Below are 144,179 nucleotides of genomic sequence, written 5' to 3' on the forward strand. Positions count from 1 at the left end.
GGAAATGGGTTTGGATTTAGGACCCAGAGAAGGCATTTCCCAAATCATATAAGGTTTACAGGCCACAGAGGCAAAAGATTTGGGATCTATGTTTCTGTATCACGGAAACCTACTGATGGGTCTAACACCACAAATTTCAAATTGTGGAAAGTAGATTGGGTAGAGCATGAGTGAAATCAAATAAACCAGGTGGGAAATGTAGTAATCAAAGATAGGAATGACAGTTCTGTACACTAGAAACAACAGGGATACAGGATAAAGGAAAATGAACAGGTTTGAGATACATTTTGGGGTAAAAAAGGACTTGCTAATGTAGGGAATGAGAAAAAATGATGACCCAATAGAGTTTTGGCCTGAGCTACTGAGTACTTGGTTTTCTCATTTAGGAGCATTTGGGAAGAGGTGTAAAATCAAGAAGTGTTTTGGACATGTTAACTTTGTGATTCTCTGATAGGGAAGTAGAAATGTGAAGGACACAGTTCTGTATGATTCTAGAAATAAATCTAAGAGATGAGACTTTGGCAAACAATCATTTTTGCCATTTTAGACCACATTTTGGGTTAAAGTTTAGTTGGTTTTGATCCCCACAGTTCAGCTACTGTGTCCACCTAAAACTAAAGAATAAACTTAAGGATAAAAACACTGAAGAAAAAATATGAAAGGTATTAGAAGATGGACAGAACTCCCATGATCATGGACCAGCAGAATCAGGTATAAACCTAAGGAAAGAAAGTCAGCATACAAAAGAGACACCTGCATATCTATCTTTATTGTGGCCATATTCACTGTAGCCAAGTTACAGAATCAGCCTACATGTCTGTCAACAGATGAATGAGTGAAGAAATTATGTACATATACACAATGTTATTTGCAGGAAAATTAACGGAACTAAAGGTAATCATGTTAGCAAAGTAAGTCAGTGTAGAAACCAAGTGTAGCATGTCTTCTTTCATATATGGTGACTAAAAGGAAAAAAAAAAAGCACCTGAGAGTTCAAGAGGGACTATTAAAACACAATATATATGTGCATAGAAATGTCACAGGGAAATCCACTAATTTGAACATTATCATGAGTTAATGTTCATGATGATGATGATGATAATGATAATAATAAATAATCTCTGTGTATTTAAGGAATATAAAGTGGGAGAAAAAAGACCATACATGGTGGGTGTATAAAACAGGGACCAGGGACCATGAAAAGTCACAAGAAAAGAGCTATGGAGCTTGGAGATATAACAAAATTGGTGTAAGAGGAAAGATATTATACCCAATTTCAAGGGTTAGTGAAATTTTCATGTAAAGCAAGTGGCATGAATTGGGCCAACAACATGGATTTCGGTATCACAAGAGGACTTCTTCTACTTTGCAAGAAAGCGAGGCACTGGGCACAAGCTGTGGACTGAAATACACCTCTATCTGGGAAGCAGAAATGACTTGAGAAAAAACCTGTATGGATGTCATGGTGATGTTACAAAGAAAACAAGAAATGTTCATTGCCCTGAAGAGCTGCCATTCCTGTGAAAAGGAAGGATATGAAAAGAGATAGTAGTAAAAGGAGGCATGGAGACATGTGGGCCATTCAAGGTGATAAAAAAAATAGAAAGTGAACAATTCGATGGTTATTGGTGTGTTTATAAATATATGCAATCGTTCAAGTCAATTGAATAATGTGTACCTTTTAGTTGTTCCCCACCCTCCACACGTTGCATGTCTCCAGATTTAAAAGAAGAGTAATCTAGTGCTGCATGCTGGTGCACACCTGTGATCCCAGCAGTTTGGGAGGCTGAGGCAGTAGGATGTCGAGTTCAAAGCCAGCTGCACAAAATTATCAAGACCCTAAGCAACACAGTGAGACCCTGTCTCTAAATTAAATTCAAAAAAGGACTGGGGATGTCGTTCTCTGGTCTCTATAAATTACCCTATTGTGACTTTCATATGTATGGAATCATTCATATGCAGATTCACGACTGGCTTCTTTCATTTCTCAGAATGTTTTTAAGGTTCATCCATGTGTTCATTCCTTCCTAAGGATGAATAATATTCTGCATATAGACAGGCCACCTTCTTTACCCATTCTCCAGTGATGGCAGGTTCCAAGATTTAGCTATTATAAAAGATGTTGCTATGAATTTCATGTACAAGTTTTTGATTAAGTATTTTGTAATTTTCAGACTATGATTTATTTTTTTAATTTTATTCCTAAGTACTTTCTTCTTTTTGATGAATGGAACTGCCCTCTTCATTTCAATTTGAAATTGTTTAATGCAAGTGTACAAATGTACAACTGATGTGTACATTGATCTTCTAGGCAGGAGTGTTGCTGCGTTGGCTCCTTTTTTTTTTTTTTTTTTGGTGATGGGGATTGAACCCATGGCCTTGTGCATGAGAGGCAAGCACTCTTCCAACTGACTTATATATACCCAGCCCTGATCCTAAGTTTTGGGAGGGTTTTTTTGTTTTCTTTTGTTTTGTTGGTGTTGATTCTTTAAAATTTTCTGCATAGAAAATTATAAAATCTGCAAATAGAAATGGTTTTACTGCTATTCAAACCTGGAAAACTTTGTTAACATACCTTGCCCAAATGCCCTTGGGGAAGAAACTCCAGAGCATTGAGTGGAAGTGGCAAAATTAGACCTCCTTGTCTTCTTCCTGATCTTAGGGAGAAAAGAGCCAGTCTTTGATCATTAAGTAAGATGTTAGCTGTGACTTTTTCCTACATGCTCTATGTCATGTTCAAGAAATTCCATTTTGTTCCTGGCTTTTTGAGTGTTTTCATTGTGAAAGATTATTGACTTTTGTTCAAAAGTCCATTTTCTCCATTGAGATGATCATGTGATTTCTTTTATATTTAATTTACATGATGCATTACATTAATTGACTTTGGGATGTTGAGCCAACCTGTGTTTCTGGGATATGTTCAAACTGTATCATGTAGAACTCATTTCATATGTTATGGGGTTTGGGTTGCTAGTACTTTGTGGAGGATTTTTGCACCCTTATTCTTATAAGATATACTTGGACTGGTCCTGGTATCTAGGTAGCACTGACCTATAAAATAAGCAGAGAGCTTGACTGTATTCGTCAATTGCAGCAGAGAGACACTGGGTGACTCACAGCTGAGAGCAGTTCTCCTGAACCTGCTTAGGTTCTAAATGCAGAGAAGGCCTGGCAATTCAAAGGGACCAAGTTACAAAGAAATGATGTTCTCAATTTGAGAAGAAAAACCAAAAAAAGTACCTTTGCCCAGACAAAGCCAATTTCACAGGAAACTACCAATGACATTATTCCAAGAAACTCTTCTATATGCCGAATAAATAAATAAATACTAAATATAATAAATAAGAAACACTGTGTCTGAAGATACTTCAAGTTTTGAAAATTGTGCCAAAATTCCCATATGTACAACGAAGACTCACTGAAAAGCACCAGAGAATAGGAACATTGTCACAAAATTCCAACAGGAATAAAAAATAATTGCAATTTGTTCAGTGCTCTAAAGTCAGACCCCATGCACAAGTACACGACTTCAGGAAAAGGGACAAAGTGACAAATAGACTAGAGATGGAAGTTAGTAGAGTTCAAACATGAAAGAAAAATGAACAAAACCACTTTAGAAAGAAGAATCAACTACAAGAAGCACAAAATACAACAAATACCACAGAAAGTATAGTGTAGAAAAAGAGAATATGGAACTTTGTGAATGGAACAAACTGGAAAAAAGTTATGGAAATTATTGGAAGAATAAAGGAAAGTGAGAGGTGATCCAATACACAAAAAGCAGAGCCCTTAAAGCTGAAATCCAACTTCAGATAAAATATCTAAAACTGTTTGTAACATCTAAGAATGAGTCCTAGCAATAAAGCATAAATAATGATAATGAAAAGACAACATATTGTAGGAAGAAATCATCCCAATCATCAGGACCAAAAGACTGCCTAATAAACTTGAGACTAAAATCCATGAAGAATCAAGGTAAAAACACCCAATCACCATCAAGAAAAAGGAAATGCAGTTGCCAGTAAGTTTCTGCACTGCTAAATTCAGTATCCCAAATAGTGAGGTAACTCTTCTAACATAAAGACACATATACGTAAAGAGTAAAACCATAGGGGAAAAAGTATAAATAATAATTGAGATTTTTAAAGGCGATTTGTTTGCAAGAAAAGAGTGCAAGTATAAGCCATGGACTAGGAGTATCTGCATACACATAGTTGACAAAGGACTCACATTCAGATTACAGAAAGAACTCCTAAAAACCAACAATAAAAAGACAGACAAGCTCAAACAAACAAACAAAAACAGGCTAAAAACATCAAAGATGTCCAAATGGTCATTAGACATTAAAACAAAGACACTCAACTTCACTGGTCATCAGTCAGTAAAACCACATGGCCTTACCATTACATACCCACCACTTCTTACAGTCTGACAAAACCATGTATTAAGAAGAAGGTGGAGCAACTGGAACTTGCAGAAACTCTTGCTCAGTCGCAAAACTGCCTCAGCCATTGCGGAAAACCCACGGTAACTGCTTCTGTGGATTCACATACTGGGTGACCCACCAGCTGCTCTCCTGGGAATAAACCCGAAGCATCACTACTCATGAGAGCACACAGAAGGAGTGGACACAAACAAGTGGTGTATTCATGCACTGGAACACTATTTAATACAAATCAACTTTCTTTGTTTTTCTTTTTCCTTTGCTTTCTTTTTTTCTTTTTTCTTTTTCTGTCTCTCTTCTCTTTTTTCTGATACAGGGGATTGAACTCAGGAGCACTCAACCACTGAGCCATATTTCCAGGCCTCTTTTGTATTTTTTTTTAGAGACAGAGTCTCACTGAGTTGCTTAGGGCGTTGCCATTTTGCAGGCTGACTTTGAACTTGAGGTCCTCCTATCTCAGCCTTCTAAGCCACTGGGAATACAGGCATATGTCCCTACATCTGGCCAAATGAACTTTCTACATACACAATGTGGATGGCTCTCACAAACATGATGTTGCACAAAAGAACCAGCACAACGTGGTACACACCCTGCCTGATTCCATCTACACAGCAGTTCAAAGAGACAAAACTGATGTTGGGTGGTTACTGTGGGGAAGCTACTGGTTGAACAAAAGCTCCACAGGCGCTTCTAGGTTGCAGGTATGGCTGGACCTGGGTCCTTACAGTTGTGTTCCCCTGTGGTCCTTCATTTAAGTCATACAACTCTGATTGCACTGCTTGCTTGATTGCATTATCGTGGACAGACTTCCCTGTACACGTGATAAACTCTAATAAAATTTACCTGGGGAGGAATACATACGAGGCAGATAAACAAAAGAAAGCAGGGGTCATGACCTTGAACATGGTCAACACCATAACCTACAGTTAACAATGAACATGTAGCAATAATGAGCAGATGCCTATTAACAAAGCTGCAGCTTTCCCACCAGAGCTGTGGTAGAGACTGCCTGGCCTGTACGAGGCCCTAGGTTAGACACAGATACCCAACAGCACAGAATCGAACAACAAAACCAAATTGAAAAGCAGTTGCTCTTCCTCCTCCTCCTCTCCCTCCTCCTCCTCTTCATCCTCCTCTGCCTCCTCTTCTTTATCCTCCTCCTCCTGCTCTTCCTCCTCCTAATGCTCCTTCTCCTTGGGCTGCTCCTCCTGCTCCTCCTGCTGCTTCTCTTCCTCCTTCTCCTCTCCCTCCTCCTCCTCTTCATGCTCCTCTGCCTCCTCTTCTTTATCCTCCTCCTCCTGCTCTTCCTCCCCCTAAATGCCCCTTCTCCTTGGGCTGCTCCTCCTGCTCCTCCTGCTGCTCCTCTTCCTCCTCCTCCCCATTCCTTCCCAAGCCCTACTCTCCTCCCTTGCACCTGCATCCTCCATTGCCAGGGTCACAATGGACCTGCTACCAGCATCTCTGTCACCAGCATAGCCAAGTCATCGCTCCCCTTGCTGGCCATGCCACTGTGCAGCCTGAGGACATTGACATGGACACTACCCCCGCTTCGTTAGCAGTGATTTTTCCATCTGCTGCTTCCTGGGGCAGCTCCTGCCCTCACCCCAAGGGCCATGGCCGGAGGAAGAACAGGCAGCAAGCTCAGGCAGCTGTCTCCACTGGAACCCTGGTGCCTCAGGTCACCCACCCCAACTCCAATCTCTACCCTGGTGTTGTGCTACAACCTACCCCTCAGCCTGTATCCAGGAACCCTCAGCAGAACAGAGCCTCTGCCAATGCCCCCAGGCTTCTCATGCTGCCCCTTGGGAACCATTCACTGGCCTCCACCCCGGCACACAGGGCCTCTGCCCCTTCAGCCTCCAAGGCCTCCAGCGAAGAACCCATGGACACCACCCCTCCTTCGTGGGCGGTCCTCTTCTAGTCACCTCCTGCCTGCCAAGCTCTCATACTCACTCCACTTGGTAAGCAAGGCACACATGTTGACAGCTAGTTCTAGATCAGAGGCCTGGTGGCACATGTTTGATGTTCCAATTACTCGCAGCGTGACTTTGGAGCTAAAATGAGCTTTGCCAATCTGGGCTTTTGACATAATAGCTGGACCAAGGTAGCATCGTGCATGCACACACACCCACACACACAAACACCCTCCCCCCCCATACGCACACCACACACACTCTCTCTCTCTCTCTCTCTCTCTCACACACACACACACACACACACACATACACACGAATGCCACAGTCTTTGACTCTAAATTTCAGAAATATGCAAACTTGAAAACTTTCTAAGACTATCAAGCACACTAAAGAGATATGATAATTTTATGAATGAACTAGGTGACCCTGGACTTCAACCAAGTATGGAGGATGCAAAATATTTTCCACGATTTTCTTAGGACAACTAACAAGCCTGGGCTAGACATTGGAGATAGGTATCTATGCTAGTTCCTTGAATTTAGAAATGTTCCAGAGTTAGGAGAGACAAAGAGTTTTCTTGGACAATTCACAGCATAGTAAAGGCATTAAAGGGTTCAGGGGTATGAGACCCAAATATTCTTCTCAAACTGTTCGGAAAAATGGAATTAGGGAAAGAGGCAATGATAAAGGATATGTGACTCATCCTAGCAACTCAAACTAATTCTCATGAAGAGGCACTCAATCAATTTTGTCTAGGCAGCCATGAGGAAAAAAAATTAACTTCTTATTCTTAATGTTAGTCGGATCCTAGCTTCATTTGGGGTCAGAAATTTCAAAAAAGCAGTAACACTGTCCCTTCATTTAAAGGATGTTCCCTTTCCCTAAATTATTGAAAAATATCAAATTTCCTTCATGGAGTTTGGAAAGGCCTAAAAGAACATTAGATTAATCACATGCTGACCTGGTTTCTGTTTCACTCATCCTGTCCGTGAAGGTTCTTCACACAGCTAACTGTGTGGCCTTAGGCTCCGACTGGTTGAACCTCTGGTGATGCTTTGCCCTCAACGAGCTGAGACTTAAGCATGAGATACACATGAGCAGCTAGCTCTCACTGAGGGCAAGATGAAAACTCCCAACAGACATGACAATGAACCAAATGTGCTTTTCCTCGAAGTGCCTTTCTGACTCTAAATGAGTTTTTTTTTTCTTCTCATTAGGTGGCCCCACTTCCTGTACCTTAGGAAGGAACTTCCCTCCTAGACCGGCCATGCAAATAACTCAAATTTCCCCAAGGTAACACCGGACTCAAGATGGAGACATGCTCCCTGTGGATATTACCCAAGTCCTGAGGTGACCGCTGCAAAAGACAATTTGTCTCTCTCTGAACACACTGTGAAAATCTCTGGTCCCTGAGATCTGCTTTTCTGAGTGCTTGTGGGAAGGTCTCCTTGAGACTGAAATCTACGGGGAGGAAAGCAGAGCCTCTTAAGACATCAAACAACAGAGATATTCTTCAGGACATCTGACCCACCCCCACAGTGCGTGCCAGCAGTTTAAGTACTGAATTTTCAGTTATAGGAGCTAATATTTTTACTTTAAAAATCCTCCTTTTAATAATAACATAACCCCAGATTACTATACCATGTTTTCTTTGAAAGTTTTTTGACCTTTTGATTCTATTAAAATAACCCTTAGCTTAAAACATAAATACATGTATTGTTGTAAAAAAAAATTCAGTATGCCCTTATTTGATAGTTTTATTAAATACTTTGCTTTATTTTACTTTGATTTTTACTTTTGAAAAATCTGTTAAAAACTAAGAAAAACACACATGAGTTAATAAATATGTATTTTCTTTACCCTAATTTGTTTGCTTTATTGAGTCCTCAATGACCTCTAACATCAACACGATCCCTGAATGGATTTGATTTGGAGGTTAAACTTTTTCCATGTCTCATCTATGCATTTTCTCCATTTGAAGGGTAGAGAAATGGAGAATTACCTTTAGCAGGGAACACACCCAAGGTGTCATGATGGAAGCTGAGTTTGTTCTGTGCTAGGGTTTCCAAACCTGTGAAGGAATAAGGACTCTCCAGAGGAGCAAAGAGCAAGAACAGAGACAAATATGACAGCATTTGGTGTGTCCCTACAACACATTGAGACAGAAATACAACACACAGGGAGCATGGAGAAGAAGCTGAGGCTGGAAGGTGTTTGGGAGGGACTGTTGGAAGAGCTTGAAGGTTTGCCAGCTGGCCTAGAGAAGTGTTATGCAGGGAAATTTCAATCATCAAAGAGTTTGAAGGAAAAGCCAAGATTTCTCACTTAGTTTTTAGATAATCCTGTTAACAGGCTAAAGAAATAATTAATTAGGAAAGATGGGGACAGAAAGTAATGTAGGATCTTCTTGTAGGCCTGGTGAGCAGTGTTCACAATGTAAATACAGTAAGAGCTTCAGAGAAGGGATAAAACTCTGACACCACCTTGGAAATCAGGATAGGTTCCTCGTTCCCCTTGTTTGAAGATTAACACCTGAGTGATGTTGAGGCAAGCTGTTGTAGTCACCCTTTTCACTGCTGTGATTAAAAGTTCCTACAAGAACAATTTTAGAGGAGGAAAAGTTTATTTAGGGCTTCCCAGGTTCAGAGGTCTCAGTCTGTAGACAGCTGCTTCCATGTCCCAGGGCTGCAGGTGAGGCAGATCATCATGGCACAAGAGTATGGCAGAGGGAAGCAGCTCACATGATGACCAGGAAGCAGAGAGAGACTCCCTTTGCCAGATACCAAATATATACCCAAGGCACATCCCCAATGACCCCCCTCCTCCATCAGACCCTGCCCACTCTCAGTTAGCTCTCAGGCAGGAATTCACTGCTTGGGTTAAGGCTCGTATCACCGCATCACTTCTCCTGTGAACCTTCTTTTATTGTCTCACACATGCTTTTGGGGGATATCTCACGTCCAAACCATAACACAAGCATGGAAAACAACTTTTGTGTTTTTTTTAATGAAAGAGAACAGAGGTGGCAGACATATCCAGAGGGAAATGGGAGACCACAGCTGGGTGCCTATGCAGGTGGTGTGTCTTACTTTTGATGGATCCCAGGTTTCCTCTCCCTCCCCTCCTTCTCTTTCTTCCCTGTGTACAGACTAACATCAGGAAGGAGCAGTCCAGGGGGTGATCATTTGTGTTGGAAAGTGCAGATCTGGGAGCTGTGAGCACCTGGATTTGAGTGAAGTACAGAGTGACCCATTTCTTGTTCATTTATAACCCACTCTTGTCTTTCCCACCTGATCATTTGCTCTCCTTTTTTTCATCCCTGCCTCATTCCCCCTCTGAGTAAGGGCGCCCTTACTGCTGAAAGGTGAAATGGGCAAGGACTGCTCTGCCTGCTTCAGACTGAGATGGGGTGACATGGGACAAGCACTTTGGTTTCCCTTTTAGAAATGTTGTGGATGTGTTGATGGGTCTGAGGGATGAGTCTAGTTTGGACAAAACAGGTTATAAAGTCACCTGGGAGGAGGGTGCTGTATGAGAGAAAGAAGAAAGAATGAGTTCTGGAATGAGGTCAATTCAACAATAAATGTCCCAGCATCTGAACATGTCAGTAAACATAACAATGATGACGATGATGATGACAATGATGATGGTAGAAACCAGCATATTTTTCACCAGGAGATGCCAGATGACCAAGAGCTAAGAAGTTGTTACCATGACAAGGCCTGTGAGGACATTGCCTCTAATGGGAATGTGAATCTTTAAGGATATTAGTTACATTGCCAGAGTTGTCAGGAATGTAACCACAGCATTTAGTTTGTATAATGTCACAGATGCTCCCATAAGTTGTAGTTAAGATATCTAATGCCACCTGAATTTTGTAAAATACCTTTTTATTGGCATAACCTCTGTGTTTAATAGAGATCCCTTATTTCTGGCACTTAGGGCTGGGTAATCATATCAGCAAAGACAGATCAAGCCTGCCTCTGTAGGAGGTTAGGAAGATTTAGGGGTCTTAAGTTCCCTACTCTCATGTATATCTAAGAGGAACAAACAGATTTGAAAATTAAGTTTAAAAAAGGCTTATGTGAGAAGTAGAGGAATGCAAATGGCAGCCTCTACCAGAGGCAGTTTCCAATTTAATTCACCAAGGGATCTGAGTTTACTCTTAGGTCAACCTCAGGTTCTCTTTCTCTCTAGAAACTTAGTAGGCGTATTGCACAACTGGTCCGAGTACCTGCTTTAGAAAAACAACTAGAAGAACACAGGTGAAACGTACCAGTAGCAAGATTGCAAATGCAGAATCAACCTGAATTCACAATCCTCTCTTTGGGAGACACACCTTGATAAACAATGATCTTTGCATAACTCCCTTTGACCTTCAGGCCACCATCTCAGATTTTAAACCGATGTGCAATTTGGAAACTGCTTGTTGAAGGGAAAATAAATTGGAAGTTGTACAGTGGTTCCAAGGGTAATTACAAACATGAATTTCGATGTGACCCTAAGGAATTCCGCTTTCTTGCAGCAACAGTTTCCTATCTGTCCTAAGTGGACCAGAAGCGGCAGCTAAACCGGGTTTTGAAGTTCATTGAGCTGTTCACAAGGTGAAAGGAACTGGATCTTTACAAGTCCCCTATCCTCATAAAGACAGCGTTCCTTCAGAACTTTCATACAGAAACTAGCCAAGAGTCGGAGACGGCTTAAGGATTCATTTACCTAATGAAGACACTGTCATTACATTTTAATTTACAAGTAAATAAAAATGGCAAAGTTTTCTCTAGGTGTTTATTTATTTATTTATTTACTTATTTTTTGCGGTGCTGGGGATTGAACCCAGGGTCTTGTACTTGCAAGGCTCGCACTTCTCTAGGTGTTTTCAATCACATTGGCTATATTAAGCATTATTATGACGACGACCTATTATAGTTTTACTTTAGATAGGTTGGAGGCTGACAGAAACAAAGGCGGATTCCTTCCGTCCATCATCCCTCCCGACCCGAAGACCCGCCTCCTCCCCCCTCCTCAGGTGGTATCTCCCAGACTGGCTCCTGCTCTACCTCCTCTCTCAACTTCTACCCTACTTCCCGAGGTGGTTTCTCCCATGGAAGGTTGTACCACTCTGACTTCAAGTGTAATGCCAATGTTTTGTCTCATTGTCGCTTGGGGTTTCGCCCAGGGGACAGACTCCCGTCTTCGCCTCTCCATTTTCTCCCTGAGTAGTTTCTTCACAGAGCGGATTGTGCCGTCCTGTTTTCTCCCCTCATTTCCCTGTGGTTTCTCCCACGACCCCTTCCTCTAAGTGGTCTTTCCTCGCTGGATTTGCTGCCTGCTGTATCCCTCGGGCAACTAGCTTTTTAACGTGTAACGTAAAGTTCCAGACCCCATGTCCAGGTCCTCCCTCCTCCCGGAAGCCTATCCAGATAAGGCGACAGTTCTGCGTTTTAGGTCACAATCCAGTCTCATGTCATGGAACTTGGCAGGGGACCGACTCCTATGCTACGGAATAGAGAAGCTTCTAAGATGGCAGCCCACATAGAGAAGTACCACTGGGCGCGGCCATGTTTGTAGCCCTACCGCACCTCTTCTGGAAACCGCAGTCTACAAAGAAGTGTGTGCGCCATGTTGACTGTTGGCTTAATGTGGCAGCGAAGGTAATTCGGAGCATGCGCAGTACCAACAGTCCCCCGGGGAGATTTTACAAGTCAAACCGGAAGTGGAAGTGGTGCATGAAGGCTTTTTCACTGCTGCTATTAGGAATATTTCCATATTTTAATGGCAAGAAGTCTCTGAGCTGATTTTGGTTGGTTGCGATTAGGGATTCTGTGTAGTTAGTAATGTGAGCGGTGCAGTGGTAGTGACGGTTCTGGGTTCAGTGATGGGGCGGGGGTCCGTTGATGTTTGTCAGTGTCGGGGGACCTCCTGTAAATGACCGGGCCCTTTGAGATGAGTGATTGGGATGTGGGAGTCAGTGATGAGAGTCTGTGGTCAGTGATGGAGTCTGCAGTGTTAGCTGTGGGGGTCACTGAGTTCTTTGGTCAGCCTGCTTTCTAACCTGAGTTGAAAGTTCAGCTCACCAATTTTCAGTGTTCTTTAATACAGACTGACAACCTTTGGTGTGTAACATTTCTATATTGTTTAAATCTGGTTTTCTGTAATTACTTATTTTTTCCTTTGACACATGAGTTATTCAGAAGAGCGTTTTCTGTTTCAAATTGTCTCCAGGCAGTGCTTGGGTTGAAAAAACGTAGTATGATCTATGTCATGGTCAGTTTTCATAGATGTCACATGTTACATAAAACAATGTATGTTCTCTAATTGAATTGTTTTATACAAATTAAGCATATATTTTACATATGTATCTCATGTCTCCTTACAAATTTTGTATGCTTAATTTCAGAAGGTAACTACTTACACCAGAAAGGTGGTTTGTCTTCTTGTCCTTCCTTTTGTTAGTTTCTGCTTTTTTATATATTTGAAACTATATTATTATGAAAACTTGTGTATTTTAATAATTAGACTATGAGTAAATAAATGCATTATAGCAATTTAAGCTTCCACCAACAATTTATAAAATAATTATTTTCCCAAATGCTTTCCAGCACTGGATATTATTCCTTTTAAAAAGCTTTTACAATTCTGAAGGGAAATTATATTTAATTGTTTTAATGCATATTTCCTGTTTGTTTCCTTTTCTGTGAATTTGTATATTCTTTGTCCAGGCTTTATTTAGTGATAGCTAGATTTTTTAACGTTAGAAGTAACCTATTATCACATAGTGAAATAATTGGTATCTTCCTTGCAATTTTTATGGTGTATTTAACATAATTAGTAAATATGTAATCAGAAATATCTGGGTTTATAGTTTCTGGGTTTCCTCTCATGTGTAAGTTACATTGAACTCATGACAGTGTTATACAATACATACTGCTAAAATATATTTTAATATTCTTTGGGGTTTAAAAATACATATATTTAGAAGTTTAGTCTTGTCAGAATTTGTCTACTGAATAGTGTGTGATGGAGTTCTAGTTTGTTTTGTTCTAGGTGAATGGACTCTTATATTAGGACCATTGATACAATGTTTTGTGCACATTCAGTTGAATACCACTTTTGTCACATATACAGATCAATATTGTGTGGTATATTTGTTGTTTTACTTGTTCTGATTAACATTTGTATATTGTTTTAATATTTGATAGTACATGATAGTTTGCTAACATTTATTGCGTGATCTTTGTGTGCCAGAGAAATGTTGAGTACTTTACAAGCATCAGGATAGGCATTTTCGTCCTAATTTTTGAAATTAATACTGGAGTAACTGCATATTCTCTTAGCTGAAAGGTGGCAGAGCTGCAGTTCAAATCTGCAGAAATGTTACTCCAAATCTCATGTTTTTCCCTATATTTTACCATCAGTGATGCCTGTCACATTTTGTTAGACTTTATATCCTTCACAGCACTGCTTCCTTAATATGGTCCCTGAAAAAACAGTTTCAGTGTAATCTGGGCACTAGTTAGAAATGCAAATTATTGGGCCTTACCTTAAACCTACTAAATCAGAAACTGCAAGGGTGAGACTGAAAATTTTTAACTGTTTTAACAAGCCCTCCAGATGATTTGAATGTGTACTCAAGTTTGAGAACCACTGCTGTGTGGTTTCTAGCTCAGGAAGTGTTTAGGTGATGAATGTTGAATAACTGACTATGTGGACTTGATCTTTCTAGGTTTTGTGGTACCTCTGGGGAGGCCCTGGACCAGATCTTCCTTCAGACTCCAGGTCACCTTTTCCCAACAGCTCTGCTTGAATTCACAAAGGAGCAGTAAGTCTCAGGCTCCTGAGAGAACAAGAGTTGTGACCCAGTGTGACCATGCCAACTAATTGGATCTCACCTCGGAAACTCACAACTCTGGCTCCAGAGAATCATGACAGCTCATGTGAGGTAAGAAGGAGGCATCCTGAGGGTGGGATCATCCCAGGAGTGGATATTTCTGTCTGTAACCAGAGCATCAGAGCAGAGGCAGATAGGCTGCAAGAATTGGCCAGACTCTTCAGTTTGCTGTTCTTGAAACAATTCTTCATCTGTCAGTCATGAGCAAACATAGGTGATATCTCCATCTCTAGAGGCCAACTGTGTGCCAGTGGAAAGGTGGGCCATCAAGGGAGGTTGCTGTTTATTTTGTCATCACACTGTATTGATTGATCCTTCATCTGTGGATAAATTTCCTGGTTAGAAATCACTTCTGTATGGGATTTTGAAGGCATTTCTCCATCTATTCCCAAACTGCCTCTCCCAGCACATATATTTTCTCTATTCTGTTTTTGAAATTTCTGTTTTTCAGATATTGGTTCTCTGTTTTTTCCCTCCACTGTTTTCTATTTGTTTGTTGCTTGTCTTTCTGGAAAACTTTATCAACTGTGTCCCCCAGCCCTTCTGTTGAGCTTCTTCTTAGTGCTATCAACATTTAATTCAAAGCTTTAATTTTCAAAAACTTTAGTTTGTATTCTAAATATTCATTTTTATTAGTACACGGTTCTTATTTCAGGAATGTAATATTTCTTATTCTGATGATATTCTGATAGTTTATTAGGAACAATTTAATTTTTTGACTAGGCAGTATATACACTTAGTTAAAATATTAGCAGAATATTAAAAGCAACACTGAAAAGCATTGTGGTGAGCTGAGCATGGTGACACATGCCTGTGATCCCAGTGGCTTGGAGGCTGAAGCAGGAGGATCACAAGTTCAAAGACAGCATCAGGAACGTAGTAAGGCCCTAAACAACTTAGTGAGATCCTTTCTCAAAATAAAAATAGAAAGGGCTGGGGATGTTGCTCAATGATAAAGTGCCCCTAGTTCAAAAATAACAACAACAAAAGTATTGTGGGGCTGGAACCACAGTATATATATATGAAAAAGAATTTTTTAAAAAAGTATTGTGGTGAAAGAAATTCAGGGGAAGGGCTAGGACTATAGCTCAGTGGCAGATCGCTTGCCTGGCACCTGTGAGGCACTGGGTTCAATCCTTAGCAATACAGAAACAAGTAAAATAAAGACAGGCTGTCCATCTACAACTGCAACCAAAAAAAAAAAAAAAAGAAAAAGAAATAAAAAGTAAAAGAAAAATTCAGGGGAATGATGGGGCTATGGTTCACCCCTCACTCTCTGTTCTATGCTCACATCTTCCAATATCGGTGACCAATTTTATTAGTTTTCTTTGATTGCCTAGTTCTGTATATAAGTAAAAATACAACTACAATTTTTTTCTTGTGATTTCACAAGAGGTGGTATGCTAGACACTCTTTTATGCATTTTTTTAAATGTTTGCTATAATCCAAAGCATATTATGAGCAGCATTGCAGTGGACATTCTTGTCATGTCTTCTTTTTCTATGTAAGAAATACTAGAATTTCATTTTAGGGTTTAGTCAAATGAATCAGGATTTAGTCAGCTGAATCTCAGGTAACCTTCAGTTTTCTTGCTGTTGGGCAATTTTATGACTAGGTATAAAATTATAAAATTAATAATTTTTATCTAGAAATAAGATGAATGGAGTGAAGCTAAAGCTATGATAAAGAAGTAGCAGTCACTTCATTAAACAGAATAAGGGTTTGTTTGTTGACCTTTGTGGTTTGAACAATGTTCTGATTTTTGTCTGTTTTCAGACATGAATACAGAGTGGTCTTGGTTTTGTCTTGAACCATTTATCAGAGGGTCTTGTTTGATGTTGATGTTCTGTGAGAGTGTTTTTGTGAAACACGGTGCTAGGCCACCTCCTAGCATCGGTGAAGCCTACCTGATAGTACTAGGCTAAATGCCAGCTGTCAGGAGCTGTTTGCTCCTCATTTAAAAATAAAGGAATAGGAAAAGTTTGACTCAGAAATAAGAACCAAAAGAAAATAGGTCTCTAATTTTAGATACAGATCAAAAGGGATTTAAAACCAAAACTACCTAAAGGGCTGAAGAGGGATGGTTCATACTTACAAAAGAAACACTGTACAAAGAATTATAAAAGTTATGAACATTTATTTAACAATTTATTTTTGAGCTATAATAATTAAAAATGAACACAAATCTTTATTTCATTGGCCATTTTACCAACTACTCTCAAAATCTTATTGATCAAAGCAAAAAAACATAATATTTTGTTGTAATATTGTTTGTTTTTCACCAAGAGCATTAAATTATATAAATTATCTATAATTATTATTATAATTATATAAATTATGAAGAAATAGTGAAAGGCTTTTGCATGACAGTGTGAAGGTACTTAATGCTACTGAATTGTATACTTAAAACTGATTAAAATGATGTATTTTGTAATGTGTATTTTAGTATAACCTTAAATAAATATTTCAATAAATACATTATTTTTTTTTTTTTTACTTCAGTACTTGGGATTGAACCCAGAGGCACTTTCCCACTGAGCTACATTCCCTGCCCTTTTTATTTTGAGACGGGGGCTAAGTTGCTAAGGCTAGCCTTCAACTTGGGGTCCTCCTGCTTCTTCCTCCAGAGCAATTAGGTTTATAGGCATGTATCAGCGCACCTGGCAACAGTATTATATTTTAAAGTTAGTATGGTAAAGCTAAGCTGTCCGTGGCGGCAGGGGGCAGAATATAGATTCAAATGCCCTTTTAAGGAATACTGAAAGCTTGAAGAACAAAACAAGAGACCTAAGATAAAGAGTTTTGGTTTTAACTAAAGAAGGTAGAAGAACAACTCAATCAACATATAATAACAATAGGGACTAAATAATGATAAGAATAGAAATCAGTTATATAGAGAACAAGGATGATGAGTTGATGAAGATATTTCAGAGAAATTCAAACTACTTCTGTGTAGTGATGATCAAGAAAAAAGAGTAAAGAGGACTGGGGATGTAACTCAGTAGAAGAGCTCTTGTCAAGCATGTGTAAGGCCATGGGTTCAGTTCTCAGCATTGCAAAAAAGAAAGGAAAAGAGAAAAGGAAACAGGTGTAAAGAAACAGGTATAATAAAACAAGAAAAATAGTTTCTCTTATACCTAAGATTAAAACAATCAGGAATGCATATTAGTAAGATTATGCAAAACTGTGAAAACTGAACAAAAGGAATAACATTTTATTAAAAGTAAATATCAAAACTGGTAAGAACAAATTATTGAGGCATCCTTGGAGAAATGAGAATAAAATGTTAATTCAACATTTCTAGCAGTCAAAAATGATAGAAAAGTTCATATGGTTTATAGTTGATAATTTATACCAAAGTTTTGGGTACAAAATAGTAAATACAATTATTCCTAACTTTGTGTTTAGTTGTTATTTTGTTTACAGTGTTAACTTTGATGCCCAAACCAAAAAGATCTGGAAGTTACAAACATAGATTTAAAAGTCAAATATATTAACTACCTGTGTTCAAAAGTAGATTAAAATAGTAGCCAGAATTTATCACAGGGAGGCAAACGTTATTGAAGCAAATACTGTTTCTCATTTGGCAGCCCACTCCATAGTTAAAGAAATCAAAACAAAAATAGCAAAATATCTCAAAAAATTACATATTAGAAATTGTGATAAAAAGCATTTTTTAAGATCTTTTATCTTGTGCGATTTTTTTTTTTTTTTGAGACAAGGGTCTTGCTTTGTTGTTCAGGTTGTCCTCAAACTCCTTGCAAGGATTTGAGGGATCCACCTGCCTCTAGCTCCCGAGTAGTTGAAACTACAGACTGGCACTATCACTCCTAACTCATACAAACATATTTAAGAATCTAGACTAAAAGAATGCATTTTTAGAAACATTACATTTCCCACCAACTCTTTAATTACGGTTTACTACAATTTCATGTTTAGGTGTTAAAATTTTCATTTAAGAAAGTCTACTTTTGGGCTGGGGTTGTGCCTCAGTGGTGGAGCATGTGTGAGGCACTGGGTTCGATACTCAGTACCACATGTAAATAAGTAAAATAAAGGTACATTGACAACTAAAAAAACATTTAAAAAAAGAAAAAGAAAGAAAGTCTAGTTTTGGTGAGCACAGTGGCGCATGCCTGTAATCCCAGCTTCTTAGGAGGCTGAGGCAGGCGGAGAGAAATTTGAGGCAGCCTGGGCAATTTAGGAAGACCAAGCTCAGTGTTTGCCTACTGTGTGTAGGTTTAATTCCCAGAGCCAAAATAATAATAATAATAGCAATAATAATAATAACTTTAGTAAAATTAGGCTTGCAGCAGTGGAGAGATTTATTTGCATTTTTAAATATCATTAATGGTTTTTGTTTGCAAACTTTATGTGTAGTATTTCCAAATGTTACATAGGCACTTGAAAGGAAATCTGTTTTCAGGATAGAGAATTTGATATCTATAAGATGTATAATTGAGAAGATTTGATAGTATTACTAATTTTTTCTTTATCTCATCAGCGCTGAGAGATGTTCTAAGTTCCTCATTATAAATGTCTATATGTTCTGACCCAGGTGCAGTGGCACATACCTGTAATCCCAGTGGCTCGGGAGGTTGAAACAAGAGGATCGAAAGTTCAAAGCCAGTTTCAGCAAATTAGTGAGACCCTAAGCAACTCAGTGAGACGTTGTCTCTAAATAAAATACAAAATAGGGCTGGGGATGTGGCTAGGTGATCGAGTGCTCCTGAATTCAATCCCTGGTAAAGCTCCCCCCCACCACCACCAAAAAAGAAAAAGAAAAAGAAATATCTAGTTTTCTATTGTTTACCTTTTTTTTTTTTTTTTTTTTTTTTTTCTGGACAGGATTTCACTATGTTGCCCAGGTTGATCTGGAACTCCTAGGCTTCAGTGAATCTTGTCTCAACCTCCCTAGTAGCTGGAAGTACAGGCGAGCCCAGCTATCTATCTTTAATTTTTGGAGCTCTGTAATTTGGTGCAGTGATAATAATAGCATTTGCAATTGACTGAATTGTGTCCTTGTCTTGTTTAATATTTTCCCCTTAGAATTTATCTCTTTCTAATATTAACATGGCACCTTGTGCTTCCTTTCTGTTATCATTTCCAGGTTGGCCTTTGCTCATTCTTTTACTGTCACCCTTTAAGAATCCCTGTGCATTTCTTCTGTATAGCAGTGGAAAGATGCATTTTACATTAAGTTTCTGGATGGTTGTTTCTTTTACATGTCTTTGGCTGTATCTCCGTATTTTTGCTTTGTTTCCATGTCCTTTCTAGTAATTTAGAAAACTTGGATTTTCTTTTGTTTGCTTTGTTCTTTGAACATCACCTTTATAATAATTTCTTGAATTAAATCTTCTATTGTTTTTAAAATTTTTAGGTGTTGATAGACCTTTTTTTAAATTCATTTATTTATATGTGGTTCTGAGAATTGAGGCACATGCTAGGCAAGCGCTGTACCACTGAGCTACAAGCCCAGCCCCCTAATCTATTGTTAAAGACAATATCTAATAAATTTGTACTATGAATAATGATAAAAAGTTGTATACTGCCACTTCAACAATTCTTTTATTTGCTAGAGTTTATTTTCCTCTGTTTTATGGGATTTTTTTTTCCTTCCTATTTTCCTTTAAAAGTCCTGGTTTCTATTTCATGTTGCTTACTTGGCTTTATCTGTTCTTTGCCACCCTTTGTGTTTTCATAGGATCTTCTTAGTCTTTTCAGAGAGACCTTCATTTCTGTGTTGCTTTCTCTTTTCTTTTCCTCACTTTTATTTTTCCCTTTCAGTGCTGGGGGTAAGCCCCAGGGCCTGGAGCACACTGGGCGAGTGCTCTACCACTCCCTGAACTGCACTCAAGCCAGGGATCCCCACAACCCCAGTGCTGGAAATGGAACCCAGGGCCTCGGTGCTTGCCCCACCCCCCTTTTTTCATTTCTTCTCAGTTCTGCCAATTTTCATTTTGATAAACTTACAAAAAATTTTTCTTGACCTTTCTCATTATTTCTTCCTTGAACTCATATATCTCTAATCAAGTAGTTAACTGGTCTAGTGAATTCCTTGAAGTGGATTTTTTTCCTCCTGTCTGACTGTTTCTTCCAAGTGTCCTCCTTGTAATCTCCTCTCTTTTCTTTCTTTTTTTTTTTCTTTTTTCTTTTTTTTTTTTTTTTTGCTTTGTACATTAGGATATGTGTGAGGAGATTTCTTCCTGGACAAACTGTAAGAAGCTCATTTGGTGAGGTGTCAAAGCTATATTCCAGGCTAACATGACATCTTGATTCCCCATGAAATTCTTGATGACAGAGTTTGGGAGGTGGGGATTTAGTGTGTGTACTCAGTATGGGTAGAATGTAAATATGCAAGTATACGACAAAAAGAAAAGGTAATAGCATGTTTATTCTTTTCAGATATGTAGGGAACATTTTCAAAGAAATTACAGTGTTCTAGAGAGTCCCAAACCAGAATCAGCACATCACAAAGGAGCAAACTATAATCTCTGAACACAATTAAATGAAGACATCAAAAAGGACAGCTTTTAAGAAATTAAGAATCACAGCTCAGGAGACTAAGGCAGGAGGACTGTAATTTTGAGGCCAGCCAGGATAACTTATCAAGACCCTATTTTTTAATTTAATAAAAATTAAAAAGTGTAGTAGCTCAGTGGTAAAATGCCCCTGGGTTCAATCCTCACTACTTGGAAAAACAGCAACAAAAAGAACATCTTTAATACTTTTCTCATTTCACATCCTTCTACATGGTCATTCTCTCCCTTGAATGCAGTGGCCTGTGTATGACTTCCAAATCTTTATTTCCACACTTGCTCTCAATCTCAATGTCTAGTATACTTCTTGGTATTTGCCCTTTTGCATAAATGTCACTGTGTACAAAATTTTAATCATTTTTTTCTCTTCTTTCTCCATCCCTCCATTAGTTCTTAAATTCATCTATGGCACCGGAGTCTATTAGGTTATCGAAAATTGATAACTAAGAATTATTCCAAATCCTTTTTCTTACATTTACATACTCAATATCAATTCTACTTCCTTAATAATTAATGTCAATTTTCTGCTATATTCTTGTTAATTCAACAGCCTTACCTTAGGTAATTTATATTTGCTCATATGAGTTGTGCAGTGGGTCTTGTGATTGACCTTCCAGTCTTGTCAGTTCCAGGATACTCCTCTGTAAAATATTTTTAAAACTCTTTATTTGAAATTACTATAGATGCCAATGTGGTGGTGCATACTCAAAATCCTAGTTACTAGGAAGGCTGAGACAGGAGGATCACAAGTTTGAGGCCAGCCTTGAACTGGGTTGAATCCCCAGTACAAAAAACAAAACAAAAAAAATACACACACACATACACACACACACACACACACACACACACACACACACACACTTATTACAGATTCATGAGTAGTTATGAAATATAACACAGAATTCCCCCACAAATTCGTTTATTGTGGTGCATGATTCTTTTTATTCATTGCTGGTTTCAGTTTGCTAATATTTCATCAAGGATATTTGCAGATAGGTTCATGAGAGATACTAGTCTGTAGTTTTATCTTTCTATTGTCTTTGTATTTGTGTGTGTGTGTGTGTGAGTGGTACTAAGTATTGAACCCAGGGGGGTACTTAACCACTGAACCATATTCCCAGCCCTTTTTATTTTTTAATTTTTAAAAAATTTTTTTTAGTTGTAGACAGACACAATACCTTTACTTTATTTATTCATTTTATGTGGTGCTGAGGATCAAACCCAGTGACTCACACATACGAGGCAAGCGCTCTACCACTGACCCAGAATACCAGCCCCCTTTTTATTTTATTTTACTTTTGAGACAGGGTCTCTCCAAGTTGCCCAGTCTGGCCTTGGACTTGCACTCCTGCCTCAGCCCCCTCCCCGAGTCTCTGGGATGACAGGTGTGTGCCACCATGCTTAGCCTTTGTATGGTTTTAATATCATAGTAACATTGGCCTTGCAAAATTATTTGTGAATTAAGTGTTCCTCCTCTTTTATTTTCTGGAAAAGATCATATAGAAATGAGACTGGTTCTTCTTTAAATATTAGGTAGAATTCTCTGGTAAAACTATCTGCATCTGTAGATTTCTTTTTTTTTTTTTTTTTTTTTTCCAGTACTGGGGATTGAACCCAGGGCCCTGGCAAGGCAACACTCTACCAACTGAGCTATCTCCCCAGCCCATAGATTCCTTTTTTTAAAATTTAATTTTATTTGTAATTTGTTCTAATTAGTTATACATGGCAATAGTTTGCATTTTGACACATTGTACACAAGTGGAGCACAACTTCTTCCTCTGACTGTACATGGTGCAGAGTCACACTGGTGGTGTCATACGTGTATATAGGTAATAATGTCCATCTCAGTCCACCATCCTTCCTATCCCTATACCCTCTCCCCGCCCCTCACTTCCCTCTGCCCAATCCAAAGTTCCTTCATTTTTCCCTATGACACCCCATTATGACTCACCATCTGCTTACCAGGTTTCTTAGGTTTGGCTTATTTCCATATTCTTTGGCTTGGATCTAGAGATTTCCTTTTATTTTCTTTTTCTTTTTTAAAAATATTTTTTAGTTGTCAATGGTTCTTTTTTATTTTATTTATTTATTTGTATTAGTGCTGAGAATCAAACCCAGGACCTCACACATGCCAGGCAAGTGCTCTACCACTGAGCTACAATTCCAGCTCCCTGGAGATTTCTTTTTTAGAAGTTTTAAAATTATTAATTTAAATGAATAGTTATGGGATTATTTATCCTATCAATTTTGTAATGTTTGATTTTTTTTTGTAATTTGTGATTTTTGAGCAGTTGGTCCATTTCTTCTAAGTTACTGAATTTTTTTATATTCCCTTATTTGCTGGATCTATAGTGATATTTCCTGATATTGAGGATTTGTATTTTCTTTTTATTTTTGTCAGTCTGACTGACCAAGTAAGTCAGTCAGCAAAGTAAATCAATGTTACTGATTTTATTTCCAGACAACTGGATTATGTTTTATTAATTTTTCCCTCTTTTTTTCAGTTTCATTAATTTGCTTTTTAATTATTTTCCTCTTTTATCTTGCCTTGGATTTTTTTGCTCTTCTTTTTCTAGTTTCTGGTGGTTAGAACTTACATAATTAATTCATGACCTTTTTTAATTTAAGCATTTAGTGCTATAAACTTTCCTCTCTGCATTGCTTTATCTACCTCCCACAATTTTGATAGATTGTAGTTTCATGCTCCCTCAGTTCTGTGTATTTTTTAAATTACTTTTTAATTTTCCTCTTTGATTTATAGGTCATTTAGAGTATATTGACCTATACTCAATATAGGTCCAGATAGCTGTTATTTTGTAATTCCTTTGAAGATTTTTCAGTTTCATTATTGATTTTTTGTGTGATTCCACTGTGGAACATACTTTGTATTATTTTAATTCTTTTAAATTTGTCAGGGTTTGTTTGACGGCTAAGGATATGGTCTAACTTGGTCACTTTTCTATTGGTGCCTGAAAAGAATATATATTCTATCGTTAGTTGCAATATTTGTAAATATCGATTGGACATTGTTATTTATTCTTCTGTATCCTTAATGATTTCTTATATAGTATTTCTGTAAATTGCTATCCATATCAGAGTCCTTATAAAACGTTTTTTTTCCTATAATACTTTTTTTTTTAAAGAAAATGTGTACAACTACAGGTGGAGTTCCAAGTATGCATCTCTGAATTAGTTTTTTTATATGGAGGATAATTTTTTAGGCATTTTATTATGAAAAAATTAAATACAAAGATAAAGAGAACAATATAAGGAGCTCTTTTTAAAAATATTCTTTTAGTTGTCAGTGGACTTTCATTTTATTTTTTTATTTATATGTGGTGCTGAGAATCGAACCCAGTACATCATGCATGCTAGGCAAATGCTCTACCACTGAGCTACAACTCCAGCCGATAAGAGGCTCTTGTACCTATTGTACTTATCACACAATTTCAGTAGTCATCAACATTTTGTTATTATTTTATCAAAACCACCCTTCCTCTAGCTGTTGGATTATTTTAAAGCAAGTCCAAACACTGTTTTTATCTGTAAGTACTTTGATATGTACCACTAAGAGCTGAGAACTTTTCCTTTTTATTTAACATAACCAGTAAGTCATTATCACATCTAAAACAAAATAATAGAAATCCCTTGATGTAATCTAATGCCCATTGTTTGAATTTCTCTAACTTGAATCATGCTGTCAAGAACTTCTTTTTCAGCAGTTATTTAGTTCTCTTCAATACAGATCTTACAGAAAAATAATTTTATATATAAATCTGATTACCTGAATTACCTTTACTTAGAGTAAAAAAAAATTTTTGCTTGTTTCTGACCAAATCATTTTTTCCATAAACACTTTCTCAATACATCATGCAGACTTATTTCCTTTTATATAATTATTTGCTATTCCACAAACTTACCAGACATTTTCCTGTCTCTGTACTTTTGCTTGTCTTTTCTGGGGAAAGTCTGACTTCTTATCTTCCAACTTAAAATTTTCATTCTGTGTAATATAAATGTTCTCCTTAATGTAGAATATTCTTTTTCTTCTTTTGAGTACTCAGTGTGTACCACATAGAGATCTATTTCTCAACATGTTAGTGAACTTATTTCTTCTTTTTTTTTCAAATTTAAATCTTGTTTATATTCAAATCTTCTAAGTTACTAGAAGATTAGAAACATAAATTATTCATTTCCATGTTCCCAGGACTAGTTCTAAATAGCTCAAAAATTGCGTTTGAGGTTGTTCACTCAATTACTAGGAGACTAAAAGTGAGCATATTTCAGTCACTGATCTTGAAAAATGAGTTATTGACTAACAAAATAGCAGAAATTCTTTATTGAATTTATTTCTTCCATAAAATATGTAAAACTAGATATTTAATGTAATGTGTAGCCTGTATGAAATATTCTTTTAAAGTTCCTAGATTACACAGGTGTACACATTGGTCAAAACTTTAAACGGGCTAGTGTTGTGGCTCAGTGGTAGAGCACTTGCCTAGCATGGGTGAGGCACTGGGTTTGATTCTCAGCACCACATATAAATAAATGAATAAAATAAAGGTCTATCAATGTCTAAAAAAATTTTTTTTAAAAAAATTTAAATGCCACGCTAAAGATTGATACATTTGATTACATATAAATTTTACTGGAAAATGTATTAAAATAATTTTACCTGAAAATATTAATGATTTTTCATTAAAAAATATTTAGGTGGAAGTGTACTGATGTCTGCAATTTACTTTGAAATACACCAAAATGTAAGGTAGATCAATGGATAGATTAAAAACATGGGTAGATGTGTGATAAAGTAGAGTAAGTGAACTACAGAATTCTTTTAAATTTTAAAAATTTTCATAGTAAAATATTGGGGAAATGAAGGTGAGTTTTAAGTTTTGGTTTTTGCTTGTTTTAATTTTACCTTTATTTTTTATTTATTTGCTTTTTATGTGGTGCCAAGGATTGAACCTAGTGCCTCATCCATGGTAGGCAAGCACTATACCACTGAGCTACAATCCCAGCCCTTAAGTTTTGTTTTAAATTAAAGTTCATTTTATGTATTTAAGATATAATTAACATGAGATCATTGTATTATATTTTACATATATACACACACACACACACACACACACACAAAATAAACAGTTGCTGTAGTAGAACAAATTTAACATTCATCATCTCACTTAGTTATCTGTTTCCTTCTGCCCCCAACCCTTGTGTAATCTATTCGTTTAACAAAATTCCTGAATACAATACACTATTAATTATGGTTATGTTATACATTAGGTCTTTAGATTTGTTTATCATATGTATTTACCACTTTTTTTTAATCCTTTGACCTATATCTCCCATTTCCTCCTCTCCACTCTAACCCTGACATCTACTGGTATATTCTGTGTCTTATATTTGACTTTTTTGGGGGGTTGGGCTACTAGGGCTGGTGATTGAACCCAAGGCACTACCAATGAGCTACATCTCCAGGCCTCTTTATTTTTTATTTTGAGACACAGTCTTTCTAAGTTGCTGAGGCTGGCCTCAAACTTGCAGACCTCCTGAGTTGCTGGGAAATACAGGTATGCACCACCACACCTGGTGACCTTTTGTTTTTAAAGTGAGATCGTTCTGTATTTTCCACTGTATGTATGACTTATTTCACTTTGCATAATGTCCTCTAGGTGCATCCATGTTGTGACATATGTTAGGATTTACTGCTTTTTTAATGCTGAGTAATATTCCATTTACAGGTTAAGCACCTACAGTCCAAAATTCTAGAATCCAAAATGCTCCAAAATTTGGATTTTAGGTTTTTGGGTTAGAGATGCTAAAGTCTATGCAAATATTTCAAAATCTACAAAAACTCTGAAATCTGACTAGTGGGATACCCAACATACACACATACCACTTTCTTGATCCATTTGTTGATGAACACCTGGGTTATTTATCTTGGCTATTATCAACAATGTAATGCAAATGGGAGTGTGGGACTGCAGATATCTTTATATAATGATGATTTTTTTTCACTTTGGTTATGTACCCAGAGGAGGCATTGCTGGATAGTATAGTAATTCTACTTTGAATTTCTTTCAGAACCTCTGTACTATTTTCCATAGTGACTGTACCAATCTAAGTTCCCACCAAGGGTGTGCAAGGATTCCTTTCTTTTCATACCCTCACCAGTTGGGATCAATCAGGGCCTCACACATGGTAGGCAAGTGCCTTACCATTGAGATGCATTCCCAGTCCTTTCTAAAAAATATTCATTTTGAGACAGGATCTCACTAAGTTCCCCTGGCTAGCCTCAAACTTATAATCCGCCTGCTTCAGCCTCCTTAATAACTAGGATTACAGGAATGTGTTACTACACAGCATACCTTGTCTTTTTTATTATAATAGCTGTCTGAACAGGTGTGAGGTATATTTCAAAGTGGTTTTGATTTACATTTTTCCTGATGAGATATGTTTAGCACCTTTCCATATATACCTTTGCCCATTTTTATGTCATCTTTGGAGAAATATCTATTCAAGTCCTTTGCCCATTTTTTATTGTTACATGTTTTCTTGTTTTTTAGTTGAACGAATTCCTCATAAATCTTGAATATTAACTCATCTGTGATTTGTATATACTTTTTCCTAATCTGTAGTTGCCTTTACATTTTGTTGATTGTTTCTTGTGCTATGAAGAAGCTGTTTTGTTTCTTGTAGTCCTGTGTATTTATTTTTGCTTTTGTAACCTAAGTTTTTGATGTGATGTCCAAGAAATCATTGCCAAGGCCATTGCCAAGGAGCTTTCCCCTGTTTTCTTCTAGTTTTATGGTTTCAGGTCTTGCTTTATCTTATGTGTAAGTCTGTTTCTATGCCATAACACAGTATCTGAGGCTAGGTATGTATAAAGAAAAGAGGTTTATTTAGCTTGTAGTTTTGGAGGTTGAAAGTTCAAATTACATGGCACTGATTCTGATGAGGGCCACATTATACATGTCACATCTTGGTGAATGACACCATGGTAGGAGCGCATGAGTGATATTCCGTGGCAAGGCAGGAAGGTAGAGATTGAGGAGGGGACTAATTGTTTTCTCTTTAATAACAATCCTTTTTTTGAGAGTACTGAGGAATGTACCTAGGGGCACTCAACCGCTGAGCCTCATCCCCAGCCCCCCAGCTTTTTTTTTTTTTTTGTATTGTATTTAGAGACAGGTTCTCACTGAGTTGCTTACGACCTCACTAAATTGCTGAGTCTGGCTTTGAACTTGGGATCCTCTGGGATTATAGGCATGTGTCCCACCCCACCTGGCTGTAACAACTCTTCTTAGAGGGAACTAATGGGTTCCCAGGGAACTATGTTAATCCCTTCTAAAGGAATGTCCCAATGCCTCTTAAAGTTTCCACCACCTCTCATATCATCCTATTGGGGACCAATCTTTTGTCACATTAATACTTGGGGGACAATCCACATCCATATCATAGCAAGTTCACAAATTCTTTTTTCTGCTTGATCTTGGGTGTTGTTGAAGCTCTCTACTATGTTCTTAATTTCTCTCATTGAATTCTTCAGTTCCAAGATTTTTGTTTGAGTTCTTTATGATATCTATCGGTGTTAAATTTCTCATTCAGATCATGAATTGTTTTCCTGATTTTGTTGAATTATCTATCTGTATTCTATCTCACAGAGTGTCCTTAAGGTAATTATTTTAATTCCTTTTAAGGCAGTTGGTAAATCTCCATTTCTTTGGAGTCATTATTGGAGAATTATTGTTTCTTTGGAAATGTCATTTTTTTTACTTTTCACGTTTCTTTTTTTGGGGGGCATGAATGCCAGGGTTTAAACTCAGGGGCATTTGGCTACTGAGCCACATCTCCAGCCTTATTTTGTATGTTATTTAGAGACAGGGTCTTGGTGAGTTGCTTAGAAACTTGCTTTTGCTGAGGCTGGCTTTGAACTCGTGATCCTTCTGCCTCGGCCTCCCAAGTCACTGGGATTACAGTGTGCGCCACTGTGCCCAGTTTTTTCATGTTTCTTGATGTCTGCAAATCTGGTCAAAAAATTATCTTTTCCATACTGCATAGAGTGACTTTTGTAGGGAAAGACTTTCACCTGGAGATGGGTCTTAGTGTACTGGTTGGAAAGAGTATGGTTGCTTTGGTTCCCAGAAGGTGCAGTGGTATAGTCTCTGTGTGGTTTCTTAAGTTTTGATCAACATCAGTGATACTCTGGGCGTCTCGGTGACTTAGGCTGTAGAAGTTGGTAGCAGGAGTGACAGCAGCATAGGTTGTTAGAGTCCTCAGCAGCAAGGACTTTTGTGGTCTTCCTTTTCTCACTTTCCCCAAAGTGGTGACTCTTCGCTTAGGGGTCCTTCTTTGTGTTGAGTCTGACCTAGCCCTAGACTCAGGGACTCACAAACCTGTTGTATTACTTAGATTTTGGGGTGCAGTTTTGCTCTGAGGCAGTGGTGGAGACAGATTGCTGATAAAGCCAATCTGTCACTCTGAGGCACTTCCAGCAACTGGGCCCATGATCTGGGTTATAAATGCAACTTGGATGCTGGGGCAGGCCACAGCACTGGCCCAGCTGCAGAGTAGAAGGGATGCTCCAGAGAGTTGGGCTTGGGAAGCAGGATGCAGCTGCAATTTAGGACTCAGGGTTCAGAGCTAATAGGGCACAATGGTGACTCAGGCCCCAGGGGATAATGTGTTGAATAGTGATGATGGTGGGACATGGCAGTGTCCCATGTTCTGTGAGACTAAGTGCATCTGTAGCGATGACTCTGGGATAGCAGAGCTGTCGCTTGGGCCCTGGAATGCAGGGCTCCTCAGTCAGGGGTGTCTCTCACCAGCTTAGGCTCCAGGTGGCTAGTGCAGGTCCAGGGAAGCAGGCCATCACTGTTGTTCAACCCATAGGGTGGGGGTACAGCTCAGTCAAAGCCATTTCCCTAGGAGATGGGGTGCCACTAGGGGTGGTTCAGTAGCAACAAGGCCTGAGAAGTGGAAGGGTACTGTGACTCCTCACCCTGGAGCAGGCTACACCCAGCAAGATGGTACATACAGTATATACGGAACCATAAAGGGAGAGCACAGTGTCCACTTCTTCTCTGGGGAGAGCACAGCTGTGTGAATACTGGGCAACTCCATCAGCTGGGCTTTAGCACCTGTGTGGACAGCAGGAGTCCCCAGTAGTGTAGGTGTCCAACGTGGTGATAGTTGCTGGAGTCCTCTTGCTTACCCTTTCCCTATAAAGAAGTCCCTCCTAGTTCTGAGCTAACTGCTACTGGGGGGCGGGGGTCATGGCAGAAGTGAGGTGTTGCCATATTTTTATGTTTTAAAAATTCTCAGGCTAATTTCTAAAATATTAAATGCAAATAGGTATGATAAATAACAGTTGATTGGAGTCTCCAATGATTTTTAGGAGTAACTTAAGGGGTCTTGAGATACATGTATTTGACAGCTAATCATCTACTATTCAAATGGCTCTTGTGCTGAGGATAATGACCTCTCCGTTAGTCTTTTTTTTTTTTTTTTTTTTTTAATTATTGTAAACAAATAGGATACATGTTGTTTCTCTGTTTGTACATGGCGTAAAGGCATACCATTTGTGTAATCATAAATTTACATAGGGTAATGTTGTTTGATTCATTCTGTTCTTTTTTTCCCCTTCCCCCCCACCCCTCCCATCCGTTAGTCTTTATGTTGACAGAGGCCAGGACTTGAATTTAAATCTAGCTGAAAGAGAACCTTCCTCAGTGGTAATGATTGTTAAATTATAGAACAGATGAGATATTGCCTTTTGTTCTTTATGTGACTAGCCTGAGCTTCTGTGCTTTATAGGGTTTCTATGGCTCCTTAAATGTAGTCTGACACTTTTCTTTAGTTGTTTTAATCAAAATGTAGAGGATTTGTTGTTTTGACTGTCTCTGTTGGTGGATGAGTGCTAGGGTTTGTAGTCAGCCATGTTGCTGGCATCATTCCCCAGGTGTGAGCTTTTAAAAGGAGAAGTTAAATTAAAAACAACTGAAAAACTCAGGTCCCATATTCCTAAAGACAGTTTTTCCATCTCCAAAAGCTAACTGTTCACATTGAACAGGAATTTGCCCTTGCAGGGATCAGTGTCCTTCAGAGATGTGACTATAGATTTCAGCAGAGAGGAATGGCAGCACCTGGACCCTGCTCAGAGAAACCTCTACCGAGATGTGATGCAGGAGACCTACAGCCACCTGCTCTCAGTAGGTAAGCATTGTCACCATGGTATCTGAAAGGAGGTTTCTGAGAGTGTTTCCACTCTCACTTGGGTGAATTCTGTGGAGCAAGATACAGAATTCTTTATCTCCTTTGAGAACTCTTCATATTACTCTACTATTAGAGATACATGACTACTTTTCTTAAAAACAAACATATTGGGTAGTGACTCAGTGGTAGATCGCTTGCCTAGCATGTGTGAGGCACTGGGTTCAATTCTCAGCACCACCTATAAATACATAAAGATCCATTGACAACTAAAAAATACTTTTAAAAAACCCAAACCTATTGGCCCATATGATTGATTGGGCTCTGAAACCTAATTAGCTGGACCCATTCCTCTGTCATTTCCTATGAACAGGGTATCAAGTTCCTGAGCCAGAGGTTTTCATGCTAGAACAAGGACAGGAGCCATGGGCACTGCAAGGTGGAAGTCTACACCAGAGCTGTCCAGGTGAGTGTCACCCTTGTAAATGGGAGATAAGGGAGTTTCAAAAAAAAGCAGGAGAGCAAATCTCAGCTGTCTTGAGACTCTCAGCTGCATGGAAATGCTTTTCTGGAAGGTACTCAATTTTTTGTGTTGCTTGAGGGTCCTCAATATTGACTTCTCAGATAACCAGATGCCTTCCACCTGATTGACCTCTGCCATTTCTGTCTTCCTTGGCTTTTTGAATTCTGTCAGTAATAATCAGTTTCATTAAAGATTATTCTTTTTGTTATGCTCTTTTTCTCTAACATTCTTTTTTAACTCCTACCTTTCATGTAACCCTAGAGTCTTTGTTTACATATCAAAGCATTTGTGGATCTGCTTTCTTTCAAAATTACTATGTGGCACATATTCACATTCCTGCATCTCAGGAATTTCTTTCTCTCGGAGATGCCTCAGAACTTTTGTCTCCAGTCTGGGTCTCCCGTGTTCTCCATAGGCATCTCTATGAGATTTATTACTTCTTCCCAATTTCCCAATTCATGATTCTGGGGTAACTGTCAATTAACCTTTGGGTGTATCTACAGTGTTTGACATTATCAATCATCCTTCCCAAACTTACTTCTCATGCTGCTTGAGTGACTTCACATTGACTAGGGTTTCTCTGCCTGACTGGTTATTGTTACTACTTTATCTGTGTATCTTACTTGCTTGAATTTAATCATAGTCTTCAGCTTAAGACTCCCACATATGTCACTGTTTTGTATGATAAAAACTTTTCTTTTGGTACTGGGGATTGAAGCCAGGGGTGCTTATCCACTGAGCCACTCTGCAGTCCTTTTTATTATTTTTATCTTGAGTCAGGGTCTTGCTAAGTTTTTGAGGGCCTTCTGAATTTGCTGAGGCTGGTCTTGAACTTGTAATCCTCTTGCCTCTGCCTCCCAAGCCACTGAGATTAGAGGCACTGCACCTGGCTGATAGAAACATTTTTAATTGTTATAAAATTTAAAGTAAATTAGAGATATGTATCATTAGTTTACATAAATATAACTGCAACATATCTTGTCCTTTGCCTTATTTTTTCCCACATCTGTCCATAGTGCAATCTGTTTAGTTTATTTCCTCTGTTGAATTGTATGCCAGAATGTTTCCTATCAATACCATCATCAACCTCCTCATCAAATTACACTCACCCTTTTCTCTTCCTTCAGCCTGGATGAGCTATTTGTACTCTTCCCTCTAGCCTTTTTTAGCTGTTCTTTGAACTAAAATAACCTTTTTCTCCTTTGAGAAGACATATTTGGGTTTCAAACCTTATAGCAGAATTCTGAAAAAACTTCTTTCCACATTGAGCAGTGGAGTTGTGTTACAAGTTATGTTTTCTTGTATTTAATTCTAGAAGAATTTCGGCAGATTGGTGACCAGATAGAGAACTATCATCAAACAGGAAGTAAATCATTAAGTGATATTGCTTTCATCAAGAAAATATTGACTACAAAGAGTCATCATGAGTATGAGGGCATTACAAAAATAATTCATGTGAGCCCAAACATTATTCCTCCCCCCAAAAGACTCGATGAGTATGGCTCATTTGGGAATGAGTTGAAGCATAATTTAGATTTATACAGTCCTTATAGAAGTAATACATCCAATAGCATTAGAAAGATTACTGAATATAGTAAAATTTCTTCCTATTCTGATGACCATGAGTATACTCTAACAGAAGAGAAATTATGGAACCATAATCAATGTAGAAAAAATCTCAGTTATAAACAAGTACCCTCTCAATATCAGAAAATTCACACTGGGGAGAAATCCTATGACTGTGCAGAATTTGGAAAGATCCTCACCCAGAAATCACAGCTCAAGGTACATCTGAAAGTTCATACAGGAGAAAAACTCTATGTATGTATTGAATGTGGGAAGGCTTTTGTGCAGAAACCAGAATTCATTACACATCAAAAAACCCATACTAGAGAAAAGCCATATAAATGCACTGAATGTGGAAAGTCCTTTTTCCAAGTTTCTTCTCTCTTCAGGCATCAGAGAATTCACACTGGAGAGAAACTGTATGAATGCAGTGAATGTGGAAAAGGCTTCTCTTATAACTCAGATCTCAGTATACATCAGAAAATTCATACTGGAGAGAGACACCATGAGTGCAGTAACTGTGGCAAAGCATTTACACAAAAGTCCACACTCAAGATGCATCAGAAAATTCATACAGGTGAGAGATCCTACATATGTATTGAATGTGGACAGGCCTTCATCCAGAAGACACACTTGGTTGCACACCGAAGAATTCATACTGGAGAAAAGCCGTATGACTGCAGTAACTGTGGGAAAGCCTTCATTTCCAAGTCTCAACTCCAGGTACATCAACGAATTCACACAAGAGTGAAGCCCTATTCATATACCGAATATGGGAAGGTCTTCAACAATAGTTCCAACTTCAGTACACATAAGAAAGTTCAAATTAGAGAGAAATCATCCATATGTACTGAATGTGGGAAGGCCTTTACTTACAGGTCAGAGTTAATTATTCATCAGAGAATTCACACTGGAGAGAAACCTTATGAATGTGGTGACTGTGGAAAAGCCTTTACTCAGAAGTCAGCACTCACAGTGCATCAGAGAATTCATACAGGAGAAAAATCATATGTGTGTACAAAGTGTGGGCTGGCCTTCATCCAGAAGGCGCACTTGATTGCACATCAGATCATTCATACTGGAGAGAAACCTTATAAATGTGGTCACTGTGGGAAATTCTTTACTTCCAAGTCACAACTGCATGTGCATAAACGAATTCACACAGGAGAAAAACCTTACATGTGCAATAAATGTGGGAAGGCATTCACCAACAGGTCAAATCTCATCACACATCAGAAAACTCACACAGGAGAAAAGTCCTATGTATGTTCTAAATGTGGAAAGGCCTTTACTCAGAGGTCAGACTTGATTACACATCAGAGAATCCATACTGGAGAGAAACCTTATGAATGCAGTACCTGTGGAAAAGCCTTCACCCAGAAGTCACACCTCAATATACACCAGAAAATTCACACTGGAGAGAGGCAGTATGAATGCCATGAATGTGGGAAAGCCTTCAACCAGAAATCAATACTAATAGTACATCAGAAAATTCATACAGGGGAGAAACCCTATGTATGCACTGAATGTGGAAGAGCCTTCATCCGAAAATCGAACTTCATTACTCATCAAAGAATTCATACAGGAGAGAAACCTTATGAATGCAGTGATTGTGGGAAGTCCTTCACCTCCAAGTCTCAGCTCCTTGTGCATCAGCCAATTCACACAGGTGAGAAACCCTATGTGTGTGCTGAATGTGGCAAAGCCTTTAGTGGCAGGTCAAATCTCAGTAAGCACCAAAAAACCCACACAGGAGAAAAGCCTTACATCTGTTCCGAATGTGGGAAGACCTTCAGACAGAAGTCAGAGTTAATTACGCATCACAGAATTCATACTGGAGAGAAACCTTATGAATGCAGTGACTGTGGGAAATCTTTCACTAAGAAATCTCAGCTCCAAGTGCATCAGCGAATCCACACAGGCGAGAAGCCTTATGTGTGTGCCGAATGTGGCAAAGCCTTCACTGACAGGTCAAATTTGAATAAACACCAAACAACACACACTGGAGACAAACCCTATAAGTGTGTAGTCTGTGGGAAAGGCTTTGTTCAGCGATCAGTGCTCACTGTGCACCAGAGTATTCACACTTAAACAGTAAGAAAAACTTCCCTGAGGACATGACTCGATTGTTCACTATTGAATCCATGCAATGGAATAATATGTATATTACTGTAAGTAGAAATACCCACATCAGAATGTGACACTTTACTGTTTAGAAGAGGACCTTTGAGAAGGAACTGAATGGGTTGGGGAGGGATTCTGCATTGGCATCAGCATTGTTAAATCCTGGGGCATACATACTGAGAAGGAACTGATGCTTTAGAAGAAGCCTTCTCAAGAAAAATACAGTAGAACACTGGTTCCACATTCTTCATAGGAAGAATAAAGCTATAATCATGATAATCCTGTTGGTGGACTGGGGACAATGCCAGCAAATTCAATGGGAAAACAACCCAATATAGAGGATGGTGATATGTCCTCGGTTCTGTAAGTTGTTTCCTGCAGAACACATCTAACAGTCGTGGGGGTTTTTCATTCTCTGGTTGAAACTAACATATTTGTGCATATTCAGTCCACCATTGCTACTTCTGTCAAGGAAGTGATACCATAATAAAAAAATATTCCTTATCTATACTGACACAAAACTCAAGAGTGCATGTGGACTTACCATTGTCATCTAGCACAGGACCTGTAACCCCCTTGTTCACTACCTGTAGTGTCTTTGAGCCTTAGCTCTGTCATCCCAGCATAGTGTCTTCTGAACTCCCACTACCTTCAGGAGTTCTGTTAGAGGTGAGAATTCTCAGGCCATCTGGGTCAAATTAAGTTCCCCTTATGTCACAGTTTTTCACACTTATTTGTCTTCCTTAATGACTCAATTTATATGACAACAAATCACTAACTTATAACAAAGCCCAACAGATGTTCACTGTTCTGTGTCCATATTCACGGCATGCACTACACAAAGACCTTTGCCTGGCGTGCCTTAAACATTCGTTTAGTTCCCATCTCGGGCCTTTGCATTTGCAGTGCCTCATTATATCTGTGTAGCTTGCCCCTTCCTGCCTTTCCTCCAGTGACGCCTCCCGCAGCCCTTCCCTGCCTGGTTAAAACCCAAGCCCCCTCTACCTTCCTCTTTTATCTTTATCCATAGCACATATGCCATGTTGCTTGTCTATCGTGCTTTTTTGTCTGTGGCTCCCACGCTAGAATTTTTTTGTTTCCTTCACCACTATGAGCTTAGACCCATGTCTGCCATATAGCAGGCATTCCACAAATGCATGTTGTGGAGTACGGATCCCTGCTTACCCCAGATTCCCTCAGTTCCTTTCTGTATTGCAGCATATGAGGCTCCACTAGGGAGAACCAGCTTGCTTACAACATGGCAGGCATTTCCACCTTTAGTGTCTACTTGAGCTGTCTCCCTTCCTAGCCCTAAAGCTAAAAAGTCATTATAAACTTTCTTGATACTAACTCATTTAAAGAAGGGAAAACTGAGGTATAGGAAATTCCAGGATTCCCTGCCACAATTTTAAAATTCCAAAATGTCAGCTCCAGAGTGATTTTTGAAATACCACTGATTTTGAAGACTCTGCATTCACAGTTCTACTTCCCAAAGTGCAGGATTCTAGCACCAAAGAATCCCATCTGTAGACCTGCTTATCCTGCCTTGACGAGTGTGCCTAAAGCCAACAGTATGGAGGGGCCAAGGGTAGGCAGGGGTGCATCTTGCAAATTAGTTGGCCAACCCAAGATGGGTAGCAGAAGCTCACAGATGCTTGAACATGTTCTGATGTTCAGCCTCTGGATGGCCTACCTGGAGCCAGCAGAACAATTTGTTTAGGGCCAGTCCACTGGTGATGCGAAGATTGGAAAATTGGCTGTGCAGAGATGATCTTGTCCTTGTGAAGGGCAATATGAAGAGGTAAGGATGAAGACCAAGGGACAACCTGATCACGGGAACAAGGCTGGGGATTTATTTTGTTTTTATTTACTCATTCATTGATTCATTCATTGGGCTGGGGATTTAATGCCCTGGCTCCTAATTGGGCAGTGCTTCATGATACATCCAATTATCTTCACTTAGACCAGTATCTGCTCATCCACATTTTAACTCTCCACGCTTTGCCTTCACTGTATCTGACGTTGCACCAAATGACCTTCCCTATCTTAGAACATGGTTGACCATTACCTCCTTTTACCCTATCCAGCACTGCAGCTAAGACTTCACTACCATTTCCCCAATTTAGGATGTCTTGTGATCCTCCATTATCCCCCAACTTAGAACAGAGGCTGCTGACCTTTCAGAAGTGTGCTGGTCACCTTTTCCCACCTCAGAATAATGTCTGTCCACTCTATTATACCCTTTTTATGTGTCACCCCTACTTAATCTCTGGAAATAGTACCTGTGGATCTTACTACTTTTCCCCCAATTATGTCTGTTACTTCATCCCTTTTGTGACAATGTCTGGTAGCTTCCATACTCCAGTGTCTGATGACCACTTAATACAATCTCAGAATAGGAAACACTGGCATATCCTACCTAATCCAAATATTAGCTGATTTTATTACACCTCTAGCAGGTGTCTTGTGATCCCCCTCCACTTATTTGCCGGTCCCAATGATAACCAGTTACTCACCTAGCAGTGTCTGTAACTATCCCCAACACAGCATATGGTGATTCTTCCAATATGGTGCATACCTTCCAATATGGTGTTAACCTGTCTTTCTCCTCTCAAGTAAAGGCAGTGACTGAGAATGAACCATAACCACATTTCCCATCTATATTTTAGAACCTCCATTGTCCTCTGCATAGCACCCTACTAGTGGTAGGACAATATAATGGGGGCCCTATGTTCCTATGTCTGTTGCATAATGTCTTCACCAGTGACACAGTGTCCCACTAACCACTATCCACTAACACAGTATCTGTGATCCGTCCATCCAATCCTGGCACTATATGATGGTTCCTCATTAACCCCCTCTAGCCTAATGTCGATTCTTCACTACCACCATTACTTTATGAAGCCCTTGGTTAACCTTGACTATTCCCAAGTTCCTCAGCACTGCTTCCCCATGTTTGCAAACAGAAGCCCTGAGGGATAAGCCTCATAGATGCCCCCACCTTCCAAGTGCTTCATAGGGCACAGGGGAATTATCAATCCAGGATGGCCGAGGAGGAGCTGGGGATACCAGGAGACCACAAAGCTGAGCTTCAGATTTACAAGGAGTGATGCAAGAAGAATGGTAAGTGAAAGCTGTGAACATGGGCTCAAATTCTGGCACAACAATGATCCATTTAGGAATCACTGACCAGCAGTTGCCTCAATTGCCTCACCTTTAAAATGGGGTTGTGGCATTTTCTGGTAAATAGATGGAACTGGAGACAATCATGCTAAGTGAAATAAGCCAGACCCCCAAACTCAAAGGTTGAATGTTTTCTCTGATATGCCAAAGCTAATCCAAAATAAGAGGTAATAGAGAAAAAGAAAGGGGAAAAAGGGGGAGGGAGGAATGTCATCAAAACAGAAGAAAGATCGATGAACTAATGAAGGGAACTGAGGGGAAGGGAGGAGAGGTGGGATAGGGAAGAACAGTAGAATCGAATCTGACCTAACTTTCCTATGTGTATACCATTCCTATATGACTGTACCATTTCCTCTGTGAATACACCATGGTGAATCTCACCATGTATATCCACAAGACATTAATTTAAAAAACCCCTACAAATAGCAGAAAGATCAGTAGAGTAGAGGGAATGGGGTGGGGAGGGAAATAATGGACTGAATTAAAGCACACGATGGTCCATGTTTTTATAATTCTGTCAAAATGAACCCTAATGTTATTTATAAGTAAAAAGCCAATAAAAAATGGGGTTATTCAAGAAGTGACAATATGGTTCATGTGATGGGCACAGGAGTGGCAGAGCCCATGAGGTGCTTTATTGTTTATATTATATTACAGGTCCAACCTCATGGAAGGAAAAACATTTTGTTGTAAATTAATTTCCATTATTTCCCTTTTATATTTGTCATATAATATAGTACTGATGTATGTGGGGGTATGACTTTTTATATTTTAGCGCAGTCTTAGGTTCACACGAAATTGAGTAGAAGGCACAGAGATTTCCCATACATCTCTATCCTTGCATACACAGTCTCTTCCATTACCACTTCCTCCACCAGAGTGGTACATCTGTTAACCTAAAAACCTACTCTGACACTCAGCATCACCCAAGTCCATGGTTTACATGAGGATTCACTTTTTTTTATTAGAGCTTTATGGTTATACATAGTAGCTGGGTTCTTCCCAAGAAACTCATACAAGTATGGAAATCGATATCAGTTCATGATCCCCCCTTTTCTCCTTCCTCTAGTAGACTTCCTGTTGCTCATCTATTAATTTGCACTTGATTGATTCCTTATGTAATCTTATGGCATTCTAAAGGTTGAGATAAACTGATAATGACACGTATCCATCATTATGATAGGATACAGAGTAATTTCACTGCCCTAAAAATCCTCTGTGCATTTCTCCCCCTAGCTCCTGGCAACTTTTCCACTCTCCATAGTTTTGCATTTTCCAGAACATTATGTAGTTGAAATCATACATTATTAGATCTTTCAATTAGTAATATGTATCTAGGTTTCCTCTGCATCTTTTCTTTTCAATGCTGAATAATATTCCCTTGTCTGGATGTGCCACAATTTATTTACCCACTGAAGGGCATTTTTGTTGCTTACAGTTTGGGGCAATTATAATAAAGCTGCTATAAATACCCTGTGCAGGGTTTTTTTTTTTTTTGGTAAACATAATTGAAATATTGATATTAGGGAAGTACACAGTGCCAAAATCAATTTTTCCACTTAGACATAAACTACTGACAGAATCTATCTAATGTAATTATTTTGGAACTCTGGGGCCTATTAAAGGGCTTGCAGTTGCTGGAAAGTAAATTGCTGTTAGTTTTGGTATGTTTCAGCCCTCAGCACAGTAGCAGCTGCCCTACAACACCTCTCATCAGTCCCATGGATTGCAGCCATTCCCACTTTCCTGAGCGGCAGGAGTCATGTTGGGCAATAAGGCTTTTTTAAAATACTAGAAATCTATATTGTAATCACCGATTGCAGCTTCTGATCATGGAGGTAGAGACACAGAGGTAAACACCATTGTAGCAGCCCCTACCAAGTGATGTGGCTTTCAAGGGATTTAAAAAGCCAGACCCTGTTTATTTTTCATTCACTTCCTCATTTTTCACCTTTTGGGAGACAGACATTTAAGGACTAGGACAACTGAAAACCATTAATATAAAGGAAATTTAAAAGTCACTATGAGTACCCAGGGAAAGATATGGACATAGGAAAGAACTGAGATCTTAAGTAAACAACTCAGGTTGATCCCCAGCAAGGAGATACCCTTGTACAATAAACAAAAAACAGCATCAATAAAACCCAGTAAATGCTGGGGAAAGGAGAAAAATAATTTCCAATTACTGTATTATAAGATTCAAATGTCCAGCTGAGAACAAAAAAGATTTCAAGGTATACTAAGAAACAGAAAATCATGACTCATTTAAAGGGAAATATAGTCACAGAAATTCCCTGAGAAAGACCAGATGGTGGATTATTAGACAAAGATTTAAAATAGTTCTTAAAGACACACAAAGAGTCAAAAGAAAATGTCACAGACAAGTTCAAGAACACATTGTAGAAAAAAAATAGAAACAATAAAGAAATGGAAAACATAGAAAGGTACCAAAAAGAAATTTGGGAGCTGAAAAGTACAATTCATTAAGGAGATTCAAAGATTTGTAAAAGTGGAATGAATTGGCAAACTTCAAAATATGGCAATTGAAATTATCAAGTTTATTAAAGAATATAAAGGAAAACAGACTGAAAAAAGTGAACAAAGCCTAAGAAACTTGTGGGATACTACTGAATGGCCCAATATGCATCGTGGGAGTCAGTAGTACCCCAGAGTCTGTGGATTTAAAACAATCTCCACAATGCCCTGAAAAAATTAATAGAAAAATTCATCCTAGAAGTCATGAAATTTCAAGAAAGTTGGAATAGCCAAAACAACCTTGAGAAAGAATAAAGTTGGAGAACTAACACTTCCTGATTTTAAAACTTACTATAAAGCTACAATATTCCAAACAATGTGGTACTGGTGTGCACATAGACATATAGACCAATGGACTTGAGCACCTAGAAATAAACCCACATGTAATGGACAAATGATTTTCAATAAGAATGTCAAAATTATTCAATGGAAGAAAATAGCATTTTGAAAAAAAAATTATGTTGGAAAAAGTGGGTACTGGGATATTAAAGACAAAGGTGGATTGCTCCAAGGTTAGATCCCCTCTGAACAGAGGACTCTGAAGCCGGAACCAGATGAAGGATACTGAAGAGTTTCACAGGGTGGGAATATTTGGGACAGACCTAACATCAAGCCAATTCAAAGTCATAGAAGCCCCTGAGGATTGACACCAGGGAATGGGCTTTCCTAAGCCCGCTCTTGGAGTTACTGAATTCATGGTCAATGAATGTTCACTTGGAGACTCCACTTGGAAGATGTGGGAATCTTCATTACCTTCGTGGCCCCATCCGCATGTTATCTGGTTTCATTTACCTCCTTTTTTTTCTCCATAGCAGGGATGATTGAACCTAGGAGCGCTTAACCACTGGGCCACAACCCCAGCCCTTTTCAAATATATTTTTAATTTAGAGACGGGTCTCACTGAGTTGCTTAGGGCCTCACTAAGTTGCTGAGGCTGGCCTTGAATTCGTGATCCTCCTGCCTCGGCCTCCTGAGCTTCTGGGATCACAGACGTGCACCACCGCGCCAGGCTTCGGATCCCATTTTTGTTCTCTCCAGAATCAGATCCACAGAGGAGTCAGCTTGCCCAACACACCATCGTAGCTGTGCCACCACTGGGGAAGATGGTTGGGAACCCAGTCTGCACCCTTGGCCGGCCAATACCTGGCACTGCTGGGAGTCAGAGTGGTATGCACGTGCGCTTGCTGTGAGAGGTTAGCTCAAGTCACAATAATCACCGCAGTTGCCTAGGGATGTGTCCCTGAGGCAATGGGGAGTTGGAGCCTACTGTGACATTGAGTTGGGCTTCAGCTCCACTCGGACCCATCTACTCCAGAGGGTTAACCATTGGTCTGGGGATCCAAGGAGTGAAGAAGGCCTGGACAGGCTGAAGGAGTGATACTGGGGGACAGGATGGACCCTGGAATCCCAGCCTCAGGACTGGTTTTAGTGTGTGGGAACGACACTCCGCACCAGGATTTCGCCCTGTGAACCTGAAGGTGGAACTGCCGTGTGTGTTTGCAGGTTGCTTTGTTCCCAGAGGGGCTCATGTGCTAGTATAGAACCCCACAGCCTGAGGAGCTGTGTGTAGGGATGCATGGGGCTTGCGCACTGGATGCAGGCAGGGAACTCAAATTTGCGCTCCTGCAGTTGACCCTGTCCCTGTGCTTCTGTTTTGGCTGTGTGGCTGAGTGTGACGTGTTCTCATGGGGATTTCTGTTTACATTTCTTAAGTGGGGCCAGGGTTGGAGACTCTCGAGCAGCAGGGGTAGGAAGCTCCTCCCCCTTTAGAGAAAGCACCTTAGCAAAAACAAGAGGACATCGGACCTCAACAACAACAACTTCATGGGGAAACAATTGTGGACCCACTGAGGAGAGGAGATGTGAAAGAGGTAAAAGAAGGTGTTTTTGACTTCTTTCACTCAAAACTAAAACTACCTGTAGTACAGGGATGGAGAGTAGGAAAGTAACTTGGGAACAATATTATTAACTAAACTTGCAGACTTTCTGTTAATTTCACAGTTTTGCTCCAATATCCAGGATCCACAATGCATTGGGGCTCATTTTTACTGCGTGGCATCTAGCCTTTTCTATTATCTTCATTTTTCCATGTCTTCCACATCCTCGCTGGACTTTAAGTTGTGTTTGTGTGACTTTCATGAGTAAAATGGTTTCCCAAGTAAAGATGGATCTATTACGTGAGTATTTTCTCTTTCTCACACATTTTTTTTGTTGTTGCTGTAGATCAAACCTAGAGTCTGACATATGATAGGCAGGAGCTCTACCTCTGAGCTATATCCCCAGCTCCCACACATTAATTCTTTAATAAATTTTTGAAAGAATTATATTTTATTATTTTTTAGTCATAGGTGGACACAATGCCCTTATTTATTTTTTTATGTTATACTGAGTGCCTCACACATGCTAGGCAAGCACTCTACCCCTGAGCTACAACCCAGCTGCACTCCCCCCCACCATTTCTTAATGACTGAAAAAGAATGATTAACATAGTTTTTTGGGGTTCCATCCCAAATGCTTACAACATATATGTTGGCCTCAATTCTCAAAGGACTGTATGATTCACATAGATGTATCCACCCCGGTCAACATTTCCTTATAGTAAATATTGTCATTACATTTGCACTTTCCTTTTAATTCTTCAGTGCCATCCAGTTCTGTTTTGGCCATACTTGAGTGGCTACCAGCATTGACTCTTCTGGTTTCCACTGAGTCCTGGGTGGGTTAGTAAAGGTGGGGTAGTGGTCCCAGGTGTAGGGCATGTTCCTTTGAGAGGCCTCTTTGTCTTTTCTGCAACATTCAAAGAACCTGGCTTGGCCTCCAGCACACTCCTCTTGTGGACTCAGGTGTGGTCTTTGGTTCCCTTAGCCTTGTTGTGGGGGGTCACTGATGTTCCTTGGTAGCATGCCCTGTTATCATTGTCACTCTTGGAATAGCCAAACACTGCTTCTGAATCACATTCTCACTCCATCTGCCCAACTGGTGGTGGGGTCCCAATTCCACACATGCTCCACATCACATTTACTATGCCTGTACTGTGATTGTACTCAGGTAGACATTTCTTGAAGACATTTCTCAGACAGGAGGCCATGATGTTTGACTCCAGGCTGGGGTCATTATAGGCCCAGTTCAAAGGGAGGCAGTCGACTCAGGTTCAATTTTTCCATTGAAAACTTCACCTGGGGACTCAGGTATCTTCTTCCTCACTGGCCCTTCCTTGACATCTGTGTGGCACCAGGTCGTTTTGCTCTAAGGGAGCTTCTGAACTGGGAGCAGAGTCTGGTAGCCTAAGGAACTGCTCATGTGTGTGTCTATGGACCCTAGGGGCTGTGCACTGGAATGGCCTTAAGTTTTTATTCCTTCTGGTGACCCCCACACTGTGTATCTGTTTTCTTGCCCGGGCAGGTGTGATTACTTTTTCTATTGATTCCTATTTAGGTTTGTGGAGGGTCATGTGAGTTAGGTGGCTTCTTTGAAACAGCAGGGGTGGGGAAGCCCCTCCTAATTGAAGGGGTAATCATTCTCAAAAGAAGTTGACATGGTTCAGATGGCCAATCAAAGGAAGGCTGCATTTCCAGTTGCTCTGTGGCTCAGGATTCAAACAGCAGGAGCACTGCTTCTCAGCAAGGTGGGTGAAAGAAGGAATCCACTGAAATTCAATATTGAACAGTCCGAGTCTCTCAGACTCAGAAATGTGGGTATGTTGAACAAAGGACCAGAAAGTGTACATTGGAACCAAGTTGTCTGCAGCAGTGGCAGCAGTGCCAGTTCACAGCAGGGAGGAGGGCCAACACAGAGGGAAAAACACGATGGACAAATGTGGAACAGAGACGCCCACAGAACAGAAAAGCAGCCTGAACTTAGCTGATCCCAAGGCTGCACAGTGACCTGTTGTTTGAAAAGTGCTCTGTGTTTCTCAACTGGCGTGTGGGGAGCTGAGGCTGGGAGTCACCTGGGGAGGCCACGCTGCAGCTTGCTACCACAGGAACCTGAGAGATCATAGCAAATATCGCCATACTGTCCCAGGCACAGAGAAAATTGTACAGAAGGATTTAAGTCAGAGATAAGGAGTGGAATGCAACTCATTTTCCCTTGAGTCTGGTGGCCCACATGACAGGCTGAAGAGGGTTGTGAAACTGAATGAATGGTCATGAATACACTCGGGGACGAGGCCTGGTAAGGCAATAGGTAGGGGGAGTGGAGTGTGAGAAACCTCTTGAAATCCTCGGATTGGCTACTCTGCCCTATGAAATAAAATTCTCAAGAGGCTCCTGAGATTCAGACTCCCAGCTGAGAAGGGCATCTGCCCAGTCCCAAGGATGTGTTTACCTAATCTTTCCAGACACCACCCAACAAAGTCACAAGGGCTTGATTAGGACTAAGCCCCAGTTGAGGGAACACCCCATTTAGAACCCTGCAGCAGCTCCACCCTGGGAGTACATCAATCTGGTCTGTCCAGACAAAACTCCAGTCAACAGTACTTCCCATTCCATCTTACCTTATATTGTGAGAGGGAAGCTGAAAGTTATTTCAACCAGCGTCAGTTGCAGACCACTCCAGCTGGCAGCTCAGTGGTGAAAATCTACTGGAACACTACAAGTACACAGGGTAGAGACTGCTGCAAGAGTTAAACCCAGCCAAGAGACAAAGCATCTTGTTCAACACACAAATTGGTCGGTTTCAAGATGATGAAATAGAGGTGGATGCTTTCCTGGCTGCTCTGTGTCCTGAAGCAAAGGAAGCTGATAGGCAGCTTCTCAGGTGGGTTAAAAAAAGGGTGGGTGGGACTTTACCGGGATTTAATTCTGGACATTAGCATTCTGGGGACTCAGGAGGTTGGGTATAATAAAATAAAGAAGAAATCTCCAGTGCACACCAGCCAGAGTGGTCCGTCCATGAGCAAAGTGGAGGGATAAGGGAATTAAAGGAACCCACATTTTTAGGAGGCCTGAGGCATGGCTGGGTATGGAGAGTTTAGAGATCAAAGACACTGCCCATGTAAACTGAATAATAAAACAATATCCTTGTGCAGGAAAGAAAACCATCTCTCCCAGCTGCATGTGGGAGACAGAGGAAGGAACCATTTGCAGCCGCAGTGCAGGGGCCAGCAGCTGGGGAAGCTGACTCCTGGTAAACCCAAGTTTTGCCCAAAATACAAGGCCTGGCAAACTCCCACTGCATGACATAGAGTATGATGTCTAAGTGACCAGGAGAAAAATGTGGAGAGGGGTTAACACATGGGAATACTGGTTGTGGAAACCCACCCAGCACTTCCCTTCCCCTTCCAACCTGACAGCTTGCAGGACCAGCTGGGAGAGATGCACCTGGCCAGGAATGCAAAAGGGTGGGGGTGAGACAGACTGAGTTTGGAGACTGAACCCAAGACCAGGAAATGCAGGATCCACACATGATAGAGTGGACTAAGAACTGGCTTCTCCACCACATGAGTGAAACCCAGGGGAGACCCCTGGGGTGTGCAGTCTTCAACATGGACCAGTAATTGCTGGATACTTAAGGTGTGCTGATTTAAAATCTCCAGACCAACTGGCACTCAGGGAAGAACCTGGAGACTACCTGAGCTTAAACCCCACCTCCCAGACTTTTGCCTACAGGATTACCTCTTTCACTCCCACAGCCCCACCCTGAGGGTAGAGCAAGCATCACACTCCAGATCACCCCACCTAACACTGCTGAGAAGGGAAGCTGAGAATCTTTTGAACTCCAACAGAAAAAATTCTTTAACTCTTCATTAAAATCATTTTTTTTCCTCTTCTCTGTTTAATTGTGACTTTGCCAGGTGTGGTAGCACATGCCTGTAATCCCAGGGTCTTGAGAGGCTGAGGCAGGAGGATCAAGAGTTCAAAGCCAGTCTCGGCAAGTGAGTGAAGCCCTGAGAAACTGAGCAGGACTCTATCTCTAAGTAAAATATAAGATAGGGCTGGAGATGTGGCTCAGTAGTTAGGTTCCCCTGGTTCAAACCCAGTACCAAATAATAATAATAATAATAATAATAATAATAATAGTGACTTTAGTGGTTCATGGATGTTTGTACATATTCATATATTCATACTTGTTTTTCTAATTTCTAGCATTTTTGAAGCCTGTTATTTTTCATGGATTAGGTTTTTGAGGACTAGGATGTTTGATAAGTATATTTCAGTCTTGTTTTGTATTCACTTATTTTTATTTGTTTTTACAATGTAACTTTTAAAAAATTTTTAAAATATTTTTTAGTTGTAGATGGATACAGTACCTTTATTTATTTTCATGTGGTGCTGAGGATTGAACCCAGTGCCTCATATGTGCAAGGCAAGTGCTCTATCACTGAGTCACAACCCTAAATACTTTTTTAGATGTTGACAGACCTTTATTTTATTCATTTGTTTACATGTGGTGTTGAGAATCAAATCCAGTGCCTTACACATGCGAGGCAAACCTCTACCACTGAGCCTCAACCCCAGTCCCTATTTTATTTTTAATTTAAAAGAGCTTTATATATTTTTTCCTCTCACTTATCTCTTTCTCTTAATCCTTTTTTTTTTTGCTAACAGTCATTCTCTATTGTTCTCTGTCACTCTTTAATTTTTTTACTTCTATCCCCTCTCCTCTTCCCTCATCATCACATTCTACATCAATTCTCTTCTCTCCCTGTCCACCATTCAAAATTGTAAACCAATTTGCAAGCTTACTTTTTAAATTATAGGCAACACTGTAGATGCCATAGCACAAACTATTTGATTTCACGCTATATATTGTTTTCATTGGTTGTTGTTACTATCTGTCTCCTCATAAACAGTGCATTATTGGAACACTTCAGGGACACTACAAGTTCACAATATAAACTCTACTGCCTGAGATCCATACCGTTAGATGGGTAGAGACACAAAAAACATGAAAAAGCAAGGGAACAAATTGTCCTAAACAAACCAAGACACTTTAAATAACAGAATCCATTGCCACTACAGTGGAAGAAATGTCAGAGAAAGAGTCTAGAATGTACGTGGTTAAACTAAACTTCAAGGTAAAGAATGACATATGGATCAAAGTCAGAAAATGCAGGATGTGAAATATCACTTCAATAAAAAGTCAAGCAGATGTTAAGAGACCATGAACAGAACTTGCAAGAAATATTGGATAACATGAAAAGACCAAATTTAGCATTGGGATAGATAAAGGCTCAGAGATATAACACAAAATAATATTAAAAATTCCCCCAATCCTAAAGAATGAAATGGAAAATCACATACAGCAGACTTACAAGACCCCCCCCAAATATACAAAATTACAACAGACCCACACTGCAGCACATTATTGTAAAAATGCCTAACATACAGAATAAGGATAGAATTGTAAAGGTTGTCAGGGAAAGTGACAAGTCACATTTAAAGGGAAACCAAGTTGGATCTCAGCTGACTTATCAACCCAGACCCTCAAACCTAGGATGCCAGCCAAGAATACTATACCCAGTGAAATTAAGTGTCAGAATTGACAAAATAAAAACTTTCCCAAATAAACAAAAGTTAAAAGAATTCACAACTAGAAAGCTTGTTCACAAAACATAATAAAATATTTCATGAAGAAGAAATGAAAAATAAATTGAAAACCAGCACAGGGAGGAACTACATAAGAAGAGTATTCAGCAAAGGAGAAACTAATTCAAATTTTAAAAAAATTAAAATGAGAGGAAATAAAAATCATTTCTTGATAATAACATTGAATGTAAATGGTCTGAGCTCATCAATCAAAATAGACTGACAGATTGGATTAAAAAACAAGACCCAACAATATGCTGTCTCCAAGAGAATCACCTCATAGGTAAAGACATCCACAGTCTGAAGGAAAAAGGATGGGAAAAAAATTTATCACATGGACAGCATAAATAAGGGTTTCCATCCTCAAATAAAGTGGACTTCAAGCCAAAGTTAGTCAAAAGGGCAAAGAAGGACATTTCATACTACTTTTAAGGAAATTATGCATCAACAATATATAACAATGATAAATATTTATGCCCCAGACAATGGAGCATCTTTGATCACCACACAAACCCTCCTCAATTTCAAGAATCAAATAGACCACAACACAATAATACTGGGTGATTTTTAACACACCTCTCTTACCACAGGATAGATCCTCCAAACAAAAACTAAAGAAACTATAGAACAAATTAATATAATCAATAATTTAGACTTAATGGACATATATAGATAAAATATTTAATCCATCAATAAGTGAATACACTTTCTTCTCAGTAGCATGTAGACCCTTCTCTAAAACAGGCTATATCTTATGCCACAAAGCAACTCTTAGCAAATACAAAAAATAGAGATACTACCCTGCATTCTATCAGATCATAATGGAATGAAATTAGAAATCAATGAAAAAATAAAAAAGAGAAGCTAGTCCAACACCTGGAAACTAAATAATATGCTATTGAATGACCAATGAGTAGCAGCAGAAATCAGGGATGAAATAAAAAAAATACTTAGAGGTAAATGAGAATACTGATACAACATATCAAAATCTCTGGGACACTATGAAGGCAAAAAAAGAGGAAAGTTTGCTGCACTGAACTCATTCATTAAAAGAATACAAAGTCAGGCTGAGATTGTGGCTCAGTGGTGGAGCACTTTCCTAGCATGCATGAGGCACTGGGTTCCATCCTGAGCACCACATACAAAACTAAATAAAATTAAGCTATTATTTTAAAAATCCACTTAAAAAAAAAAAAACACAAAGTCAATGAATAAATGTTCCAACATTACCTCTCAAAGCCCTAGAAAATGAAGACCAAATCAACACCAAAAGCAGTAGAAGACTGGAAATAATTAAAATCTGAGCTGAAAGTAATGAAATTGAAACAAAAAAAAATTTGACAAAACAATAATTTGGTTCTTTGAGAAAATAAATAAACTTGATAAATGCTTAGCCAAGTTAACAAAGAGAAAGAAAAAATTCAAATTACTAAAATTTGTGATGAAAAAGGATATATAACAATGGATATGACTGAAATACAGAAGATAATTAGAAACTATTTTGAAAATTTATACTCAAATAAAATAGAAAATCTTGAATACATGGACAAATTTCTAGAGCCATATGACCTACCCAAACTGAAGCAAGGGGACATACGCAATTTAAACAGATCAATTTCAAGCAATAAATACAAGATGCCATCAAAAACCTACCAAACAAGAGAAGTCCAGGACCAGATGGATTCTCAGCTGAGTTCCATGAGACCTTCAAAGAAAAATTAATACCAATACTCCTCAAATTGTTCCATGAAATAGAAAAGGAGGGAAATTCATTCTATGAGGCTAGTATCACCCTGATACCAAATCCAGACAAAGACACATCAAGGAAAGAGAACTTCAGACCAATATCCCTGATGAACACAGGTGCAAAAATTCTCAATAAAATTCTGGCAAATCACACACAAAAGCATATTTAAAAGATAGTTCACCGTGATAAAGTTGGGTTCATTCCAGGGATGCAAAGCTGGTTCAACATACATAAATCAATAAATGTAATTCATTACATCAACAGACTTAAAAATAAGAATCATAAAATTATCTCAATAGATGCAGAAAAAGCATTTGACAAAATACAGCACCTTTTCATGTTCAAAACACTAGAAAAACTAGGGATAGTAGGAACATACCTCAACATTATAAAAGCTATATATGCTAAGCCCAAGGCCAACATCATTCTAAATTGAGAAAAACTGAAAGCATTCCCTCTAAAAACTGGAGCAGGATACCCTCTTTCACCACTTCTATTCAACATAGTCCTAGAAATTGTAGCCAGAGCAATTTGACAGACAAAAGAAATTAAAGGGATACTAGGAAGGGAAGAACTCAAACTATCACTGTTTGCCAATGACATGATTCTATACTTAGAAGATCAAAAAAATTCCACCAGAAAACTTCTAGAACTCATCAATGAATTCAGCGAAGCAGCAGGATATAAAATCAACATGCATAATTCTAACACATTCCTATACATCAGTGCTGAATCCACAGAAAAAGAAACATAATAGCCTCAAAAAAATAAAATACTTGGGAATCAATCTCACAAGAGGTGAAAGACCTCTACAACGAAAACTACAGAACACTAAAGAAAGAAACTGAAGACCTTAGAAGATGGAAAGATCTCCCATGCTCTTGAATAGGCAGAATTAATATTGTCAAAAGGCCACACTACCAAAAGTGTTATACAGATTGAATGCAATCCTATTAAACTCACAATGATATTCTTCATAGAAACAGAAAAAGCAATCATGAAATTCATTTTGAAAATAAGAGGCCTAGAATAGCCAAAGCAATCCTTACCAAGAAAAGTGAAGCAGGAGGCATCACAATACCAGACCCTTAAACTATACTACAGAACTATAGTAACAAAAACAGCATGGTTTTGGCACCAAAACAGACATGAAGACCAATGGTACAGAATAGAAGACACAAGAAAAACCCACATAAATACATTTATCTAATAATACACAAAGGTGCCATAAGCATACCTTAGAGAAAAGATAGTCTCTTCAATAGATGGTGCTGGGAAAACTGGAAATTCATATGTAGCAAAATGAAATTAAATGCCTATGTCTCACCCTGCACAAAACTCAAAGTGGATCAAGGACCTAGGCAGTAGACCATAGACCCTGTGCCTACTAGAAGAAAATGTAGGGCCAATTCTCCATTATGTAGGCTTAGGAACTGTCTTCCTCAACAAGACTCCTAGAGTGCAAGAAGAAAAATCAAGAATCAATAAATGGAATGGTATCAAACTAAAAAGCTTCACAGCAATGGAAACAATCAATAATGTGAACAGAGAGCCTACAGAGTGGGAGAAAATCTTTACCACACGCACTCAGAGCATTAATCTCCAGGATATATAAAGAACTCAAAAAACTCAACAACAAAAAAAACCCCAATCAATAAATCAACAGACACTTCATAGAAGAAATATAATTGATCAACAAATATATGAAAAAATGTTCAACATCTCCAGCAATTAGAGAAATGCAAATCAAAACTACTCTAAGACTTCACCTCACTCCAATAACAGATGAATGGATATAGAAAATGTGGTATATATACACAATGGAATATCATTCAGCCTTAAAGATAAATGAAATTATGGCATTTGCTGGTAAATGGATGGAGCTAGAGAATATCATGCTATGTGAAATAAGCCAATTCCAAAAATCCAAGTGTTGAATGTTTTCTCTGATATACGGATGAAAATTTATGACGGGGGGGGCATGCTAGGGAAGAACAGAGGTACTTTGGATTATGCAGAGGAAAGTGAAGGGATGGGAGGGGGCATGGGAGTAGGAAGGATAGTTAAATGAATTGGACATTACCCTATGCACATATACTATTACAAAACCTGTGTGATTCTACATCATGTACAACCAGAACAATGAGAACTTATACGTTCACTGGGTTCCAATGCATTCTGTTGGGTTGGGTTTGTGGCTCAGTGGTAGAGAGCTTGTCTAGCATGGATGAGGCCCTGGGTTCGATCCTTAGCACCACATAAAAATAAAATAAAGGTATTGTGTCCACCTACAACTAAAAAAAAATTAAGAATAATAAAAAATGCATTCTACTGTCATGTGTAATTAATTAGAACAAATTTTAAAAAAAGAGCTAATGTCAATGCTTCTGAAATTATTTGACGAAATATAAAGGGATGGAACATTTCCAAATTCATTTTGTGAAGCCACTGTCCACTCATACCAAAACTTGATAAGGATACATCAAGGAAAGAAAACTACAGATCAATATCTCTGATGAACATAGATGCAAAAATTCTTAATATTTATTAGTATAATATTCAACAACATATTAAGATTACACATCATAACCAAGTTGATTTTATGCCAGGGTTGCAAGGATGATTTATCATATAAAAAATCAATAAATGCAATTTATTACATTTATAAAATTAAGGACAAAAATCATACAGTCAGGGCCTGGGGTTTTGGCTCAGTGGTAGAGTGCTTGCCTAGCACATGTGAGGCACTGGATTCAATTCTCAGTACCACATTAAAAATAAATAAATAAAAGACATCATGTGTATCTACAACTAAAAATATTTTAGAAGATCATACAGTCAACTCAATACATGCAGAGAAAGTCTTCAACAAAATCTAGCACCCATTCACAATAAAAACACTGAGAAGCTAGGTATAGAAGGAACTTATCTCAACATCATAAAAGTTTATATGACAAATTCAAAGCAACATGAGAATGGAGAAAGAATGAAAGCATTTCCTCTAAAATCAGGAACAAGTCAAGGATTTCTACTCACCACTCCTGTTTCATATAGTTCTAGAAAAACTGGCTAGAAATATTAGGCAAGAAAAGGAAATAAAAATGATAAAATAGAAAAAGAAGAAGTCATATTAACACTCTACAGATGATATGATCCCATAATTAGGATATCCAAAACACTTCACCAGAAGACTGCTAGACCTAATAAACAAACCTTGCAAAACAGCGGGTTATGAAATCAACATACAAAAATCAATAGCTTTCCTAACACCAATAATGAATCTTCTGAAAAAGAAATCAGGAAAACCATCAGATTCACAGTAGCCACAAAACCAAACTTGGGAATCAATCCAACCAAGAAGGTAAAGATTTTACAATGAAAACTACAGAACACTGAAGAAAGAAGTTGAAGAACTTAGTAGATGTAAAGATCGCCCAAGTGCTTGGATAGGCAGAATTAATATTGTCAAAATGGTCATATTACCAAAAGCAAGACAGATTCAATGCAATCCCCATCAAAATACCAATGACATTCTTCACAGGACTAAAACAAACAGTCCTAAAATTCATTTCAAAGAATAAAAGACCCAGAATAGCCAAAGAAATCCTAAGTAGAGTGATTCAGGAGGCATTACAATACCAGATCTCAAGGCTATAGTAATGAAAATGGCATGCTTTTGGCATCAAAACAGACCTGAAGACCAGTGGAATAGAAGACACAGAGACAAATCCATATAGTCATCTGATACTCAACAAAGGTGCCAAAAACATAAATTAGAAAGAAAGAAAAACCTTTTAACAGATGGTACTGAGAAAACTATATATCCTATGTTGAAGAATGAGACTAGGTCCCAATCTTTCACCCTGTACAAAAGTCAACTCAAAGTGTATCAAAGCCCTAGGAATTAGACCAGAAACTTTGCCACTGCTAGAAAACACAGGCTTAAAACTCCAACATATTGACACAGACACCAATTTCCTTAAGATTTCTAAAGCACAAGAAATAAAAATAAGAATCAGTAAGTGAGTCAAAATCAAATTAAAAACTTGTGCACAACAGAGGAAACAAGTGTGAAGAAAGAGCCACAGAATGGGAGATCTTTGGTAGCTATTCCTCTGATGGGATTAATATCTGTAATATATAAAGAGCTCAAAAAACAACACTGAAAAAACTAATAACCCACTCAATAAATGGGCAGAAGAACTCAACAGACATTTCTCAAAAGATGAAATACAAATGATCAACAAATTCAGGAAAAAATGTTCAACATCCCTAGCAATCAGGGAAATGCAAATCAAAAAACTACATTGAGATTCCATCTTGCTCCAGTTAGAATGGTAATCATTAAGAATACAAATAATAATAAATGCTGGTGAGGATATGGTGGAAAAGGTACACTCACACATTGTTGGTGGGACTGCAAATTAGTACAATCACATTGGAAAGCAGTATGGAGACTCCTCAAAGGTCTAGAAATAGAACCAACATGTGATTCAGTTATCTCACTTCTCAGTATTTATCCCCAAGAACAAAAATCAGCATACTATAGTGATACATACCAATGTTCATAACAGCACAATCCACAATAGCTAAGTTACGGAACCAACGTAGGTGCCCACCAATAGGTAAACAGATAAAGAAAATGTCATATATAAATATATACACACAATAAAGTTTCATTCAGCCACAATGAAGAATGAAATTGTCATTTGCAGGAAAACTGGTGGAACTTGAAAATAGTATCATAAGCAAAATTAGGTAAACACAAAAAGTTAAGGGTCAAATGTTTTCTCTCATTTGTGGAAGCTAGAGAAGAAAAAGAAGAAAGCCAGGAGGTGGGGGAACTCATGAAAATCATTTAAGTGATCAGTAGAGAAGAGGAAGAGGACCAGTGCAAGGGAGCAGAAAAGGGGAAATACTGGGGAATGATGCTGGCCAAGTTGTATCATGTGCATATATGAATATGTAACAACCCCACCATTATGTTTAATTATAATGCACCAACAGAAATATGGGGAAAAAACAGGTGACCCCCCCCCACACACACACAACAGAAACCTCATGGGGAACTCAGTTTAAAGAAGAGGTGCAAATAGAACCCATATAAAGTCCATATAACATCATTTTTCAGTTCCCTGGGTAACATCTAAGAGGAGCACAGTGAGAAGAGGAGCACACCTTGGGCACAGCATCATGAACTAAATCAATGACTGTTAAAGTCAATTCACCCATTTTGTACTCATACCCAGGATCTACCTGGCAGTTGGGAGTAATTTCTCCTGGGGAGCCTACAGTCTTTACTATGTCCTCCATCTTGTCATTCATATCCTTGACTTGATTTTTTTCTATGTCACTCTTATGAACAAAAAGCATTTCTTAGATAAAGAACATATTTGTGGGAATCCCTACCACGAGTGTTTCTTTTCCACACATCTCTTTATTTGTATCAGGAATTGAATCCAGGGGTGCTTTACGAGTGAGCCACATCCCCAGCCTTTTCACACACACACACACACACACACACACACACATATACACATGTACATGTTGGGGGGGGTACCAGGGATTGGACTCAAGGGCACTCAACAACCTAGCCACATCCCCAGCCCTATTTTGTATTTTGAGACAGGGTGTCAATAAATTGCTTAGGGCCTCTCTACATTGCTCAGGCTGGCTATGAACTCATGATCCTTTTGCCTCAGCCTCCTGGGTTGCTGGCATTACAGGCGTGCCTGGCACCACACATATTTCTTAATGACTGAACAGGTATGATTACAACAGAGCCTTAGGCCACCGTAGCTTCTCAACACTGGGTAGCTCTTGTTCTCAATGACCAATCAGAAGGTTGTATGGTTCACAAAGGATGAGATTTATATACCCCTGAATGGCCTTCACATTGAAGTAAACATTATATTTCATCTGCACTTTCCTTTCCGTTCTTAAGTGACATCAGTACCTGTTTTGCTGTTTGTGACTGCTTTCCAGCATTGAATCTTCTGGCTTCCACGGTTTTCACCAAGAGAATGGACTGCGGGTAAGTGGAGGTGGGGTAGTGGTCCATGTTGTGGGGTGCCTTTGAGGGATCCCTTTTGTCTTCTCGCAACAGGTAATTCAGCCTCCAGTAGAGCTCCTCTTGCCACCACAGGTAGAATTTTGGGTGTCCTTATCTTTTTTTTTTTTTTTTTTTGAACCCAGGGCCTTATTGTTTGCGAGGCAAGCACTCTACCAAATGAGCTACATCCCCAACCCTGTCCTTATCCTTGCTGAAGTCCCCAGTGCTCCTAGAAGCATGCCTTGTTGTGAATTATCACTCTTGGAATAGACCTATATCTATCTATCTATCTATCTTTTTCTTTCTCTCTTTCTTTCTTGAATTTTTAAGTTGTAGATGGGCACGATACCTTTGTTTATTTATTTTTATGTGATGCTGAGGCTGGAACCCAGTTCCTTATGCATGCTAGGTGAGCACTCCACCACTGAGCTACAACTCCAGTCCAGCCCTATGTATTTCTGAAACATGTTGGCTCCATCTTTCTGTCTGGGAACCCAATTTCATGGGGGAATTGCCATACTTTGTATTTTTTTTTTTTTAATTTACACACAATTTTAGTTGTTGATGGACCTTTATTTTATTCATTTATTTATATGCAGTGCTGAGAATCAAACCCAGTGCCTCACACATGCTAGGCAAGCACCACTCTACCACTGAGCCTCAGCCCCAGCCCATTTTCCTCTTATTTAATGGAATTCTCCACCCTTCCAATTGCTCAGAACCAAAAACTTTGAGCTGAATGCACCTAGACTTTTTTTTTTTCTCATACTTAACACCTAACCACTAAATAAAACTTGCTTTATCACATTTACCATGTATGTAGAATATACCTTTTTACTATATCCGTGTTACCGTCCTGGCCTAAGCCATCCTCATCTTCCATTTGTATTATTGCAATTGCCTTCTAGTTTTTGTCTGTTTTTTGTTTGTTTGTTTTGTTTTGTTTTTGTACCAGGGATTGAACCCAGGGGTGCTTAACTACTGAGCCACATCTCTGGCCCTTTTTTAGAGACAGGGTCTTGCTAAGTTGCTTAGAGCCTCACTGTGTTGCTGAGGCTGGCTTTGAATTGGTGAGCCTCCTGCCTCAGTCACTCAAGTTTCTGGGATTACAGGCATGCACCACCACACCTGGTCCCTAGTATTCTACTCTTATCTACTTATTTTTGAGTTTTCAACAGTTACACGTCAGAACATGTCTTTTGCTGAAACCCTCCAATGGCTGACATTTCCCTCAGAATGTAATTCTAAATGCTTATAAAAGCCCTGCAAAATATGTGCATTTTCTTTGACCCTGTCTTATCAACTGCCCCCTTACACAAAATTCTTTTTTAACTTCACTGATATTCTTCAAATACACTATCAAAGTACCATTCTAGGGTCTTTGTTTTAACTTATTCCCCTGACTGGAATGCTCCTTCCTTAGGCACTCATGGATTTCCTTCTTCACATCTTCACATCTTGGCTCTGATGCTTCTGTATTTACTCATGGTCTACCTTGAATCACTGTATTTCATACAGTAACCTAAACTGTCATATACTTCCCATCTCTTTGTGAGTGCCTTTCCAACATGTAACAATCATCTTTAACATACTGTACACATATTTTATCTCCTTCTGCTAAAACTGTTCACTGATATACCCCAAATACCAAAGGTAGTGGCTGGAATACAGTAAGTACTCCAATAAATGTAACTAATTTTAGAACAATAGGTTTGGGTGGGGAAAGCATATTTAAATTCACGTTGCTAGCACGTCTTTGTAGGAATGGGCTATAGTCTCCATTCTTATTCAAGCTGTCCCTTCTGTTAAGAACAGAGGATTGAGTGTAGACAGAGAAAGCATGTCTTAACAAACATTATCATTTTCAGCTACTGTCAGGGGCATGGCTAGCTCCCTTCTGAATTCATCTCTTTCACATTACTAAAAACACGAAACACTGAATACACACATTCTGAATAACTCCATTTCCTCTAACATTACAGCCTACACTGGCACCAGACCTGCTTTATAAGATAGGAGGAGGCAGTATGAACAAATGTTTTGTCCAAAAAATAAGAACATTGTTTTCTAGCCTCGACTGGGTAGATCCTCATTCTCCATGGTCATTAAGTTAATGCTACATTTAAGATTTCTTTTACTCATAGCACCTCACTTCCTAGTACATTTTTTATACCCTCAATAGAAGTTTTACTGTTAATAAGAGAACAAAAGCATCAACAAATAACAGGTTTACTTTAATTTTATATAAAGAATCATAGGAGGCAGGAAGACCACAGAGGGTGTGACTGTTCCACACAATCATCAGGGTTTCAGGCTCCTTCAGTATTTTTGATCCATCATACATAACACCCAGATATCCTCAAAGTCCCCATGAGACTGTCAGAGCTTCAGCTTAGATGTCTATATTGTAGGGAGGAAAAAGAAGAAACAGAGAGGAAAAAAGAATTTCATAAATGTCCTAGACACAGAATGACCACTTCCATCTTGCTGACTTGCAAGGGTGACTAACATAGATTTTCAGCCCAGGATTTATTACTAAGGAAGAGAAAGTTGATATTGGGAAAGCAAATAAGTCTTTGATACAAATTCATCTTTTTTTTTTCATCTTAATATATATCTGTTCATGTCAATTTTTATTTTCAGTTTAACTGAAAAGTATATTTAAGTTTTTAAAAGTTTTATAGATTTATTCTGGCTATTTTTTTTGATTTCTAAATAATATTGTTGAATTATCAGAGATGGTGAAAAATACAAATATGTAGACTTTAAGACAAATCACTTCACCCTTGTCCTAAATTCTGTAATAGGTTTTCTTAATAATCCACTGATACCAATATTTTCTTAAAATATTGAAAGTGTCTCATGACAGCATATAGTGCCACCCCCCAAATAACCTGGGATAAATGTTAATGAAAGAGTTCTTGATACTAATAACACTCATAAATGCCCTCCTCGCATGCAAATCCTCTAAAATAAGAAAAATGCAAATAGTACCTAAAATTCATGATATGCTATGTTCAAGGCACTGTTCTAAGAGCTTTTACATGTAATAACATAATACTTTCAAGAATCTTACAAAAAGGGTATTATTCTAAAGTCTACCTTACAAATGATTAAATCAAATTAAAGGTCTTTTATGACAAATGTCACAAAGGAAATAAATGAGAAGAGCCAAGAGTATATTGAAAAAGATTTGCTATGGCTAAAAGCTTTCCTACATTTACTACAGTAACAGAATTATTTCTTATTTTAAGTTGCTAAAGTTTACTAGGGTTCCAGTAATAAAAGTTTATTTTATACATGGACCACATTAACATTTTCATTGCCCCATCTAAATTCTTCAATGCTGAACTTTATGAGACTCTGTCCCCAGTTCACATTTGTAAGACTTTTGTACTGATAATGGATAAACAAGTAATGCCATGTATGTGATCACAAAGAATAAGATAATTCACATAAAAACTTGTGAATCATGACTAAAGTCTATTCCACACTCCTTATAATCAAAAGATTTTTCATTGACATGAATTTTCTGATGTTGAGTTAGTTGTGAACCACGAGTAAAGGACTTTCCACATTCTTTACACTGATAGGGTTTCTCACCAGTATGAATTCTCTGATGTCGAGAAAGATGTGAGCTCTGAGTAAAGGCCTTCCTACATTCTTTGCATTCGTAGGGTTTCTCACCAGTATGGATTCTTTGATGTAGAGTGAGTTGAGAGCCATGACTAAAGGCTTTCCCACATTCCTTGCACTCATAGGGTTTTTCTCCAGTGTGAATCCGCTGATGTTGAGTAAGCTGCGAACCACGAATAAAGGCCTTCCCACATTCCTTACACTGATAGGGTTTCTCACCAGTATGAATTCTCTGATGTTGTATAAGTAGTAAGCCACGAGCAAAGGCCTTCCCACATTCACTACATACATAGGGTTTCTCACCAGTATGAAGTCTCTGATGTTGTGAAAGATGTGAACTCTGAGTAAAGGCCATTCTGCATTCTTTACATTCGTAAGGTTTCTCACCAGTATGGATTCTTTGATGCTGAGTAAGTTGTGAGCCACGAATAAAAGATTTTCCACATTCCTTACATTCATAGGGTTTCTCACCAGTGTGAATTCTCTCATGTTGAGTAAGTTCTGAGCCACGACTGAAGTTTTTTCCACACTCTTTACATTCATAGGGTTTTTCACCAGTATGAATCCTCTGATGTCGAGTAAGGAGTGAGCCACGATTAAAGGCCTTTCCACATTCTTTACACTGATAGGGTTTCTCACCAGTATGAATTCTCTGATGTTGAGTAAGTTGTGAGCCATGACTAAAGGTCTTTCCACATTCCTTACATTCATAGGGCTTTTCATTAGTATGAATTCTCTGGTGTTGAGTAAGCTGTGAACCACGGATAAAGGCCTTCCCACATTCTTCACACTTATAAGGTTTTTCCCCAGTATGTATCCTTTGATGTTGCATAAGCAGAGAGCCCCGAATAAAGGCCTTTCCACATTCCTTACACTCATATGGCTTTTCCCCATTATGAATTTTCTGATGCTGGGAAAGCTGTGAACCGCAAATAAAAGCTTTCCCACATTCCTTACATTCATAGGGTTTCTCACCTGTATGAATTCTTCTATGTAGAATAAGTTGTGAAAGCTGAGTAAAAACCTTTCTACACTCTTTACATTCATACAGCTTTTCACCCGTATGAAGTCTCTGGTGCAGAGTAAGTTGTGAATTCTGAGTAAAGGCCTTCCCACATTCTTTACATTCATAAGGTTTCTCACCAGTATGGACTTTCTGATGTCGGGTGAGCTGTGAGCTACGAATAAAGGCCTTCCCACATTCTTCACATTTATATGGTTTTTCACCAGTATGAATTCTATGATGTAAAATAAGTTGTGAGCTTTGAGTAAAGGCCTTCCCACATTCCTTGCATGCATAGGGTTTCTCACCAGTATGAAGTCTCTGATGAAGACTGAGCTGAGAATCACGACTAAAGGCCTTTCCACATTGCTTACATTCGTAGGGTTTTTCACCAGTATGAATACTCTGATGTTGAGTTAGGTGTGAGGCTCGTCTGAAGGCTTTCCCACACTCCTTACATTTATAGGGTTTTTCTGTAGAATGACATCTTGGATGTTGAGATAGGTAGGTATGATGGTTGAAAATGGACATTTTGTCATATGTAATCATCCCCTGCCTGAAATAGTCCTTCTGATTTTCCTGTTGCTTCTCCAACTTGCCTTTGACTTTAAAACAATCTCTGGAATTGGTCTCCTCAAGCTCACAATTTTCAAGCCTATCATTCATTTCCCATTGAGAAAATTCTGTTTTACCAGTTTCCTTTTCTGGAGATAAGTCCTTATTTGAACACCTTGAAGGCAGGTCTGAAAGATAAGACAAAATGAAGTAATTCAAGAGAAACAGAAATTCCAAAGAATTTCCATGATAGAAAAGACAAATAATGGGAAAATGACACTTAAAAAAAAAAAAAAAACAGGCCTAGAGCAGTATTTTTCAAATATTTTTCACTATAATAATAATACCTACCTTTATATCAAAACCTACTGTAAATATATATAATTTCATAAAACATAAAACTTTATACTGGAGATTGAATCCATGGCCTTGCACTGTGAGCTACATCTCAAGCTCTTTTTATTTTTTTATTTTGAGCAGGGTCTCACTAATTTGCCCAAGCTGGCATCAAACTTATAATCCTGCCACAGACTTCTGAATAGCTGGGATTACTGGCAAGTGCCACCAAATTGTATACTACAATATTCTACTATTAGGTATTTCTGTCTCTGTTTACCCAGACAGTCAAAATCCACTAAAGTGATTTGTTGGTGCAGTAATGTTACTACCTAGAAGTTTTTGAAAACAATAATAGCTTAGAATGAACACATATAGTAACCTGCAAAAAGGGCACCTCAGAGAATAATGAAAATTCACCTGAGAGGATAAGGGAAGGGATTAAGAAAGTTTTAAAAGTCAATGGTTCTCAAACTTTGGTGGGAATCAACCATGTGAAGAATTGTTTAAAATTATGGGACGGAGGGCTGGGGAGATAGCTCAGTCAGTAGAGTGCTTGCCTTGCAAGCACAAGGCCCTGGGTTCGATCCCCAGCACCGAAAAAAAAAAAAAAAAAACCTGGGGAAAATTATGGGATGGGGGTTGTGGTTCAGTGCCCCTTTGCAGTCAACTTTTCCTCTACTGATAGATGCCTGGCTGTGACTTCCCTATCACTAAGGAAGTGGAAACAAAAGCACATCTATACCAAATCTATGATCATATATTGCTCTCCAATTGCCTTGAATACTAGGTATGCTTATCTTTAGCTCTCCCTGTTCTTTTCAAACAAGATACTGAGTTGCTTTTGCTTATTTATCTTTATTTCACCCTTCATATATGTGATACATGTGTCATGTCTTCTCTTGTTTACTCATCTACCCAAGCCCAATTCTATGTGTTCATCCAAGAATAATACCTTTTATCATTTCCCAGGTCCAGCTATAGGGTTAAAACATAATGAAAGGTCTCATTATGAAATGTTGAAGATGCTGGAGAGGGAGAAGGCAATTGTCTAAAATGATGGAAGATGTCTAGAGTAAAACAGATTCCAGGAATTTTATTTTAAAAAACAGCATTATAGATGGAAATACAGATCAAGAACTAGAACATGAAAAGTCCCATACATTGCCCTTGGGAATGGAAACTGGTACAACCATAGTGAAAAACACTTTGGTAGTTTCATATAAAGTGAAACATATACTTAGCATATGATACTGCAGTCATACTTAAAGATATTTATAATTATATTCAACAAACACCAAATATTACAGCTTCTTTATTCATAATTGCCTCAAATAACCCAGAAGTTCTTTAAAAGGTGAATGATTGACAGCGTGATACTTCTGTCCAATAGAACACTATCAGCAATACACAGAAACAAACCACTGATTTATGAAACAATATTAACAAGTCAGTATTTTGGTAAGAAAGTCAGAGGCCAAAGGCTACATATTTTGACTCTATTTATGTTACATTCCTAAAAAGGCAAAACCATAGGGATGGAAAATAGGTGAGTAGTTTTCATAGGCTAGGGAGGGTGGGGTCAATAATAAAAACTATTGTATATGAAAATGTGATAGTGAACTTACTTGATATGTGAATGGTGCACCAGAAAATGAAACTAAAAAATGTACTAAATTTTGGGTGAAATATTACAAATATCCTTTGAAAACTGTGGTCAAGCTTAAAAGCAAATAAAGAATATCCAGAGGCATTGCTTGTCTGTATATTAATGCCCTGAAAAAATGTGAAAGATAAGGCCACAAGACAGAAGGGATTAGAAATAAACTTCTTTACAAATTATAAATATCCAAAGGCCTACACTTCAGAAGAAGAGGGAAATTTTCTCTGACCTCAAAAGAAAATTATAAGAAACATTTCACTCTTAGCTGTTTTTAAAAACAAGACTTTTATTCTGAGATGGGGAGCCACTGGAGAGCTGTGAGAAACAACATGAAAAAAAAATCTATCTTTTGTTTTAAAATGAATCATTCTGATTGTTTCATCTAAGTAAAAGGAAGCCTGAAAGTACAGAAGCTAGGTGAATGGAAGTTCGGAAGTTATAGCAATCCAAATGGCTTGGACTTGAGGATTGTGGAGGTAGGGGAAGAAGAAGTGACATATCATTGGATTCTGGATATATTTTAAAGGAATACTGAAGAGGATTTAATGATGCAGTGTACTTTACTTGAGGTAAAGAAAACACGATTCCAGGTGTTTTTCCTGAACATCTAAAATAATAGAAGTATTCCTGAGTACCACTCACTGAAGTAGGAACAGGTTTAGAAGATAATATCAAGAGTTTAGTACTGGGGCTGGGTGTAGTGGTGCATGCCTGTAGTATTAGCAACTTGGGAGGCTGAGGCAAGAGGATTAAAAGATTGAGGCAAGCTTCAGCAACTTATCAAGACCCTATCTCAAAAAGATGCTGGGGATGTGGCTTAGTGGTAGAGTGACCTTGGATTCAATCTCTGGTTCAAAAAAAAAAAAGAGTTTGGTTTTGAGCCTTTAAGTATCACAAGATGTTGAAAAAAATACATGCGTAAACATATACACACACATACACACAAATGTGTGGTTCTGGGGTCATATTTGTTTTAAAGGTATAAACTTTAGAAATCATCACCAAATAGCTGATATTTAAGAGTTACAAGGTGTGATGAGATCACCCAGCAATGTCTTTGGATATACAGAAGGGAAGGGAAAAAAAGGAAAATTGTGAGGATTGAGCCCTGGGGCATATGAATATTTATAGAGGTGAGGGAGATAAGAAGGAACCAGCAATAGAGACTAAGAAGGAGCAGTCAATGAGGAGGGAGAAAAACTAAGTGTGTGGAATCCCAAAGCCAAGTGAACAAAGTGTTTTAAGGAGTATGAATGATTTTGTCAAATGTTGAGAGAGAAGGAAAAATGCTGACCATACACACACATGCATTTTTTTTTTTTTTTTTTTTTTTTTTTTTTTTTTTTTGTGGTACTGAGGACTGAACCCAGGGGTAATCTGTCACTGGGTTATATCCCAAGGCTTTTTTATTTTATTTTTTATTTTGAGACAGGTTTTACTAAATTGCCTGGGCTGACCTTGAATTTGCACTCTTCCTGCTATAATCTCCCAAATCACTGGATTACAGGCTTGAGCCACTGTGCCCAGCTTGACATCTAACTTAACAAGGGCTTTAATAATATGAAGGTGGTATGGTATGGATATGAAGTATCCCCTGAAAACTCTTATGAGAAAATGCAGGAATGTTAAGATTTGAAACGATTAGATTAAGAAAGCTTTACCCTAATCAGTGGATTAATTTATTTGACAGATTAATAATTTGAAAGGACTAATGTGTTGGGTGGTAACTATAGGCAGGCATGCCTTCTTGAAGGAGGTGAGTCACTGGGGAGGTGCCATTTAAACATACTCCCCAGGCTTCTCCTTCTCTCTGGCCTCCAGGAGTGAGGCAACATTCTTCCACCATGTCCTTTAGCCATGATTTCTCTTCATCTTGAACCTAGAGAATAGAGTAAGTTGAGCATAGACTGAACCTCTGAAACCAGGAGCAAAAATAACCTTTTCCTTCTATAAATCGTTCCTGTCAGGTCTTTTGGTCATGGTGATGCAAAGCTGACTACCACAGGAGGTTCCCTGCAATCTTCCCAGGAAGAGTTTTGGTGGAACAATGCAACAAGTTCTGATGGAAGTATACTCCAGAGAAGGGGAGAAAAACTGGAAATAAGGAGTCTGAAAAACTCCTTTTTGTTCTGTCATAAAAAGAAGCTGAAAATGGGGCTGGGTCAAGAGAAAATTATGTGTGTTAAGAGTTTTTTCTTCTTATTTTAAGATAGAAGAAATTACAGCATGTAATGATTCTTATAATAGATACAGAAAAATGGATGTTACAGGAGACAAAGTAATTGCTCCAAGAATGTCCTTAAAAAGATGAGAAAGAATGTCATTTAGTACACAAGAGAACAAGGAGGGGGTGATGAGGTGATGGTAGCAGTGGAGGTAGAAGAAGTGTTTTACCAGTCATTCTTTCTCCTCACTCCCAAATTGGCACAATGCCCATTGTTTCTACAAGGGGAACAGAGAGCCAGAAGCAGCCTTCCAGCTTCCTTAGCATTCTGAGACATTTCCTAGGAAGCTCACTTCAGTCTCAGTTCACGGAGAACATTGGGGACAGGGGCATGGTCTGGAGTCAGGCAGAAACAAAGAAAGGAGTCAGACATCAAACTGACCTGAATGTGGATCTTGGTGGTTCATGCCAGCTGTGGCTTCATCAAAGATGCTAGCCAACTTCACACCCACCTACAAAGCTAAGCTGGTTACCTTCAAAAACACAGTGGATCATTTAACCTAGCTTGAGTTCCTACATAGCTAGCCTCCACATCTAGCCTCAAAGCCCACCCCCATGACCCTTCACAGTCAGGAGATGCTTTCCCCCATCCATTTCAGAAAAGCATATGGGATGAACCTACTTGACCAAGGAAGTCAAAAGCCTGCCCAATAACCCTGCATAGGCAGGAAGACCACCTCTACGAATTTCAGAGGCATAGAAGTTAGACCTGCTTGACTCAGGAGATCAAATAACCACTCAACTCAGTCAAAAGTCCACCAGATGGTTCTACCCTAACAGGGTGGCAATTCTCAATTATGCATTTTCAAGGAGTTTAGTGCAACCTTTGGTCTTGCCCTTGATGACCAATATCTCTGTCTAACCTTGGAGCCCCACCTGAAGTCCTGCCCAAATGCAACAGCAGAATTGCCCAGACAAAATACATCCTGTGACCATCCAGATTATAAGCCATCAGTTATATGTCCCACCTAATAGCAGAGCCTAGTCAATGGTCACACCAGTGAAGCCCAGCCAGTAACCCCATCTGACATCCCAGCAAACTAGAAAACTTATAAGAAGCTCTGCCCACTCAGGGTTGTCACCAGGGGGGCCTTCCAGAATCACAGGCCAGTCTAAATAGTGAAAGTCTCTCCTCGCCAAAGAAGACCTTTATGGTCAGAACAGAGAGCTATCTCCTCAAATGCACATTGGGGAATCACGTCACCTTCAAATGAAACTAATAATGAACTCTGAAGAAATAGGACTCTATGAATAACTAACAGAATTCAGAATAATCCTATTAAACAAGTTCAGTAAATTACAAGAATATATGCATAGAATATTATATAAAATTAGGGAAACAACACAAAGTGAAAAGTTCAACAAAAAATAGAAGGAAATAAAAAAGAACAAAACAAATCTTAGAGATGAGGAACAGAACGATGGTAATGAAAGATTCAAAAGAAAGCTTCAATAGCAGACTCAATCAAACAGAAGAATCAGTGAGCTCAAAAATAGAAGGTTTGAAATTACTCAGTCAAAGGAGGAAAAAGACAAAAGGATAATAAAAAAGAATTTTAAAAGCCTATGGGAATTATAGGTCAACATCAAGAGATCAAACTTTTATATAACAAGAGTGTACAAAAGGAGAACAAAGGGAAAAAGACACTGGAAGCTCATTTAAAAATATGACTGAGTGCTCGCTTTGGCAGCACATATACTAAAATTGGAACGATACAGAGAAGATTAGCATGGCCCCTGCGCAAGGATGACACGCAAATTCGTGAAGTGTTCCATATTTTTAATGGTGAAAAACTGAAAGCATTCCCCCTAAAAACTGGAACAAGGCAGAGATGCCCTCTTTCACCACTTCTTTTCAATATCGTCCTTGAAACTCTAGCCAGAGCAATTAGACAGACCAAAGAAATTAAAGGGATACGAATAGGAAAAGAAGAACTCAAACTATCCCTATTTGCTGATGATATGATTGTATACTTAGAGGAACCAAGAAATTCCACCAGAAAACTTTTAGATCTCATTAGTGAATTCAGTAAAGTAGCGGGATATAAGATCAATGCACATAAATCTAAGGCATTTTTATACATAAGCGATGAATCTTCAGAAAGAGAAATTAGGAAAACCACCCCATTCACAATAGCTTCGAAAAAAATAAAATACTTGGGAATCAATCTCACAAAAGAGGTGAAAGACCTTTACAATGAGAACTACAGAACACTAAAGAAAGAAATTAAAGAAAACCTTAGAAGATGGAAAGATCTCCCATGTTCTTGGATAGGCAGAATTAATATTGTCAAAATGGCCATACTACCAAAAGTTCTATACAGATTCAATGCGATTCCAATTAAAATTCCAATGTATTTCTGTATTTCCTTACAGAAATAGAGCAAGAAATTATGAAATTCATCTGGAAGAATAAAAAACCCAGAATATCTAAAGCAATCCTTGGCAGAAAGAGTGAAGCAGGGAGTATCGCAATACCAGATCTTCAACTCTACTACAAAGCAATAGTAACAAAAACGGCATGGTATTGGTACCAAAATAGAAAGGTGGATCAATGGTACAGAATAGAGGACACGGATACAAACCCAAATAAATACAATTTTCTCATACTAGACAAAGGGGCCAAAAATATGCAATGGAGAAAAGATAGCCTCTTCAACAAATGGTGCTGGGAGAATTGGAAATCCATATGCAACAGAATGAAACTAAACCCATATCTCTCACCATGCACAAAACTAAACTCAAAATGGATTAAGGATCTCGGAATCAGACCAGAGACCTTGCATCTTATAGAAGAAAAAGTAGGTCCAGAGCTTCAACATGTCGGCTGAGGACCAGACTTCCTCAACAGGACTCCCATAGCACAAGAAATAAAAGCAAGAATTAATAACTGGGATAGATTCAAACTAAAAAGCTTTCTCTCAGCAAAGGAAACTATCAGCAATGCAAAGAAAGAGCCTACAGAGTGGGAGAAAATCTTTGCCAATCATACTTCAGATAGAGCACTAATCTCCAGAATCTATAAAGAACTCAAAAAACTCTACACCAAGAATGCAAATAATCTAGTTGACAAATGGGCTAAGGAAATGAATAGACACTTCACAGAAGAAGATCTACAAGCAATCAACAAACATATGGAAAAATGTTCAACATCTCTAGTAATAAGAGAAATGCAAATCAAAACTACCCTAAGATTCCATCTCAACCCAATTAGAATGGCGATTATCAAGAATACAAGCAACAACAGGTGTTGGCGAGGATGTGGGGAGAAAGGTACACTCATACATTGCTGGTGGGGCTGCAAATTAGTGCAGCCACTCTGGAAAGCAGTGTGGAGACTCCTTAGAAAACTTTGAATGGAACCACCATTTGACCCAGCTATCCCACTCCTCGGCCTATACCCAAAGGACTTAAAATCAGCATATTACAGAGATACAGCCACATCAATGTTCATAGCTGCTCAGTTCACAATAGCCAGATTGTGGAACCAACCTAGATGTCCTTCAATTGATGAATGGATAAAGAAAATGTGGTATATATATATACAATGGAATATTACTCAGCCATAAAGTGATAAAATTATGGCATTTGCAGGCAAATGGATGAAACTGGAGAATATCAAGCTAAGTGAGATAAGCCAATCTCAAAAAACCAATGGACGAATGATATCGCTAATAAGTGGATGATGACACATAATGGGGGGTAGGAGGGGTTAGTGTTAGGGTTAGAGTTAGGGTTAGGGAGGGGGTCAAGAATGGAGGAAGGAAGGACTGTATAGAGGGAAAAGAGGGATGGGAGGGTTGGGGGGGAAGGGGAAAAAATAACAGAATGAATCAAACAACATTACCCTATGTAAATTTATGATTACACAAATGGTATGCCTTTACGCCACGTACAAACAGAGAAACAACATGTATCCCATTTGTTTACAATAATACAAAAAAAGAAATAACCATTGATAAATAAATTTAATAAAAAGAAAAAAAAAATATATGACTGAAAACTCCCCAATTGGGGGGCAATGGTAACATCCAAGTACAGGAAATACAGAGATCAGAATCAAATTCAACACAAACAACTGGGTGCAGTGGTGCATGCCTGTAATCCCAGTGGCTCAGGAGGATTGCGAGTTCAAAGTCATCAGCAACAGCGAGGTGCTAAGCAACTCAGTGAGATCCTCTCTCCAAATAAAATGCAAAACAGGACTGGGAATGTGGTTGAGAGGTTGAGTGCCCTGAGTTCAATTCCTGGTTCCCCCCTACCCAGCAACCCGAAAATTCAAGGCAGAGAGTTCACCATGGCATAATAACTGAAGTATCAAAAATCAAAGACAGGAAAAGTTCTAAGAGCAGCAAGACAAGAAACTTATATCACATATACAGGATTGAAAATACACCTCTCAGTGGATTACTGACAAGAAATCCAGAACACTAGAAGAGAATGGGATGATATATTCAAAGTACTGAAGAAGGGGGAAAAAAAAAAACCCTAACTGCTCAACCAAAAACAGAGCGCTCAGCAAGCTTTTCTTTCAGAAATGATGGGGAAATAAATATCTTCCAAAACAAAAGCTAAGGGAGTAATCATCATTAGACTCAAATTACAGGAATAATTAAAGGGAGTTCTTAAACAAACGGTCATTAACAGCACAGAACACATGAAAGCACAAAACTCAATGGTGTAAATAACACAGAGCCATATTCAAAACACACTATGCTTATAATGTGATGTGTAAAGCAATTTTGTCCCAAGTACAAAGGAAAAAACCAATTACTAATCACTATAACTAAGAGAAATCACCAAGGGATGCAGATTATAAAATTATGTACATTTTATCATTAAAACATATAATGCAGGAAAAGTCAGTAAGAATGCAGGGTTGTTATAGGCAATCAGGGTTCAGGTGTTATCAGCAGAAATAGACTGTTAAAGATGCTCCATAGAAGCCTCATCGTAAAATCTTTAGCAGACACACAAAACAGGAGTTAAAAAGATTCAAAACATAGCACTACAGAAAGTCAACAATTCATAAAGGAAGACTGTACAAAAATAAAAAAGAACAAAGTATCTATAAAACAGATATAAACAACAAAATGGTAGCAGTAAATCCTTATCTATTAATAAGTGTACGCTATTAATGAGTGTATATATGGATTAAAATCTCCAATTAAAATAACAACAGTAACTAAATGAACAAAAAAACAAGAGCCAACTATATGCTGCCAACAAGAAATTGAAAGTGAAGCAACGGTAAAACATATTTCACACAAATAAAATTGAGAGAGAGCCAGATTAGCAATACTTAGATAAAATACTTTTAAGTAAAGAAACTGTACATAAGAAAAATGACATTAATGATAAAAGATCAGTTTTGCAAAAGGATATACACATCCAACATCAGAATACATACATTCAGAAAATAAATATTAAAGGATTTGAAGGAGGAGATAAATTGCAATGATAGGGAACTTCAATACCCAGTGTTCAAAGTGGTCAGATAATCCAGACAGAAAATTAATAAGGAAACACTGTACTTGAATAACACTTTAGATCAAATGATTCTAACAAATATATAAAAAAATTTCATCCAACAGCAATAGAATATATGTTTTCCTCAATACACATGGAACATTCTCCAGGAAAGATTATATAAGACACACACACAAAAGCCCTAGTAAATTTAAGATTAAAATCAGATCAATTATTTTTTCAATCAATAGTATGAAACAAAAATTCAGTAACATGTAGAATTTTGAAAAATCCATAAATACATGGAAAACTAAATAATATGCTCCTGACCAACCAATTAGCCAGTGAAGAAATTAAAAAGGAAATTTAAAAAAGAATTCAGACAAAGGAAATGGAAATGTTACAAACCAAAATTTAAGGGATAGTAATTTTCTAAACCAATCTTGGGAAGAAAGTTTATAGAAATAAATGTCTACATTAAAAAAAACTTTTAAAAATTAATATTGCTCCTCAAGGAATTGGGAAAAGAATAAACCCCAAAATTAATAGAATGAAGGAAGTATCAGAAGATAAAATTAAAAAGGAAAAATAGATGACAAAAATTATAGAAAAGATCAGCAAAACTGAGTTGATTTTTTAAAAACATAAAATTAACAAAGCTTTAGTTATACTAAGAAAAAAGAGATGACATAAAAGAATTAAAGAGGAGACATTAGAAATGATACCACAAATATAGAAAATCATTAGAAGACTACTGTAAATAGCTATATGCTAACAAATTGGATCACTTTGAACAACTGGATAAATTCCTGGACATACAATATACCAAGACTGAGTAATATTTTTTTTCAAAAAAATAAAATTTGAAAAACCAAAAATGAGTAAGGAGACAGAATCAGTAAAATGCTCTTTTATCAAAGAAAAGTCCAGGTCCTGACGGCCTCATTGCTGAGTTCTACCAAATATTTCAAGAACTAATACCAATCTCTCTTAAAATCTTCCAATAATTGAAGAGGAGGGAATATTTCCACACTAATTTTACAAAACAAGTATTATGCTGATAACAAAGCTGGACAAAGACATTGCAAGAATATAAAATGTGGGTCAATATTTTGAACCCAGATACAAAAATCATCTAATACCAGCATCCAAATTCAACAACACATTAAAAAAATCACCTGCTATGATCCAACATACAAAAATCAATAAATGTAAAAAATGACATTTACAGAATGAAGGACAACAGTATATAATAATTTCATCGGATGTAGAAAAAGCATTTGACAAAATTTAAAATCATTTCATGGGACTGGGATTATAGTTCAGTGGATGAAGAACTGGGTTCAATCCTCAGCACCACATATAATCAAATAAATAAAGGTTAAATCCTAAAAAAAATCATTTCAATGAAAAACTCATCAAATTAGGGATAGAAAGAAAGTATCTCAATACAACAAAAGCTATGTATGAGAAGCCCACAGCCAACATTCAACTCAACAGTGAAAAGTTGAAAACATTTCCTCTAAGATTGGGAACAAGACAAAGACACCCACTCTTGACAACAATCCCACTTAGAATAAATACAAAAATTAACAATATTGTTAGAAAGAATAAATAAGGAAGTGGAAGACTTATACAGTGAAAACTATCAAACATCGATGAAAGGAATAGAAGACACAAGTAAATAGAAAGATACTCCATATTCATGGATTGAAAGAATATTATTAAAATATCCATACCATCCAAAGTGATCCACAGATTCAATGTAATCCCTTTCAAAATTTCAATGCCATTTTCTCATAGAAATAGAAAAAAAGAAAAAAGTCCTAGAATTAGTTTGGAAGCACGAAGACTCCAAATATACAAAGTAATCATGAACAAGAACAACTCTGGAGGCATATTACCTGATTTCAAACAGCACAAAAAAAACACAGTAAAGAAAACAATATGGTGGTTAAAAAAAAATAGATACATCAACCAGTGAAATGGAAGAGACAGCACAGAAATGAACCCACATATGGATGGTCAATAGCTATTCAACAAAGGTGCCAAGAATATACAATGGGAAAATGATAGTTTCTTCAAAAAACAGTGCTGGAAAACTGCATACACATGTGAAGAAATATGATAGTATACTTTTAACTCATATATAAAACAACTCAAAATGGATTAAAGAATTAACTTTTTAGATACAAACTATAAAATCAGTAGAAGAAAACAGGAGGAAAAACTATATGACATTCATCTTGGTGATGATTTTTTGGATTTGATCCTAAAGGCATAAGAAAAAAAAAATAAAGGAATTACGACAAACTAAAAATCTTCTGCATAGAAATGGATACAATTCATAGTGTAAAGAGAAAATCTATGAATTGGGAGAAAATATTTGCACACCTTATACCTCATAAGATACCAATATCCACAATATATAAGGAACCAAACAATTCAATAGTAAGAACATACATACACACACACACACACACACACACACACACACACACAATAAAAAAATGGGCAAAGGACCTGAATAGACAATTCTAAAAAGATGACACAAAGAAATTAACATTGCTAATTATTAGGAAAACTAAAACCATAATGAAATATCACTTTATATCTGTCAGAATGGCTATAATAAAAGTAGAAAAGATAACAAGTATGGGTGAAGATGAAGAAAAAAAGGGAATTCTTATATAGTGTTGGGGGTAATATAAATTAGTACAGTCATTATGAAAAACTGTATGGTGATTCCTTAAACAAAAACTGGAATTACCATACGATTAGTGGCTTTTTCCCCTTTCTTTTTCTTTTTTTTTTTTTTTTTTTTTTTTGGTACTTGGGATTGAACTCAAGGGTGCTTAACCACTAAGCCACATCCCCAGCTCTTTTTATTTTGAGACAGGGACTTGCTAAGTTGCTTAGGGCATCACTAATTCCTGAGGCTGGTCTCAAACTTTTGATCCTCCTGCCTGGGCCTCTCCAGTTGTGTGTGCCATCATGCTTGGCCTGGAATTACCATATGATTCAAGAATCTTCCTACTACACATATATTCAAAGGAAATGAAATCAGTGTATCAAGGAGACATCTGTACTCTCATGTTTCTTGCAGCAAAAGTCACAAAAGCACAATAGCCAAGAAATAAAAACAATCTAAATGCCCATCAGCAGATAAATGGACAAAGAACTTGGTGTATACATTCAGCCTTAAACAAGGAAATTTTGTCATTTCTGACCATATGGATGGAACTGGGAAACATGCTAAGTGAAATAAGTCAGGCACAGAAAGATAAACACTTATCACTTACATGTGGAATTTAAAATAACTGAATTCACAGAACAAAGAATAGTTGGTTATAGAGGCAGGGAAGGTAGCGGGAGTGGGGAGATGATGATCAAAGAGTACAAATCTCAGACAGGAGGAACCAGTATTTTCTTCCTTCTGAGATATATTGCAAAGTGTGAATATAGTTAACAATAGTGTATTGTATATTTCAAAATTGCTAGAGAATAAATTCCAAAAATTCTCATCACAAAAAAATAATAAGTGTTTTAGGTGATACGTTACGTAGCTTAATTTAATTACTCCACATTATATTCGTAAATCAACTGTACTCCATAAATATATACAATTGCACATGCCTGTCATCCCAGTGGCTCCAGAGGATAAGGCAGGGGGGTCACGAGTTCAGCAATGGCGAAGCCAGTCACAGCAATGGCGAGGCACTAAGCAACTCAGTGAGACCCTGTCTCTAAATAAAATACAAAATAGGGCTGGGGATGTGGCTCAGTGGTCAAGTACCCCAGAGTTCAATACCTGGTACACTCCACCAAAATATATGTATATATGCAATTGTAAATAGTCAATTTACAATTTAAAAACCCCAGAATTTTAAATTAAAAGCAATAAATTAGATCACTGATGGTCTTTTGTAATTTTTAGTTACTGAATTTAATGGTCAATGTTTAGATACTAATGACTGATAATCATATTGGCAAGATCATTCAAACCACTAAAGAATATATAATACCAATTCACTCATAACAGTTGTTGAACACATACAGCTAGGAAATCTATCTAAGTCATTTTACAAAGTTAAAGTAACTTATATAGCAAAACTAGACAAAGAGAGCTCAGGAACACTAAGTCTCATGAACAAACACAGGTAAAATATTAAAAATAAAATATTGGCAAATAGGATCTACCTGTGTATTTAAGGACTAACACATCATGATTAAATAAGATATCTTACAAATGCAGTAACAGTCCAATGTGAGAAAAACACATGAAGAATTTAAAAAGTAAAACATACAGAAATATTCCATGAAATATAAAAATATAAATATATTTTAAGACCCTTTATTAAAAACTGGCTAAGATCAGATGGGTCTTCCTTAACCTAATTAAGCATATTTTGTAGACACCCGTAGAAACATATTTAATAGTAAACATTAAAAGAACTGCCAATAAAATTTTAAAAAAGAAAATAATTATTTGTTTTCATATTCTGCTACAGGTCCTACTGAGTGTAGCTTTTTAACAAAAGGGAAAGTTAACATTATATTTACAGAGCAAAACATTATATATACAGAGCAATTACCAATTTCTAGAAATTAACTCTTTGAGATATATATCAGATATATACTAATCACTTAGAAATATCATAGAAGAAAATATTCCTATTTATACTACCAACAAAATTTATGAAGATAAGGAAACTGCTTAGTAAGAAATGTGCAAAATCTTTTTGAAAAAATGAAACTACAGAAGAACACAAAAAGAGCAGCAGGTTTAGCATGTTCACAAATAGCAAGATTCAATAGCTAATATGTGAATTGTCCGTCAAATTTCTTGTAAAACAATTAACACTAAATAAAATATGACAACCATCCTTTTAAAAGTATGCCAAGTTTGAAAGAAAGAAGATCCTGAGGTACCACAGTAAATTCAGAATCAAACTAGAGAGGTAAACATGCTTTGGTAGTTATAGCTATACTCAGGACATTTGCTGACTTTAATTGCCTAAAAGCTTACATCTTAATTCTCGAAATTAATTGCTTAAATCTTTTTTTTCGGGGCGGGGTGGGGGGGCATGCCACCAGGGATTTAACTCAGGGGCACTCAACCACTGAGCCACACCCCCAGCTCTATCTTGTATTTTATTTAGAGACAGGTCTCACTGAGTTGCTTAGCGCCTTGCCGTGCTGAGACTGGCTTTGAACTCTGGATCCTCCTGCCTCATCCTCCAGAGCTGCTGGGATTACAGGCATGCACCACCCTGCCCAACGCTTAAATCTTACTTACCTGAAAAAACTACTGAAGAAATAGGCTGTGGGTTCACAAAAAAAGTAGGTATTATAAATAAACCTCTTTATAAAAGTGGAACTGTCCAACACCTACAATGCAGAGAAAGGGTGAAAAAAAAAATCCATCTAGCCTTAAAGAAAAATGACAAGAAACATCTTAGACTTGGCCTAGACTACCAACGAAGTAGAAGGAAAAAAATGCTATGGTCTACAAGAGTCACATATCCAAGAAATGGAAAAATTAGACCTGTTTCCCAGAGATTGGAATAAATGACATATAATGTAAATGCTTGAAATACATGAAAATATAAAATAAAAACCACAAGAAAGAGACCAAACCAGGAAAGGGAGAGACTTTCAATTTCTTGAAATCAAACAACATAATTATATTAAAATCTTAAAGAAAAAGAGATCTTAAAAACAGCCAGAGAAAACACAGGTTACTTACAAAGGGAACAGTAATGAAATAGATGACAGACTTGTCAAGAGCCACAACAGAAGCCAAAAGACTGTAGGACACCTTCAGAATGCTGAGAAAAAAATAATTATCACTGTAGAATTTTACACTCCATTAAACCATTAGGTAAGAATGACAGTATAGCAGGTTATTTTTCAAATAATAAGAGTATTTACTAAGAAGAAGCCTTCACTAATGCATTTCATGATATATAAAATGACCCCAGGGGTTGGGGAGATAGCTCAGTCAGTGGAGTGCTTGCCTTGCATGCACAAGGTCCTGGGTTCGATCCCCAGCACCACAAAAAAAATAAATAAATAAAAAATAAATAAAATGACCCCAGAAGGAATGCAGGATGAAAGAGGAATAATGTGCAAATAAAAGGATAATTGTGAATAATTCCACAAGCAAACATTATAAAACAAAGTAACACCCACTACAGATGTTTAAAAGAGAATGGAACTCAAATGCCAGATGACAATAACCTATTGGATGAGAGAAATCAATCAAAGTCAAAGTACTCTATCGTACTTTATAATGTCCTGGGGGAAGACAACCATCAATTTACAAAGCCTAAAATTAACAAAGACTTAAGTCAAACAAACAACATTTATATATTCATTAAATATTTAAGTCCATAAACAATATTTATTAAGTCAAACCAACAATAATGACAATGACTTAAGTACCCAAACAGGTAGAAATATCCATAAAATACTTAAATTTAGCAGAAATGCTATTTCATTTTCTTTCTTCCTTTTTTTTTAAGTACCAGGGATTTAATCCAGGGGCACTTAACCACTTAGCCACATCCCTACCCCTTTTTAATATTTATTTGGAGGGTCTTGCTCAGGGCCTTGCTAAGTTGCTGAGGCAACTTTGAACTGGTGATCCTCCTTTCTCAGCCCCAAGAGTTTCTGGATTACAGGCATGCGCCATTGTGCCCAGCTATTTAATTTTCTTACCTAACAACTGACGAAGATAACTTTAAGTGATAATATTCAGTGTTAATAAAAGTATAGAAAAAGAACAGTACTCTGCTGGCAGACTCCTAATTTAAATTCTACAACAATGAATATATAATTGACATAGAAATGTCAATTTTTCATCTCTCTATAGAACCTCAACTTACTGCTTCAGTGGCCACCCACTTATTTCATGGCATATACTATCCTTTATATCTATTTTCAACTTATTGGTCTTAAAATCCTAGCAGTGGAGGGAAGGCATGTGGCTGTTAGAAGACTGTGAAAACCAGTGTGCAAACAAAATATTTTTAAGTGGGTTGAATAAATGTTCTAATATCCATTAAGATATTGAATATCTGCCAGGAGCAGGGACACACGTGTATAATCCCAGCAGTTCAGAAGGCTGAGGCAGAAGGATCAAGGGTTCAAAGCCAACGATCCATGATGGCGGACTAGAGAGTGACTGCATCTCCTGTCGCTCCAGAACCCAGGATTCAAGAAGAGGAGGCATTGAGAGACTCGGACTAACACAGAGCTACGGGGTAAGTCTCCCCCACCGGGTGAAGCTTGGCCCGGGCGACAGGCCCAGACAGGGGCGGCTTTTCAGAGCAGGGCAGGGCAGCTAGAGTGCTCCCCAAGCAGCCCTGCTCCCTCCTGCAGTGGGCTCCTTCCATGGCCAGCTTCTTGGAGCAGACAGCCCAGTGAGAGCCTTTCCGCACAGAGCCAGCTCTAAGCCCTGGAACCAGTAGCTGGCTAGGAGCAGCTTTCTTCGGAAGCACTGCATTATCAAGTTTCTCCAAGACTTCAGGCTACTGAAGGCTGGGAGGTGATATACTGAAAATCTACAGGGACACTATAAGACAATAAAAGAAATCTGCAATATCTCAGAGTCCCACTGATATCTGACCAATATGAGAAAACAAGGGAAGAAGACATCCCAAACAAACCTAGATACTATATCAATAAAACCCAATGACAGCACAGCAGAAGAAATGTCAGAAAGGGAGTTCAGAATGTACATAATTAAAACAATCAGGGAAGCAAACGAGGAGATGAAAGAGCAAATCAGGCATTGAAGGAGGAGATGAAAGAGCAAATGCAGGCATTAAATGATCACACCAATCAACAGTTAAAAGAGCAAATACAGGAAGCAAGAGATCATTTCAATAAAGAGTTAGAGATACTGGAAAAAAAAAAAAAACAGAAATCCTTGAAATGAAGGAAACAATAAACCAAGTTAAAAACTCCATAGAAAGCATAACCAATAGGATAGAACATCTGGAAAACAGAACCTCAGACACTGAAGAAAAAATATTTAACCTTGAAAACAAAGTTGACCAAAGAGAGAAGATGGTAAGGAATCATGAACAGAATCTACAAGAACTATGGGATATCATGAAAAGGCCAAATTTCAGAATTTTTGGGACTGAGGAAGGCTTAGAGAAACAAACCAAAGGAATGAACAATCTATTCAATGAAATAATATCAGAAAATTTCCCAAATCTGAAGAACGAAATGGAAAACCAAGTACAAGAGGCTTATAGGACTCCAAATATACAAAATTACAACAGACCCACACCAAGGCACATTATTATGAAAATACCTAACATACAAAATAAAGACAGAATTTTAAAGGCCGTGAGAGAAAAGAATCAAATTACATTCAGGGGGAAACCAATAAGAATATCAGAAGATTTTTCAATCCAGACCCTAAAAGCTAGAAGGGCCTGGAACAACATTTACCAAGCCCTGAAAGAAAACGGATGCCAACCAAGAATCTTATACCCTGCAAAACTTACTTTCAGTTTGATGACGAAATAAGATCCTTCCATGATAAACAAAAGCTAAAGGAATTTACAAAAGGAAAGCTGGTATTACAGAACATTCTCAGCAAAATATTCCATGAGGAAGAGATGAAAAACAATGATGCAAATCAGCAACAGGAGGAACTAGCCTAAAGGAATAGCCAAATAAAGGAGAAACCAAATCATGTGTCAAATGACTGGGAATACAAATCATATCACAATAATAACCCTGAATGTTAATGGCCTGAACTCATCGATTAAAAGACATAGACTGGCAGATTGGATTAAAAAGAAAAATCCAACAATATGCTGCCTGCAAGAGACTCATCTCATAGAAAGAGAAACCCATAGACTAAAGGTGAAAGGATGGGAAAAAATATACCATGCACATGGACACAGCAAAAAAGCTGGAGTATTCATCCTCATTTCAGATAATGTGGACTTCAAGCCAAAACTAGTCAGAAGGGAGAAAGATACTGCTTAAGGGAAGCATAAATCAGCAAGACATAACAATCATAAATATCTATGCCCCGAACATTGGCTCATCCATGTACATCAAACAAATCCTTCTTAATTCCAGAAATCAAATAGACCACAACACAATAATACTAGGCGATTTTAACAACCTCTCTCACTACTGGATAGATCTTCCAAACAAAAATTGAATAAAGAAACCATAGATCTCAATAACACAATCAACAATTTAGACTTAACCGACATATATAGAATATACCATCCAACAAAGAACGAATACACTTTCTTCTCAGCAGCACATGGATCCTTCTCTAAAATAGACCATATTTTATGTCACAAAGCTACTGTTAACAAATACAGGAAGATAAGAGATCCTACCTTGTATTCTATCAGATCATAATGGATTGAAATTAGAAATAAATGACAGAATAAAAAACAGAAACTTCTCCAATACCTGGAGATTAAATAATACACTATTATATGATGAATGGATAACAGAAGACATCAGGGGAAAATTAAAAAAAAATTCTTAGAAGTAAACGAGAACAAAGACACATCATATCAAAATCTCTGGGACACTATGAAAACAGTACTTAGAGGAAGATTTATGTCATGGGGCACATTCAACAAAAGAAGTAGAAATCAATAAATAAACGACTTAACACTACAGCTCAAAGCCCTAGAAAAAGAAGAGCAGACCAACACCAAAAGTAGTAGAAGACAGGAAATAGTTAAAATCAGAGCCGAAATCAACGAAATTGAAACAAAAGAAACAATCGGAAAAATTAACAAAATAAATAGTTGGTTCTTTGAAAAAATAAACAAAATTGATAAACCCTTAGCCACACTAACAAAGAGAAAGAGGGAGAAAAATTACTAAAATTCGGAATGAACAAGGAAATGTCACAACAGAAACGAGTAAAATACAAAACATAATTAGAAGCTATTTTGAAAATCTATATTCCAACAACACAGAAAACCTCGAAGACATCAACAAGTTTCTAGAGACATATGAATTGCCTAAACTGAAAGAGGAGGATATACACACCTTAAATAAATCAATTTCAAGCAATGAAATAGAAGAGGTCATCAAAAGCCTACCAACAAAGAAAAGTCCGGGACCAGATGGGTTCTCAGTCGAGTTCTACAACTCGGCTCATTCCAATACTCCTCAAAGTATTCCATGAAATAGAAGAGGAGGGAACCCTCCCAAACTCATTCTATGAAGCCAATATCACCCTGATACCTAAACCAGACAGAGACACATTGAGGAAAGAAAATTTCAGACCAATATCCTTAATGAACATCAACGCAAAAATTCTCAACAAAATTTTAGCAAATCACATACAAAAATATATTAAAAAGATAGTGCACCACCATCAAGTGGGTTTTATCCCAGGGATGCAAGGTTGGTTCAACATCCGGAAATCAATAAATGTCATTCACCATATCAACAGACTTAAAGTTAAGAATCACATGATTATTTCGATAGATGCAGAAAAAGCATTCGATAAAACAGCATCCCTTCATGCTCAAAACACTAGAAAAAATTGGGATAGTGGGAACATTCCTTAACATTGTAAAGGCCATCTACGCTAAGCCCATGGCCAATATCATTCTAAATGGTGAAAAACTGAAAGCATTCCCCCTAAAAACTGGAACAAGGCAGGGATGCCCTCTTTCACCACTTCTATTCAACATCGTCCTTGAGACTCTAGCCAGAGCAATTAGACAAACCAAAGAAATTAAAGGGATACGAATTGGAAAAGAAGAACTCGAACTATCCCTGTTCGCTGATGACATGATTATATATTTAGAGGAACCTGGAAATTCCACCAGAAAACTTTTAGAACTCACAAGTGAATTCAGTAAAGTAGCAGGTTACAAGATCAATGCTCATAAATTCAATGCATTTTTATACATAAGTGATGAATCTTCAGAAAGAGAAGTTAGGAAAACTACCCCATTCACAATAGCATCGAAAAAAATAAAATACTTGGGAATCAATCTCACAAAAGAGGTGAAAGACCTCTACAATGAGAACTACAGAACACTAAAGAAAGAAATTAAAGAAAACCTTAGAAGATGGAAAGATCTCCCATGTTCTTGGATAGGCAGAATTAATATTGTCAAAATGGCCATACTACCTAAAGTGCTATACAGATTCAATGCAATTCCAATTAAAATCCCAATGATGTACCTTACAGAAATAGAGCAAGCAATTATGAAATTCATCTGGAAGAATAAAAAACCCAGAATAGCTAAAGCAATCTCAGTAGAAAGAGCGAAGCAGGGGGTATGGCAATACCAGATCTTCAACTCTACTACAAAGCAATAGTAACAAAAACGGCATGGTATTGGTACCAAAATAGACAGGTAGATCAATGGTACAGAATAGAGGACATGGACACAAACCCAAATAAATACAATTTTCTCATACTAGACAAAGGGGCCAAAAATATGCAATGGGGAAGAAGTAGAGCCATCCTTTCCTTTGAAATTGGGAAGATTATAATAAGAGAACAACAGGTAAAAGAAGTAGGGAATTGGTGAAATTCCATAGGGAGAGCATACTGAAAAGTCCTGGCTTTTCTTCTCAAATCATAGCTCTTTTTTCCCCATACAACACAGGCACTGTAGGGGATTATTTCAATAACTATAAAGCCTTCAGATGAACAAATAATGAAAGGGTAAGAGACAGTTATATTCCAATGATACAAGGAGTACAATAAAATGATCATCTAGGTCAGATCACTTATTAAAAGTTCTGATATAGGCTCTATTCCTTATCATAAAGCTATAGAAAAAAAAACTTTCTTAGACAATTATAGATTTGTCCTAAGCTTTTTCCAATAAAAGATGATTCTAGCATTCATTCAATGTAAAATATTAAGTTTTTAATTAGTTAGTATTCAACTACTAAGCAAGTATAAGAGAATGTGTTTGGTAATATATTGTGTTTACTTGAGTTGTTAATAACATTCATTGATCCGCTCTACCACTACACAAATCATATAAGCTCTTCTGATCTGAAAAGCTATACATTCCTACATCTGTTTTTTAAATTTGTGACTGGGGCTTACTAATTATTCAGAGCTCTTTTAGTGGATCTAAAGCAAAAAAGTGTATAGCCTCTTTTTTCTGACAATATTTACAAGTGTCCCAGAATTCAAATCTAGCTCCTTGATCATCAAGGAAGCTAATAGGAAGATAGGTATCAGAAGGCAGCATTAAAGGCTTTCTGAAAGATGGAGAAGGTAATGGTACCCTATAAACTATTCTACTTTCCATAATTTCAAAACATTCCTGTCAGAGTAGTAAGAAATTTAGTCAAGGAAAGCATGGTGGTACACGCCTATAATCCTAGCAGGTCAGGAAGCTGAGGCAAGAGGATCATAAGTTCAAAGCCAGCCTCAGCAATTAAGCAAGGCCTAAAGCAACTTAGTGAGACCCTGTCTAAAATAAATAAATCAACACACAAACATAAAGATGGGGATGTGACTCAGTGGTTAAGTGCCCCTGGGTTCAATCCTCAGTATCACCCCCCTGCCAAAATAAAAGTAAATTATTTAAAAGCAGCCTTGAAATAATAGCAGAGAAAGTGGCCATTCTAAATCTAGATTCCGAGATACAAGCGATAGATATCCTTACCTAGGGATACCAAGTTGCTATAGTTCTCCAACATCACATCTCTATACAAATCCCTTTGGGCAGAGTCCAGGCATTCCCACTCTTCCTGAGAGAAGTCAATTGCAACATCCCTGAACATCACTGATCTCTGAAACAACAAACATAGTATGAGTTGTAGAAATAAATAAAATAGTTTTTCAGTGAAGGAGGAAGTGAAGGGGGGCATTTTACAAAGGAGGCAACAGAGAAAACAAACTAGGAAGTTTCTGACATGGGAGAGACAGTAAAGAAACTGGTGATTCTGAAATGCTAACATGTTCCTAATTATTCCTGTTGTATTTTTCTGCATAAAGAACATCTCATTATACAGATAAGTCTTCAAATTAATAAAATAAATGCAATGTCCCAATTAAAAGATATAGCACATACAAGTACCCTGTAAAAATGTAAGTTGTCTATCATATATTCTATCACAAATGCAAATTTCTCTTTCTGTATTTAAGGAATAAGAAAAATAATTGGGAAAATGTCCTGTAAAATCTTATAAAACAAGATTTTATAATATTAAAGAATTAATTGAAGTCCCATACTCATTATTATATCAGAATATTACCTCATAAAATATTTCCCATGTCACCAGTAACTTAGTTCATCTTTCTTAAAGGCTACAGAATAAGCTCCATATAATGAATATATCTAACTTACTTAATAAGTGCTCATATTTGAAAATTTTAGGTTACATAAACTCATAAGTATTTCTTAGTTGCTAGTACTTTTTAGTTGTGCTTATAATTCTCACTAAGTTATGCAAGTGGATGATGATCTTTCTGGTTACTATTCATCACTCCTAAATGTACCCTTTCCTCATTTTTCCCTATGGACACTGCACCACTAAGCCATAGTCCCAGTACTTTTCATTTTTTTATTTTGAGGAGGGTCTCATTAACTTGCCAAAGTTGGCCTCAAACTTACAATCCTCCTGCTTCAGTTTCCCTAGTGGCTGGATTATAGACATGTGCCACTGTGCCTGTTACCTTTTCTTCATTCTAACCGAGAGAGAGGTGGAAAGCTAATCCAAGCATACACGTCTGAGATCAGCACACAATGTTCAATTTCAAAATTATTCAATTATCAGTGCTAATCAATTATACATTCTTCCCATTCAGTGCCTAAACACATGCCTAATTTTGAAAAAAAATTTTGAAAAGCTAGAAGCCTTTCCCTTATAAATCATGAGCTCTTGCCACATATAGGACTGAGCCCAGTGAAGACCAACTCCCATCTTGTCTAACTGGGAGACTAGGTCTAAAGAGAAACTGAAGGATTTATCATGGGTGGTATCATTTAACATACTTCTCTATCATAAAATCAGATAAATTTGCTTTTGTTGCATCAGTTTTCCTTGTGTTCCTAGTCTACAGATGCTCAGAGGATTATTGAATAGGTATATAGGTTAGATTAGAAGTTCACAGTTATGGAAGACACTATTACTTATAAGAATGGGACAAAATGGGGAGTATAGTTACCAAGTGGGGTTAGTTAGGAAGGCAGTTTCAGGAATAAGGAATGCTAAAACACATATGCCCTATAAAAAGTAACTAAAGAGGGTACAAAGAAATGCTGAGTCACCTGAGACATGATTTTTAGAGCTGCAAGAAATGACCATTCCTCTTCTGGGTTCCTATCTTACAGTGGTGCAGAATATGGAAAAAGCAGAGCTGAGGAGGAGAAAACAGAACCATGAGACCAGGTTTTCTGCAAGGCTCCAAAGGATTAAATCAGAATTATCTGTGTTGCTCTTTTCTTCCTGTCTCTTATTCCCACACCCAAAATATATATTAAGGGGGATAGACATAGATGCTGGTTCTTACTCCAGTCAAAATGAATGCTCTCTATAGTCAAAAGAAAACATAACTTCTCTAGCAATTTTGAAATAATATATCTATATATATTATATAAAAATAGATAATGACTTATATTTCAATATATTAATGAACATATATAACTACATTATATTGCATAAACTTCTATTTATAAGATGAAAATATTCGACTAAATATTTTTGGCACCTTTTACTTATATTTGGCATTTTGAAACGAAAGCTAAAAATGTGTATGTGTGTTCGGGTGTGTGTATAGAATATACAGAAATGCATTACCTACAAATAGAGCAAATATTTGTTGTTGGAAAGTTAAATATTTAAAGCAGTGTTGCCATCAGTGCTGTGACTTTTTGAAATGGCTAAAAATATCTCAGTACATTTCTCAACAAAATGAAATACAAGCTTTCCTCAAAACAGTTGCATTCGTGGAAAATTCACCTAACAATAAAACCATCCAACAAAAAGATAATATATCAATTTAGCCTTTACAAAAAAACTCACAAAAATGCTTTAGGTGAGAGCTTTCAGACCCAAATAATTATAAACACATTTTTTCCAGCTATGGTCCTCATTTTGTGTCATAGACAATTCTTTATTGTGTACTAGAGAACATCTACAGCAGAAGTTGGCAAATGACTGCCCATCAAGTAGTTTTGTAAATAAAATTTTATTGGAGTACACTTATACTCATTTTTAAATGTATTATCTTTAGCTACATTCACACTGCAGTGGTAGAGCTGAATAGCTGCAAAAGAGATCATCTGGCCCACAAAGCATAAAATATTTACTATTTAGCCCTTCACAGAAAAAGTTGGGTTAATCTCTGATCTAGATCTATGACCTCAAAGCTAGAAGACTTTCCCTTCAACCGGTTATTTTAACATTCAAAAGCACCCAAAAATATTTCTTAAATATCCCACTTAGAGAATTACTGCCACTGCAGAGAATCACTGATACTCACAGGTGTCCAATAAATATTTAACTGGAATCTCCATTTCTTCCACATCTAGAAATGTACACTAGATAACTCGGCCCATTCTAACAATCACAAAAGAAACTCGGATAAGATGAAAAATCATAATGTCTTTTTATTCACCAGAGAGGTAGAAACACAAATTTAGATAAGTTGAACTTCAAAAGTGCTTCAAAAGGGGCTATACACAGACACTCCATTCTTGGTTGGACTTAAACTAAATTGTATTAGGAATAGTATACACCCTTCAATAAAAGAGAGACAAGAAAAGCAAGTTCCACCTATATGCTTTTTATAGGAAGTACAATTTAAATATAAAAACACATATAAATTGAAAGTAAAATGGTGAGAAAAATGCTACATGAATACTAAGCATCAGAATGCTTGTGTGCTTGTATTAATACAAGACAAAAGAGATATCAAGACAAAGAGTAATACTGGGGATAAGGAGGATCAATCCATCAAGACATAGCAATCTTCAATGTATAGATATCTAATAAAATGCTTCAAAATACATGAAACAAAACTGGACTGTAGGAAGAGCCAAATCCACAATCAATTAGAAATTTCATTTTAGAAGCCAGGTGTGGTGATGCACTCCTGTAATCCCAACTACTCAGGAGACTGAGGCAGGTAAATAATAAGTTTGAGATGAGCCTGGACAACTCTAGTGAGACCCTATCTCAAAACAAAGGGCTGGGGAGGTAGTCAGTGGTATAATGGCCCTGAATTCAATACCCAGGACTGCCAAAAATATCTTGGAACTGGGCTCAGTGATACATGCCTACAGTCCCAGCTACTTGAGAGGCCAAGACAGGAGGATCGCTTGAGCCCAGCAGCACAAGGCCAGTCCAGGCAACATAACAAGACTCCATCTCCAAAACAAACAAGCAAACAAACAACAAAAAACCAAATATTAAAAAAAAGCTAGAGACAGAAACAGAACAAATTAACAACAAAAAATATCAGTAACAATATAGAAGATTTATATAAGATTATATCAAGTTCCTTGACATAATTGATACACATATAGAATGCCACATGTGACCGTCAAAAGCTGTGCTAGGCTGAGTTGGAGAGAGTGGAGTTGCCAGGTATCAGGACAGTTGAGTAAGGCAAGAAGCCAAAATGAAAGTAACAGTCCAATCTTTAATTGTTTACTGATCATTAGCAAGAGGTTAATCCAGAAAAAGCAGCAACTCCTGAAATGTTCAAGTTTCCCCCACAGAATAGCACTAATACAGGGAATCACACTGCCAAGGGAGCAGGAATGAAAGGCTTCTGGCATCTTATGGACTAGGAATAGGGGAGTGGGATAGGGACGGGTAGGGTAGGAGTAGATAAGTACTGATTCACAGTGGGAAAAAATGTCTTCATGCTTTTACCTCTTTCCCTCCATAAGGATGTCTTGGCAAAAGTGCCTCCTAATAGAGGGACCTGGGATAGAAGTGCAGACAAGCATAAGAGCATGAATGGCCAGGAGTGCTTGAGTCCTTGACTTCAACTTTCTTTGGAAACTGCAATGTAGTCAATGTATACTCAGTCTGGTAAGGGGAGAACAGCTTTCTCCTGCAAGGATAGCTTTTGGTGGAGCCTAAGAGCTCACACATCCAATTTTGGAAGAAGCCAGACTCCTTAACAACTACAGAAAGTATATTTTTTTTAATATTTTTAGTTGTAGATGGACACAATATCTTTATGTTACTTATTTTTATGTTGTGCTGAGAATCAAACCCAGTGTTTCACACATATGCTCTACCACTGAGCCACGACCCCAGCCCAAAAGTATATTATTTTCAAGAACACATGGAAAGTTCACCAAATAAATGAGATACTAAGTCACAAAACAGGAATGAATAAATATTTTAAAATGGAATGATATAGAGAATATTCTCTAGTCTGTGTCCACACATTATTCATAAAGAAACTAATAAAAATCAGAGGTATAGAACAAGCTCCAATATTTAGAAATTTAGCATACTTAACATATAAGCCATGGTTTGGAGAAGAAATCATAAAATATGTTGAACTAAAAGATTACAGAAACACACATCAAATTTTGTGGCCTGAAATTAAAGCAGTATTTAGAGGACGATTTATAGTTTTAAATGCTAATGGTGTACTAGGAGAAAAAGGAAAGTGAAAGAACAATTTAGACTCTAATGTTAAGAAGTTAGCATGCAATTTAATTTGATTTAAAGGGGGGATGACTCCCTTCACAAAAATATCACAGTCCATGAATGCAGAAGAAATGACAGAAGTAGAATAACCCCCGAGAAAATAAAATATCAATAGCTGCTAAAGGAAATCACATAAAGGACAACAACCAAAGACTATGTACATCATCACGTAGGAAGGATTTGTGTAAAACAAACAAACCTGAACATGATTAAGTCTTTATAAATATATACAAGAAGTGCAGGCCAGAGGAAGATGTTAAATTAAATCACAGGCAATCAGCAAAATCTAGAAAATGAGTTTCTCTATAAGGAACTCTGTGGAACTTGCAAGAAAGGAGAGTGGAATTACCCACAGATTCAAAAACTTTTAAGAAATCTATCACACTACATAAAAAAATAGAGGGCTGGGGATGTAGTTCGGTAGTAGAGCACTTGCTGAGCATGCACAAAGCTCTGGGTTCAATTCCCTTACTGTCAAAAACAAACAGACATTGTTCAGATCTTGATTCTAATAAAATGTTTAAAAAAAGTATGTACAACAGGGAAATTTAAACACTGGCTTTTGGATGACATTACAGATAGTGAGGCTTTTTTCTTTAGAGTAGTGATGAGACATTTTATACACTTTATTTAAAAAGATTTGGCACGGCATAGTGGTGCCGGCCTATAATCTCAGCAGCTCAGGAGGCTGAGGTAGGAGGCCTCAGCAACTTAGCGAGACTCAGTGAGGTCCTAAGCAACTCAGCAAGACCCTGTCTCTAAGTAAAATATGAAAAAGGGCTAGGGATTAAGTGCCCCTGGGTTCAATCCCTGGTACAAAAAATAGTTTTATCTTCCAGATACATGTATTCAAATATTTATGAATGCAATGATATATCTGGAATTTTCTTCGAGAAAACCTATGTAGTGGTTGGGAATGTGGCTTAGCGGTAGAGTTTTTGCCTTGCATGCATGAGGCCCTGGGGTCATTCTCTAGCACTGAAAGGAAAAAAGCAGGGAAGCAGAAGAGCTATATATTAAATATGTTCACCCATAAATTCATATTTGTTGAAGCTGAATAATGGTAAAATACATGAGGATGCACTGCACTATACTTTTACTTTTGTATATGTTTTGGTTTTTTTCTATAAAAAAAGTTTTTAAAATCCCTGAAAGATGGAGTACACATGTGAACAGTGATTTATTTCAGAAGACAGCAATTTTTCAGTAACTGCTGTTTTCTTTTTGTATTTTAAAAATTATACCCGTGAACATGTCTACTTTGATATCAGAAAACACAGCTTCCTGAAATCCTAAAAAAGGATATATAATAGTTTTAAAAATGAAATTCTTAGCCTGGGGATATAGCTCAGTGGTACAGTACATGCCTTGCATGTGCAAGGCCCTGGGTTTGATCCTCAGAACTAAACTAAAAGAGAAATAGAGACAGAGAGAGAAGGAGAAGAGAAGAGAGACTGTCACCAAATTTGTAGAAAAAAACAAGATTTAACAGAAGAAATTCTAATAAAACTTGTTTAAAATTAGGTAATGGAGCTGGGAGTGGTGGCATATGCCTGTAATTCCAGCATCTTGGGAGGCTGAGGCAGGAAGATCATGAGTTCAAAGCCAGCCTCAGCAATGGAGGTGCTAAGCAACTCAGCGAGATCCTATTTCTAAATAAAAAATACAAAATAGGGTTGGGGATGTAGCTCAGTGGTTGAGTGCCCCTGAGTTCAATCTCTGGTACCCCCCAGCAAAATTAGGTAATAGAAGAAAACATGGGGAAAAGAAAAATGAATGTAACAGTTTATTTAGCATTAATATTATTGCACATGGGACTGAACCCAGGGGTGCTTTACCACTGAACTACATTCCCAGACCTTTTCATTTTTTAATTTTGGGACAGGATCTCATTAAATTGCCTAGGCTGGCCTTAAACTGTGATCATCCTGTCTCAACCTCCCAACTTGCTGGGATTTTAGAGGTGTGTGATACCACACATGGTTACCAATTTTATTATTATTCAGAATTATGATTCAGGTAGTTTATGCCAAATGTATTAAACTAAAAGTAGGTCACATCTAGAAATCTGACCCCAAAGAAATCTTCCCCAAAGATAAACTTCTAGAAATAAAAAACAAATATACAGTTACTGATTGCTACATTATGCAATGGCAAAACACTGTTTTAAAAAATGCCTAGCCATAGGAGACTCATTGAATAAATTATTACATCCAAACAACAGAATATGCAGCTATAAAGAAGAATGAAAAAGCTCTCTACAAGCAGCTATAGAATTATCTCCAGGAAATATTAGATGTGTGAAAAAAAGAAGGTGTAGAATAGTATATGTCAAATGCTTCCTTTTAATTAAGAATGCAGAGATAAAACTGCATAATTCACACATACAAACACATTCACATAAACACACACACACACACACACATATAATTTTTTTTCTGTGCTGGGAATTTGAACCCAGGGTCTTGTGCTCACGAGGTAAGCACACTACCAACTGAGCTATATCCCCAACCCCAATATATAATTTTTTAAAGAAAAAACAATGAGAAGTACAGGTAGTTAGTTATAGAGGGAAGAAGGAAGCAGGGTGGAGGAAATAGGAATTGACACAGGCATGTCCAAATTCACCATGTTCTATGGCTTTGCCCTTGTAAATGTGTAAATGTGTTACATAATCTGAAAGCAAGATAAATCTGAGTAGGAAGAAAGCAATCCCTAAAATTGGAAGGCAAAATGAAACAAATGAGTCTAATTGTGTCTTAAACTGGTAGCTTAGCCATACAAGGGGTGTTAGTTTAGGTGACTTTAAAAACACAGTAATTTGATTAAACATCCCGAGTGGGTTATTCTAGTCAACTCCAAGCGATTTTGATAGTTTTTCTGTATTTACATGGCTAGTAAAAACACTGGTATGGTTATTGTAAGGTTCTTTCTCTCTCTCAATTAATCCAAAAGAAGGCAGGAAAGATGGGAAAGGAAATAAAAAGCAAATGGGACAAATAGTAAAATAATGAATATGAACCAAACCACATCAATAATCACACTAAATATAAATGATTTGAGTACTTCAATTAAAGAAGATTACCAGCTGAATACAGTGGGGCACACGTGTAATCCCAGGATTACAATCATGATTCTGAGTTCAAAGCCAGCCTCAGCAATTTAGTGAGGCCCTAAGCAACTCAGCAATACCCTATTTCTAAATAAGATATTAAAAATGGCTGGGGATGAATCCCTGGTTCAAAAAAAAAAAAAAGATTGCCAAATTGGATAAAAACACAAAATCCAATTACATGCTGTCTACAAGAAATGCATTTGCAGGCTGCCCCCCCCCACCCACTGAAGGCGCTGGGTGTGCTGCGAGCTGTCTGTCAAACCCAGGTGAGGTGGAGCCGCTATGGTCCTGAATTCAGGGATCCCCTAATTGAAAAAGAACAATATTGCAAGCCTGTGGCTGAGCTCACCGAGGAGGAGAAATACGACCAGGAGCTCACGAAAACTCAGTTCATCAAAACTGCTCCAGCAATGAAAACAAGCTCTGTGTTTGCAGACCCGGTGATCAGTAAATTTACCAAAATGATGATGAAAGGAGGAAACAAAGTACTAGCCAGGTCTCTCAGGAACCACACTTTGGAATGTGTGAAAAGGAAGCAGTTCAAGAAGTATCATGCTGCTTCTGGAGAGGAACAGGCTACCATTGAACGCAATCCCTATACCATCTTCCACCAGGCACTGAAAAACTGTGAGCCTGTAATTGGGCTGGTACCCATCCTCAAGGGTGGCCATTTCTACCAGGTCCCTCTGCCCCTAGCTGACCGACGGTGCTGCTTCCTAGCCATGAAGTGTGTGATCACTGAATGCCGAAAGAACAAGCACCGGCGGACATTGATGCCTTAAAAGCTGTCACACGAGCTGCTGCAAGCCTTTCACAACCAGGGCCCCATGATCAAGAGGAAGCACAACATGCACAGGATGGCCAAGGTGAACCAAGCCCTGGCCCAATACCTTTGGTGGTACAGGGAGAGGAAAGGTTCCCAGTGGAGCCCAGGGCCGCTGCCAAAAAAAAAAAAACCTCTGAGCCACTGTTCTATTGAAGAGCAGCTATGGTTAAGGATGTAGTTCCTTTATGAAGCAGGACCTTCTTTGCCTATTGATCATCTTTCTTTGGGGTTAGAACTGGCTCTCCCTGCCCCATTTCTTTGTGAAAAAGGAACATGTCAACTTAGGGATTTTTCTCCAAGAAACTCAGGCCCTAGTCTTCTCTTCTCTCACCTTGGAGTGGGCCTTTAGATAATATGAAAGGAAGCAATTTTTGCGTCAGAAATTATTTATTAGAAAATCTTTAATCTTAACTACTGTAACACATTATATAAGAACTACCATTCATTAAAACTGACTGGAGGATAAAAAAAAAAAAGAAATGCATTTGCAATATCAAAACACAAATAGGTTAAAAGTAAAGGATAAGCTGGCTGTGGTGGTACACGCCTGTAATGCCAGCAACTCAGGAGGCTTAGACAGGAGGATAGCAATTTCAAGGCTAGCCTGGGCAACTTAGTAAGACCCTGTCTCAGAAAAATAAAAAAGAGCTGTGAATATCACTTGGTAGTAGAATGCCCCCAGGTTCAATTCCTAGTACAGAGAACATATGTATATGACATACCATGCTAACACTAATGAAAATAAAGCTGGAGTGCTTGCTTTAAATATCAGCAAAGGAGATATTCAGACAAAGAACATTATCATGGACAAAGAAGAACATTTCATAAGAAAAAAGGGTTAATTCACCATTGGGACATAAATTTGAGACTTCTATGTACCTAATAACGTAGTTTTAAATAGGTGAAGCAAAAGAACTGATAGAAACTACAAGGTGAGAAACATAAATCTGAGAAATAAAACCAGTAAAAATATTGAAGATTTAAACAATACTATAGATCTACTATAGAACTAGCTGACAATTACAAAACATTCTACCCAGCAACAAAGGAGAACAGTCTTTTCAAGTGCGCACGGAACATTAAGATGCCTCAAATTCTAGGTCACAAAACAAATCTTAATATATTTAAAAGGATTTATATCACACAAAGTGTATTCTCCGAACACAACGGAATAAAACTGGAAATCAATAGATCTCTCTGGAAGATCCTCAAACTATTTGAAAATGAAAAACAGGGGCTGGGGGGTGGGGGGCTATAGCTCATTGGCAGAGCACCTGCCTAGCACATGGGAGGAGGTTCAATCCTTAGCACAACATAAAAACAAATGAAATAAAGGCATGATGTCCAAATACAACAAAAACAAATTTTTTTAAATATGAAATAACACACATTAAATTAGCCCAAGAGTTAACAAATAAACCAAAAGACAAAAAGTATTCTGAACAGACAACAGAATAATGAAACAAGATTGGCAAGTGACACCTTTTGAACTAGGCACAAAACGGTTCATTACTCTTGTTTCTGCTTGAAAATTTCAAACAAACCCAAAGCAAACCCCAAAAAGGGTTTAAAAATGAATGTTGTTGTGTCAGAAATAAAAAGAGGTCTCATTTTCAAATCCATAGATATCAAATCCATTCTTCCTAAATTTAACCACTACTGGGAAGTATCCTCACAGTTAATTGCACATTTTTCTTGCTCTCAACCTGCAAAAAATTGCTTTGTCCTTCCACCATCTAAGATTTAAGTAGGAAATTGCAAAAAGAAAACAAAGATTCCTGTGTCCTGAAAACACAAAGACGGTTCAAGAAACAAAGAGGAAATATATACTCACCTTGAACTTTGCTTTTGAATGTGTGACAGTCATTCTTTCCTCCTTTTGTTTCTATTCTCAGAAAAAGAAAATGGAATGAGACACCAGGATTTTCTTGAGTTATACTCTAAATTAGAACACACCCTCTTTCTATATACCACAATCTATCCCTCTTTATCAGAAAGGCAAGTTAAAAGGAGATTACAACACTTTTGCACCTTTTGTATCAAAAAGGGCCCAAGCTGTCTTGAGCCAGAATTTATTTCTGGATTCAAAGGTGTCCACTGGCGACTGAGCACTGCAGTGGCATATCAGATGTTCTAAAGACTGTCCTTGGCTCTTTCATCACTCCCTCTGCAAGCATTCCCACTCCTGGAACCCTGCTCTATTTCCAAGTGACCAGTCCTGAAGGTGCTATAAGCTCTAAAATTCTCAAGATTAGGTCCGTGGCTGGGAAACACAGAGGCTCAAATTTCTGACTTCCTTTTTCCTACCACTTCTTTGCATCCAATTCCCTTAGGGCTATAAAGTTAAAGAGAGATGACCTGGAAGCAACTCAATTCAGATTCCAAGGTGAACCAAGGATCGATACAGAAAAGAAGAAATTCAGGCCATGTGTGAAATGGGTAGCCACGGTGGTCAAAACGGGTCAAGTACTTAAGTTCTCAGAGCGGCAAAAATTCACACGGGACTCATGATCCGCAAGACTCCACCCCAGAATGTACCCCAGAAATACCAAAACGAAATTTTATCATTTTACCCCACTAAACTCATGTAAGATAACAGAATATAAAATACACGAATGACCACACAAAGTCGCACAGAATGACATTTCCATAGTCATAACAGCCAATCACAATCATCAGTTAGGTTACTGGGTTACGGCATCTATTCTAAAAGTCCAGTCAGACACGGGGCATGAACACAAGCACAACCAAGCTCCTGAACAGGTACCCACAGCCCTAGACGCCCTTCAGAGAGACACTTTTTGCTCTCTTCTCACAGTCAATAAACGGTCACGCAGACTTCCAGTACACACATGGCACATAATCAGCCACTCAAACACAACTAAGTTCAGGTCCAGGGAACACGCAGTCATAAACACTGTCTCAGCAACGCTGCCATACACATCAATCTCACCGGCGAACCCCAAACACAGGATACCAGGCACACACACACACACAAAGTGACGCGAGCAATCCAAACACTGCCACAACAGCACTACCCGCTATATACGAGGTACGCAATCACAGAGTCACATACGCCGATCTCCTGTCATAAACCCTCAGAGTCACAAACGACTCACACGAACGCTCGGACACAAACCACCGTCGCGCACGCCCATTTGTCTACACAATCACCAATACCAGGCAAGCGGTGGTGCGCTCACGAAACGGCCGGAGACTCCGCCGCACACGCAATTCCTGCGACGCCCCCTCCGCGCGTTTCCGCCCTGGCATCTCGGACACTCTTACCTTCATAGACGTGCACTTCAGCAGTCCAGGATACGGCGCCCGGGTTCTAAGTCCGACCTCTGGGTCGCCCGCCTTGGGTGCAGAACAAGCGCCTCCACAGACACGGCCCTCTCTCTCGAGGCTAGAAACCGCCCCCCCCCCCCCGCAACTCTCGCGAAGAAACGGAAATGAAGCTGAGTTCCGTACGAGGTGGCTCTGGGAAAAGTAGTCTAGGCCCAGAAAGGCAGTGGCGGGCCTGCCAGGACGCTAGGGGGCGCGGTCCACTCACCCTCTGCGGATTCCATGAGCCAGTCGCGGGAACCCTCTCTTCCCCATCGCCGCGCCCCGGAGCCTTCTGGGAGTTCCCCCCGGCGCTGATGCGCAGGCGCCGCGCGCTCAGTTCGAACCGTGGGCGCGGAGTGATCCTGAGTTTCTTCCTTGTGTGAATGAGTGTGGGACCTGCCAGCCCCTCAGGTGAAGTGAAGGACCCCGAGTCGTAGCAGGAGACTTGGTCAGAACCTCGGATTTGCTCGGGACCCTCTGTGCGTGCCTCTCCATGCTCCTGGTGTGTGTGTGTAATCGTGACTCTCAGGCGGACTGGGAGTCTCAGTGACCTTGAGTGTGGTTGTATTTCTGCCTGTGTGATTCTTCCTGTGCTTTTGGGTCTGAGTTGATTTGTAATTGAAGCTGCGTGGCAATGGGACTTTATAACCTCTGCCATAGCGGTTTGTGAAGGGTGTCTTTTTCTGGTTTTGGGGTCCGTAATTGAGTAGCTGCTGCTGGTTTGTGTTATAAAGATGTGCTGTGTGTGTGTGTGTCTGCGTGCTTGTATTTCAGTGTGTCTATAGGGGTTCAACTAGCAAACGGTCGTTATTTCTTCCTTGAATACCGATTTGATGATCTGGAAATGGTAATCTATCTGAAAAGTAATTTAGACATTTGTTAGCGCAAATACATGTACTGTAGGGAAGAATGAAAAGTCAACTTAGATTTTTTTATTTTTTCAAATTCAGTCTTCGGGTAACTTCTTCCTCAATAATTATCTTCTGTTATTAGAGGGACACAATTGTTAAGGTTGAGAAGCTGTTGAATAATAAAATAATAATAAACCTTTATACACATAGGAAGAGTAAATTTTAGTAGAGTACAGCATTAATCGGATTTTCTGAATTCTAGGTTAAACATTTGTCCCCGTTGTCTGATGAGCAAATCTTGGTTTACAGAGAGAAAGGAACTTAAGGCTGGATTGTAAGCATGAACTTTCCACTTACTTAAGACCTCATGGCCATTTTCAAAAAATAATCACAAGCTTGTCAACTTCCAGCACGAAGGAGATAGAGGTAATTCCACTCCTTCACAAGGGTGGGAGTGCTGATAAAATTTGCTCTGACTTTCAGGACTGTACACCACATACTTTTGTTTCCAGTACTGTGACTGGAGTAGCAAGTTTGATGATCTAGATTACTGACTGAACCTTGTGTGTTCAGAAATAGCTGTGTGGGGAAAAAAAAAAAAAAGTCTAATTCCACGGACTTAGTGTAAGTCAAAGAGAAAAAAAGAGTTATGTCAGAATATATATGGGAGATATATATTGGCTTTTGTTTTTTTAAGAGATGATAGATATATTCTGGTTTCAATTTGGATAGTATACATTAATCTCAAGCCACATCTCTGATTCTGGATTATCTTTTGGCTTTTGAATAGTTATGAAGAATACTTGCAAGGAAAAGGAAGCTGTCATTTAAAAATGAAAAGCAGAAATTGATAACCTGAGATGAGTAGATTCCGTGTGAATGGGCTTCTTGTATATTAAACTTGTGATATTTTATATATGTTGATACGATGTGATTACTTCAATAGAAAGTATGAGAGTTTATTAGACTCATGAAAAGGCACTTTAACCCCAAAATGTTAAGACAATTGGAAAACAGACTGCAGGAACTGAGGACATTTTTTTGTATACCATGTAAATTAGTATAAGTATAGTATTATATTTTTTAGAGGTTTATACCTCAAATTCCTTTCAGTGGTAACCTTTGATGCAAAAGGAGAGGATTTAGTCTAAGGGCAGATGAGTAAATGTTGAAGGGAATGTAAGCATTGCTGATCATTTTTCTCTCTGTAAACAAGGAAAGCTTATTAAGAAAGTGAGGCAAATAACCTAAATGGTAGAAGCAGACAAAAAAAAAAAAAAAAAAAAAAAACACCAAAACCCCAAAAAACCTTAGGACTAAAAGATAAAGGAATACTTCTGCAACAACTTTTCATAATCCTGATATGCCAATTTTTTTTCTGAACTGTCAGTTCCTGATTTATATCCTTAATCTCCTTAATCTTGTAGACCTTTAAAAATATTTAGTTCTTCAGCCCAGCAACTGGATTCATCCTAGGGGAGTGGCTGCCCCTAAATAGCATTGATAATTATGGTCTCTTTCCTGGCACTGAATCATTTTCTTTGAAATTCTTTGTAGGTATTGACAGATGATTTTGACCATTTTCCAATAGATTGGGTTTATACCAATGCATACTAGTTAGGCATTAAGCAGTAGTCCTGGGAAAGTGTTTGAGAACTATGGTATTTTTCCCTGAGTGTTTATTTTGAAAACTGCTTAAAGATACAAGAAAATTAAAAGAAAACATAATAATATACAGTGTTTATCCTTTACCTAGATTTACCGGTTTTTAACATTTTGTACCATTTGCTTAATCTCTATGTATTCACATATTTTTATTTTTTGCTCTTGCAGTTTATAAGTAAACTGCAGAAATGACATAGTTCATCACTAAGTATTTCAACATGCATCTCTTTAAAAACGAAGTTGTTTCTTCCTGTTGTAACATGAAGACATAAAAGTTTTTTAAATGATTCTTAATATAAAATTTATAATCCATTTTTAAACTTCCTCAGTTGTTTCCCTATGTGTTGTATTCTCCATCTATATTTTTAAAAATTGGTCCATGATCCCAAGAAAAGTCATACATTGCATTGGATGGGTCTCTCTTTTTAATTTCTTTAATCTAGAGCAGTATTCCCCTTACCTATTTTTTAATTTCAGGACAACTATATTTTTTTGTGTGTAGTACTGAGGTTGGAACCCAGGGCCTCCATACATGCTAGGCAAGCACTCTATCACTGAGCTATATCCCTCATGACAATATTTTTGAAGAGTGGAAGAATCTAGAATATTTATCTTGTAGAATGTCCAACATTCCAGATTTATTTGGTGGTTCTGACACAATTATGTTGTTTAAATTATATTTGGCATGAGTACTATGGGTGGTGGTGTATTCTTTAAATAATACCACATCAAGAAACACATAATTACAGTTTGATCCATTATTGGTGATTCTAAATTTGATCACTTTGGTCCAAGTACTTTGTACCCCTGATTTCTCCATAGTAAAAGATACCTTTGTTTTCTTCATTGTCAATAAGTAATCTGATGGGATACTTTGAGACCATTTCACATATAACCTGTTACTTGACTGTGTGCCAATTTAGCTTTATTTGCAAAAACAGGAGTGCAAGGATTTAGCCTGTGGGATGTGGTTTGCCAAAGTCTGTTCTAGGATATATATATAAGGAATATCATATTACTAAATATTGGGTATGTGGAGCATGTGAATATCTTCAACTTGATTTATATTTTTGTGGTACTGGGGATTGAACCAAGTGCCTTGCACATACTAGGCAAACACTCTACTACTGAGCTATATTCCCAGCCCCTGAATATTCTCAACTTTACTAAATAAAGTATTTTTCCAAAGATAATTTTCCAATTTATACTGTTTACTAACATTTGAAATTGTCAAATTTTAAGTTTCAGTCATTCTGGTAGATGCATATGTAACAATATCATTTTGGTTTTTGTGTTTTTCTGATTAATAATGTTGAGATTATTTTAAAAACATGTTTATTGGTCAGTCCTCTTCTGTGACATACCTACTAATGCCTTATATTTCATTTTTATTTTTTTTTAATTATTGTAGAACTTAAGTATTTGGGATATTTATCCTATGTATGCATATGTGTTGAAAATGTCACAGTTTAGAGCCTGTCTTTGTATTCTCTGGATCCTTTGACAAATAGAAGTTCTGTTTTAATGTCAGATTTATTGTATTTATAGCTTGTACTTTTTAAAAAATATTTTTAGCTGTAGATGGACACAATAAATTTATTTTTTATGTGGTGCTGAGAATCGAACCCTGTGCTTCACACATGCTAGGCGAGTGCTCTACCACTGAGCCACAATCCCAGTGCTATAGCTTGTACTTTTGTTTTAAGGTTTATAGTTTTGTCTTTCACAATTTATTGCCGTTAAAGAATCTCTTGGGAAATGATCTCTTTCTCTAAGGTGAAGTAGAGACTCAATTTTGTTGTTTTGTGTGTGTGCCAGAACATGAAAAGGCTTTCTTTTCTCCACTTACCAGCACCCACAAATTAGATTTTCATTTATCTTTGAGAGTCTTGGAGGGTTCTTTTTTCAATTCTATTGGTCAATTTATCATTCTCTGTACTATGTATATACACTGACAGTTTTATAGTAATTTTTTGTTTATGATAACAGACCTATTTGTGACTTTATTAATCCTGCTTGTAGCTCTTTTTGTATTTCCTTTATTTTTTCATCTTTATTATTTCCTTCTTTCTTTGGATTTATCTGCCTTGTCTTCTCATATTTTAAGCTGAACACTTAAGTAATTAATTTTTATACTTCAAGTATAAACTTACAAAGTTATAACTTTTCCTCTAGGTATTTACTACTTTGGTTGATGGTTACAAATTTTGATGTGATGTATGAATCTAATCATTTAGTTTTAATATTTCCTTTAAATTTAGACTATAATTTATTTTACCCGTACCTTATTTAGAATTATATTTCTCAAGCCTGTAGAGTTTTTTCCTGATAATCCATTGATGAACTATATTAAATATAACTGCTTTTGGGGCAAAGAAGGTAGTCTTTATAGAGCAAGGCCTTTGAAATTTTAAGATTTGATTTGTAGCCCAGTATCTGTCTAATTTTTTTCTGAATATTCAGTGTGTCTTTACAAGAATTTATTTTCTGCAGCTATTGTGAACAATATACTAAATAAAATCTGTTATTTTTCTTCTAGTCTATAATCTTACTGATTTTGTCTCTTTTATCTATCATTTCTAGAATAAATACATAAAATATCCTACTTTTTCTTGTATTTCATTAACGTTGGGTAATATGTGTATATTTTAGTAATATAAGTTTAGAATTTTTATATCTTCATGGAGAATTGAATGCTTCATCATTATGTAGTTAGTGATCACTTTATAATAGTGCTTTTATTTAAAGTTTATTTCATCTTATAGTTAGGTATGCCTGGGTTTTTGTTTGTTTGTTTGTTTGGTGTCAGGGATTGAACTCAGGAGTACTCAACCACTAAGCCACATCCCCAGCCCTATTTTGTATTTTATTTAGAGACAGGGTCTCACTGAGTTGCTTAGCACCTTGCTTTTGCTGATGCTGGCTTTGAACTCTAGATTCTCCTGCCTCAGCCCCCAAGCAGCTGGGATCACAGGCATGCATCACCACCCACCTGGCCACCTGCTTTCTTTTGATCAGTATTTTCCAGATGTCTTTTCTGCCCTCTCATTTTCAGCCTTTTTGTGTACTTCCTTTAATATATCCCTTGAAAACAACAGATTTTAATTAGATTTTGTTTATTTATCCATTTACTGACATATTTATACCTATTTCTACCATTTTATTTTGTGATGGGAGATGTATGATTGTAACTTTTTAAATATTTCTATTTCTTTCCTTTATTCTTTAGATTGTTCCCTTTCCATCCCCGTCACCCTTTTCTTCTAGTCTTTGGGAAGATAAGCATTTTACTTACATTTAGTGCTTTTGCTAAAAATTTTACATAGGTGGATATATTTAAGTTACCAAAGTCTAAAAACTTTTTTCCTGTCCAACAAAATGCTATTAAAATAATAAAAGTAATTGCTTTTACCAACTTCTGTGCTATCTTTGTGATGTATTTAAATGGAACTCAGAAATAGCAATGGGGGGGCTGGAGATATAGCTCAGTTGGTAGAGTGCTTGCCTTGCAAGCACAATGCCCTGGGTTCACATCCCCAGCACTGCAAAAATAAAAAACAGAAAATATAGCAATGGCTTATAAATTGGCAAAAGTGATTGGAGTTGAAGTAGTCTAACATCATTGTACTGCTGGACAGAAAATAAAAAGATTGGGGCTGGGGCTGTAATTCAGTGGCAGAGGACTTGCCTAGCATGTGTGAGGCACTGGGGTCGATCCTTAGCACTGCGTAAATTTTATAAAGACATGCTGTCTACAACTGCAAAAAAAAATTTTAAAACAATTTTAAGTTTAAGCTTTGATAATTTAAGTATATCTTGTGAAATTTTAAACATAAGCATCAAAATAATGCACACACACACACATCTGGAGATGTATTGTTTGATGGTTTACAACCTCCTTTAATCATTTCCCCTTCCTGTCTCTTTTTCTCCTACCTGAAGTAACATCTATTACAATTTTCTTTAGTGAGGATCAATTGCTAAAAACTCTTTGTCTAAAAACTTCTAATTTTGGGGGGCTAGGGCTATACCTCAGAGGTAGTGCTTAACATGCATAAGGCCCTGGCTTTGATCCCCAATGTCCCAAAATGAATAAATAAGTAAATGAAAAATAAAAACTCTCAAAAGTTTTTTGTTGAGTAGAATTATAAGTTGATAGTTTTATGTTTTTATCAATATTTTACTATATTTTCAAACATACAGAAATTAAAGGAGTTATACAATGAATACCAAATATATTTACCACCTAAACAGTATGATTAAAATTGTGCATATTTGCTTTATCAAACAACTAGCCATGTCTCCAGCCCTGTATTCTTCCATGAATTGATTCATTCTTAATGTATTTCCAAGTAAATTACAGACAGTATACTTATCACAACACTTTAGCGTGCACATCACTAACTAAAGTTCTAGTATCTAGTTACAGCTTTTTAGATAAAATTTACATACAATAAAATGCACTGATCTCAAATTTTCCACTTGGATAATTTTGACAGATTCATACACTTTTGCAAATCAAAATACTATCAAAGGACCAGGTATGGTGCTGCATGCCTATAATCCCAGTGACTGGGGAGGCTGAGGCAGGAGGATTACAAGTTTGAGACCAGCCTCAGCAACTTAGGCCCTAAGCAACTTAACGGAGACCCTGTCTAAAAATAAAAAGCCCTTAGGTTATGTGTACTTGGGTTTAATCCCCAGTACCAAAAACAAACAAGAAAAATATCATTGCTCCAGAAAGTACCCTTATACTTCTTCCCAGTCACTTCTCTCCCTTGTATCCAGAAGTAATTACTTTTCTTCAATTCTAGATTTTTGTCTCTTCTACTACTTCATATAATGGGATTAGAGAATACATATTTTTTTGGTAAGGTTTCTTTTACTCTGTATGTTTAAAAAGTACATGTTTTAACGTGTGTGGGTGCATATTTGTGCTATATCTCACTAGTTCTTATTTCTGAATTGTGTTTCATTGTATGACTGTTCCTTTCATTATTCTGTTGATTATCCTGTTGGGCTATCCCCAACATTATTATGAATAATGCTGCTATAAATATTCTTTGCTTATTACTTTATGTACTTATGAGGTACAGTGTTATAATATTTTTAGTTGTTGATGGACACAGTACCTTTTATTTATGTGGTGGTGAGTATCAAACTCAGTACCTCACATATGCAAGGCAAGTGCTCTACCACTGAGCCACAACTGCAGGCCCCAATGTTATAATTCGATGAATATATACAATGTGTAATGGCAATCAGAGTAGTGAACATTTCCATTTCCTTAAGCATTTTTAAATTTTTTATTAACATAATAATTATATATTATGGAATATAGTATGATATTTCAATACATGTATGCAATATGTACTGATTAAATCAGGATATTTTTCCATCTTATCATTACTTTGTGTTCATAAAATATGTTTGTTGTGAACTATAGTTCACCCCACAGTGTTGTAGAACACAACTTTTTACTTCTATCTAAATATGTTTCTAAACATAGAATATTCTACATTTAGATCTACCTTTTTTCCTGCTGTAAACATTCTTCAACATGCTTCCACCCTGCCATCGCACCCCAGGTACTGGGGATTGAACCCAGGGGCATTCTCACCACTGAGCTACATTCCCAACACTTCTTATTTTTTATGTGGATACAGAGTCTTGCACAGTTGCTAAGGCTGGCCTCAAATTTGTGATCCTGCTATCTCAGCCTCCCGAGTAGCGAGTTGGACATTCCTTTATGTGAACGCGCATTTTCATTTCTTTGGCTAAACACCTACAAGTGAAATTGATTGGACATAATTTGTAGATATATGGATAGTTTTGTAAAAAAATTCCAGACCTTATCCAATAGGGGTTATACCATTTTACTTGCCCAACAACAATGTATAAAAATATGAGTTTCCCCACATTTTCCGCAGCATTTGATGCTGCTTTTTTTTTTTTTTTTTTTTTTTTTTTGGTGGTGCTGGGGCTCGAACCCAGCACTTTACCAACTAAGCTATCTCCCCAGCCCGATGCTGTCATTTTTGTTATGGATCTTCTTGGTATTCTGTTGTGTCACAGTTTGAATTTGTTTTTCCTTAATGACTAGTGATGTTCATCACTTTTGTACGTGTCTGAATGTCTTCCTTTATGAAGTGTCTTCTCAAACTTCCTGCCCATTTTTAATTCCTTGATTCATCTTTTTATTGTTAAGCTATAAAATTTCTTGATATAACAGTTATTGCTTTTTGCAATCTAAGAAACTGTTGTCTACTGTCAGGTTGGAAGTATATTTAGATATTTACTTCTTACCTTTTCTTCTAGAGCTTATAGTTTTTAATATTAGTTCTAATATTTATCTTTAATTTTTGTTCATGTTGGCAAATAGGGGATGAGGTTCTTTTTTTTTTTTTTTTTTTTTTTTTTCCTTCTAAGGTAGAAAGAGGTTTATTTTGGTGTACAATTCTGGTTGGAGGGCAAGGTGCTGCATCTGGTAATGGCTTTCTTGCTGGCAGAGTCCCAAAGTAGCATAGTGTAAGTGACAGGGAGTGTGTGGAGGTTTACTTTTTCTATGTGGACACAATACCTGTATTTTATTTATCTTTTAGTTGTGCTGAGGATCGAAATCACTGCCTCACACGTGTTAGGTAAGTGTTCTACCACTGAGCCACAACCCCAGCCCTACTTTTTCTATATGGATCTCAATTTGTTCCAGTACTATTTATCCAAAATACAAGTGATATTGTCAATTGTAGGTACCTTTGGAACCTTTACTAAATATTAATGACCAATGTATTAGCTTTCTTTTGCTGCTATAACAAATTTTACTACAACCTTAGTGACTTAAAGTCACATAGATCTGTTATCTTACAGTTTTGTAGGTCAGAAGTCCAACAGGACTAAAATCAAAGTATCAGCAGTGCTGCATTATTTTCTGGAAAGGTCTAGGGAGAATCTATTTCTTGCTCATTTGAGTATTAGTCAGAATTCAGTTCACTGCATCTGGAAGTCCAAGGTCACCATTTTCGTGCTGGTTCTAAGTCAAGGACCATTTCATTTCTAGAGGCTGCCACATTCTTTGGCTCATCCCCTCCTTGATCTAGCTTTTAAGCCAGCAACAGAGAGTTGAGTCTTTATCACATCATGCCGGCCCAGCTGGGAAAGATAATTTACTTTCCCTTCTCTTCCTAACCAATTTAACCTAAAGTTATTAGGTGAGGATGAACAAGGTAGGCACACATACCAGTGAAGCTGTGATGGCCTACAGCAGTGTACAGAAGCGTGAGCACAGTGAGGAGAGTTATCTATACAGAGAGTGTATGGCAGTGCCAATTCAATACTGGTTACTCCTGGGAGATCAATCACATATGTTTTGTATACACAGAGGTATAAATATTTAAGGATAATGGAACTAACACTTCTGTCAGAAAAGAGACAACACTAGGATAATGAATCTGGTATTAAATTAGAATTGGAAGTACTGGTGTGAATTTATCATTTTTCTCATATATATGAGATATAAAAATAAGCAGAGATGTAAATATGTATATGCAATATATAAACACATATAAGTATATTCATTAGCTTTATCCATTGAAAGGACCTCAGAGAAGTGATACACCAATGAGTGTATACTAATACTCAAGATCACGTTCTCTAAATACCATGGCCCCTCTAATAGGAACCAGGGTTTCTGAAGAAATGATTGTTCTAATGTCAGCCAGGGCAATTAAAAGAAGATCCTGGAACAGCTTGTATGAGAAAGTAAGGAATGCTCAAAGAACTCTAGGGACCTGTTAAAGTCTACACAAGCCAGATAAAGGGGTTCCAATTTGCCAGATCTGGGACAAAGTGACCACTGAAATAAATAATAATAGTGGATTATAAACCTTTGAATGAAATAGAGAATCACAAGTCCATACCAATATATTATATATAATATATATAAATATATTATAATATATATATTATAATTTGAAAGTTTGATAAAGAATGGGAGAATGGGATGTTCTCATAGTACTTCACCATAGAATTCTGATTAATTATAAAGGAAAAAAAGAATAAATTTACAGTGGGTAAGTCTGGCAGGTATACCTTGATCCAAAAGAATATTCCTAACAATGGGACATGTTGTCATCAAGTGCCCCCTGATAGATCCTGGGAAGAATGCAATATCCCGTCTGTGGAATTCCTTCCAAAATACATAACCTGATCATGAGGAAACATAAGAGAAAATTAAACTGTTCTCTAAACACTGGCTTATAATCCTCAAAGGTGTCAAGATTATAAAAATAAAGGCAATACTGAGCAACTGTTTCAGACTAAAGCAGATGAAGATATCTGATATCTAAAGGGAATTTGGTTCTGAACTGGCTCCTTTAGTATAAAGGACTTATTGGCAGAATTGGTAAAAATTTGAATGGATTCTGAATATCTTGAATTGAGTACTTGTATTATGGTTATGTAGAGGCACATCCTACGTAGCTGTTAAGTGTATTCAGGGATGATGTGACATTAGGTCAGCAATTTACTCTCAAATGATTCAAGAAACAAAAATATTCCTTGCACTATACTTGCATCTTTGAGATTGGTGAACGGATGGGTAAAAAACAAAGGTATGATGTGATTTTTAAACTGTCTTCTGAATTATACTTTTAATTTAAATTTAAAGATAAATTTTAAGAATCTACACTGAAGCTCCACGGAATTTTTTCTTTAAGTAGATGGACACAATACCTTTATTTTGTTTATTTATGTGGTGCTGAGGATCGAACCCCATGCCCAATGCATGCGAGGCAAGCACTCTACCACTGAGCCACAACCCCAGCCCCTCCACAGGATTTTGTTGGTCATACACTTGTACATATTGGTGTCTCCAAACAGTGTGGTTATTGGTTTTTTCATGGATCTTAAGATTGTTGAACCACATGGTGCATAAGAAAAAGAAATGACAACATCTTCTATGAGGTTTAAATGATGTATTTGTTTTAGTATCATTCTGCAATGCAAATAAAGTGGATCACATGTCTCAGCAGTAAGAAAACTCTAAATAGAATAGATAAAAATCAGGAGGGGGCTGGGGAGATAGCTCAGTTGGTAGAGTGCTTGCCTTGTAAGCACAAGGCCCTGAGTTCGATCCCCAGCACCCAAAAAAAAAAAAAAAAAAAAAAAATCAGGAAAAATGTACAGAATCGAGCTTCAAATTTGAATCCAACCTTCATAGGAATAACAAGTAAACAAGTCCTTTAAGTATGGGTTATGTGGATACCTCATAACTATTTCAAATTACCTCATTTTTCTCATATATTGCAAATTAATTTAAGTGTTTTTTTTTTTTTTTTTTTTTTTTTTTTTAATTTGGGGAGTTCAAATCTGATCTTTGTGACTTTTTAAAAGATACCTGAAATATTTTCCTTGGCTTCATCATATTGTTTTGCCACAATAATTAGTCATATGACAACTTAAAAGCAGTTTTCCATTAATGAGTTCTTTTTCTTTGCTTGTTTCTCAAGTGGTGCTTGTCCTTTGAATTCTGTTGAAGACTTTCTTGCCCCTTTCTGCATATCCTCAGCGAATCATCACACCCTACTCTAACAGTTCAGTTACCTTATAGATTGATGGCTATTAAATTGCATATAGCTATCCAGTCCCAACTTAATTAACAGTTTGATAAATGTTGTCATCATCTGGTTTTTCTTTCTTTTTTAAAAATATTTTTTAGAAAAAAAAATATTTTTTAGAGGTCGATGGACCTTATTTATATGTAGTGCTGAGAATTGAACCCAGTGCCTCACACATGCTAGACAAGTGCTCCACCACTGAGCCATAACCCAGCCCGTCATCTGGTTTTCCTAATGACAACTTGAATTTTACATGCCCCAATTTTCATTCTTATCTCTCTTGTGCCTCCTCCTGTCTCCAACATCCTTTGCTAAATCCCAGTGAATCATGTAACCATTTCTTCTGCAAGCCTATCTCTACCATTTTTCAAGTATAAGGTCTCTTTTGCATACAGTAGACAATGAGGACCATTTAAGTTACCTGTAGCAATGAATGAAGCTATAGAAAACATATTCTACATGACTTATTCTCTCTTAGAATACAAAATAAAACTAGGAAAGTATTAGGTACTTGTATAGCTTTTCTTCTTTCTTTTTTAATCAAATTCTGACTTTTAAGTCTGAAATCAAGGTAATGTGGAGTATTTGCAGTTGACATTGCTTTCATTTTGGGAGATGAGCCCTGAAACCAAAGAATTGACTCCACATTAGTTTATTTCTAAAAATAAGAAACAATGTAATGCTAGAAATTTTTCTTAGATATCATCACATTGTCTTAGAAGAAGACTGGGAAGTTCATGAACAGATCCAAACACAACAGGAAGATTTGAAAAGGGTTGCAATAATACTTAAGAAAACCATGTTAGCTGGGCGTGGTGATCCCAGCTACTTGGGGTTATAAAGGTGGGGATTATATAGCTTGGTGATACATGCTTGAGATATACTTGAGATTATAAAGCTGGGAATATAGCTCAGTGTTAAATGCCCCTGAGTTCAGTCCCTAGTAGTAGAGAGAGAAGGGCGGGGGAGAGGGAGAGAGAGAAAGAAAACCATGTCAGAGGAAAGAAGCAAAGAGTTTTAAAAGTTGGGAAAATGTGTTTTGTGACTTCAGACATTAATATTATGAGGAACTGCTTCCATAATTGTGACTCTTGGAACAAGTATGAAACATACTTTATCCTGGGAAAACAATGTAACAAAGAAACATCACAAATATAATAAGACTGGCAAGTCCTGCCACAGGTCATCCTCTATTACAGTAGTCCCCTTTCAGTTGTGCTCAATGTAGGGAAGGCTTCATTAGTAGTTGGACATCAGTAGACATCTCAAGTATTCATACTGTAGAGAAACTTTATGAGCGTTATAAGTTTGCCTGAAATGAATCCTCACTTTATGTCAGAAAATTCATGCAGGAGAGAAAGATTTTGAATGTAAAGAATGTGGAAAAGCTTTCAGTCACATGTCAAAACTCACTGCACGCCACAGCAATCATAGGAAAAATCACAGAGAAAACCCCTATGAATGTAAAGAATGTTGGAAAGCTTTGGGCTGGATAGAGAAAATTCATTCTGGAGAGAATCTGAATGCAATGAATGTAGAAAAACCTTCAGCTACAACTCCAGCCCCTTCATTCTTAATCTCTTTGTTTCATTTGCATTTTATTTTTCTTTAGACTGTGTATTAGGAATTCAGTTTTTTAATCTCTTCCATATGAGTGCCCAATTACATAAGGGCATTTAATGAAAAAAATCTTCAGTTTGCAGACTAACATTAAATATCACATCTAGTGTATGCACTATTTTCTGAACTGCTAGGTCTACATTTAAGTTTTTCATTTAATCCCTTTGATCCATCAACTGTAACTGCCTGAATCACAAAATTTTAATTACTGATTTATAGTATACATTTTTGCCTAAAAGTTTTTAGAAATGTCAAGCATAGAGAAATTACAGGAATAATACAATGAACACCAATATGCCCTTCACTAGACATCACTTTTTAACACATTTCCTATTACAGATTTTTATCTTGCTATTTCTCTGTATGTATGTACTGAAATGTGAGAAAGTTGAAGAGAGTACACATGTCCTATGAACTAGATGTTCTCTGATATGACCATGATAGAATAAATATAGTCAGGAGATTTAACAATCACACAATATTATGATCTAATATATGTACATATTTAATTTTTTCTCAAAGCTTTTAAAATCCAAGATTCAAAAATCATGTACTACATTTAGTTATCCTATCTCATTAGTCTCTTTATATTTTATAGCTTTATTGTATTTCATGACTTCATTTTATTTATTTGTTTATTTTTGGGTACTGGGGATTGAATTTAGGGGCACTTGACCACTGAACCACATCCCCAGCCCTATTTTTTTTTTTTTTTTTTTTTCCAGAGACAGTCTCACTGAGTTGCGTAACACCTTGCTTTTGCTGAGGCTGGCTTTGAACTCTTGATCCTCCTGCCTCAGCCTCCCAAGCTGCTGGGATTACAGTTGTGTGCCACTGCACCCGGCATAACTTCATATTTTTAAAGAGTCTAAATGACTTTTCTTCCTTCTACACATGTTAAGATTATTTCCCTGTGTATCACATAAGGAGCCAGATGATATTACTCTCTCCCATTTATGATGTTAATTTCATTATTTCTTAAGGTTGTAGCCTGAGTTTTCCTTTTTTTTTTTTTTTTTTTTTTAATTTGTGGTGCTGGGGGTGGAACCCAGGCCTCACACATGTGAGGCAAGCACTTGATCATGGAGCTTTGTATGATTGAGAAAACTGTAGATGATGCTTTCACACTGTTTGAATAAATATAGATAAAAAATTTACTTTGGCCATTTATTTATATTTATTTATTTATTTAGGTACCGGGGATTGAACTCAGGGACTCTTAACCTCTGAGCCACATCCCCAGGCCTTTTTTTGTATTTTATTTAGAGACAGGGCCTCACTGAGTTGCTTGGTGCCTCACTAAGTTGCTGAGGCTGGCTTTAAAATGGAAATCCTCCTGCCTCAGCCTCCAGAGCTCCTGGGCTTACAGGTGTGCCCCACCTTCTTATGGCTGCTAAAAACATTTCCTGAAAAACCTTTATACAACACGTAAGTATGAAATCATATATCTAAACCTTCAAGATTTATAAGTTTTAAAGCATATTAAATAATCCAAAAGGCCTTAAATACTTGGGTGCAGTGGTGTGTGTCTACAGTCCCAGCCACTGTGAAGGCTGAGAGAGGAGGATCCCTTGAATCCAGAAGTTCCAGGTCTGCCTGGTAACATGGCAAGACCCTATATGAAAAGACTGGTGGCAAGTTGTGTGTATGTCAAAATGCCTTTTACCATCAAATGTTTGGGTCTATAGTGGGGGTTTTAAGTAATTCTAGTGATGTATCATATTTCTACAGCAGGCTACACTTCTAATTATTATAGGTTTATCTTAATACCTAATAGTTCTAATTCCCCAGTTATTACTATTGTTAAGTTCACTGTCTATTCTGATTTAGTTTTCCATGAAGATTCTTTAATTTTTAGTTGTAGATGGACACAATGCCTTTATTTTTTATGTGGTACTGAGGATCAAACTTGGTGCCCCACACGTGCTAGGCAAGTGCTCTACCACTGAGCCATAACCCCAGCCCTTCCATGAACTTTTTTTTTTTTTTTTTGTACCAGGGATTGAACTCAGGGGCACTCAACCACTGAACCTCATCCTCAACCCTATTTTGTATTTTATTTAGAGACAGGGTCTCACTAAGTTGCTTAGCACCTTGCTTTTGCTGAGGATGGCTTTGAACTCTTGATCCTCCTGCCTCACCTTCCCAAGCAGCTGGGATTACAGGTGTGCACCACCGCACCCAGCTCCATGAAGATTTTTAAGTTAGTTCAAATGTTTTAAAAATATCTTGGGTATTTCTGATTTGAGATTATATTATAATTGCAACTTAAGGAATTGTGTTACCGTAATGGGGTTAGTACAGCTATCCCAGGACGTAGTGTTCTTTCATTCATCTTCTGACTGATCTGGCAACATTTTATTTATGTGTCTATATGTATATCTCTATATATATTTTTAGTTTTATTTCTTGTTAGCATATATATACAAATATACTATATATACAATTTTTATTTGTAGATGGACATAATACCTTTATTTTATTTATTTTTATGTGGTGCTGAGGATCGAACCCAGTGCTATGCACTCTACCACTGAGCTATACCCCCAGCCTGTTAGCATATATTTTGATATTTATCAAAAAAGCACCTTTTCCCCCTACAGGATCTTCTGTTTCTCTGTTCCTTAAGAATATTTGTAAGATTGTATTGATTTCTGTGTTAATGCTTTACCAAGGTAACTTCCTGTCTCTCTCCTCTCTGGTCATAGTTTATAGTTTATATAAAAGGTGATAAAATATGACTTTTCTCATAGAGAGACATGAAGCCATAATGACAGAAAACAAAATAAGTGGTGCCTAATAACTCTCCTTACTCTCCAAAATAAGTCTGTGGTTTCCAGTGAAGGATATACAACAGAGCCAATGGAAAAGTAAGTTTTTGCCTACAATTTAGTAAATCGGACAGATTGTTCAAGTCATGTAACAGTCCAGTGGAATTTTTTGTAATGATGGAAATGATCCATAACATACCGCACAGTATAGTAGCTACTGGGCACATGTGCTATTTAACACTAGAAATAGGTCTAAAGAGACAAAGGAATTTTACCTGTCATTTAATGTAAATTTTATATTTCATTTAGTAATGCACAGGTATTGGCTAATGTACTGGTCACTACAGAACAAAGATGTCAGAGAAGTTGAAAGATTGAATTGTTTTTGAGATAAAGAATTACTTAAAAGTTGTTGATGTGCATGCATGTTTTTTGTTTTTGGTACCAGGGATTGAACCCAGGGGCACTTAACCATTGAGCCACGTTCCCTGCCCTTTTTATTTATTTATTTTTCATTTTGAGACCGGGTATTGCTAAGTTGCTTAAGTCCTTGCTAAGTTGCTGCTGAGGCTGGCTTTGAAGTTTCAATGCTCCTGCCTCAGCCTCCTGAACACTGGGATTACAGGGGTGTGCCACCATACCTGGTGAGAAATAAATTCATGTTTAGAATTATTTATCCAGTGGAAATTCACAGAAATGTGATGGCTGTGTAAGACACTTCCAGATAACAAAAGCCTCAAAAATGTATCTTCTATGCACCTTTATTTTTCTAAGGTACTAGAAGTTGTGCTAGATCAAGTCTAGGATATAGAACAGTAGAATTACCCAAAGGGTCAAGAAAAAAACACTGGCAACGTAGCAGAGTGCTAAGAGAAGGTCTCAATGTAAATAAAGAAGGGAAAAGCCAGTGCAGCAGAGACAAGAAATATCTCCCCGAATGGGAGCAGAGGAAACGTAGAAGACCATGAATAAAAGGAACTAACATTTTACCATGTGAAGTATCAGCAATACTTTCTAGACAACTAGTCCTCCCACTTTTTTTCATCTTTCTATTTTTCTATTTGTGTAAATGGGCATTTTCAGTTAGGATGTAGGAAGTCCCATTTTTTATCATTAAAATTAGTGAAAATACTTTTTCAATTTAGTGACTTTACTCAGCAGCAGTGTTTCAGAAAAATTATAAAGTCTATATGAGATTGGAAAAAATCTGTTTTCTTGGTACACCTTTTGGTACAGCGGTAAAAATTTTCTAACAGTAATAGTGATTTGTAAAATAATCATTTAAAATAAATTTTAGAGCTCTGAATGTGTTGGGAATGTGTTTGGGGTAGTATGGAAAAGCCATCACTAAACTGGAGAAATCAATGGGTAACAGCTACATTTAATTGTTTCATAAATAACAGCATAATTGAAAATCTGGGAGCCATTAATTTAAGAGTAACTGCCTTTGGAGAGAAGAGCTGAATGAATGATAGGGGAAACCATTGTTTTTCATTATAAACTTTTTTTAAAAGTATTTGTATTTGTAGATGGATATATTTTATTTATTTTTTTAATGTGGTGCTGAGAATTGAACCCAGTGCTTCACACATGCTAGGCGAGTGCTCTACTACTGAGCCACAGCCCAGCCCTCATTATAAACTTTTCTTTGATATTTCAACATGTCTGATGAAAATGAATTTATCTTCATCATAGCAAATCTGCATAGAACTTGAGGTTTTATAAGATCTTGGTTCATTTTTATGGCATGCTTTTAGGTAGTTATCCCTGCTGTGACAAATCTTTAATAAACAGCATTTCCAGAAGTATACACATCATAGAAATGTGTGGCAGGAACTCTGGTGTGATTCCCCACAACATAAGCCTTAAGCAGACCCTTCTTGTAACCATTCATCATCAGATGTAAATTTCATCTTTGCTTAAAGAAAAACTAATAAAAGATGGTGACAGTTTCACAAAAAGGGTCCTACCAACACCACCTTCTATCTTCCTTCCTAGGAAATCTTAGTGGAGAATATCATGGTGCTTTTGTTGTTATATGGATGAGTATGACCCCTCGAGATTTGTGTACTGGAAGCCTGGTTCCATTATGGTGGTGTTGAGGTGGTAGAACCTTTATGAGGTAAGGATTGTGGGAATTAATTAAGCCATGGGGCATCAACTTTGTTAGGGCGAACAGAGGTGACTGGATAGGAGCAGGACATCAGGCAGCCCGCACACACCGAAGAGCAACCAATCAGACACCAGCAGATAAACCCTAATGGGGTCTTGCACCCGCCTGTCACTCAGTGGGATCCTCAGCAAATCCCAGAAGGGCATGGGTCCCAGGCCAACTGCAGGAAGACACATCCACCCCTGGGCCTACCCCTGCCTACCCCAGCTGCCTTCCAGAAGGAACCATCTCCCAAAAAGCTGAACTCTGCCCTCACTAGGGCCCTCATTGTATCCAAAGGCAAACAGGTTAACATTTACACAGATTCCAAATATGCCTTCTTGATTGCTCATTCACATTCGGCTATTTGGAAGGAGCATGGGTTTCTAACCACAAAGGGGTCACCAGTAGTCAATGTCTCCCTGATTCCCAAACTCTTGGAGGCACTTCAGCTGCCATCCCAAGTTGCCATCATACACTGCTGAGAACATCAAAATTCCTCAGACCCTATCGCCATGAGTAACAACAAGACAGACTATAGCACTGGGATTGGCAACAAAGTCCTCAACAGCCCCCATCCTATTCTTATCTATTACAATCAAACCTGAATATTCTCCACAGGAGCAAGAAGACCTGATAACCCAGGGCGGCCATCTCGGGTATGACAGCTGAATCTTCCTGGGGGACCAGATTGCCCTTCCTAAGCAGCAAGCTTACAACTTACTGATGGACATTCATAATTCTCTTGGCCCCAGGCCTCTTCTGCAGTTTCTCCAACCCACCTTTTATCTTCCAGGAATGAGAACTATTCTCCAGCAGATCTCCACTTGCCCTGTATGCTCCATAGTATCCCCATAAGGGGGGCATCAAACCCAAACTCCCAACACACCAGATGAGAGGTCATCAGCCAGGTGAAGACTGGCAGATCTAATTCACCCACATGCCTAGACACAAAAAGCTCCGTTACTTACTTACTTTGGTTGATACTTTTTCAGGCTGGATAGAAGCCTTCCCCACCTCCAGGGAAACCACAGACACCATTGCTTCCATCCTCATCATGCAGATCATTCCCAGATTCAGACTTCCTGTGTTCATCTAATCAGACAGCAGTCCTGCCTTCACCTCTCAGGTTGTTCAATTAGTCTCCAAAGGCCTCAACATCACCTGGAGGCTCCACATCCCCTACCAACCCCAATCCTTGGGTAAGGTCGAAAGGGCTAACAGCATCCTCAAGGATCATCTCACTAAACTTACTACTGAACTCAAACTCTCCTGGCCCAATCTCCTTCCATTGGCCCTTACCCGCATTCATGCAACCCCTAGACACCCCTCAGACCTTAGCCCTTTTGAGCTGCTCTATGGGCGCCTTTTCCTAATCAACCAAAACTTCCCTGTCACCCCTTCCACTTTGGCATCTTACTAACCCTATCTCTTACTCTTGCACAAGCTGTTAAGGGAGCATACAGACCGCTATCTTCCTGCGCCATCCACAGCCTCATCTCCAGCTGAACCACCAACTGAATCAACCGTTGTTCCTCTGCAACTGGGTGACATGGTTTTGCTTTGGGAATTACATCTTCATTCGTCGCTAGACTGGACCCCATACAGTAATATTTACCACCCCAACCGCAGCCAAACTTCTAGGCCACTCCTCCTGATACCATGTCTCCCGCCTTAAAAAAAGTGCCCATCCTGGCTACCCAGTCCTGGGCCTCCACGGTGCTGAGGACCACCAATCTCTCACCAATACTCTATTACTCCTACTACTCATTAATTTCTCTCAAGCCTCTATCCCAGCCTACAGGTGGCGTCTCACCACTTCCAGGTTGCAGACAGGGGGACTTGGTTATGCGGTCACTGCCACCCAGAGGTTAGAACAGCAGCTCCAAGAAGCAGTTGAGGCATTTGCTGCCTCCTGCCATCATTACAAAGACAAATAACTTCTGTTGCCCAAGTTTCCTTACAGAACTGTTGAGCACTAGATCTCCTGATGGCAGACAAAGGGGGAACATGCCTCTTCCTAAGAGAAAAATGTTGTTACTACATCAGTGAAACTGGGATGGTCAAGAAAAACGTCGAGGCTCTCAGATGTCTGAGTGAAAGGCTGAAGCAAATAGCCCCTGGCCAGGATGGCTAAATTCTACTCTTATCACCTGGCTGACCCCTGTCCTTACTCCCATATTAATATTAGGACTCCTACTAATTGCTCCCTGACTTTTTAGGTTTGTCCAGAATCACATAAGTGAGGTCACCAGAGTAACGTACAACCAAATGCTCTTGCACCCTTACAGCCTCCTCCCTACCAAAGCCATGTCTGAGCCTTCTCCCCACAATGCCCCCTAACAAGCAAGAAGTAGCCAGATGGACTCCGGTGCCCTATATCACTAAAAAGCCCTGAATGTTAGGGTGGTCTGAGGTGGCTGGATGGGAGCAGGGCATCAGGCAGCTCGTGCACGCCGAAGAGCAACCAATCCAGACACCAGCAAATGGGGTCTTGCACCCTCCTGTCACTCATTGGGATCCTCAAGCCAATCCCAGAAGGGCACAGATCCCAGCAGGGTCTGTGGCCAACCGCAGGAAGACACATCCATCCCTGGGCCTACCCGTCTACCCCAGAGTACAAAAACGCTGCCCCATCAGAGCCCGAGCGCAACTTCCCCGGCCCTTTACCTTGGTGGACCGGTAAATCTCACCTGAGAGCTGATCCCAATAAAGCTTTGTTTAGCTGCTTTTGGTCTGGTTCCTTTTTGGCCAGCGTCCGATCTTACTTCATCAGTGAATTCATACTTTCTCAAGAATTCTAGTTCTTGCTGGGTATGGCAGTACACGTCTGTAATCCAGTGGCTGGGGAGGCTGAGGCAGGATGATTGCAAGTTTTGGGCCAACCTCAGCAAATTAGCAAGGCCCTGAGCAACTTATTGAGACCCTGTGTCAAAATAAAAAAGTAAACAGGGCTGGGGATGAAAAGAATTCTAGCTCTTGTGGGACTAGATTAGTACCACGAGGATGAGCTGTTATATAAAAAGCAGGCCTGACCCTTGAATCACTCTTGCTTCCTGCTTACCATGACCCCTCGGACATGTTCCCATCCATGTTGTGATGCAGCCAGGGAGGCCCTCACCAGAGGCAGAACCCATGGGGCTGCCTAATGTTGAACTTTCAGCCTCCAAAACTATGAGTTAAATAAGTTTTTTTTTTCTTCACACATTACCCAGACTTGGGACTTATCATAGCAACAGAAAACACTAATATTCATGGCTTTGCACTGTGAGCTCTCATGTAAGTACTGAGCTCTGTCTCATCACTTTTCTATTAGGGTAGACTTCGGGTCCTATCAAGAGTCTTGGCCCCACATGAACCAAGGAGTTTAATAGAAAGAATGAATAAAAACGGTTTTGTTGTTGGGTTTTGGTTTTGTGTTTTGTTCCTTTGTTGTTGTATTTTTGTTTTGTTTTGTTTTGTTTTGTTTTGTTTTTGCGATTAGGTGGAAAATTAAAAGGTAATTTAAAGGGGGAGCCCTGGACTGTAAGACTGGAATGGGCAAAAATGTTCAGGAGGTTCTGGGTGGGACTTTCCTGCCCAGGAAAGTCAGGATAATAAAAGGAAATGTTCATATGTCCTGTGGAAAAGAACATATTTCAGGAAGGAGAGGGGATGAATCACCTTGCATGGGTCATGGCTTTCCATCTGGCAGGAGATGCACAGTCCTTTGTGGAATTCAAAAGGGCAGAGTGAAGATAAGGCTGCTGGCACCGCATTGACCAGAACCAAGTGCTGATTCAAATGACCATCCCTCCCCTGCTCCAACCCTGTCCACTTTCCCCACCTACAAATCTCCCCTCAACACATACACAATGTGGGTTGGAGAATGCACAAATTCTATTCTTTCATTGAGCCTGGGCCCTGAGACTCCTGTAGCTACAACAGGTTGGACTCTAGGAACCTGAACCTGGATGTCAGTGGCTACCCAGAAGCTCCTTCCTCTACTACTCCTTCTCATTTCTCCTGAATAACCCAAAGTTTACCCATGAAACAATAAATTCAAAAGGAATAATAAAGTTGTGATCAGAGTCATCTCTCAAGGTTGTCTCCTAACCTCCATGTTACTTACCTAAGGTTATTCTATGTGAATTTCTAAGAAAAGGACTATGTCCTTCCTAATGCATCCCTCTGGGCTAAAATTCAGACAGAGAAATTCTGATCTCTCTCTAAATTTAGATCCCAATCACAGTCTTCTTATCCTCAGTTCCATCCTTCTATAATGGTATAATTTCCTGTTCCAAACAATATACTATAATGGAAAGTATACTAGACATTGAGACCTGAGTTCTCAAATTTCCATCTAATGCTTAGTGGGTAAACATTAATAAATTATTAAATTATTTTTCTGTAGGTACTAAGTCAAAACAGACAAGTATAATAATTTCCAGTATATTTAACGTAAAATGGGATGTAAGATTGCCTGTATTTGCAGGATAAAGAAAAGTTGTAAAACTCTAGACTTTCTTTGCTTCTGGGAACAGAAAACTATTTTTTTTCTCACATTTTGAATCATTTTTTATTTTAGGGGAAAAGAAAAATTTTAAGAGTGACCTTCATATAATTTTTTTTTGAGTGCTGGGGATCGACAGGGCCTTGTGCTTACAAGGCAAGCACTCTACCGACTGAGCTACCTCCCCAGCCCCTATATAATGTTATAGAATCTATCTCGGCTATTAATTCAGCTATGTGAAAAATACTAAAAATTTTAGTAGGCCACGTCATCTGTCAAAATTTACCCATACCTTCCACTACAGGTACTGGTAGACACAGAAAAACAACACATAAAACTGCCATTAAAAGAGGGAGATCAGTGTGGTGACACAGATTTCTAATAAAACAATAATAATTCGTCCTGAAACCATACTTTTTAAGTCCCTAAAACAAGTTCTCAGCAAAAAATGAGACAATACTATATGTAGTGTTTACAGTAGAACAGGCAACCATTAAGAAGAAACCAGAGAACAGGCCACCATTAAGAAGAAACGAGAGGGGCCAGAGCTCGGTTGGTAGAGTGCTTGCCTAGCACGCACAAGGCCCTGGATTCAGATTTCAAGCACCACCAGAAAGAAAGAAGAAGAAACCAGAGACCACGACAGATATTTTGAAGATGAACAATACTCTTCAGGAAAGAAAAAAGTAGGATAATGGTTACTGGAGAATGCCAAGGAAAACAATAAAGAAAATGCATCCCAAATATTTAAAATATGTCTAAAAGGTGTTCCAATGTCAAGAACAGGTAAAGAAGAAAATGTTTTTTGTTTTGTTTTGTTTTTGTTTTCTTGGTACCTGGGATTGAACTCAGGGGCACTCAACCACTGAACCATATCCCCAGCCCTTTTTTGTATTTTATTTAGAGATAGGGCCTCACTGAGCTGCTTGGCACCTCACCCTTGCTGAGGCTGGCTTTGAAATCACCATCCTCCCGGACCACAGGTATCACAGGTGTGTGCCACCACACCCAGCACCATTTTTTAGAGGAAAAGTTGTTTTTAAGAAGACAGGCTTGGTGGGTATGATGTGCATGCCTGTAATCCCATTGACTTGGGATGCTTAGGCAGGAGGATTCCAAGTCCAAAGCCAGTCTCAGCAATTGCACGAAGCCCTAAGCAACTTAGTGAGACCCTGTCTCAAAAGGGCTGGGGATGTGGCTCAGTGCTTAAGCTTCCTGGGTTCAATCCCTGGAACAACAAAACAACAAAAATCCTTTTGATGAAACAAAGGACAAGAAAACAATTTTCATTGTAGTTTCGTTCATCCTATAAGTAAAACAAATCAATTATTTAAGATACTTAAAAGATGTATTTGTACTAAGAATATTTCTACTTCTCCATCAAGTTACTGGTCATTTTAACTGACTAAATTTTTATATCTATCACGTGTTATCAATGTTTCATAGTTTATTTTTGTTTACTTTTTTACTTTTTTACAGTTCAGGGGCCTTTATTTTTTACATCTTTTATGCCATAGATTCATACAGAAGATTCCAGCAGCTCAGGGTCCTTTCCATTTTCTCACAAAATGTGCTTCTCTGGCTGGAGCGGGCTGGTGATTCAGCTGAACCCAGATACCTTTCTCTTTGGCTTCCTTTTACTGATCATTTTCCTTCATGTGTTTCAGGAAGCTATCTCAGCTCTTGAAATACTTTATATGCTCAAGGTACACATTCATTCACTTGGCAAGAATCTTGCCCTTAACTTGCTGTTCACAATGCCAACAGCATGCTGGTTAACACTGTAAACTCTCCCCGTTTTGCCATGGTAGCATTTGTGGGGCATTCCTTTTTGAACAGTATCCATTCTCTTAATGTCTATGGTATCATCTTTCTTGTAGGTGCCCATAGATGTGACCAAAGGAACAACTCCATGTTTTCCAAAAGAACATATATTTGTTCCAAAAAGAACATATGTTCCAAAAGAACATATATTTGGTTCCTGTCCTTTTTCCCTTTGTGTTCATCATTTTGGTGAACTACTGGGAGATGGCAGTTCTGGCCGAAAACCTCTATGGTATTTTTAAATGGCAGAAATCTTTCCATCTAATAAAATTTACCATTTTTCCTATGCATATAATTGTATAATTTTTGTTCTATTAATATTTCTGCAGATTTAGGGTCATGAGAGAATTTAAACACTACCTAAGACAAAAATCATGATGATCACTTTAGGGTGCCTCTGTAATAGGAGCTAGAACCCAGGACACCCAACAAGAATGGTTGTGTGATCAGGTAGAATAAAATGCTGAAGAGCAGAATGATTCTGAGGCAAAGATTTGAGTGTTATTCCAGCATGTTAGGAACAGATGATCTGTTCCAGTCCTAAGCGATAGACCTGATGTAGGTGTAAATGGATGCATGCAATCATCGTTATTCAAACCATGATTAAGTCAAAGCAGAATTTTTCAATGTTGACCTTAGAAAAACTGGAATTCAACATCATTATAAAAACTATAGTATATTAAGCTTAAATAGTGAAAAATATATCAAAAGTAAAAACCCCTCTTCATAGGAGTCCTTGAAAAAATACAGTTTGTTATTTTGTGCACATTTTTCAGAATGAAATAATCAGAGGCTATGTAATGTTGGCAAGCTGCATATAAAACAATTTCCTAGAACTCTGTATTACAGAGAATATATATTATTTTACATCATATGTCTATAAAACATATATAAAACCAAACTTGTATCTGGTCACAGAGAATATATTAATGTTTTAAATTGATAATGGTCTTTATAGGCCACATGTAATCCCATCTGCTAAATCTTATTCAGAGAAAATTTTTGAAAAATTGAAAACACACACACACACACACACACACACACACACACACACACCTTGGTAACTAGTGAATAAAAAGGAATTCAAAATTAAAACAAAATTTATCTAGAATGTTAATAAAATTTGGGGGCTATAAATACAATAATATTCAAAGAAAACCTTCTACCCTAAAATGCTTCCAATTTGAGACTGAAATGGATTATACCCATGCATTCAAGAAAACAAAACATAAAAAATGAATTAATAATGAAATGCACTTGTAAACTTAGAATGAAGTAAAAATAATTAAAAGTGCAAAGAAAATCAAGGATATTTTTAAAACAGCAATTAAAATGATTGTGTCTCCTTCAAATAAGTTTAGAGGAATAATGGTTTAAGAATACAACTGAATAGAGGTAAGAATACATATTCAGAAACTGAAAACTGAAAGTCAACTACATGCTCTTATAGCAACAAATTTGAAATCTAAATAAAAGGAAACATACTTTATCAATTCTAAAATATACTTATCCTACTTTCTAGATCTCTAAAATTGGGATTAAATATATATCTATTACAGATTAATCTGCAGTTTTAAAAATTGAGAGTATAATGAAAATGACACACCTTATAATTAAAGTTACATGTAGGGCTGGGATTATAGCTCAGTGGTTGAGTGTGTGATTAACACATGTGAGGCCCTGGGTTCAATCCTCAGTACCACATAAAAATAAATAAATAAAACAAAGGTATTGTGTCCACCTACAACTAAAAATACATTTTTTTAAAAAAGTTACATGTAATAGTATATAACCTATAATATCTCTAAACCTGGAACCATGTACCTCATTCACATTGTTTTTCATCTAATTTCATTTCCCAGAATACATAATATATACTATTAGTACATATACATAATATATATACTGTTAGTAAGAAACTAATAGTATATAACCTATTAATAGTATATATCATACATACTGCTGTATATATATACTTATATATATATATATATATATATTTATATTTCCTTTTTTTTTGTAGCAGAGATTGAACCCAGGGTTGCTTAACCAATGAGTTACATCTCTAGACCCCCACCCCCTTTTTCTTTACCCACTAAGTTGTTTAGGGTCTGGGTAAACTGCTGAGGCTGACATTGAATTTGCGATCTTCCTGCCTCTGCCTCCCAAGTTGCTGGGATTATAGACATGTGCCATTGCACCTGGCATACTTTTATATTATCTGCAATTATATTCTTGGTTTTTTTCCCCAAAAGAAGCAGGTTGTGATTATTAATCTATTTATTTTTTTCTTTGTTATACATTATTCTCTCTTTACTTTTACATTATCCTTCGAGTTTTTGTTATTCTTTTTCCAACTTCTTGGATTTTATGATTAGTGTCTTTACTCCTAATCTCTTTCATATTCTAAAATTGATGAATCTAAAGAATGATGCAGATTAGTATTCAGATTTTTTATGGAGGGACTACCATAGTTTTATTTTTATTTCCATCATAGTATTGATTTTGTTACATTTGCCCTCTCACACTTTACAATCTCATATTTTTCTTCAGGGTGAATTATTCTTATTCAAAAAGGAATAAATGGTGATCAAACTCTCCTGTATTAATTTACATGAACATCTTTGTCCATTATGATGTATTTGTTGTTGCTTAATGTATGGTACATGGTCAAAAGCTTTTACACAAACAATAATGATGCTTGAGAAGATAGTAACAATTATTATTGCTAATATTAACCAAATATTTATTATGTGTTAGGCACAATTACAGAATCCATACAACAAGTCTCTGAAGTACTCTAATCATGCCCATCTAAGCAAATATGTGTATATCATATATGGACAGATAAAAAAGTGAATAAGTTGACTGACATCAGGGAAGAACTGAGGTCAGGAATGATGGTCAAAGAGAAGTAAAACTCTTTATACAAAGAGGTGTATAATCTTTTATAAGCAGAAGAGATCCACACATTATCTCTGAAATGAATGATAAACAAATATGCAGACACATTCAAAAGGAATCATCCAGGTAAATGTTTATAATGGCAAAAATTTCAATATTTGACAAACTAGGAGTTTGATAAAGACAAGTTAATACTTAAAAAAAACAATAAAGTATTAACAATATACTTACAAAGAATATTAAAGGTTGGCTATTATGTAGCATAATCACATTTAGTTTTTAAAGTAATATGGTTAAACCAAAAGTGAATTATTTAACATTTAAAATAATGGCAAAATACAATGTTTAAAAATTTTTTTAACATTCACAAGTATGACTTTTTTGTAAGTTATAAAGAATGAATATAGATAAAGATCTTCAAATACTTATTTTATCCAGTGATTATCCCCCCCCATATGATTCTCTTAGGCTGACTAATCCATGAAGTATATGTGAGGCATCTGTGGCTTACACATTTGTAGAGATGTTTACCAGTATGAATTTTGTCATGTGTTGAATTTCCTTCCTTTATCACTTCGTTTCAGTTCATAGAATTTCTTTTGTGCTGGGGATTGAAGCCAGGACTTCGCACATGCTTGGTAAGTGCTCCACCACTGAGCCACATCCCCAGCCTTCAATTCATAAAATTCCTAATTCACAGAACTTCTCACCATTATGACTTTTCTCATGTTGCTGGAACTCTGAGCCCTTCCCCAAAGCCTTCCCATATTTCTTATATCTATAAGGCTTCTCACCAGAGTGAATTCTCTGATGTTGACAAAGACTGAAGCCACTACGAAAAGCCTTCCCACATTCCTTACATACATAAGGTTTCTCACCAGTGTGTATTCTCTGGTGTCGATTAAGAGCTGAGCCACTACCAAAGGACTTTCCACATTCTTTACATTCATAGGGTTTTTCGCCAGTATGAATTAGCTGGTGTTGAATAAGTTTTGAGCCACTACCAAAAGCCTTCCCACATGCCTTGCATTCGTATGGTTTCTCACCAGTATGAATTCGCTGATGTTGAGTAAGGTCTGAACCACTACTGAAGGCTTTGCCACATTCCTTACATTCATAGGGTTTCTCCCCCGTGTGCATTCTTTGATGCTGAATAAGTTTTGAACCACTTCTAAAGGCTTTCTCACATTCCTTACACTCATAGGGTTTCTCACCAGTGTGAATTCTCTGGTGTTGAGTGAGATCAGAGCCACTGTTAAAAGCCTTCCCACATTCCTTACATACATAAGGTTTCTCACCAGTGTGAATTCTTTGATGTCGAGTAAGGGCTGATCCAAAACTAAAGGCCTTCCCACATTCATTACATATGTATGGTTTCTCACCTGTATGAATCCTCTGATGCCGTGTGAGTGCAGAACCACTACTAAATGCCATTCCACATGCTTTACATTCATAAGGCTTCTCCCCAGTGTGGATCCTCTGATGCTGAGTAAGGTTTGAACCACTGCCAAAGGCTTTCCCACAATCCTTACATTCATAAGGTTTCTCACCTGTATGAATTCTGTGATGTCGAGTAAGGGCTGATTCGAAACTAAAGGCCTTCCCACATTCTTTACACTCATAAGGCTTTTCACCACTGTGAATTATTTGATGTCGAATAAGGCCTGATCCAAAACTAAACGCTTTCCCACACTCCTTACATTCATATGGTTTCTCACCAGTATGAATTCTCTGGTGATGAGTAAGGTTTGAGCCACTACCAAAGGCCTTCCCACATTCCTTACACTCATAAGGCTTCTCACCAGTGTGAATTCTTTGATGATATGCAAGGTTAGCACCACTACCAAAGGCCTTGCCACACTCTTTACACTCGTAAGGTTTTTCACCAGTGTGAATTCGCTGATGTCGTATAAGGACTGACACAAAACTAAAATCCTTCCCACATTCCTTACATTCAAGGAGTTTCTCATCAGTGTGAATGGTCTGATGTTGGTTACTGAAAGTGGGCATTTCTTCAGGAGTAAAAATCATATGACTGAAATGTCCTTCCTGAGATCCCTGTTTTCTCTCAAACTGGCTTTTATATTCCCAATCACCTCTGAAACTTGAACACTCAATGCTGTATTTTGTAAGTCTTTCCATTATCTCCCATCAGGATGATTCTATTCCATACATATCCTTTTTCAGAAATAATTTCTTGTTCTCAACCTTGATTCACAGTCTGAAAGAAAATATAAAAGCAAACATTCACTTTTTTATGTTTTGGGAGAAATGAAACTTACAGTAAATATGAAAGACTTAATTGAGTAACTTATGCAGTTCTCAAATATGATTGGGTAATGTGAGATGTATCAGGAAAGCAGAATGAGAAAGTGTCACATTGGAAGGTAAAGGAAGTATTTAGGAAAACAAATTAATTGAGTTGGTCCTAAATAGTGGATAAAATAGAGATAAAAATTCCCTGCAGATTTGAGGAGCTTGATGAATATACAGATGTACTATCCCCATCCTACTATTGTTTTTGGAGGTTGAATCTAGTGTCAGAATATATACTTATAAATTATAGAGTAATTATCATACATATTTCTTTGCGTTGTTTGCAGCATTAAATAAATACACATGGGGGGAAATCAGGGATAAGTCGGATGGAGTAGAGCATACCTCCCAGTGGCTTGGGAGGCTGAGGCAGGAGGATTATGAGTTCAAGGTCACCTTCAGCAACTTAGTGAGGCCCTAAGCAACTTAGTGAGACACTGTCTCTAAATAAAATATTTAAAAGGGTTGATGTGGTTAAGTGTCCCTGGGTTCAATTCCTAGTACTAAAAAGAAAAAATCAGGGATAGATGGTCCAGTAACAAACATAATTTTCAAATAAACTGATGGAAATAGAAGAGAAGGGTATTCCAGATGTACCAGATGCCAGATGAAAACATGAGTAATGTGCAGAATGAAAATGGAATAAGCAGAAGAGGAGGAAGTTTCCTCTGTGGTTAGAATGTGGTTTGTTTATGCAATCTGATGAAAGCAGTGTTTGTCTAGGCAATTTTCGAAGTTAACCTTTGGAGAACAAAAGAGAGGACAGAGCAAAGGTACAGCAGAGTAACTGAGAATCTAACTTTAAAGTTAAAGAGAAGGAAAGACAACGTAAGAGTTACTGTGATACTATTAGAAGATTGCATAGAAGAAAACAGGTGAATATTCTGAACCCCAACTCTGATGATTATTGAATGTTTTGAAGTCACATATAATGTACTTATGTACTTCCAAAAAGAAAATACATAGTGGGGCTGGGGTTGTGGCTCAGTGGTACAGTGCTTGGCTAGCATGTGTGAGGCAATGGGTTTGATTCTCAGCACCACATTAAAAAATGAATAAATAAAATAAAGGTGTCTATCTACAACTAAAAAAAATTTAAAGAAAATGCATAGTGTTTGGTAACTATTATTTTGTAAGATTTACTTGTCATAACAATAGAGACTAGAAAAGGAAACAGAATTAAAGACATTAGTAAAAATCTCAAGCTCCAAAAGATGAAAACATTCCAAAACTGATTTTTTCCTACAATGCTCATACTCATACACCAAGCTTATTAAGACCAGGATTAAATATGTCTTGAAACTAACTGTTCTTTAAATCAAGTATCCATGGCTAATCCTATCCAAAATCATCTTTAACTTGGACTCTAAAACATCATTTTATCTAGCTGGTTACATTTTCAGTTTTCCACTCTTAGCAGCCAGAATGAATATTAGCCTGGAACTATTCAGTTCAAAATGTTTCAATGGTTTCCCACTGTCCTTAGGATAACACCCACACTCCTTAACCTGGTCTTAGAAATTCTGGGTCCTCCTGCCTGCATCTTCAACCCGACATCATCCTCCTCCCAACAATAAGCTATAGCTACATTGGTCTCAGTTCTACAAATGTATGAAAATGTAGAAGCCCACCCCACCATGATTTCATCTGTCTAAAATGTTTCTCCCATCCTCTCATGGCCTTGCAAGTTCTAGTCATCATACAGGTCTCGGTTGAATGGCATATCTTAAGATATTTCCTGAAATATCTTAAATATGCACACCCTGCCACTACTTCTCTGCGTCCTCCCCCACTTTCCTCCCACATCTTTCTTTGAGTTTTGTTTTGGTAATGGATAATTACACATTTGTACCCTACAATTGAAATTTTCCTATTTGAAAGTTTCCTTAATGTATGTATGTCTTATAATAGATGTAAGGTTCATTAAGGCAAGAATGTCTGTTTAAACCCTGGCACATGCAAAATTTATTAAATGGCTAATTAAATCATTTTCAAAATTTATCATTTAAAATAAATCTCTAAAAATAAGATTTCAGTAGAAAAAGGACATGTTTTCTCTGAGAAAGAGTAGGTAGATCACATGTACTTATTCCTCTACTTTCGAAAACTTCACTGAAAGATATTTTTTAAAATGTTCCTAAAAATGTAAGTCCAAATCTTCAACATGTCAGCTTAGGATCAGACTTCCTTAACATGACTCCTGTAGCACAAAAAATAAAAGCAAGAATCAATAACTGGGATAGAGTCAAACTAAAAAGCTTTCTCTCAGCAAAGGATATTAGCAGCAATGTGAAGAGAGAGCCTACAGAGTGGGAGAAAATTTTTGCCACTCATACTTCAGATAGAGCACTAATTTCCAGAATATATAAAGAACTCAAAAAACTCTACACCAAGAATACAAATAACCCAATCAACAAATGGGCTAAGGAAACAGACACCTCACAGAAGATCTACAAGCTATCAACGGATATATGAAAAAATGTTCAACATCTCTAGTAATAAGAGAAATGTAAATCAAAACTACACTAAGATTCCATCTCACCCCAATTAGAATGGCAATTAATTATCAAGAATACAAGCAACAATAGGTGTTGGCGAGGATGTGGGGAAAAAGGTACACTCATACATTGCTGGTGGGCTGCAAATTAGTGCAGCCACTCTGGAAAGCAGTGCGGAGATTCCTTAGAAAACTTGGAATGGAACCATTTGACCCAGCTATCCCACTCCTTGGCCTATATCCAAAGGACTTAAAATCAGCATACTACAGTGATGCAGCCACATCAACATTCATAGCTGCTCAATTCACAATAGCCAGATTGTGGAACCAACCTAGATGAATGGATAAAGAAACTGTGGTATATATATGCAATATATATTAGCCATAAAGAATAATAAAATTATGGCATTTGCAGGCAAATGGACGAAATTGGAGAATATCATGCTAAGTGAGATAAGCCAATCTCAAAAAAACCAAATGACAAATGATCTCACCGATAAACAGATGATGATACATAATGGAGGGTGGGAGGGAGGCAAGAATGGAGGAATGAGGGACTGTATAGAGGGAAAAGAGGGGTGAGGGGAAGGAAAAAAATAATAGAATGAATCAAACACCATTACCCTATGTAAATGTGTGATTACACAAATGGTATGCCTCTACTTCATGTACAGAGAAACAAGTAGTACCCCATTTGTTTACAATAAATAAAAAAGTTCCTAACTTCTTTTACATCTCCCTATCCTTTCAACCTTCATCCTTTCAGCACCTTTCTCCATATTCTTTGGTTTGTATGTGGTTTCTCAGTTAACACATAGCTAATAGCTCTTATTTTTCTTATGTTTTTAACTGCTTAGGTCTATTTGCATGTGAAAATTCATTTGATGGAAATACTTGTGTATACTTAAAGACCCAATTTCTCATCTGGAGCTTGTATGTTCAAGAATGATTAATCTGTATAAATAAACTGATTACTATAGTCATTACAAAAAAAAGAACAAATCAACCAAGTCAAAGAGAATTAAAGGGGAAAAAACATGGAGTCAGCTCCGGCAGCCCCCGACCCCGCCGCCAGCAAGCCAGGCAGCAGCGGCGCGGACGCGGCCGCCGGCTCCAGGGAGACCCCGCTGAACCAGGAATCCGCCCGCAAGAGTGAGCCACCCGCCGCAGTGCGCAGACGGAGCTATTCCAGCACCAGCAGAGAATTTAGCAGCTCATCAGAACCAGGCTTGTGCATGAAGTGTGAACAGGAGGATGTTGGAGAAAGGTCTATCACAATGCCCATCTCTGTCGAGCCCCAACGTGAGTGGGAGTTCTTAGGAGTCCTGTGATTTAATACATCTGTCTCCTTGGCTGCTGTGCCAGTTTTCATGACAGTGCTTTCCATCATCTGAAACATGTAATTGCTTTTGACGACAACAGGAGAATTGTGGCAAGAGAAAACTCTGCCGTTTACAAAAACACCCAGCCACCAGCATCGCAGGTCCAGTCAACTTCAGGAGATGTGGTATTGGAACATGAGGGTTTTCAGACCCTGAGGGGCACCCAGTGGGGGAACTACTTGGATGGGTTTATTTTGAATGTAAGGATTTGTGGGTGGAGGTTTGTCCACTTGGTGAACTCTGATGTGGAATTTGCTGTGGAGGAAGAGTCAGGTGGGTCTGTGCTTGACAGCAGGATGGCTCATGGTTATATCTAGGGCCAGAAGCAGATCTTGCCTCTCATGAAGTCCACGGAATACCAGTGCCTGAAGAGTAGAGTCTTAAGTCAAAAAAACTGTAAGTAAGGAGCCCAGCTCCTATATTCCTGCCAGCACCTCTTGAAAACCTCCTCCTGAGCTTCCCATCCAGACCAGAATTGTTCAGGAGCAATTCTAGATGGGGTCTGCTGGAACTGATGTCCAAGTCTTCATTCCCAAGCTTATGAAATTTCTAAAACTGCATGTGCCAGCAGAGCTTCCCTATCAAACAGAATAATCAGGAAGAGGCTGGCTGTTGGAGCCGTGTTGCTCACGGGCTTTCAGGCAATGACCACCTGGAGGAGATTTGGGGCAGGGACAGGAGGAGACCTGGGGACAAGGATCTGTTCTTCCTTCTGCATGGCTCTTCACAGAGAATGGAGACCCTGCTTCTGGAGTATATGTGCCTCCCTCTCCTCTGCTACCTGGCCAAGTCACTGATGTCTCAGGACCTGGGTCACCAGAAAGAGGAAACCAGGGTGCCACGTTCAGCTTTCCTGGGATACAGTAGGTGCTGGAACAAGGTGAGAGATACTCCAAGGAGATGTTCCATTTGCCATTTGGAAGAAGTAGAGAACACATCAAGGTCGCTGTTTCCAAGCCCTCCAGAGGCACGTCTGTGGTCTTAATGTGTGTTACTCCTTTCTACTTGTAAAAACGTAAGCCCTGTTTTTACTCTTCTGGAAAAATGTGAGTATAAAATGAGAAAAGTTGTCTTCCTTTAAAAATCCTTTTAAAGTCTAGACACATTTCCATCCCCTGGTAAACCTGCCTTACTGCCTAGTCCTATATGAAAAAGTTTCCTGCTGGGGACCAGGCCATGTACCTGTGTCTGGAAGAGAGAATGCTCAAGTCCTTGTGTTGGTCACCAGGATAGCCAGAGCCCATACACTAGTGGCGTCAAAGAAGACCCTCTGTGCTGCCAGGGTAAGGTACGTGGTGCCACGTCCCAGCAGGCTGGAGAACTCCACACCTTCTAGAATGAAAAGAACATCCTCATGGGTGCCACACCAGAGGTGCCTAGAGTGGAACTGGCTGCCCCCTGGAAAGCAGCAGTTGGGAACACGAGGGCTACCATTCTGAGCTGCTCTCAGAGAAGGGTCTTGAGCTTGCAAATATCAATTGCACTTTGACAGAGTGTGCTTTTGGCAGGGGAGCGACTCTGAATTCCTCTGAGAGTCTTCATGTTTCATCCAGGCAGCCTCAAAGTCAGAATCACCTGAACTGGAGGTCACGCCGGAAGAGTTCACAACAACTTCCCTCTGTTGAAGGCCTGTTGGGGTTCCTTGGGCAGCGAGTCTGGCTTCCTTTCTTTGGTTCAGCACTTGGTCCTGCAGGGTAGTACCTCTCCCAGTCTAGCTGGGGTTTGTTGACTTGCTCATTGAGCAACAGCTGGCACAGGACCCCTGCTGGCACAGGGGGTTGGGGGCATCTTCCCCGCAGCATGGATACCTTTGTTGGCTAACCTGGGCTCACACAGGTTAAACTGCAGGCTGCTCCACCATGGGAGCAAGCAGGATGACTGTGACATTGAGTTCCATATACCCGAAGCCCACCTTCCTTTTCGTGAGACGCTTCCCAACTTACAGAAGACTGCTGGCTCTACCCCTGACCTCTCCTCGAGTCCTAGCCCCTGGGACAGTTGTCAGAGCTAAGAGCTGACAGTGTTTTGCCAGAATGGAGTAGAGGAAGTTGAGCTCACCTAAGGGCCATCATGGTTTTCAATGCCCTCTGGCCAGAGGTAGACTCCTCTCCTTCCCTGTGCTAATTAAAAAGAGAATTTATTTAAGACACACCTTCATATTCTCCCCTTCTCCTCCCTCCCTCTCACATGCACACAGTGTCTGATGGGCCCTCCAGGACCTGGCTCTCCAGATATCTCCTGGACTATCCATGACTTCCATCTCCGTGGTCCCTTCTGACCCAGTGCCCCAGACCTTTCTCTTTCTAGTCTGATAGCCTTGTGGAGGTTGTGGGTGCGTGGGGTTGAGTGTCAGGAGACAGAGACAATGCTGGGTCTGTTGTTCTCTGCATGCTGTGACATGCCATCTGCTTCCTTGAGTATTTGTTTCTGGACTAATAAATCAAAATTGGCTTATTAAAAAAAAAGAATTAAAGAGGAAATTATGCACAAAAGACCTGAAACTAGAAAGCATAAAGATAAATAATGACTAACTTAACAAACTTAAGGAAGGTAAAAATTAAATCAAGGTAAGGAAAAATAAGAAGGGGATAATTTATGACACAGAAGCCCAGAAAGTCTTAAGAAATGGGGACACTAAGTATCTATGAAAATCTACCACTCAACGTATAAAAAGTTACATCAACTTCTTAGCACCCACTCTAAAATACATATATTTGCACTCCCAATACATCCCAATACATTATTCACACCAGTCAAGATATAGAAACCTAAGGGTCCATAAATTGATGAATGAAAAAAGAAGATTCCATATATATACATATATTAGAAAAATACATTAGTACTATATGTATTATGTGTGTACAGAATATAGAGACCTTGAAAATGGAAGTGATCACATCATTTGCTGCTACAACATGGACAAACCTGAAAAACATGCTACATAAAATAAGCCAGCAATGAAAAACACTGCATAATCTCACTTAGATGTGTATTTTAAAATTTTAAAAAACAGAATACACAGGGGCTGAGGTTGTGGCTCAGTGGTGGAGCACTTGCCTAGCATGTGTGGGGCACTGGGTTCAATTCTCAGCACCACGTGAAAAAATAAGTGGCAGTATCGTTCATCTACAACTAAAAATATTTAAAAAACAAACAGCGGAAAACAGAAATATAGAATAAAACTGGTTTACCAGGAATTGTGGGAAGAGGAATAGGAAGATGTAAGTCAACAAATACAGTTACACATAAGATGAATAACTCTAGAGATGTAATGTACAACATGAGGACTACAGTTATAATATTGTATTTTGGATTTTTGCTGAGTAGATTTTAGGTGTTGCCACAAGTGAAACAGATTATACACATTAAATATATACTTCCCAAGCCCCAAGAAAAACAAAACAAAAAAACAGGCAAATATCATCAGATATTTGAGGAAAACCTATGACATTAAGAAAATTGAGGGGCTGGGGAGATAGCTCAGCTAGTAGAGTGCTTGCCTTGTAAGCACAAGGCCCTGAGTTCGATCTCCAGTACCGCAATAAAAAAAAATAAAAATAAAAATAAAAGAAAGAAAAAGAAAAAGAAAAAAGAAAATTGAACAAAAAAAATCAAGGAACTCACAGAAGGGGGACTACATAAGGAAAGAAAAGAAACTTTAGAAACCACCATTAATATCCACACAGGGATGTGAGAAGCTATTTCAGGTGATACAAGAGTAGGAAAACATGAAAGGAATATTGGACTGGGTCTATAGCTCAGTTGGTAGACTGCGTGCCTTGCATGCACAAGGCCCTGGGTTCAATCCTCAGCACCACTTAAAAAAAAAAGAAGGAAAAAAAAGGAATATTAAGCACAAAAAATGTGTTCTTAGAAAATGGAAATATAAAGTGGGAATCAAAAAAATCATTAAAAGACAAAGAAATTTCTCCTAAAAATAAGAGGAAATTATTTATTTTTATTTTTGCAGTGCTGGGGATTGAACTTAGGGTCCCAGGCATGGAAGGCAAGTGCTCTACCTCTGAGCTACATCCCCAACCCTTTTATTTTTAATATTGACACAGGGTCTTGCTAAGTTTCTAAGGCTAGCTGTGGACTTGTGATCCTCCTGTCTCAGCTTCCTGAGTCACTAGGATTACAAGTGTACTCCACCATCCCTGACTCGGCCTAGGATCATTTTTAAAAGTAATTTAAAACATTACCAAATATGAAGCAGATGCTAAAAGAATGAAGGAATCTGAAAATTACCAGTTTGAAATCACCAGCAAATAATTCAGGCAAGGATTGTAAATGGCTTCTAAAACCAGAAAGTGGATGCTGTTGGAAAAAAGGATACTCACTTGATCTCATAGTATCAATCTACGGATCATAAAAGGAATTTATATACCTTTATAATGGAAAGATATTGGCACACACCACCATTACCATAAGTAATAAAATTGGCATCACTTGTAGAACATGAGGTTATGTGCTTTCTGATGTAATAGAATAAATCGCCTATGTGATACACTTGCCAAAAAAATTAAACCAGCATCTGAGCCTTCTATTCATGAGAAAGCCAGCAGACAAATCAAGATGTGGGACATCCTGTGAAACAATTGTCCTGAACTCCCCCCAACCCCAAAAAAGAGAGTCCAGTCTAGTTTTAAAAGAGACTAAGGAAACTCAACAACTAAAAGCAATATATGAATTTGGACTGTAGATCAAATAACTGAGTAAAACAAATAATAATACACACACACACACACACACACACACACACAAAGCTTTAAAAGAAGATATTTGGGGAGATATATGAAGATATATGAACATGAAGTATTTGAGATGATATCAGTGAGTTAATACTCATTTTCATAGGTCATTTAGGGTTTTTTTCCCCTACATCTCTAGCCCTTTTAATTTTTTATTTTGACAAAGAAAGCAAGGCTTCACCACATACTAAATACTGCTGGCATTGTTATCAGAAATGTCCTAGCCTCCAGAACTGTAGAAATAAATTTCTGTTTATAAGCTCCCTAGTTTATGTTTTTTTATTGTAGTGGCCCAAATGAACAAGGGTATGTGGCATTCACTGGAATGTTCTTTCAATTTTACTTCATCTTGAAAATTTTCAAAGAAAACAAAATAAAGATTGTTCCAAAAAGCAGCATTTAAGAAAAATTCCCAGAAGCTAAGAATATGAATCCCTGAATTTAATGGGTCTACTTGGCACCTAGCACAAAGAATAGAAATTATTCACATTAAGATATATTTTCAGCTGCTGGGGCTGTGGCTCAGTGGCAGAGCCCTTGCCTAGCTTGTGTGAGGCATTGGGTTTGATTCTCAGTACCACATATAAATAAATGAATAAAATAAATGTTCATCAACATCTAAAAAAGTATTTTAAAAATATTTTCATTAGGTTTTATGTCACAGGGGACAAAGAAAAGACCCTACAGGGAATGAAAATGGCTTTAGAACCCTGAAGAAAAAAAAAAAAAACTCTGTAAGACAGATTTGTAACTTGAAAAGCCTGAGGGAACACCTGCACAAAAGCATTAGACAGAGACCCTGCACCTAACAGAAGAAAAAATAGGCCCAAATCTTCATCACATTGTTTTAGGAATTGAATTCCTAATGTGCAAGAAATAAAATCAAGAATCAGTACAAACTGAAAAACTTCACAGCAAAGGAAACAAACAAGAACATGAAGAGAGCCTACAGAAAGAGAGAAAATCTTTGCCACCTGCAACTCATATACAGCATTAATCTCCAGGATATATAAAGAACTCAAAAAACTTAACACCAAGAAAAAAAATAACCCAATCAATAAATGGGCAAAGGAACTGAACAGACACTTCACAGAAGAATTGTAATCAGTCAACAAATATGAAAAAACATTCAATATCTCTAGCAATTAGAGAAATGCAAATTAAAACAGTGAGATTTCATCTCACTCCTGTCAGAATGGTAATAATCAAGAATATAAGCAACAGTAAATGTTGGCGAGGATGTGGGGGAAAAGGTACACTCATATACTGCTGGTGGGACTGCAAACTGGTGCAACCACTCTGGAAAGCAGTATGGAAATTCCTCAGAAAATTTGGAATAGAACCACAATTTGCCCCAGCATATACCCAGAGGGCTTAAAATCAGTATACTATAGTGATGCAGCTACATCAATGTTTATAGCAGCTCATTTCACAATAGCTAAGCTATGGTACCTAGATGACCTTCGAAAGATGAATGGATAAAGAAAATGTGGTATATAAATATACAATGGAATATTCTCAGTCATAAAGAAGAATGAAATTATGGCATTTGCTGGTAAATGGATGGAACTGGAGACTATCATACTAAGGGAAATAAGCCAATTCCAAAAAACCAAAGGTTCTCTCTGATATGCGGATGCTAACTCACAACAGGTGGGGGGAGGGAGAGAGGTTCACCAGATTGGGAGGGGGAAGGGGACATGGGAATGGGAAAGAGAGTAGAATGTATCAGATATAACTTTCCTATGTTCATATATGAATACACAACCAGTGTAACTCCACATCATGTACAACCACAGAAATGGGAAGTTATACTCCATGTATGTAAAATACGTCAAAAATATATTCTATTGTCATGTATAACTAAAAGAACAAATAAAGATTTTTATAAAAAGTCTGAGGGGGGTTGAGGTTGTAGCTCAGTGGTGAATCAATTGCCTCTGGTGTCAGGCACTGGGTTTGATCCTTAGCATCACAAAAAAACAAATAAAATAAAAGTAGTGTGTCCATCTACAACTATTTTTTTTAAAAGCCAAGGAAAGATACTTTCAATATAGAATTCCATGTCCTGTCAAAGAATCATAACAGTTGTAAAAGCACATAACAGTTGTAAAAAGATATTCTGGAACCCATTCAATTCAGTTCATATTCATCCTTTTTTACTTGCTACCTCTATCAATTAGAGGGCATAAACCAAGAAATAGGAAGGCATAGAATCCAAGAAATAAATAAAACAACACAGAAGCAGAGTACTGAATTTTATTTTATTTTTTTGTACTGGGGATTGAACCCAGGGGCACTCAATTACTGAGTCACATATCCAGTCTTTTTTTGTATTTTATTTAGAGCAGGGTCTCAGTGAGTTGCTTAGGGCCTCACTAAATTGCGGAAGACGGCTTTGAACTCGTGATCCTCCTGCCTCAGTCTCCTGAGCCACTGGAATTACAGGCACGCACCACCATGCTTGAGGAGTACTGATTTTTTTAAAGGCAAATTTTAGAAGAATATTGCATATGCAGTTGTCAGAGAAAAGCAATTGTAGGAGGAATGTTTCTCAACACAGGCAATTGACAACATTGGGAAAAGATTTTCATGCACTTTGAATATAAACTAGTGATTTATGAACAACCAGGCATCACTCTCCCTTTCTTCTTATAAAAAAGTAATATTAACTGCACAGAAAACAATGTTGTACAACAATGTAATCATAATTTATAGTTCAGCTATAATAAAATAAAACCAGCCACCAAAAGTTAAAAGGTATTTGTAAAATATAAACTAAACATCCAAGAAATAACATCTAAAAAAATAGAGATTTCTCAGATCAGTAATAAAAAATTAAACCATGGAAAAGAATAAATAGGAAGACATCTGATGTATAATAATGTGTCAGGTCTTTGTCTGAAGTTCCTAGAGCTTGTTCCTCATACAGAGTTTCCACAATCCTTGGAATTTCCCCCATGATAACAGTGTCCTTGTTCCTAGATCACACTTACGTCTATAATCAGGAAAACTCCCTAGGTAACGTCAGAATTAGGGTTAGTCATCAGAAAGACTTTAAGCCAGCCCAATCTCTGTGGAACAGGGTGAGGCTGGAGTCTGAGTTAAATTATGTGGCCACTCATGCCTACGTAATGAACTTCCAATAAAAACTAGTGGCACTCTGTGGACCTACTGATGTGGTGAAAGGAAGACATGCCTAACTTCACAAGGAAAGGGCATGGAAGCTGTGTTTAGATCCTTTCCACACCTTGCTTTATAGGTGTCTCTTCATTTGGTTAATCCTGATTTGAATCTTTATCATAAAACTGTAAATTGAAGTATAGTGCTTTTCAGAATTCTGTGAGGCATTGTAATAAATCACTAAAGATGAGGAAAGCAGTCATTGAGACCCACTGAGTTTGTAGTCAGTTGATCTAAGTAGAGGTGGATTTATTAGGTAATAATGCAACCATGTGAACTATTAATCCTGTAGAATGTGACACCCTAACTTTGAATGGTTAGTGCCAGAAATGAAATGCAATATACAAGTTGGGGTTTAAATAGAATAACATTCCATGTTCACAAGATTGGAAGACTTAATACTGTTAATATGGAAGTGCTCCCAAAGTGATCTACAGATTCAATGGAATCTCTATCAAATTTTCAATGGCCTTTGGAGATACGCAAAAGGCAATATTTGCATAGATGCGGGATTCCAAATAGCAACATGATATTTTTTTAAAAGTCTTAATTTTAAAACTCACTTCCATAAAGCTATGGTAATCAAAACAGTAAGGCTGCCATAAAGATAGACATATAGACCAACAAAATAATAAAATGATGGATCCAAAAATAAACACAAATAACTATGCCTAATTGATTTCCAGTAAGGATAACAGATCTACGCAATGGGGAAGAAAATCTTCTACAAATGGTGCTGGGATACCTGGATAAACACATGCAAGAGAATGAAATCAGACTCCTATATGAATTCAAAATGGATTCATAACCTAAATAGAAGAACTAAATCACAAAACTCTTCTCAAGAAAATAAAAGGATTTATCAATCTTATGACCCAGGATTTGGCAATGGACTGAGATCTGATACCAAAAGCAAAAGCAATGAAAAAAATTACATAAATTTGAATTCATTAAAGTTAAAAGTTTTGTGCTTCACATCGTTATAGGGTTTTTTTTTTTTATTGACGGATGCAAACTTTTTAAAAACCAGAGAGCTGATTGTTGTATATTATAAATACACTAAATGCCACTGGTCTATACATTTGTAAATGGCTAATTATATCATATGTGACTTGATCATAAATAAATTTGAAAGAAAAAAAAAAGAAGAGAAAAGGAACCAAAAGATAAAGGAACAGATGTTCAGTGTCATTGGTAATTGTGATAATGCAAATTACAACCAAAATGAGATGTCACTAAGTGTACTACATAGATAAAAAGGTCAATGACTCCAAATGTTTGTAAAGGTGTAGAACAATGGGCAAACATATACCATTGGAAGTAGAAACTTGTACCACCACTTTGAAAGAGTTTAGCATTTTCTAGGTTAACATGCATATTCCTGTGGACTCAGGAATTCCTCTGCTAGGAGAAAATGTGTCCTAGAATGTTCATATCATAAAACTAAAAAGTTAGAAACCTAATTATCAATGAAAAATATATTGTATAAAATACATAAATATAGGGCTGTGGTTGTGGCTAAATAATACAGTACTCACCAAGCATGTGTGAGGCATTGGGCTTGATCCTTTATACCACATAAAAATAAAAAAAGGTACTGTATCCATCTATAACTAAAACAAATTTTAATACATGTGTATATATATATAGTCATGAAGTTTATGAAATGAAATAACATGGCAGTGAAAATGAACAAGGTACATCTAAATTACTCAACATGAATTAAAAACTATTAAACTAAAGGTAACAAAAGGATAGTATGATTCAATTTATATAAAGTTTCAAAGCAGGCAAAACTAAAATATTCTTTAAAAAGTCACATAAACACAGCCACACCAATGTTTATAGCAGCTCAACTCACAGTAGCTAAACTATGGAACTAACCTAAATGTCCTTCAACAGATGAGTGGATAAAGAAAATGTGGTATATACACAATGGAATATTACTCAGCCTTAAAGAAGAATGAAATTATTAGTCAGTAAATGGATGGAACTAGAGAATATCATGCTAAGTGATATAAGCCAATCCCCCAAAAACAAAAGACCAAATGTTTTCTCTGATAAGTGGATGCTGATACATAGTGGGGAATGGGTAGGGAAGAATGAAGGAACTATGGATTGTGCAGAGGGGAGTGAAGGGAGGGGTGGGGCATTGGGGATGGGAAGGCCAGTAGAATGAGATAGACATTATTACCCTATATACATGCATGAAAAAAATTTTTTTAAATATCACTATCAGGGCTGGGGTTGTAGCTCAGTGGTAGAGTGCTTGCCTGGCAGATGTGAGGCACTAGGTTCAATCCTCAGCACCACATAAATATAAATAAACAAAATAAAGGTAAAAAAAATCACTGTCAAAAAAATATAATGAAAAAAATTTTCAATATCACATATTATTTTACCAAGATTATTCTGAAATGTTCACATTTTTCCTGTTCCCAAATGAAACTGATGTGTACTTACTAAGAATAAAAAAAAAGGAAGAATAGGTACTTTGGATTAGGTAGAGGGGAGTGAAGGAAGGGGAAGGGATGTGGGGGAAGGGATCATAGTAGAGTGAAACAGGCATTATTACCTCACGTACATATATGACTGCATGACTGAAGTGATCCTACAATAGGTATGATCAGAAAAATGAGAGATTATACTCTATTTATGTATGATCTATCAAATGTGTAAGTGCATTCTACTGTCATATACAACTAATTAGAATAAAATTAACAAATTTTAAAAAAGAAGTCATATAAAGTTGATGAAAAAATTTAAAATAACAGGAATGGTTTTTACAAAAGTCAGCTTCCTAGTTAGACCTCAGTGAGAAATGAAAGAGATTAACTGGTTTGAGCAGGCAGAGAGCTTTCAGGTACCAACAATGTTGCATTGCTTTGAACTCATGGTGGCAGCAGCACCCAGCCACTTCTGGTGGTTTTGCAGCAAATGCTTCTGGTAGGACATCTCTTTTTATCCTAGAGGGTGAATTTCTGGCAAGTTTTAGAAAGCATATTTCCAGTAGGACCACAGTATGGACAGGACTTATGTCAGGCAAAGCAAGGCATGTACAGTGCAAAACTTAACTAGGCACTCACTCTAAAATGCCAGCCCTACACTTATGACCCTGAAAATGAGTGTCTTAAAAGGAAGGGCTCAGAGTGCCAAGATGGAGGCACTCACTTTCAGGGTCATGCAAGTGTAGAGTTGACACTTGAGAGTGCTTTAAGTTTAGCACCCTAGGTGTCTTAGTGGCCTCACCTTAGTCCTAGTCCTTTACTATAGTAACTACTCAGCCATTCAGGGAGCTACATGTCTGCTCTGTCCAAAACAGACTGGATATTATCTCCAGGAGGGCCTCTTTCTCAGGGGCTCTGTATCTGCCATTAGAAGTATTAGCCGTTCTTTATATCTGATATTTCTACATGCCTTAGAGGTTTTTTTTTTCTTTGTAACCAATACTTTACTACTCCAGTTCCATTATAGTTAATAATTTAATACTAAATTTTGAAGTTCAATTTCTGTGTGTTTGATATTAACTACAAAAAAATTAATACTTAAAGTGGTCTCAGGAACAGGCCTATAAAGATGGGATTCTGGAATTAGTTTGGTCATGCCCTTTAGACATGCCTTGAATCTTTCCTGCACTCCACTGTTCCATCCTTTTTACTAACATCTGGCTTGAGTACAATGCAGAGTTCCAAGCCAGTCGGATTTGGGACATAGTAGTTATGCATGGTATACAGTGATGTTACAATGAATCAAGCTATGGTTGATTGTAATGAAATGGCATGAGAACCAAATGGGTGCTAAACTTGACAGTTAAGGCTGTGATAATGACTTTACAAGGACCATGGTGTGAGATAGTTTCATTTGTATCCACTTGAGCACTTACAAAGAGAAATTACAAACTCAGATCTGTTAACTCTCAAGTTAGTTTGGTGACCAGAGAATTTGTATGAAAATCCTAAATGAAACTCTCATTTCCTATAGTCATACAGGCTGATACTGCTGAAAACTCAAATGAAAATTATCCTCATAGCTGAATTGTAATGACAATCAAATTCACAATTTTACCATATTTTTCACATGAAGGTTGGGAAACTGAATGATACCTTGAAATATGGATTTGGCTGGGATCCAGATGAAACTGACACTTGAAACCCCTAAATTACTTTGCAATCCAATGTCTAAGAGAGAATAGTTTCCCCTGATTGGAAACCCAATGATAACATTACTTAGAGTAGAACTTTGAAAAGGTATGCTTACTCTCTGCAAGATCCACCAGAATCATTCTGTTGCTATGCTAAGGGTCCAATCTCAGCATAAGGCAGAGACAAGCACATACTATGATCAAGGAGAAAATAACTTACTATATTAGTTTTTCCTGTTAGGTCTGCCATAACAAAATACCACAAACTATATTGCCCAAACAAGAAATGTGTTCACAGTTTCTGGAAGCAGAAGTCCAAGATCAAAGTTTTGGCAGGTTTAGGTTCTGAGGTCTCTCTCCTTGGCTTCCAGATGGGCACTTTCCTGCTGTGTGCTCACATGGTCTTTCCTCTGCATGTGAGCATCCCTAATGTCTCTTCGTATGTCCAAGTTTCCTCTCTTACAATGATACCAATCAGATCAGATGAAGGTTCACCTCAGTGGTCTCATTTTAATGTAACCACCTCTTTAAAGGGTCTGTTTTCAAATAGTCACATTCTGAAGTACTGGGGTTTAATTCTTCAATATATGAATTTCCAGAAACAATTCATTCCATACACCTCACAAAAACAAGGGTTGTAGGAGCAGAGTGATACTGCTTTAACTGTACTTTTTTGTGTAGTTTTAACATTCACAATACTTTTAATGTCTTACATAATCATACAAGCAAATCAACAATACAGAAATAAAAAATAAAGTCAGACAACACAAATGGTAACAAAGGAACCCAAGTGTATTTCTAACAAATATCACAACTACCCTAGGGAAAAAAATGAATCCAAGTAAATTTGAACATAGTCTCAGTTTTATACCTTGTTTGAAGACATAGAGAAGTATAAATAAATAGTGAGCTCAAATTAGTATTTTGGTTTTTACTAACATATGGATAAGCATTCTGAAACTATATTTTTGTATATTCTAGAATTTAACAAATTTTAAAATAATGGTAAAGATAATGAGTAGAGATAATGAGGATAATCACAGCCAGGATTTTAGCTCCTGGAGATGGGAGATACAAAGGTAGAAGAGGTAAAGACTAGAATGAATCCTACAATCCTATTACCTACATCCTGGTTTCTGAATATTCTTCATTGCAAGGAAATAGCTCTTTAGAGGAAAAGTTCGTTCCAAGCTGGAAGACAGTAGTATTTCTTGGAACATCTTGGCATGCCAGGAGGTAAGGGAATACTCAAAGAATCATGGAGACAAATTAAAAAGACAGAGAAGCCTCAATGAGTTCCCACTGACCAAACCTAGGAAAATTTGAATATGAAAATAAATTGTAACAGATTACAACCCAGTGAATAAAAATCTATGAATTCACACTGACATCAACAAATTAATAAATAAGTAGGGGAGAAGTGAAAGCTCTTCTTTATAGTAAAATGTCAATGAGTTAATATGGATTAAATATTAGAGATTAAAAAAAGAACTTTCCATTTTGAAAACAACATAGTAAAATAGATCCAGACAATAGTTACAAATGGATGTTAAACCAGTGGGTGAAAGTTTAGTGAAAAGTTATTTCTATATTTTCAAAGCATCTCCCCATATATCACCTACTAAATAAAAACAAATACTAATATTACGGTGAAGAACTATGGTATTTACCACCTTAAGCAATTATCAAAGTTAACATACTCAAAAATGGAAGAAGCCAACATCATGTATCTTCTAATGTGATGTGCTGAGAACAAAGCATCACATTTGTGACAGTCCTGCCACAGAATTCATGACCTGAATGTAAGTATGAAGAATCACAGGACGAACTGAAATGAAGGGAAATTTTACAAAATAACCAGATTATCCCTTTCAAAAATGTCAAGGTCATGAAAGACTAGGAAAGAGAGAGCAACTCTTCCAAATTAA

General features: G+C 37.7%; 3 protein-coding genes, 1 long non-coding RNA gene, 1 other non-coding gene and 1 pseudogene across 7 annotated transcripts in view; 3 read left to right on the plus strand and 3 right to left on the minus strand.

Moving 5' to 3' along the window:
* Window positions 1–11,384: 11,384 nt before the first annotated feature.
* Window positions 11,385–32,330, minus strand: LOC124967217 (uncharacterized). Its single transcript, XR_007105496.1, has 3 exons — window positions 32,149–32,330; window positions 21,344–21,428; window positions 11,385–14,568 (listed from the first exon to the last, which is right to left on the minus strand). It is a non-coding gene; the product is annotated as an uncharacterized LOC124967217 (long non-coding RNA).
* LOC124967176 (zinc finger protein 585A-like) lies at window positions 12,064–35,764 on the plus strand. Its single transcript, XM_047529268.1, has 5 exons — window positions 12,064–12,160; window positions 14,084–14,299; window positions 30,879–31,005; window positions 31,376–31,468; window positions 32,841–35,764. Exons 2-5 carry the CDS (start codon window positions 14,228–14,230, stop codon window positions 35,180–35,182), a joined length of 2,634 nt encoding a protein of 877 aa, XP_047385224.1. The 5' UTR covers window positions 12,064–12,160; window positions 14,084–14,227; the 3' UTR covers window positions 35,183–35,764.
* A 22,712-nt stretch (window positions 35,765–58,476) lies between these two features.
* LOC124967177 (zinc finger protein 420) lies at window positions 58,477–96,178 on the minus strand. 2 transcript variants are annotated; one of them, XM_047529270.1, is made up of 6 exons: window positions 96,047–96,178; window positions 94,593–94,643; window positions 85,412–85,500; window positions 83,804–83,930; window positions 59,865–61,643; window positions 58,477–58,661 (listed from the first exon to the last, which is right to left on the minus strand). In XM_047529270.1, exons 3-6 carry the CDS (start codon window positions 85,418–85,420, stop codon window positions 58,654–58,656), a joined length of 1,923 nt encoding a protein of 640 aa, XP_047385226.1. In that variant the 5' UTR covers window positions 85,421–85,500; window positions 94,593–94,643; window positions 96,047–96,178; the 3' UTR covers window positions 58,477–58,653. The 2 variants fall into 2 exon arrangements, with proteins under 2 accessions (XP_047385226.1, XP_047385225.1); XM_047529269.1 differs by having other exon boundaries at window positions 58,477–61,643.
* Window positions 67,354–67,460, plus strand: LOC124967681 (U6 spliceosomal RNA). The gene has a single exon (XR_007105599.1). It is a non-coding gene; the product is annotated as a U6 spliceosomal RNA (small nuclear RNA).
* On the plus strand, window positions 92,127–92,936 carry LOC124966103 (28S ribosomal protein S7, mitochondrial-like; annotated as a pseudogene).
* Window positions 96,179–123,281: 27,103 nt separating the features above from the next.
* LOC124967190 (zinc finger protein 345) overlaps window positions 123,282–144,179 on the minus strand; it is a 26,002-nt gene continuing 5,104 nt past the window's right edge. The window contains exons 3-4 of one of the 2 annotated variants that reach the window (XM_047529292.1): window positions 132,235–132,296; window positions 123,282–126,202 (exon numbers count right to left, since the gene is read on the minus strand). In XM_047529292.1, the coding sequence (XP_047385248.1) occupies window positions 124,660–126,123 (1,464 nt within the window). In that variant the 5' untranslated portion in view covers window positions 126,124–126,202; window positions 132,235–132,296 and the 3' untranslated portion in view covers window positions 123,282–124,659. The remainder of the gene's footprint in view (window positions 126,203–132,234; window positions 132,297–144,179) is intronic. The other variant, XM_047529290.1, reaches the window with a different exon arrangement.

This window comes from Sciurus carolinensis, chromosome 16 (assembly GCF_902686445.1).
Source record: "Sciurus carolinensis chromosome 16, mSciCar1.2, whole genome shotgun sequence".
NCBI classification, from domain to species: domain Eukaryota; kingdom Metazoa; phylum Chordata; class Mammalia; order Rodentia; family Sciuridae; genus Sciurus; species Sciurus carolinensis.

Bases quoted from the DNA above. Each gene is read 5' to 3' on its own strand.
- LOC124967177 (XM_047529269.1), bottom strand. The intron at 61,644-83,803 runs GTAAGGATATCT...CTTATCTTTCAG, and splicing joins TAGCAACTTGGTATCCCTAG to ACCTGCCTTCAAGGTGTTCA.
- LOC124967176 (XM_047529268.1), top strand. From the start codon at position 14,228: ATGCCAACTAATTGGATCTCACCTCGGAAACTCACAACTCTGGCTCCA. The intron at 31,006-31,375 runs GTAAGCATTGTC...TCCTATGAACAG, and splicing joins CAGCCACCTGCTCTCAGTAG to GGTATCAAGTTCCTGAGCCA. The intron at 31,469-32,840 runs GTGAGTGTCACC...ATTTAATTCTAG, and splicing joins TCTACACCAGAGCTGTCCAG to AAGAATTTCGGCAGATTGGT.